General features: G+C 47.9%; 2 protein-coding genes and 2 pseudogenes across 2 annotated transcripts; all 4 read left to right on the forward strand.

Annotated features, from left to right (window-relative positions):
• Positions 1-1,560: 1,560 nt before the first annotated feature.
• LOC147118758 (uncharacterized) lies at positions 1,561-64,162 on the forward strand. Its single transcript, XM_085984604.1, is given in 5 exon segments — positions 1,561-1,636; positions 18,458-19,563; positions 21,746-21,755; positions 52,553-52,822; positions 63,632-64,162. Coding segments are annotated over 4 exon segments (1,692 nt in total). The 5' UTR covers positions 1,561-1,636; positions 18,458-18,565; the 3' UTR covers positions 64,046-64,162.
• Positions 64,163-72,326: 8,164 nt separating this feature from the next.
• On the forward strand, positions 72,327-74,781 carry LOC147118759 (uncharacterized; annotated as a pseudogene).
• A 37,734-nt stretch (positions 74,782-112,515) lies between these two features.
• On the forward strand, positions 112,516-140,544 carry LOC147118760 (uncharacterized; annotated as a pseudogene).
• LOC147118761 (uncharacterized) lies at positions 138,912-140,002 on the forward strand. Its single transcript, XM_085984587.1, has one exon. It carries the CDS (start codon positions 139,067-139,069, stop codon positions 139,754-139,756), a length of 690 nt encoding a protein of 229 aa, XP_085840713.1. The 5' UTR covers positions 138,912-139,066; the 3' UTR covers positions 139,757-140,002.
• Positions 140,545-144,179: the final 3,635 nt, after the last annotated feature.

Genomic DNA, 144,179 nt, shown 5'->3' on the forward strand with positions numbered 1-144,179 from the left:
CATGCCGTCATGGCTCTCCACCCCAGGTCCGGTACTCGTGCGAAGGCATGTGAGGGGCCACAAGACGGACCCTCTCGTGGAGCCAGTACACCTACTCCGCGCCAACCCCCAATACGCAAATGTCCGGCACGCCGACGGAAGGGAGGACACCGTGTCCATAAAAGACGTCGCCCCAGCCGGCATCGACAACAACCACGGCAATAGCGGCAACGACGATCACAGCAACTCTTACCCACCCACTACTCTTTCATCACCCCCGGAAGAACACCGACCAACGGCACCCCCACCAACTACCCCTTCAACAACCCTGGCGGCACCCCCGGCAGAGACCCAGGAGGCTACCGGGGACACCCAGCCGACACCCGCGGCACCGCAACAGCCACGTCGGTCGCAGAGGACTATCAAACCCCCGAACAGACTAAATCTATAGAAGGGGTGAATGTGATGAAATATTTCCATTCATCACTGCCTGTGACTGAGATCGGTTTCAGTGTCATTTCCCTTCCCCCAGACCTCATTGTATTGTGTACTGGAATGTGCTGTATTGTATACTGGAATGTGCTGGAATGTGCTGTGTGTAGGGCTCCGCCCATACCTGGCCCCGTTTGTAAGCTAGCTTTCAGTCTAGCCCCAATCTCCCGAAGGACGACATCTCTCTCGCTTACGTGTTTCGTTCTAAGTTAATAAAAGCCTTGTTCTGTTCTGCTACCTTCGAGTCTCGGAATTATTGAGGCACATCATAGACTTTGGAACCAAAAACACAATTTCTAAATTTGTGGATGACACCAAATTGGAGGGTATAGTCAATACTGAGGAGGACCACAACAAATTACAGGAAGACATTAATAAACTTGCAGAATGGGCAAATGAATTTCAACACATAAATGTGAGGTATTAAATTTTGGTCGGAAGAATAGGGAGGTCACTTATTCCTTGGTGGGCGCGAGCCTGGGTGGGGTAGAGGAGCAAAGGATCTCAGAGTACAACGACATAAATCACTAAAAGTAGGGTTTATTTCTAGAGGGATAGAATTGAAAAGTAGAGAAGTTATGCTAAACTTGTATCAAACCTTCATCAGACCACACTTGGAGGACTGCGTACAGTTCTGGTCGCCATATTATAACAAGGATATAGAGGCACTGGAGAGGGTGCAGAGAAGATTTACAAGGATTATACTAGAAATGCGAGGGTATACATATTAGGAAAGGATGAACAGGCTGGGCCTCTTCTCTTGGCAGAGGGATGACCTAATAAAGGTCTTTAAAATTATGAAATGCTTTGATCGAGTGGATTCAGAGAGATCCCACAAACACCAGTGAGGCCCACAGCCTCCCCGGGCCCTGAACAAGAGACTGGATAAACTCGCTGCCCTGCGGATCAGGCAATCAGCCGGCGCTAGTCCCGCCCCTCGGGCTCCCCGATTGGTTGGAGGAGCCGCCGCCGGCTCGCTCCTACTGCCCCGCCCCGCTCGCTCTCTATTGGTCGGAAGCTCCCGTCAATCAGGCCTGGGCCCGGGTCACGTGTCCATGAGGCGAAAACGTCACTGAGGCCCCGATCACGTGTTGCTGAGGAAGTCTGACCCACTCCGCGAGGCTGAATCCGCTCCGTTCGCTTCCTGGGACCCTCGGACTCCCAGGTTTGCGTTTACCGCCATTTATTTCCCCGTTTCTCTCCGCTCGTCCGTCTAGCTGATAAAACTGGCTTTCCGCCGGTAATTCCGACTCTTCAACCGTTAACGATCGTTACCCAGTGTGTCGCCCCCGAGCATGCGCACTAGCAGCTGGTCCTGAGCCTCTGCCCCTGAGCATGCGCACTAGCAGCTGGTCCAGGGACTCTGCCCCTGAGCATGCGCACTAGCAGCTGGTCCAGGGACTCTGCCCCTGAGCATGCGCACTAGCAGCTGGTCCTGGGACTCTGCCCCTGAGCATGCCCACTAGCAGCTGGTTCTGGGACTCTGCTGCCCCTGAGCATGCCCACTAGCAGCTGGTTCTGGGACTCTGCTGCCCCTGAGCATGCCCACTAGCAGCTGGTCCTGGGACTCTGCTGCCCCTGAGCATGCCCACTAGCAGCTGGTCCTGAGACTCTGCAGCCCCCGAGCATGCCCACTAGCAGCTGGTCCTGGGACTCTGCCCCTGAGCATGCCCACTAGCAGCTGGTCCTGGGACTCTGCAGCCCCCGAGCATGCGCACTAGCAGCTGGTCCTGGGACTCTGCCCCTGAGCATGCCCACTAGCAGCTGGTCCTGGGACTCTGCCCCTGAGCATGCGCACTAGCAGCTGGTCCTGGGACTCTGCCCCTGAGCATGCGCACTAGCAGCTGGTCCTGGGACTCTGCCCCTGAGCATGCCCACTAGCAGCTGGTCCTGGGACTCTGCCCCTGAGCATGCGCACTAGCAGCTGGTCCTGGGACTCTGCCCCTGAGCATGCGCACTAGCAGCTGGTCCTGGGACTCTGCCCCTGAGCATGCCCACTAGCAGCTGGTCCTGGGACTCTGTCCCTGAGCATGCAGACTAGCAGCTGGTCCTGGGACTCCGCTGCCCCATAGCATGCCCACCAGCAGCTGGTCCTGGGACTCTGGCCCTGAGCATGTGCCCCAGCAGCTGGTCCTGGGATTCTGCTACCCCTGAGCATGCCCACTAGCAGCTGATCCTGGGACTCTGCCCCTGAGCATGCCCACTAGCAGCTGGTCCTGGGACTTTGCCCCTGAGCATGCCCACTAGCAGCTGGTCCTGGGACTCTGCCCTTGTCCACTGTTCCTGCTCCTCCATTTCAGTCTCCTCTTGGATTCTTTTAATGTTCACTTCCTCTGCTGTTATTCTACCTGTTGCTCTTGCTGCCTGATCAGCTAGCATATTTCCTTTTTGTTGCTCGCTCACTATCTTGCGGTGTGCCTTTATTTTAATCACTGCTACCTCTTCTCCTTTTACTGCTTCTAATAGGTCTCTCACTACCTCCTCATGCTGTATTTGTCCTCCTCCAGAGGTTACATATCCTCTCCTATTCCATGGTATCATATAATCATACACTACCCCAAACGCATACCCACTGTCTGTGTATATATTTACTCGTTTTCCCTTTGCTAATTTCAATGCTTCCGTGAGAGCCACTGGCTCTGCTACCTGTGCTGAGGTTCCTCCTTCAAGCCCTCCCTTTGCGACTGTTTCTCCGTTCTCGGATACTACTGCCCAACCGTGTGTGGCTCCCCATTTATATATCAGCGAGATCCGTCTACATAAAAGCTGTTTTGGGGATTTTCAAGGGGTGATTCTGATACGGTTCCTCTGACCTCATGTGCCTCACCCTCTGTTAGCATTCCCTCTGCGGGGTTGACTCTATGTTCCCTTATAATCTGGACTGATCTGTCCTTGGGTATCAATACTGCTTCCCAAGCCGCCCTCCTTCTGTCTGATACAACCTTCATTTTGCCTGTGTTTAGCAGGTCCACATTGTGTGTTGTGTGTGTAATATCAGCTGTCCTGACATAGTGACGGGCTCGCATATCCGCACCGCCCATGTGGCGCAGTCGAGGGCCGCCATGCATCTCACCATTCCTTCAGCCACGGGGGTTTGTTGGGTAGAGTAATAGGCAATTGGCCTCATATCTCCCCCATACTCTTGGGTGACTGCAGCGTTATAGAAGTTCCCGTCTATATACTAAATATAGTAGATATGGAATGGTTTGACTATATTTGGCAATCCTAGTGCGGGTGCAGACGTCAGGGCTGCTTTTAATTTTGCATAAGCCTCGTCCTGCTCCGATTCCCATTCTATCTTATCAGTGGCGGGTCTCCCCCTTTAACCAACCGTTGAATCGGCTCTGCTTTCCCTGCAAAATCTGATATAAAATTCCTGCAGTAGTTAAACAGTCCCAACACTTTCCTCACTCCCCGGACGGTCACTGGCCTTGGCATGTCTTTTATGGCTGCCTTTCGTTCCTGCGGGAGTGCCTTATACCCCTGGCTCATTTCGTGCCCCAGATACTTTACTTTGGACAGTCCAACTTTTGCCTTTTTTTTTGGGGGTTCAATTTAAAGCCAGCTTTCTGAAGTGTCTGGAGGGTGTCTAGTAATGCTCCCACGTGTCCTTTGGCATCCTCTGATGCAATCATTATGTCATCGACATATTGGAGTAGGTACTTTGGTACTTTAATAGGTCTAACCCGTCTAAGGCTTGACTCAGTACACGGTGGAATATATTTGGACAATTGTGGAACCCCTGCGGGACCCTGGTCCATGTATACTGTCTATCCCCGCACAGGTTCGAATCCTGTTCGTGACGCCAATTGTTGTGGAGTATTTTAAACCAACACTCGACACAAGGTTTTAGATCGATAGTCAAGTTGTTTTATTACACCGGTGGGGAAACAGTCTGCTCTGTCTTAGCCAGACCTTTCCAAATTGCCACAGCAAACACTACATTTTTATACATTACAACACACATGGCCATCTCATGCACAATTCATTCCTGCCACCTGATTGGACCTTGGCCCACATGCATCTTCACTGATTGGTTGCCTATGCCGCGTTACATTAAAGTACCGCCTTTATTATCGGAAAAGTATATGTCAATCTGTTGTTGCACCTCTGACCTCTGTTGGTTCCATGTCCGGCTATGTTATCTCCACTGCCAATTCAGCAACTTAGAAAAAGCTTATTACTGCAAAGTATGGTCTTTATTACACCATTCAGTGAAACTGCCAGCGATGTCCGTTCAACTCTTTCCCCACTGCAACACTCCTCCTCCTTGATTGCAATGTCTACATCGTCCCTCTCTTTTGTGAAAACAGGCGCAAAGTATTCATTAAGAACCATATTCATGTCTTCTGCTTCCACACGCAGGTTACCTTTATGGTCCCTAATAGGCTCCACTTGTTTTCCTTGCCAATATTTTTTCATGCCCTCTCTTTGCTTTTCTTCTTTGAAATAGTACCATAGGATCTTTGATGTCCACCTGAGAGAGCAGATGGGGCCTTGGTTTAACATCTACTCCAAAAATCGGCACCACCGACAATGCAGCTCTCCCTCAGCACTGCACTGGAGTGTCAGCCTAGATTTTTGGTGCTCAAGTCTCTGGAGTCATAGAGTTATACAGCACGGATAGAGGCCCTTCGGCCCATCGTGTCCGCGCCGGCCATCAAGCCCTGTCTGATCTAATCCCATATTCCAGCATTTGGTCCGTAGCCTTGTATGCTATGGCATTTCAAGTGCTCATCCAAATGCTTCTTAAATGTTGTGAGGGTTCCTGCCTCCACAACCCTTTCAGGCAGTGAGTTCCAGACTCCAACCACCCTCTGGGTGAAAAAGTTCTTTCTCAAATCCCCTCTAAACCTCCCGCCCTTTACCTTGAATCTATGCCCCCTAGTTATTGACCCCTCTACTAAGGGAAAAAGCCCCTCAGCATCCATCCTATCTATGCCCCTCATAATTTTGTACACCTCAATCATGTCCCCCCTCAGCCTCCTCTGCTCCAAGGAAAACAAACCCAATCTGTCCAGCCTCTCTTCATAGCTGAAGCGCTCCAGCCCCGGTAACATCCTGGTGAACCTCCTCTGCACCCTCTCCAACGCGATCACATCCTTCCTGTAGTGTGGCGACCAGAACTGCACACAGTATTCCAGCTGTGGCCTAACCAGTGTTTTATACAGCTCCATCATAACCTCCTTGCTCTTATATTCAATGCCTCGGCTAATGAAGGCAAGTATCCCATATGCCTTTTTTACCACCTTATCCACCTGTTCCGCCGCCTTCAGGGATCTGTGTACTTGCACACCCAGATCCCTCTGACCCTCCGTCTTGCCTAGGGTCTTACCATTCATTGTGTATTCCCTTGCCTTGTTAGTCCCCCCAAAGTGCATCACCTCGCACTTTTCCGGGTTAAATTCCATTTGCCACTGTTCCGCCCACCTGACCAACCCAGCTATATCGTCCTGCAGACTGAGGCTACCCTCCTCGCTATTTACCACCCTACCAATTTTTGTATCATCTGCGAACTTACTGATCATACCTTTTACATTCATATCCAAGTCATTAATGTAGACCACAAACAGCAAGGGACCCAGCACCGATCCCTGTGGTACCCCACTGGCCACAGGCTTCCAGTCACAAAAACAACCTTCGACCATCACCCTCTGCCTTCTGTCACTAAGCCAGTTTTGTATCCAATGTGCCAAGGCACCCTGGATTCCATTGGCTGTTACCTTCTTGACCAGTCTCCTGTGCGGGACTTTATCGAAGGCCTTACTGAAATCCATATATACCACATCCACTGCGTTACCCTCATCCACACACCAAGTCACCCCCTCAAAAAATTCAATCAAATTAGTCAGACATGATCTTCCCTTGACAAAGCCATGTTGACTATCCCTGATTAATCCTTGCCTCTCCAAGTGGAGACAAATTTTGTCCCTCAGAATTTTTTCCAATAATTTTCCTACCACTGATGTTAGGCTCACTGGCCTGTAGTTCCCCGGTTTTTCCCTACTTCCCTTCTGGAATAATGGTACTACATTAGCGGTTCTCCAGTCCTCTGGCACATCCCCTGTGGCCAGAGCAGTCCTGAATATATGTGTTAGAGCCCCCGCAATCTCTTCCTTTGCCTCACACAGCAGCCTGGGATACATTTCATCCGGGCCTGGGAATTTATCCATTTTTAGGCCAGCTAAAACCGCCAATACCTCCTCCCTCTCGATGTGAATATGTTCGAGCATATCACAGTCCCCCCGCCCTATTTCTATGTCTACATCGTCCTTCTCCATAGTGAAAACAGATGCAAAAAATTCATTTAGAACCCCTCCTACATCTTCCGGCTCCACACACAGATTGCCACTTTTGTCCCTAATGGGCCCTATTTTTTCCCTAGTTATCCTCTTACCCTTAATATACTTATAAAACATCTTAGGATTTTCCTTTATTTTGCTCGCCAGTGTTATTTCATGGCCCCTCCTTGATCTCCTAATTTCTTTTTTAAGTATCCCCCTGCACTTTTTGTACTCCTCTAGGGCTTCCTCCGTCTTTAGCCTTTTGTATCTGCCAAAAGCCCTCCTTTTTTTCCTAATCCATTCTCGTATACCCCCTGACATCCAAGGTTCCCTGTGGTTTTTGGAACCACCCTTGACCTTTACGGGAACATGTTGCCATTGTATGATCCCAATCTCCCTTCTGAAAGCCTCCCATTGCTCTGATGCGGATTTTCCTACAAGTAGCTGATCCCAGTCCATTTTGGCCAGATCCTGCCTTATCCTATTAAAATCGGCCTTCCCCCAATTTAGAACCTTTATTTCCGGCCCATCCCTGTCCTTTTCCATGACCACCTTAAATCTTACCATATTATGGTCACTGTCACCAAAGTGCTCACCTACTAGCACTTTCTCCACTTGGCCGGCCACATTCCCTAGAATTAGGTCCAGTACCGCCCCCTGTCTTGTAGGACTTTCTACATGCTGGCTCAAAAAGCTCTCCTGGATGCACTTTAAGAATTCTACACCCTCTGAGCCTTTCACACTCTGACTATCCCAGTTAATATTGGGGAAGTTGAAATCCCCCATTATTATTACCCTATTATTTGCACATTTCTCTGAGATTTGCCTACATATCTGTTCCTCTATCTCCCCCTGACTGTTTGGAGGCCTATAGTACACTCCCATCAAAGTGCTTGCCCCCTTTTTGTTTTTAAGCTCCACCCATATGGCCTCATTAGAGGAACCTGCTAATATATCATCCCTCCTTACTGCAGTAATTGACTCCTTAATTAATATTGCGACACCCCCTCCTCTTATACCTCCCCCTCTGTCTCGCCTGAAGATTCTGTACCCCGGAATATTGAGCTGCCAGTCTTGCCCCTCCCTCAACCATGTCTCCGTGATAGCAACAATATCATACTCCCATGTGTTTATCAACACCTTCAGTTCATCCACCTTAATGCAAGGAGTCTTGCAAGTAAAATAGATGCCATCCAGCCTTGCCCTTATATATTTGCCCTGTCTACCAAGCTGACTTGTTTTTTTCTCTATAATTGGCAGCACATCACCCCCTATTTCAGCTCCCCTCTGTATCCCATCCCCCTGCCAAGTTAGTTTAAACCCCACCCAACAGTGCTAGCAAACCTCCCCGCAAGGATATTTGTCCCACTCTGGTTCAGGTGCAACCCGTCCGACTTGTACAAGTCCCAGCTTTCCCAGAAGCAGGCCCAGTGATCCAGGAAAGTAAAACCCTCCCCCCTACACCAACTCTTTAGCCACGCATTCATCTGCTCTATCCTCCCATTCCTATACTCACTAGCACGTGGCACTGGGAGTAATCCAGAGATTACAACCTTTGAGGTCCTGCTCTTTAATCTGTTACCTAGCTCCCTAAATTCTTGATGCAGGACCTCATCCCCCTTCCTACCTATGTCGTTGGTCCCAATGTGGACCACGACCTCTGCCTGCTCACCCTCCCCCTTAAGAATGCCCTGTAGCCGCTCAGTGACATCCCTGACCCTGGCCCCAGGGAGGCAACAAACCATCCTGGAGTCACGTTTGCGGCCACAGAAACGCCTATCTGTTCCCCTTACGATAGAATCCCCTACCACTATTGCTCTCCCACTCTTTTTCCTCCCTTCCTGAGCAGCAGAAGCGTCCCTGGTGCCAGGAAGCTGGCTGCTGCTGCCTTCCCCTGGTGAGTCATCCCCCTCAACAGTATCCAACTTGGTATACCTGTTTGAAAGGGGGATGTCTGCAGGGGTTCCCTGCACTACCTGCCTGCCTTTGTTGCTCCGCCTGATGGTCACCCCCTGTGCTGCCCTACCCTGAGGCGTGAACAACTCGCTAAACGTGCTATCCACGACCCTCTCAGCATCGCGCATGCTCCAAAATTCATCCACCTGCAGCTCGAGCGCCGCAATGCAGTCTACAAGTAGCTGCAGCTGGATGCATTTCCCGCACACATGGTCGTCAGGGACACTGGCAGCGTCCCTGACTTCCCACATGGAGCAAGAGGAGCAGAACACGGGTCTGAACTCTCCTACCATGACTTACTCCTTTAATTAATTAAAAAATTTATTCAATACCCCAGTTACAGGTATACTCTAGGGCACTTTATTTACCAACTATCCCCACTACACCACAGAAATTTAACACCACAGAATTCAAGCTTGTATTGAAAAGAGAGAAATACTCACCAACCAATCACTTACCTGCTCCCTGGTGACGTCACACTTGGATTACTTTTTACCTCTCTCCTGGAACCTGGATTGGTACGCCTCGGGCTGCTCCCTTTTAAGCCTTCAAGCTCTCCCGCCTCGGGCTGCTCCCGCGCAGGTCCGCTGCTTCTCCGGTCTCGGGGCTGTGGGCCTCGGTGCCTCTGACTGCTCCCTCTCAAGCCTTTAAGCTCTCCCGCCTCGGGCTGCTCCCGCGCAGGTCCGCTGCTTCTCCGGTCTCGGGGCTGTGGGCCTCGGTGCCTCTGACTGCTCCTTCTCAAGCCTTTAAGCTCTCCCGCCTCGGGCTGCTCCCGCGCAGGTCCGCTGCTTCTCCGGTCTCGGGGCTGTGGGCCTCGGTGCCTCTGACTGCTCCCTCTCAAGCCTTTAAGCTCTCCCGCCTCGGGCTGCTCCCGCGCAGGTCCGCTGCTTCTCCGGTCTCGGGGCTGTGGGCCTCGGTGCCTCTGACTGCTCCCTCTTATACTCGGCTGCCTCGGGCTGCTCCCGCGCAGGTCCGCTGCTTCTCCGGTCTCGGGGCTGTGGGCCTCGGTGCCTCTGACTGCTCCCTCTTATACTCGGCCGCCTCGGGCTGCTCCCGCGCAGGTCCGCTGCTTCTCCGGTCTCGGGGCTGTGGGCCTCGGTGCCTCTGACTGCTCCCTCTTATACTCGGCCGCCTCGGGCTGCTCCCGCGCAGGTCCGCTGCTTCTCCGGTCTCGGGGCTGTGGGCCTCGGTGCCTCTGACTGCTCCCTCTTATACTCGGCCGCCTCGGGCTGCTCCCGCGCAGGTCCGCTGCTTCTCCGGTCTCGGGGCTGTGGGCCTCGGTGCCTCTGACTGCTCCCTCTTATACTCGGCCGCCTCGGGCTGCTCCCGCGCAGGTCCGCTGCTTCTCGGGGCTGTGGGCCTCGGTGCCTCTGACTGCTCCCTCTTATACTCAGCCGCCTCGGGCTGCTCCCACGCAGGTCCGCTGCTTCTCCGGTCTCGGGGCTGTGGGCCTCGGTGCCTCTGGTTGCTCCCTCTTATACTCAGCCGCCTCGGGCTGCTCCCGCGCAGGTCCGCTGCTTCTCCGGTCTCGGGGCTGTGGGCCTCGGTGCCTCTGACTGCTCCCTCTTATACTCAGCAGCCTCGGGCTGCTCCCGCGCAGGTCCGCTGCTTCTCCGGTCTCGCACAACTTTCTGGCTCAGCGGCAAGAGTGCTACCAACTGAGCCACTGGCTGACACTAAAGAACAAGCAGTTCTGACGGGTCAGAGTGATCATAATATGATAGAATTCTTCATTAAGATGAAGAATGAAGTAGTTGACTCAGAGACTAGGGTCCTGAATTTAAATAAAGGAAACTACGATGGTATGAGGCGCGAGTTGGGTAGGATTGATTGGGGAATGTCACTCAAAGGGTTGACGGTGGATAGGCAATGGCAAACATTCAAAGATCACATGGATGAACTACAGAATTTGTTCATCCCTGTTTGGCATAAAAATAAAACAAAGAAGGTGACTCAACTGAGGCTAACAAGGGAAATTAGGGATAGCATAAGATCCAAGGAGAGGACATATAAATTGGCCAGAAAAAGCAGTAAACCTGAGGATTGGGAGCAGTTTAAGATTCAGCAAAGGAGGACAAAGGGATTAATTAAGAGGGGGGAAATAGAGTAAGCTTGCAGGGAACATAAAAACTGACTGTAAAAGCTTTTATAGATATGTGAAGAGAAAAAGATTGGTGACGTCAAGCATAGGTCCCTTGCAGTCAGAATCAGGGGAATTTATAATGAGGAACAAAGAAATGGCAGCCCAATTAAATACATACTTTGGTTCTGTCTTCACAAAGGAGGACACAAATAACTTCCCAGAGAGGTCGAGGAACATAGGGTCTAATGAAAGGGAGGAACTGAATGAAATCAGTATTTGTAGGGAAATGGTGTTAGGAAAATTGACGGGATTGAAGGCCGATAAATCCCCAGGGCCTGATAATAATCTACATACAGGGTACTTAGGGAAGTGGCCCTAGAAATAGTAGATGCATTGCTGGTCATCTTCCAAAATTCAATAGACTCTGGAACAGTACCCATGGATTGGAGGGTAGCTAATGTTACCCCACTATTGAAAAAAGGTGGTAGATAGGAAACGGGGAATTGTAGACCAGTAAGCCTGACATCGGTAGTGGGGAAAATGCTAGAGTCCATTATAAAAGATGTAACAGCAGAGCACTTGGAAAACAGTGACAGGATCGGACAAAGTCAACATGGATTTACAAAAGGTAAATTATGCTTGACTAATCTACTGGAATTATTTGAGGATGTAACTGGTAAAATAGATAAGGGAGAACCAGTGGATGTGGTGTATTTGGATTTTTAGAAGGCTTTTGATAAGGTCCCGCGTAAGAGATTAGCGTGTAAAGTTAAGGCACATGGGATTGGGGGCAAGGTATTGACTTGGATAGAGAGCTGTTGGCAGACAGAAAGCAAAGAGTTGGAATAAACGGGTCTTTTTCCGAGTGGCAGGCAGTGACTAGTGGGGTACCGCAGGGATCGGTCCTTGGACCCCAGCTATTCACAATATATATTAATGATCTAGACGAGGGAACTAAATGTAATGGCCTAGAAATTCGGTTGGTAGCGCCGGTGCTGAGCGCCTAAAGAGACCTAGAATTGGGGCGATACCCTATGTTGGGGCGGTCGCTATGAAGATAGCGACAACTCAGATATTGACTATACATTTAGCGCCTGCGCTAAGTGTTTGCGAGCGCAAGCAGATCATGATGTCATTTCAGTGTGCAACGCCTTCTAGGAGCGCCTGAGCGCATATTGGGTGGCGCCCGGAGCCTTAACTCCTAGCGCTATTAGTGACAGTTTGAGGGAGGGCTAGCAGGCCCTTCTCGGAGTAGGGGGGCGCTATTTAAAGGGGACAGCTCTAGTGCAGAATCTTCAGCCACTTGGCCTGCTCATTGCGATCGTTGCTGGAGAGAGCTGGCGAGCTACTGTGGAGCGGAGTTTTGGGAATTTAGCTTTAGAGTACTTGGGACCTTCAAACCTGTCCGAAGCACTTGCAGCACTACACCTAAAAGCCTTTTGACCAACTGGCATCGGAATGGGAGCTTCTTTGGAGGGCGACGGCCTCATCGCCCAACACTGTGAAGGGGCAGAGAGAAGGCGGGAGAGAGGGCCGGGATTGGCCAGAAGGAGGAGTGGCAATGGAGGTCGGCCAATCCGACGGGATGCTGCGAGGGTCTTTAGGCAGCAGGTGTCAAGCCTTGACATGTTGGAGGAGCAGTGTTTGCGAAGGCTCCGATTCTGGAGGGACATTGTTACTGATCTGTGCCACCTGCTTGGTCAGGATCTGCAGCCGCGTGAACGGTGCAGAACCTCTCTGTCCGTGATCGCTAAACTGACTGATGGCCTCAATTTTTATGCCAACGGATCCTTTCAGTCAGCCATTGGGGACATTGCGACTGTCGCTCAGGTTGCAGTCCACTGTTGAATCCGGCAAGTTACAGATGCTCTTTATAGGCGAAGGTGTCAATTCATGACCTTGCCTCTGACCCTGCACAAGCAGGCGGAGCGCGCGCAGGGTATCGCTTCTATTGCGGACTTCCCCATGGTGCAGGGGGCGACTGACAGCACACACGTGGCTTTGAGGGCGCCATGCCATCATCCTTAGGACTTCCGCAACCGCAAGGGGTTCCACTCCCTCAACATGCAGCTGGTCTGTGACCACCGCCAAATCATCATGGCAGTCACCGCGCATTTCCCAGGGTGCAGCCACGATGCCTTTATCCTGCGGTTGACCTCAGTTTGTAACCTTTTTGAGGGGCTGGCTCGAAGACGAGGCTGGCTTACTGGGGACAAGGGCTATCCTCTCTGGCCATGGCTGATGACAACACTCCGTGTGGCCGACACCCCAGCAGAAGAGCTGATCAGCGGCCATCAGGCAAACAGGCACAGTAAACAGCATACTTTTGGTGTCCTCAAAAAGCGTTTCCGATGTCTGGAACATTCGGGGGGATCCCTGCAGTACTCGCCGTAGCAAGTGGGACACATCGTCGTCTGCTGCATGCTCCACAACTTGGCGAATCGACGCCAATTCCCAGCCAATTCCACCTGTCCCTCAACGACCAGCAGAGCAGGAGGAGGATGAGGAGGAGGAGGAGGAAGATGGAAGGGCTGCTGAAAGTGGAAGGGCCATACGTCAGAGGCTCATCAGGAGTCGTTTCGAGACCCCTGTGGCGGAATGATGAGAGTCTTAACTCATGCGCACTTTGGATGTTTGACGGCCTCTGAATGCCAGCATCACTGAAAGTAGTCACGTGCACCATGCCACATTGAAACTTCTGTTTATTGGCACAAAAGTCTTTCGTTACAGCAAAACAACGTAATGTCAACAGAAACCATAAGTTACTAAATAACTGTGAACTCTTCGGCAAAGCCGCAAAACTCAACAAACCTTCTGCAAATATAATAACGGGTGAGGGTGTCCTTGAATTTGGACATAGAAACGTCTCAGCACCTCCCTCTACAACTGGCCCCTTGAGGGAGAACGACTTCTCTTTCGCACCCGGCCCCTTCCCTCCCTGCTGCTCCTCCGTAATTGGACCCCAGTGGCGGGCTCAAGGCTGGGGGACGCCTGCTGACTGTGTGGAAGCGCAGAAGCCCCTGAGGGACGGCCTGGCCGACCTCTGGGCTTGGAGGGTGCAGACGCAGGATGCTTGATGTGACCATGGCTGGAAGCAGTGTGGGCTGCAGGTGGTGGCAGCTGCAATGCAGACGTCCCAGCGCTGGCATGTGCAATGGTCTCCTGCCGAGAGAGGACACCTGCACCATGGTCGGACGACACACTGGCTATCTGAGGGGAGCGGCTCGGCTCATCCGCCACAATCGCATGCTCCACTGATTCCTGGCCTTGTATGGGACTGGAAGGGCCCGGGGTGATCCTAACTGATGCAGAGAGGGTGGCTGCAGTGAGAGATTGCGTTGCCTCAATCTGGGTGTGGAGGAGCCCAGCAAGTGACTGCGTGGCAACAGTGAGGACCTGTGTGCCAGGTGCCAGTGCTTCGGAGAAGCCCTGGACAGTTCTTCCCATTGCTTCGGACAAGGCAGGTGCCAACTGCTCCACTGCCTCGGACAAGCCCTGGACAGACCTTTCCAGGGATTGTCCCAAGCCCTGAACAGTCCTTTCCATAGCCGACTCAAAGCTGTGGACAGTCCTCTCCATTGTTGGGCTGAAGCCCTGGATAGTCCTGTCCATTGTGGCCCCGAAGCCCTGGATAGTCCTGTCCATTGTGGCCCCGAAGCCCTGGATAGTCCTGTCCATTGTGGCCCCGAAGCCCTGGATAGTCCTGTCCATTGTGGCCCCGAAGCCCTGGATAGACCTGTCCATTGTTGCCCCGACGCCCTGGATAGACCTGTTCATTGTGGCCCCGACGCCCTGGATAGACCTGTCCATTGTGGCCCCGAAGCCCTGGATAGTCCTGTCCATTGTGGCCCCGAAGCCCTGGATAGACCTGTCCATTGTTGCCCCGACGCCCTGGATAGTCCTGTCCATTGTGGCCCTGGATAGTCCTGTCCATTGTGGCCCCGAAGCCCTGGATAGTCCTGTCCATTGTGGCCCTGGATAGTCCTGTCCATTGTGGCCCTGAAGCCCTGGATAGTCCTCTCCATTGTGGCCCCGACGCCCTGGATAGACCTGTCCATTGTTGCCCCGACGCCCTGGATAGTCCTGTCCATTGTGGCCCCGAAGCCCTGGATAGTCCTGTCCATTGTTGCCCCGACGCCCTGGATAGTCCTGTCCATTGTGGCCCCAAAGCCCTGGATAGTCCTGTCCATTGTGGCCCCGAAGCCCTGGAGAGTCCTGTCCATTGTTGCCCCGACGCCCTGGAGAGTCCTGTCCATTGTGGCCCCGACGCCCTGGATAGACCTGTCCATTGTGGCCCCGAAGCCCTGGATAGACCTGTCCATTGTGGCCCCGAAGCCCTGGATAGACCTGTCCATTGTTGCCCCGACGCCCTGGATAGTCCTGTCCATTGTGGCCCCGAAGCCCTGGATAGTCCTGTCCATTGTGGCCCCGAAGCCCTGGAGAGTCCTGTCCATTGTTGCCCCGACGCCCTGGAGAGTCCTGTCCATTGTTGCCCCGAAGCCCTGGAGAGTCCTGTCCATTGTTTCCCCGAACACCTGGAGAGTCCTGTCCATTGTTTCCCCGAACACCTGGAGAGTCCTGTCCATTGTTGCCCCGAAGCCCTGGAGAGTCCTGTCCATTGTTGCCCCGAAGTCCAACATACTCTTAGCCAATGAATCTATTGACTCGGGCATCTTCTCCACTGCAGCCATCAGCTCCGTGTGTCTGACCCGGGCCTGTTTGCTCATTTCAGCCAGGCGATGCACCTCATCTGCACTCTGTGCAGCAGTCATCACTACCTGCCTTGCCCTCCGGGGAGACGGTGGCCGAACTTGCCTATCCCCCGTTTGTTGCTGCATGCCGCTTGGTCCGGCAACTGGTTCATCCTCCGAGCCCCCCCCCTCCCCTCCAGGGGACTACTATCCCCAGTCTGTAGATGTGTCCGCTCCCCGGATTCTGCAATGGCTGGTCCGGAGTCCTCCTGGTCCTCGCCTCCGGTGGCACTGGCAGCTTCAGTGCGTTGAGCCCGAGTTGGTGCTGCTTCATCTGAAAGTAGGGAGGTGGAAGAGTGGCTTTAGCAAAAGGACAGGTTTGCTGAAAGGCATGCCAGATTGCGGCAAGGCTCTGACATGGCTGCACACTGAGGATGCATGCTGGCGGGGGGACCAAGTGGAAGGCAACAGGTGAAAAAGGTGAGCGCCTTACCCTCGCTGTCGGAAATGGGGTCGGCAGATGCAGTGGTCACAGGACCAGACAGACGTCCTCCAAGAATCTGGTGCACTCTCTCCTCCAGATCCGTGAGAGTGACCACTTGTGGAGGTCCGCCACCGGTTCGACGCTGCTCCTTTCGGATCGTTGCCAGCTTGGACTGCAGGGGAAAGAAGGGGAAGTTCTGTAACATGATGCCTTGAGAGATAATCGCATGTCCCCCATGGTGCAAGAGCCCTTACATGAGGCCTTGAGACATCTGTCCATGTGTGTGCCCAGAAAGGGCCATGGGTGCTTGCTGGCAGGTGGCCATTGGGGCATCATTGCAACAGGGTGCCCGAAGTCAGCTGCAGATGGAGGGAATCAGAAGTTTGCTAAACCATCACTCACCCTAACGATCCGTGTGAGGTCGTTGAATTTCTTCCTGCACTGAACAGGGGTCCTGGTCGCCATGCTGCTGGAGCTGACCCTCACAGCAACCTCCCTCCAAGATCGTCGGTAAGCCTTGTGACTCGGCCTCTTGCCATTGTCCGGATACAGGACATCTCGACGGCGCTCAACTGCAGCCACCAAATGGTCCAGAGCCTCAGTGCTGAAGCGCTCTGCTCTCTGTCTAACCTTCTCCATGCTGAACAAGTTTCTAATGCCAGAGAAGGGCGAGCACCGATTCTGAGGCCTACAGGGCGTTGGGTGTTGAAGCTCAGGCTGACTGACCCACCCCTTTAAGAGCCGGCCGGCGCCTGGAAGTCTCGTGGTTTCCCGTAATTGAGATCACCTGCGCTGCGCCCGTCCGCTTCGATATTGAGTAGCGCCTGAACTTTTGCGCCTTAGGAGCACCGTGCAACGGCTGAATTAGCGCCTCAATCCCCTTTGGGGGCGATGCAACCCAATATCTCGCCAGGCAGCGATAAGTTTCGTCTGGCTATAAACTTAGCGCACCGCCAGTTCTAGCGCCTCAAGCGGGGCTATACCCAATTTCTAGGCCAATATCTCCAGGTTTGCAGATGACACAAAGCTGGGTGGGTGTGTGTGCTGTGAGGAGGATGCCGAGAAACTCCAGTATGATTTGGACAGGTTGGGTGATTGGGCAGAAACATGGCAGATGCAGTATAATGTGGATAAATGCGAGGTTATCCACTTTGGTGTCAAAAACAGGAAGGCAGATTATTATCTGAATGGCAATAGATTGGGAGAAGGGGAAGTGCAACGAGACCTGGGTGTCCTTGTGCACCAGTCGCTGAAGGTAAGCATGCAGGCGCAGCAGGCGGTTAAGAAGGCAAATGGTATGTTGGACTTCGTAGCGATAGGGTTCGAGTACAGGAACAAGGATGTCTTGCTGCAGTTGTACAGGGCCTTGGTGAGACCACATCTTGAGTATTGTGTGCAGTTTTGGTCGCCTTATCTGAGGAAGGATGTTCTTGCCATGGAGGGAGTGCAGCGAAGATTTACCAGCCTGATACCTGGGATTGCAGGAATGACGTATGAGGAGAGATTGGGTCGATTGGCCTTATACTCGCTGGAGTTTAGAAGAATGAGAGGGGATCTCATTGAAACTTAAAATTCTAACAGGACTAGACAGACTAGGTGCAGGAAGGATGTTCCCGATGGCCGGGGAGTCCAGAACCAGGGGTCACAGTTAAAGAATAAGGGGTAAGCCATTTAGGACAGAGATGAGGAGGAATTTCTTCACCCAGAGAGTGGTGAAGCTGTGGAATTCTCTACCACAGAAGGCTGTAGAGGCCAATTCATTAAATATATTCAAGAAGGAGTTAGATATATTTCTTAAGGCTAAAGGGATCAAGGGATATGGAGAGAAAGCAGGGACAGGGTACTGATTTTGGTTGATCAGCCATGATCACATTGAATGGCGGAGCAGGCTCGAGGGGCCGAATGGCCTACTCCTGCTCCTATCTTCTACGTTTCTATGTTTATGACGAAGGGTCATCGACCTGAAACGTTAACTCTGTTTCTGTCTCCACAGATGCTGCCTGACCTGCTGAGTATTTCCAGCATTTTCTGTTTTTATTAAAGAAACGAGGGAGTGATTGCTGACAGGAAAAATGTTGGGTCGTCCTGCACATGCGCACCTCCCTGGTGGCTGAGGTGAAACACCGACTCACCCCCCCACCTGAGCCGCGCACACGTACCAGATGTTGCGGCTCTGCATGCGCGTCCGGTGTTCCAACCGCGGGGTTTTGTGCGCTGAGCATGCGCGTTGTGGACCGATCGGGATGGGCGATTGTGGAGCAGGAGGGAGAGCGCGGGGGCCATGAGCACATGCGCGGGACTCAGAGTCAACAGAGCGCTTTCTGGAGCACGGGGGCTTGTGGGTATTGCAGCCACCATTACTGCTGATCCTTTCAACCAACCTGTGCAGCAGCTGGAGCCTGAAAATCAGCTTCACTGCCCCTAGGGTCGGAAAGGGGAAAATTAAACAACAGTTTGCCTCTGATCCTTTTCTGAACTCAATTTACAGGGTGAGAGAAGTGGATAGTTACAGGCGGGAAGCTCAGACCAAACATCACGTCAAGATCTGACAGAGTCGCTCGATTCATCAGGACCTGAATATCATCGGCCTTTGCACATGGAAGGAGAAAGCAGCGATCGCAGCGATGACAAACCGCACACGTGTTCGGTGTGTGGACGCGGATTCAGCCGATCGCCTGACCTGGCGAGACGCATGCACCGTCACACCGGGGAGAAACCGGGTAAAGGTGGGGACGGCGGGAAGGGATTCAGTTCCCCGTCTGCATTGGAAGTTCAAAGGCGCAGTCACACCAGGGACAGTCCGTTCACCTGCTCCGTGTGTGGAAAGGGATTTGTTTGTTCATCCCACCTGCAAACACACCAGCGAGTTCACACTGACGAGAGACCATTTCAGTGTTCTGACTGTGTGAAGAGCGTTAAAAGCCCCGGGGATCTGAAGGGACACCAGCTTGTTCACACTGCGGAAAGGCCGTTCACCTGCTCCGTGTGTGGGAAGGGATTCACTGAGTCATCCACCCTGCTGAGACACCAGCTTGTTCACACTGATGAGAGACCATTTAACTGCTCTGACTGTGGGAAGAGCTTTAAAAGCCCCAGGGCACTGAAGCAACACCAGCTTGTTCACACTGATGAGAGACCATTTCAATGTTCTGACTGTGGGAAGAGCTTTAAAAACCCCCAGGATCTGAAGCAACACCAGCGAGTTCACACTGATGAGCGACCGTTTACATGTTCTGACTGTGGGAAGAGCTTTAAAAGCCCACGGGATCTCAAGCAACACCAGCGAGTTCACACTGGAGAGAGACCATTCACCTGCTTCGTGTGTGGGAACGGATTCACTCAGTCATCCCACCTGCAGAGACACCAGCGCTTCCATGCTGGGGAGAGGCCGTTCATCTGCCCCGAATGTGGGAAGGGATTCACTGAATCATCCCACCTGCAGACACACCAGCTTGTTCACACTGGCGAGAGACCCTTCAAATGTTCTGACTGTGGGAAGAGCTTTAAAAGCTCTGGGGAGCTGAAGCAGCACCAACACCTACACACTGGAGAGAGACCGTTCACCTGCTCTGTGTGTGGGAGGGGATTCGCTCGGTCCTCCAACCTGCTGGAACATCAGCGAGTTCACACTGGAGAGAACCCCTTTAAATGTTCTGACTGTGGGAAAAGATTTAAAAGCTCCAGGGATCTGAAGGGACACCAGCTTGTTCACACTGATGAGAGACCATTTCAGTGTTCTGACTGTGGGAAGAGCTTTAAAAGCCCCCAGGATCTGAAGCGACACCAGCTTGTTCACACTGATGAGAGACCATTTAATTGTCCTGACTGTGGGAAGAGCTTTAAAAGCCCCCAGGATCTGAAGCGACATCAGCTTGTTCACACTGATGAGAGACCATTTAATTGTCCTGAGTGTGGGAAGAGCTTTAAAAGCCCCCAGGAGCTCAAGCTACACCAGCGAGTTCACACTGGAGAGAGACCGTTCACCTGCTTCGTGTGTGGGAAGGGATTCACTCAGTCATCCCGCCTGCTGGCACATCAGCGAGTTCACACTGTAGAGTCCCTTTAAATGTTCTGACTGTGGGAAAAGCTTTAAAAGCTCCGGGGATCTGAAGAGACACTGGCTCCTCCACACTGGTGAGAGGCCGTTCACCTGCTCCGTGTGTGGGAAGGGATTCACTGAGTCATCCACCCTCCTGTCACACCAGCTTGTTCACACTGACGAGAGACCCTTTAAATGTTCTGACTGTGGGAAGAGCTTTAAAAGCTCGAAGAGCCTTAAGAGTCACCAGCATCTTCACACTGATCATAGAATCTAACAGCACAGAAGGAGGTGATTCGGCCCATCGTGTCTGTGCCGGATCTTTGAAAGAGCTGTCCAATTTAGTCCCAAACCCCAGCTTTATCCCCAGGACTCGGCAAACTAGTCCTCTTCAAGTACACGTCCAATTACCATTTGAAAGTTCCTGTGGAACCTGATTCCAGCATCCTTTCAAGATGGTGCGTTCCAGATCTTAACAATCCTCTATGTGAAAACAATTCTCCTCATTTCACCTCTAGTTCTTTTAGCAACTATTTTAAATCTGACCTTTGGTTACCGACTCACTTGCCAGAGTGTACAATTTCTCCCTACTTGCTCGATCAAAACCCCTCATCATTTTGAACACCTCTATTAGGTCTCCTCTTAACCTTCTCTGCTTTAAGGGGAACAAGCCCAGCTTCTCCAATCTCTCCACATAACTGAAGTCCCTCATCCCTGGTACCATCCTGGACAACCTCCTCTGCACCCTCTGCAAGGCCTTGACATCCTTCTGTGGGAGAAAACGTATTAAACATTAAGGCATGCTGGGATACTTGACCACTTTACTAATTGAACAAAGGACACTAAACTAGTTAAAACTAAAAGAACTGCTGACTGCCATAATGAAGTCAAGCTGACCTTTTGGCTTAGGACATCTGGTGATAAAATGTGAACATGTTAACCTGTTTCTTGAGAACAATGGAACCTATGAAACCATATGTTGAAATGTAATGTAAGCTAATCACATGAAGTTGTTTACCTTGCTGTATAACTATGTACATTAGTAATTTAGAGTGCTGGTGAGCAGTAGGGACTGCTGCAGACTCTCCGTGATATCATGTAATAAATTCCTAAAGCGAACGTCGAAGTCTCCGTCTGATAGTTAATTTCCTCGACAGAATTTGGCGTAGTCGTGCAGGATCCCTAACAACGGGATCCAAAAGAACTAAGAAGGTCTAAGTTGGGTATAGCGTCGACCTTGTATATCACTTGGCCCGCTTAGGCTCCAATTAGACAAAGGAAATTTAAAAAGGGACTCTCCTAAAAATAAAAGGAAAGTGCCCGGTGCCTCCCAGCTGAAAGGGGGAGAGCACCTAGCCCGTCCCAGCTGAAAGGGGGACGGCGCGCGGTTGCCTCGTTATCCGGCCGGTGACTCATGCTGAGCCAAGAAGCCTGTCAGGCTGAGGCAAGACTGCTGAGAAGAGAGAAAAGACTATGGCACCGAATTAAGTAGCTACAAAGAAAATAAAGGGTTGACTTCAAGACTCGCGGACGGAAAAACCGGTGAGCGCTCATTGTATTTTGTGTATATAAAATAACCCGCGGTTGTATAACCAGTAAGTTTAAAACTAAGTTACAGGAGTAAGGAGAAGATGGGAAATAACGGCAGTCGAGCGGATTCGTCCGATCCTGCCAAGAAAGGAGGTTGCAAATGGTAAAATCAAGATATGTAAAAGAACGAATGACAGAATAAAAAAGCTCGTGCAACATCGAAAAAAGGTAGGAGATCCCATCGTTCCACCGGGATCGCCAGCCGATACTGTAATAAAAGAAACAGGAGACGATCGGTATGCGGTAACTTTTAGTAGTGATCTGTATGGATGGTCGGGTGGAGATTGGCCTTATGGGGGAAGTTTTAAAATACCTTTAATAAAAGAATGGGAAGAAATTACTAGAAATGAAGGAGGGGATCCTGAGTGGGACACCCCCTATATGTTATGGTGCTTTGCTAGGTGGATGAAAGTAGCAAAAAGACACCAACCCCCAAAGAAGAAGGGGAAACAGGAAGAGGCAGAGGCTAGTCAGAAAAAGGAAGAGGTGCTGCCTAAGGCTCCTGTTGTGGGAATGTATCCCCCGAACCCCAGCGGGAGATCCGGTTGAGATGGGGGAAGAGTTAAATAATTTACTAATGAATAGCGGCTGCTCTAAGACTGCAACCGGCACGATTTCCGGCACCGCCTCCATACAATCCAGCAGGTCTAACGGCACCACAGCCAGTTGTACCCCTACCAGGGGCACAGCCTGGAGCTCCACCCCCACCTGCAGATGAACCCGTAATTGAACCTCCTCCTCCAGCAGAGGCACTCGGAGCAGGAGCTGCTGCACTGCCTGGTAGTAATGTACAGGACCTACCTGTGGTAAACCACTTTTACCGTTTACTATCGTTACACTATAGTTATCACTGTTAGATCGTTTCCCTATAGTTATCACTGTTCACATTGTTGTATCACTGTACGAGGTCGCCTCTTGTCACGCTGCTATACCTGGGCTGACCACTGCCGACTCCGCCCATGGCTCCACCTACCTGCCCGGGTATAAAGGTGGTCGACTGGCTGGTATTCCTCCTTCTTGGATCTGATCACCCGCGAGGGTGGGCTCTGTTATTTAGTCAATAAAAACCTATAGTTACTTTCTTAACTCGTCGCTTTTCATTGGACGAATTGATAGGTATATCAATTTTATTGACTAAATTTTAAAATGTCGTCACTTGAGCAGCCAAACAACCAGTCAACGGAGCAGCCAAACGACCAGCCAGACGCCCAGCTACAACAGCCACAGCAGCCGGCTTGGCTGCGAGCCCTCAAACCACCGTACCTGGATCTAAACCCACAAGCAACAAACACAGCCCTCGACTTCAAACACTGGCTGTGCTGCTTCGAATCCTACCTGGAAGAATCCGGCGTCCCTCAGAGATCCAAACTAAGAGTCCTGACCGCCCAAGCGAGTCCTAAAGTATACGCACTCATCCAGGACATTACTACTTACGAGGCCGCTATCAACCTACTGAAACAACAGTACCGGAGCCCGGTAAATTCCATGTATGCCAGACACCTCCTAAGATCCCGCCCGCAACAGCCAGGAGAGTCTGTAGCTGAATTTTTACGGGCGCTACGAACACTCGGCAGGGACTGTGACTTTAAAGCAGTATCGGCTGCAGAAAACACTGAAGATAACATCCGCGATGCCTTCGTGAAAGGCCTTCGGTCCGACTACTCACAGCAGAGACTGCTGGAATCAAAGGACCTCGACCTGAACACAGCTGCAGCCTTGGCCTACTCCCTAGAAGTGACCCAGCGGGACCTCGAGGTGTATTCCAGGTACAGTTCGCGACTCTGGGACTCGGGGCCGACCCCGACCGCAATACCCCTCATAGCGCCGCCCCCGGGACCTACCTCAGCGTCGGCATCCCGGACCCGATCGGGACCGCCACCCCCGGTACCGGCTGCGACTTCGGACCCCCGCGACCGGGCCGCCGGCTGCTTCTTCTGTGGGCAGGCGAAACACCCGAGGTCGCGCTGCCCAGCCAAAAACACGACGTGCTCCAGCTGCCTGAAGAAAGGCCACTTCGTGAAGGCCTGCAGAGGGAGAGCAGCAGAGGCCAGCAGTGCCTCATGCGAACTGTGGGGGCGGCCATCTTCTATCAAGGCCACAGATGAGCAATGGGGGCGGCCATCTTTGATCCAGGCAACCGACGCCAGCAGTGCCTCATGTGGGTTGTGGGGGCAGCCATCTTCTCCACCATTTTGCCCCACCTCGTGGGCGCCTCCATTTTACCCACCACGCTCGACCGCCACCTTACCTCCAGACCTGACGACCGCTTCACCTACAGACTACAGCGACCCGCTCAGCCACACACTAGCCTCCGTCACACTGGACCAAGCTCACCCGCATCAGCTGTCCAAGTCAATGATGGACATCAAAGTAGACGGCCACACCACGACCTGCCTGTTCGACAGCGGAAGCACGGAGAGCTTCATACATCCAGACACGGTGAGCCACTACTCCCTCACTGTCCAGCCAACGCGCAACCGGATCTCGATGGCATCGAGGTCCCACGCCACAGACATCAGCGGCTACTGTGTTGTGACCCTGTCGGTTAAGGGCACGGAGTATAAAAACTTTAAACTCCTCGTCCTGCCCCAGCTATGCGCTGCCGTCCTACTAGGGCTGGATTTTCAATCCCACCTCCAAAGCGTCACTCTAGCATACGGTGGACCCCTCCCCCCGCTCACAGTCGACAACCAGCAGCCTTTAAATCGCCCACCGCGTAACACCTGCGGCCTATCCACCCTCAAGGTCCCGCCACCTTCCCTGTTCGCTAACCTCACCCCCGACTGTAAACCCGTCGCTACCAAGAGCAGGCGGTACAGCGCCGGGGACAGAGCTTTCATTAGCTCTGAGGTGCAGCGTCTCCTGAAGGAGGGCATCATCGAGGGGAGCAGCAGCCCCTGGCGTGCCCAGGTTGTAGTCGTTAAGACCGGCAATAAAAACCGCCTGGTCATCGACGACAGCCAAACCATTAACCGGTACACCCAGCTGGACGCATACCCCCTTCCCCGCATATCTGATATGGTCAATCAGATTGCTCAATACCGGGTATTCTCTACCATCGACCTTAAGTCGGCCTACCACCAACTCCCTATCCGCCCTGAGGACCGCCAGTATACCGCCTTCGAGGCGAATGGCCGCCTCTACCACTTCCTTAGGGTCCCCTTCGGCGTCACCAACGGGATTTCGGTCTTCCAAAGGGAGATGGACCGGATGGTTGACCAGAACGGGCTGCAAGCCACGTTCCCCTATCTCGATAACGTCACCATCTGCGGCCGCGACCGGCAAGACCATGACGCTAACCTGGAAAGATTCCTCCGTACGGCCCAACGGCTGAACCTCACCTACAATAAGGAGAAATGTGTGTTTAACACCTCGCGCCTTGCCATCCTCGGCTGCGTAGTAGAGAACGGAATCATCAGCCCCGATCCCGAAAGAATGCGTCCCCTCATGGAGCTACCCCTTCCCCACTGTCCAAAGGCGCTGAAGAGAACCCTGGGGCTCTTCGCCTACTATGCCCAATGGGTGCCGAATTATGCGGACAAAGCCAGACCCCTCATGAAGTCCACCTTCTTCCCCTTTACGGAAGAAGCGCGCGCGGCCTTCTCCCTCATCAGGGGAGACATTGCTAAGGCCACTATGCACGCAGTGGATGAGTCCATCCCCTTCCAAGTGGAGAGCGATGCATCCGACTTCGCCCTAGCCGCTACCCTCAACTAGGAGGGGAGACCGGTGGCCTTCTTCTCAAGGACCCTCCAGGGCCCTGAGATCCGACACTCTTCGGTCGAGAAGGAGGCCCAGGCGATTGTGGAGGCGGTACGCCGCTGGAGGCATTACCTCGCAGGCAAGCGATTTACCCTCCTCACCGACCAGCGTTCGGTCGCTTTTATGTTTAATAACAAGCTGAGGGGTAAAATCAAGAACGACAAGATGTTGAGGTGGAGAATCGAGCTATCCACCTACGATTATGATATCTTGTACCGGCCTGGTAAGCTGAACGAACCCCCTGACGCTCTATCGCGAATTACATGCGCCAACGCGCAAATTGATAGACTTCAGACCCTCCACAACGACCTCTGCCACCCCGGGGTCACCAGGCTTTACCACTTCATTAAGGCCCGCAACCTGACCTACTCCATCGAGGAGGTCAGGACCATGACCAGGAACTGCCAGACCTGTGCCGAGTGCAAACCGCACTTCTTTAGGCCGGACAGAGCAAGCCTGATGAAGGCCACCCGCCCCTTCGAGCGCTTGAGCATCGATTTTAAGGGGCCCCTCCCGTCCTCTGACCGTAATGTGTACTTCCTCAACATTGTTGATGAGTACTCCCGTTTCCCCTTTGCCTTCCCCTGCCCAGACATGACCAGCACCACGGTCGTTAAATGCCTGAACGACCTCTTTGCCTTGTTCGGGTTCCCAAACTATATACATAGTGACCGGGGCGCCTCCTTCATGAGCGAGGAACTCCATCAGTTCCTACTAGCGAGAGGCATCGCCACTAGCAGGACCACCAGCTACAACCCCCGAGGGAACGGCCAGGTGGAAAGAGAGAACGCGACGGTATGGAAGGCCGTCCTCTTAGCCTTAAAGTCTAAGGGCCTCCCAACCTCTCGCTGGCAGGAGGTCCTCCCGGCGGCGCTGCATTCCACCCGGTCACTACTTTGCACTGCCATTAACGCCACCCCCCCATGAACGAATGTTTGTTTTCCCCAGGAAGTCGACTACGGGAACCACGCTACCAACCTGGCTGACCTCTCCGGGGCCTGTCTTGCTGCGAAAGCACGTGAGGGCCCAGAAAACGGACCCCCTGGTCGAGAGGGTGAACCTCCTGCACGCCAATCCCCAGTACGCCTACGTAGCATACCCAGACGGGCGGGAGGACACAGTCTCCTTACGAGACCTCGCACCCTCGGGCACTCCGGAGACACCACCGCTACCCCCCCCCCACCACCCCCCCAATTCCAGCCCAGGTAGACGGTACGCCGGAACCCCAAGAGCCTTCGCCTACCTTGCAGACGCCAGCATTAACACCGGAGAACGCAACACCGCCGCTGCGACGATCAGACAGGCTTACGAGGCCTCTGGACAGACTGACATACCAGAACTGGTAGTACACTTCACCCCGCCGGACTCAAATCTAAACAAGGGGTGAATGTGGTAAACCACTTTTACCGTTTACTATCGTTACACTATAGTTATCACTGTTAGATCGTTTCCCTATAGTTATCACTGTTCACATTGTTGTATCACTGTACGAGGTCGCCTCTTGTCACGCTGCTATACCTGGGCTGACCACTGCCGACTCCACCCATGGCTCCACCTACCTGCCCGGGTATAAAGGTGGTCGACTGGCTGGTATTCCTCCTTCTTGGATCCGATCACCCACGAGGGTGGGCTCTGTTATTTAGTCAATAAAAACCTATAGTTACTTTCTTAACTCGTCGCTTTTCATTGGACGAATTGATAGGTATATCACTACCCTCACGTAACGGACCTACAACTAGGTCACAAACAAAAGAAACAGCCCCTAGAGACAGAGGCGCGCTCGAACCTGACACTACTACCCATCAACTTCCTCGAGTCATGATAGGAGAGGTGGCAGTGTTAAAACCATGGTCCCCAGCGGAAGCTGGAGCCATGATAGCCGAGGCACCAGACCCCTTAAAGAAGCCCACTGCCTTTCATAATTGGCTAGAACAAATGTGTACCATTTACAGCCCTCTTCCTGGGGATGTGCTACTGCTGCTAAAATGTGCGTATGGGTCCTCATGGTCGACCCTAAGGGACGGATTTGCTGTTCCCCCGGGAGAAAATGGAGATTGGCGACAAGATGATGTACAACTGGACCAGGGAAATGAGTCTTTTGCTCACTGGTTAGAACATAGAGGTAAAGAGGCTATAATGAGAGGAGCCAAGAAGCATAGTGACATAGGAGAAGTTACTCAATGTCTGCAAAGAAAGGAGGAGACAATTCCTGATTTTGTAGCTCGATTTAAAAGCAAGTGGGAGGAACATGCGGGAGTTCCGTTAGCAGACAATGGACCTTTGGCAGTGCAAACACTGCTAAACTGCATGTTACCCTTTCAAGCTCAAGCCTTTAAAATGATTAATCTAAATTGGCAGACTCAGCCCTGGGCGGACGTAGTTACTGCTCTGGTAAATATGGATAGGGAAGGACTCTTTACTCAGTTGAAAGAGTAAAAGCCAAAAACAGCGGGACAATATTTCCAACAGAATAGAAGAGGATTTGCAGGAAGAGGAGGTTATGGTAGAGGCAGAGGAAGGGGAAGAGGACAATGGCAAATGAGAGATAGATCACAGGATGAATGTAGGAACTGTGGGAAAAGAGGACATTGCGCTAGAGATTGCCGATGCCCCCCAAGGCCACAGCAGGGATACGCCCAACACGGAGGGTATCCAGCTCCAGGGGCAGAAGGAACTTCCTTTTCTTTCAGTAACCCTAATCCATCCACATAGGGGTGCCACGGAGAAGCGGTGGTACAGGCGGCTGTGATCAGATTGTCCAAATCCATGAGAGAACAGCCTATGGCTACAGTTAAAATAGGAAATAGCCATTTGGACCTTCTGGTCGATACCGGTGCAACAATGTCCTCTGTACCCCCCTCCATGGGTATACCCGCCAGTCAATTTAACGTTGTAAGCATGGGAGTAGCCGGTATCCCTATGTTAGAACCCCTCTCCAAACCTACTGAAATTCAAGTGCACGGGCAATCTGTCACAGACACCCTCATAATTTCTCAGACCGCCCCTCTCCCTATGTTGGGAAGACAGGCTTTATGTAAATTGGGAGCAGTTATATACTGCACTCAAGACGGCATGTTCATGGAACTGCCTCAAATACAAACTCATCAGCTAATGAATTTAATGATAGAGGAAAAGCAAGTAGAAGGAGCCCCCATTTTGTACTGCTGGCAGCTGAATAGCAATCCTTATGGCCAATTGGTAAAAAATGTATACCAAGCCTTGCAGGAATTGGAAGATCCTCAGGGGCAGTATTTACAATATCTAATTGAAACCAGTAGAGAAAAGAAACGGACCCATTGTACGGCATGGTACACGCATAAAGAAACACCCAATTATCAAGAATTGGTTTGCTCATACCTAAACCAGCCAGAATTGCTGCAGATTTCACCTTATTTATTCTTTGGAGATAAAGGCCTGGGAATGTTGGTTCACCTTACACACGAACAAAAAGAAAGATTTAGGATGCATCACATATCCGAACCCCACCTGACTATAGCAGTCAGAGCCCCGGCTAAGGCGAAGGAAGTGGGGGAGATGATAAAAAGAATACAACACCACAAGCCAGTCTATTCCATCACGTTGCCAATTCAAGCTGGAAAGATGGAGATAGAATTCTTTAATGAAACAGAAGGAAGAATTCGCTGGTTAAGAAAAGAATGGGATACTATTTTTGAAAGACAGCAGCCCCCTAAGGAAAATCCGCAATTGTTACCATGGGCATTGACTAAAGTACCTTCTGAATTATGGGCAAAGCACAAGAATCATGTGGGAAAGGTGCATTCGGCGGTCCAGCTACAGAAGAATGCTGTTTTGCCCTGTCTAAAGCAGTACCGCCTGGCCCCAGAGGCCGAGGAAGGAATAGCAGCGGTAATACATTCTTTACTGCAGCAAGGGGTTTTAGTCAAAACACAGAGCCCCTGCAATACTCCTATTTTGCCCATCCCGAAAGTAGGAAGACCAAATGACTGGCGTTTTGTGCAAGATCTCCGGGCGATCAATAAAATAGTCATTCCCATTGCTCCCTTGGTGCCAGATACCAACATCATCCTCTCCTCTATACCAGCTGATGCAACCACCTTTTCGGTTATCGATTTGTGTTCTGCTTTCTTCTCCATACCACTGCATAAGGACAGTCAATATCTGTTTGCCTTTACTTATTAAAAATCAGCAATATACCTGGACCAGGTTGCCCCAGGGGTATACTGAAAGTCCTGCGGTGTATGCAGCAGCGGTTAAAAATGACTTGGAGGAATGTCAGTTATCGGATCAGTCCACCTTAATTCAGTACGCAGATGACCTTTTGGTTGCTTCCTGAACGGGGCCAGACTGCTATAAAGATACTATAAAATTGCTCCAGCATCTGGCTAGCAGGGGACACAGGGTGTCCTCCAAGAAGTTGCAGTTTTGCCAAACATCCGTCCAGTATTTGGGTTTTCAGTTGGAGTATGGACAGTGAAGATTGGGACTGGAAAGAATAAGAGCAGTGGATAAAGTGCTGATCCCGTGAACAAAGAAAGACATTTTGTTGTTTCTGGGAATGATGGGTTATTGTAGACAATGGATATATGACTACAGAGAAATGGATGTGGTCTTACGATCAGCTACGCTGCAGACAGAGCCCCCCATAGTCGAATGGACGCCAGAATGAGATAAGGCATTCAGTGATCTTAAAAAAGTTATGGTCAGTGCTCCCGCATTAGGACTACCTAAGTATAATAAGCCTTTTCAGTTATACGTCAATGAAAGAGAAGGCTTTGCAACAGGAGTACTGGCACAAGAACATGGGGGAGGAAAAAGGCCTGTAGCATATTACTCTGTAGCCTTACCAGCCGTAGTGAGAGGCATGCCAGCCTGCTTACGAGCCGTTGCTGCAACCACCACAATAGTGGAAAAATCCATCCCTATTGTGCTTGATCACCCTTGTGTGGTAATTGTTCCCCACGCAGTGCTGCTATTATTAAAGTCGGCAGCTACTCAGCACTTTACGGCGGCAAGAAGGACTGGGTATGAGATAATCCTCTTGTCACACTCTAATTATACCTACCAGCGATCACCAGCTGTCAACCCGGCAACCTTCATGCCAATACCAACAGAATACCCAGGTGAACCAGAACACGACTGCTTGTTAACTGTTGAAGCCACCACTATACCCAGGCCAGATTTGCTAAGTGATCCTATTGATAATCCTGACTTGATCCTCTTCACGGATGGTTCTTCGCATCGACCTAGTGATGATCAACTATTAGCAGGTTATGCGGTGGTGACTCCTCATGAATTATTGGCAGCTTATGCGTTGCCACCTGGCACATCTGCACAAGCAGCTGAACTATATGCATTAACCAGAGCCTGTATTTTGGCTAAAGATCAAAGCGTCAATATCTATACTGACTCCCGTTATGCATTTGGGGTAGTGCATGATTTTGGACAATTGTGGAAAAACAGAGGTTTTATTACATCCTCAGGAAAATCTATTAAGCATGCGCAAATGGTGTTAAATTTGTTGGAGGCCATTCAGTTGCCAAGTAAAATTGCAGTACTAAAATGTGAGGCCCACACCATGGCAGGTGATGAAGTCTCGTGTGGAAATAGGTTTGCTGATAGTGCGGCTAAAGAGGTCGCACTGAGGCAGGCCCCACAGCTTCAAGCCGCCAAAAATACCGTTAGTAACTTTCCTCCAGAACTTCCTAGTAGCACTGATGCTGATCTACTACGACAGGCCCAAAGTCAGGCAACAGTCCAAGAAAAACGTACTTGGAGTAAGGCAGCTTGCTATCAAGATCATGATATATGGATGCATCCTGATGGCCGAGTGGTTTGCCCACGAAGCTTGTTTTTGCCCCTGTTTCACCTGGAACATGGACAGGCTCACATGGGCAAAGGAGGGATGGCACATGCATTGTCCCAACAATGGTATGCACCAGGAATAACGGTAACAATTGAAAAAGTTGCCAGAACGTGTTTAGTACGTCAGCAGAACAATAGAGGGAAATCGCCCTCAAATTTTGATCACCTACCCCAACCAGAGCTGCCCTTTGAGAATCTACAGATAGATTTTGTACATATGCCCGCAGTAAAAGGATTTAAGTACATACTGGTAATAGTAGATATGTTCTCCAGATGGCTAGAGGCATACCCCACTAGGAGGGCTGATGCCAGAACAGTCGTAAGCATTCTGCTAAAAGAAATAATACCTAGATTTGGAATACCTATGGGAATAAACAGTGACAGAGGAACTCATTTCACCAGCAAACTGATAAAAAACTTAACTGAAGCCCTTGGATTTCAATGGAAATTGCACATACCTTACCAGCCACAATCCTCAGGAATGGTGGAAAGAGTGAATGGGGAAATCAAGGCTGCCCTAAGCAAAGTATGCCAGCAAAATGGGTTGCAATGGTCGGATGCCGTGCCAGTAGTAATGTATGCCCTGAGAAATCAGAAAAATAGAAACACAGGTCTGACACCACATGAGATCTTGATGGGCCGGCCTATGACAACAGGCACACGCCCACCCATGACTCCAGAGAAGGTGGCATTAATTTGGAATGATGAAAAATCATTAAAATATGCTCAGGCCATGTGTGAAAGAGCAGGAAGAATACATGAGAAAGTGAGACAGGCCCAGACGCGCCCCACAGAAGGAAACATGCACCCCTTTAAACCCGGAGATCAAGTTTATGTGAAAGCGCTAAATAAAGAATCTTTTTCTCCTAGGTGGAAAGGACCATATTTGGTGCTGCTTACAACTCGAACAGCTCTCAAATTGAAAGAAAAACCTGATTGGGTACACGCTACAAGGTGCAAGTTGCATCATCCGGAGGAAACACCGGAGGTGGAGTATAAACATACTGCACCAGACACCACTTCAGAAACGGGAAAAGATCCGTGCCCACCATAATTTGGCACTCCATTGAAGGACTGATTACTTTCAGATTGCTATATATGTTTATATTTAATGCTGTATAACAATAATTAGGAAAATTTAAAGATTTCTAGGATAAATCAGGAAATATGTTAAACCAGATGATAATAATCGGCCTATGTGTAATAAGGACAGCCGCCTGGACCATCCTGCCTACTGAAAAAACAGAATGGGCAGGCCAGTTAGGGTGGAAGGTGAGAGACAGTAACCAATCGCAGGGAACTTACACTTGTAACAATGGCACCATTTGTGTAATTGCTAATTGGACGATTAATTGCGAAGCCTGTGGGATGTTCGAAATGAAATCTGGGATGGATAAAATAGTATTTAGCCAAGGATCTAATATAACTCGAAGTATAAAATGGGAAAAAGGAGTGAACATAAGTTGTTACTGTGTTTAACCCACATACCAACAAGACATATCAGTTGGGAAAATGGGCTACGGTAATGCAAAGAAGAACTGTATTGGGGATAGAAAATGCCCCCCCTACAGTTAATTTGGCTAATCTGACGAAATTTTTGAAAAACAATGAAAAGATAGCAGAAGCCTTAGCGAAAAGAGGAAGAGATCTGCACCATTTAAAAGCAGTGACGGATTATGATGAGCAAGGTTTGATTCAAATAGCTACGCAAATAACAGATTTGACGGTACACCACTGGTGGGATGTGTTTAACGGATGGTCACCTAAAGCATCCGCAGTGCTGGAATTGTTTGTTCACCCGATGGTTATATTTTGTGTAGTGACAGGAGTTTTATTTATATTAATTTGTATAATGTGGATAAGAGTGAGATATCTGCTAGCGCAAACAGTAGAATCAGTAGCATCTGTAAAAAGAGCTACGAAAGTACTAGAGAGAAAGGAAAGAAAAAGAGCAAACCAGGATGACTATGATGAAGAAGATTGTCTAAAAATGCGTCCTTTCCCAAAGGGATATTATCCTCCCTATGAAAACGAACTGAATACAATGTCGTAAAGCAGTGTTGATCAGTAAAGATCAACAAGGAGGGAATTGTGGGAGAAAACGTATTAAACATTAAGGCATGCTGGGATACTTGACCACTTTACTAATTGAACAAAGGACACTAAACTGGTTAAAACTAAAAGAACTGCTGACTGCCATAATGAAGTCAAGCTGACCTTTTGGCTTAGGACATCTGGTGATAAAATGTGAACATGTTAATCTGTTTCTTGAGAACAATGGAACCTATGAAACCATATGTTGAAATGTAATGTAAGCTAATCACATGAAGTTGTTTACCTTGCTGTATAACTATGAGCGCTGTACATTAGTAATTTAGAGTGCTGGTGAGCAGTAGGGACTGCTGCAGACTCTCCGTGATATCACGTAATAAATTCCAAAAGCGAACCTCGAAGTCTCCGTCTGATAGTTAATTTCCTCGACACCTTCCTAAAATCTGGTGCCCAGAACTGTACACAAGACTCCAGCTGAGGCCAAAACCCTGGTTAGACCACACCTGGAGTACTGTGAGCAGTTCTGGGCACCACACCTTAGGAAGGATATATTGGCCTTGGAGGGAGTGCAGCGTAGGTTTACCAGAATGATACCCGGACTTCAAGGGTTAAGTTACGGGGAGAGATTACACAAATTAGGGTTGTATTCCCTAGAATTTAGAAGGTTAAGGTGTGATCTGATCGAAGTTTTCAAGATATTAAGGGGAACAGATAGGGTAGATAGAGAGAAACTATTTCCGCTGGCTGGGGAGTCTAGGACTGGGGGCATAGTCTAAAAATTAGAGCCAGACCTTTCAGGAGTGAAATTAGGAAACACTTCTACACACAAAGGGTGGTAGAAGTTTGGAACTCTCTTCTGCAAACAGCAATTGATGCGAGATCAATTGTTAATTTTAAATCTGAGATTGATAGGTTTTTGTTACCCAAAGGTATTAAGGGATATGGGCCAAAGGTGGGTGTATGGAGTTAGATCACAGATCAGCCATGATCTCATTGACTGGTGGAACAGGCTTGAGGGGCTGAATGGCCTCCTCCTGTCCTATGTTCCTAACTAGTGATTTGTAAAGGTTTAGTGTAACTTCCTTGTTTTTGTATTCAATGGCCCTATTTGCAAAGCCAAGTATCCCATACGCTTTCTGAACCGCCTCACCAACTTGCCGCGGCACTTTCAAAGATTTGTGAATATGGACCCCCAGGTCCCTCTGCTCTTGCACCCCCTCAAAATAGTCCCATTTAGATTATACGGCCTCTCCCTGTTGTTACTCCCAAAGTGCATCACTTCACACTTATCCTCATTTAATTTCATCTGCCTTGTGTCTGCTCATTTCACAGTCTGTCTCTGTCCTCCTGAAGTCTGCTACTACTATGCTCACTATTTACTACGTTGCCAAGTTTTGTATCATCCGTAAACTTCAAACTTGTACACCTATACCCAAGTCCAGGTCAATTATATATAACAAGAAAAGCAATGGTCCTAATCCCGACCCCTGGGGGAACCCACTGCATACTTCCCTCCAGTCAGAAAAACATCCCTCAGCACTGCTCACTGTCTCCTCTCCCTTAGCCAATTATACCCAAATTACCATCAGCCCTTTAATTCCCTGTGCTTCTATTTTCCAAGTAAATCTCTTATGTGGTACTTTATCAAATGCCTTTTGAAAGTCCATGTATACAACATCTACTGCACTACCTTCATCAACCCTCTGTTACTTCATCAAAGAACTCAATCAGGTTCGTCAGACACGATTTACCTTCAACAAATCCATACTGGCTGCCCCTTATTAACCCATGCTTCTCCAAGTGAGAATTAATATTGTCCTTGACAATGGTCTCTAGTCGTTCACCCATCACTGACATTAGACTGATTGGCCTGTAGTTACCAGGTTTATCCCTCTCCCCTTTTTTAAACAGGGTGTAACATTTGTAATCCTCCAGTCTTCTGGCACCACTCCCATATATCTGAGGGAGATTGAAAGATTGTGGTCGGAGCTTCTGCTGTCTCCACCCTAGCTTCCCTCAGCAATCTAGGATGCATCGCATCTGGACCGGGTGACTTGTTAACTTTGAGTGATGACAACCTATTTAGCACCTCCTTTCCATCCATTTTTAACCAATTTCTCTACTCCCCCCCCTCCTCTACTGCGACATTAACTTCATCCTCTTCTTTTGTGAAGACAGATGCTAAGCACTCATTCAGTACCTCAGCCATGCCCTCTGCCTCCGTATGATGAGCTCCTATTTGGTCCCTTATCGGCCCCACCATTCCTTTAACTTTCCTTTTACTTTTCATATGTTTATAGAAGATTTTTGGGTTCTTTTTTATGTTACCCGCTAATCTTTTCTCATATTGTCTCTTTGCCCTTCTTATATCCTGTTTCAATTTCCCCCGCACTCTCTGTATTCTGCCTGGTTTTTGACTGTATTCTGTACCTGACATTTGTCGTAAACCTCCTTTTTCTGTTTTATTCTAACCTCGATATCCTTTGTCATCGGGAGCTCGAGCTTTGGATGCCCCATCTTTCCTTCTTATGGGAATATGCTTGGATTGTACCCGAACTATCTCAGACTTGAAGGCCTGCCATTGGTCATTCACTGTTTTCCTGGACAATCTTTGTTTCCAATCCACCTGTGCTCGATCCCTTTCTCAAATCACTGAAATTGGCTCTCTTCCAGCTGGGTATTTTCACCGTTGATTTTTCTTTGGCCCTTCCCATAACTACTTTAAACCTACTGATATTGTGATCACTGTTAACCAGATCCCTCCTGCCCCAGAACTGATGAGAGACCCTTTAAATGTTCTGACTGTGCAAAGAGGTTTCAGAGTTCCTCCAACCTGCTGAGTCACCAGCGAGTTCACACAGATCGTCAAATAAAGGAAGGTGCTGGCAGCACTAAAGGTTCCTCAACATCTCAGAGTAGTGATCCTTTAATTACAGTCTCACAGATCAAGAAGAATCACTGTCCCTTTAACTACCACAAATCCCTGTGTGGAGGCGAGGGGGAGATACAGTCTGTCCCAGTAACAGTCGCAGAACAGAATTAACGACCCTGTCCCATAAGGGCTTGACCCTCCCCCACTCCCTGCTTTTCCTCAAGTGTCTCATCCTTAAAATTCTCATCCTTGTTTTCAAATCCCTTGGTGGCCTCGCCCCTCCCTATCTCTGTAATCTCTTCTAGCTCCACAACCCCCCCGCCCCGCCCGAGATATCTGCGCTCCTCTAATTCCGGCCTCTTGAGCATCCCCGATTTTAATTGCTCCACCATTGGTGGCCGTGCCTTCAGCTGCCTGGGCCCTAAGCTCTGGAATTCCTTCCCTAAACCTCTCCATCTCTCTACCTCTCTCTCCTTCTTTAAGATGCTCCTTAAAACCTACCTCTTTGACCAAGATTTTGGCCATCTGCCTGAATATCTCCTTATGTGGCTCGGTGTCAAATTTTGTTTTATAACGCTCCTGTGAAGAGCCTTGGGATGTTTTACTACATTAAAGGCGCTTTATAAATACAAGTGGTTGTTGTTGTTTCCTGAAACTAATAAATTCTCCAGAGGGAAAAAAACTTGTACTTTTCCTCCCAAATATTAAAAAGTTTGTGCCACAGAACCACGGAGTTTATCTGTTTTCATTTATGAATTTTAAAAGTCTCTATTAAAACCTGAGCCAGTGTGTTGTGAGACAAAGAGCCTTGTGTCCAATAAGAGGAACAAAGGCCCACAGCCTCCCCTGGCCCCGGGCCCTGAACAAGAGACTGGAGAAACTCGCTGCCCTGCGGATCAGACAATCAGCCGGCGCTAGTCCCGCCCCTCGGGCTCCCCGATTGGTTGGAGGACCCGCCACCGGCTCGCTCCTCCAGTCCCGCCCCGCTCTTCCTATTGGTCCGGATCTCCCGTCAATCACAGGACAGTGTGAGCTGAGCATGCGCGCAAGTGACCAGACAGAAGAAACCACAACTGGATCGACACAGCAGAGCCGCCAAACCAGAGCCGGCTTGTATCAGGGCGGGCGCTGGATGCGGAAGTCGCTCCCTGGCCGCCTGTGTAGGTCTTTTTGTTGCTTCAGTTTGAGCTGGAGTGGAGATGGAGGAGAGGCTGCTGGGTTTAACCCCCAGTACTTCTGAGCCCAGGAGGACCCAACAATTTCCAATGTGAGACTGTCAAGGGAGGTGGATTCTGGGGGAGATTAGGTTGTTAAACAGATACTGTCCCTACAGTGTAAAAGATTATTGTTTTAGGAACAAGTATTTCTGTAGCGGCTTTTAATCCCGTTTACCTCTACAGATTTTTTATTCATTCTTTGGGTGTGGGTGTAGCTAGCAAGGCATCATGTCCAAGGCAGGATAGTTTGTGACTTGGGGAACTTGGAGGTGATGGTGTTCCCATGCACCTTCTGCCTTTGCCTTTCTAATGTAAGAAGTTACACAACACCAGGTTATAGTCCAACAGCTTTATTTGAAATCACAAGCTTTCGGAGCGCTGCTCCTTCGTCATGTGAAGTGGAGAGATGCATATAGACACAGCATATATAGTCAGAGAATACTGCCAGATGATTACAGGTAATCTTTCTAACTGCCATTTATCACACCTCGGCAGAGAGATAATCACAGCAATCAAAGGTGTGAATGGTGTCCAAACAGGTCAGTCAGGAAAACATTACATCAAAGAACAATGAGGTGGGGTCACAAGGGGTCAAATGTTGCAGATGCTGGGGTCTCTATGAAAAACAAAAAACATAAAAAACAATTTTAAAAAAAATTTTTCGCTGGAAATCACAGCAGGTCCGGCCACATCTGTGTAGAGAACAAGCCAACAATGGCTCGAGTCTGGATGACTCTACGTCAGGTGGGGTTACATGTAGTGTGACATGAACCCAAGATCCCGATTGAGGCCGTCCTCATGAGTGCGGAACTTGGCTATCAGTTTCTGCGCGACAATTTTGCATTGTCATGTGTCTCGAAGGCCGCCTTGGAGAATGCTTACCCGAAGATCGGAGGCTGAATGTCCTTGACTGCTGAAGTGTTCCCCAACTGGGCAGGAATACTCCTGCCTAGCGATTGTTGTGTGGTGTCCGTTCATCCGTTGTCGCAGTGTCTGCGTGGTCTCGCCGATGTACCATGCTCCGGGCATCCTTTCCTGCAACGTATGAGGTAGACAACATTGGCAGAATCACATGATTATGTACCTTGTACCTGGTGGGTGGTGTCCTCACATGTGATGGTATCTGTGTTGATGATCTGGCATGTCTTGCAGAGGTTGCTGTGGCAGGGTTGTGTGGTGTCGTGGTCGCTGTTCTCCTGAAAGCTGGGTAATTTGCTGCGAACGATGGTCTGTTTGAGGTTAGACGGCTGTTTGAAGGTGAGTAGTGGAGGCGTGGGGATCGCCTTAGCAAGGTGTTCGTCGTCATCAATGACATGTTGAAGGCTGCGAAGAACATGGCGTAGTTTCTCAGTTCCGGAGAAGTACTGGACGATGAAGGGTACTCTGTTGGTTGTGTCCCGAGTTTGTCTTCTGAGGAGGTCTATGCGATTTTTCGCTGTGGCCCGTTGGAACTGTCGATCGACGAGTCAAGCATCATATCCCGTTCTTACGAGGGCGTCTTTCAGTGTCTGTAGGTGTCCATCGCATTCCTCCTCGTCTGAGCAGATCCTGTGTATTTGCAGGGCTTGTCCATAGGGGATGGCTTCTTTAACATGGTTAGGATGGAAGCTGGAGAAGTGGAGCATCGTGAGGTTGTCCCTGGGCTTGTGGTAGAGTGAAGTGCTGAGGTGTCCGTCTTTGATGGAGATTCGTGTGTCCAAGAATGAAACTGATTCTGAGGAGTAGTTGTTAAGCTAGATTAATCCCATACTGCCTTACTAATGCCTTGCAAAGCATAATGGACTGCTTGACATGGATGAAGAGTTTTAATGTAAAAAAAACTGATGCAGGACTGTGGGAATGCAGTACAAATAGATAAGAAAGAACAGGAGCATAATGTTCTACTCCCTAACCACACATAAGATAACTGGTGGAGACAGTCTCATGGTCATTATCTGTTGAAAGTTAAATGCTTAAACAAAACTCTGTAAAAAAAAAAAACAAGTGACTTGTGGAGCGCGTGATTGACTAGTTTTCTGTTTTCTCATGACTTGCAATTTATGAAAATGTATAAATATTGTAGCCCCGTGAGTCTCGGGGCACACTCTTTGGGAGGCATACTTGTATGCAAACACAATTGGGTTTCTCAGAGTGAAGTCCAGGTACCTTAATAAAACTTTACTTATTTAACAGTTTCTGATTTTTTGTATTACTGAGAAAGTGATAGACTGACCGATGTGTTGAGTCTCCTAAAGCAGCGAACCCTGATAAGAACAGAAGAACATAAGAAATAGGAGCAGGAGTAGGCCAATCGGCCCCTCGAGCCTGCTCCGCCATTCAATAAGATCATGGCTGACCTGATCCTAACTGCCAATCCACTATCACAGAACCATCTCCTGAATCTAACAGAATTAGACACACGAAATAGGAGCAGGATCAGGCTACACGGCCCCTGGGCCCGCTCCGCTACCCACAGGGCCATGTCCGATCCGAACATAGACTCATGTCCAAATTCCAGCCCGCTCCCCGTAACCCTTAATTCCCTTTACTTCTAGGAAACTGTCTATTTCTGTTTTAAATTTATAATGATGTAGCTTCTACAGCTTTTTGGGGCAGCATATTCCATGGACCTACCACCCTCTGAGTGAAGTAGTTCCTCCTCATCTCAGTTTTGAAAGAGCAGCCCCTTATTCTAAGACTAGCCCCCTAGTTCTAGTTTCACCCATCATCGGGAACATCCTCCCCGCATCCACCCGATCCAACCCCTTCACAATCTTATATGTTTCAATAAGATCGCCTCTCATTCTTCTGAACTCCAATGAGTAGAGTCCCAATCGACTCAACCTCTCCTCATACGTCCATCCCCTCATCCCCGGGATTAACCGAGTGAACCTTCTTTGTACTGACTCGAGAGCAAGTATGTCTTTTCTTAAGTATGGACACCAAAACTGTATGCAGTATTCCAGGTGCGGTCTCACCAATACCTTGTACAACTGAAGCAATACCTCCCTATTTTTATATTCTATCCCCCTAGCAATGAAAGCCAACATTCCATTGGCCTTCTTAATCACTTGCTGCACCTGCATACTAACCTTTTGAGTTTCGTGCACCAGGACCCCCAGATCCCTTTGTACTTCAGTACTTTCCAGTTTCTTGCCATTAAGATAATAACTTGCTCTACGATTTTTCCTGCCAAAGTGCATAACCTCAGACTTTCCAGTATTGTATTCCATCTGCCAAATCTCTGCCCACTTACTTAGCCTGTCTATGTCCCCTTGCAGGTTTTTTATGTCCTCCTCACTCACTACTTTCCCTCCCATCTTAGTATCATCTGCAAACTTTGATATGTTACACTCGGTCCCCTCCTCCAAATCATTAATATAGATTGTAAAGAGTTGGGGACCCAGCACTGGCCCCTGCGGAACACCACTAGTTACTGATTGCCAGTCTGAGAATGAACCATTTATCCCAACACTCTGCCTTCTGTTAGATAGCCAATCCTCTATCCATGCCAGAATATTACCCACAATCCCATGATTTTTTATCTTAAGCAATAATCTTTTGTGTGGCACCTTGTCAAATGCCTTTTGGAAGTCTAAATACACTACGTCCACTGGTTCCCCTTTATCCACCCTATAAGTTACTTCCTCAAAGAACTCCAGCAAATTTGTCAAACATGACTTCCCCTTCATAAAACCATGCTGACTTTGTCCTATTAAATTATGATTATCCAAATGTTCTGTTACTGTCTCCTTAATAATGGACTCCCAAATTTTACCTACCAGATGTTAGGCTAACCGGTCTATAGTTTCCAGCCTTCTGTCTACTGCCCTTTTTAAATAAGCGTGTTACATTAGCAGTTTTCCAGTCTGCCGGGACCTTTGCTGAGTCCAGGGAGTTTTGGAAAATTATTACTAATGCATCTACATTCCCTACCGCCACTTCCCTCAAGACCCTAGGATGTAAGCCATCAGGTCCAGGTGATTTATTCGCCTTGAGTCCCATTATTTTACCGAGTACCACTTCCTTAGTGATTTTGATCATGTTTAGCTCCTCCCCCCCTATAGCCCCCTGTTTGTCCAGTGTTGGGATATTCTTAGTGTCCTCTACTGTAAAGGCTGATACAAAATATTCATTCAGTGTTTTTGCCATCTCCATATTTCCCACCATTAATTTCCCAGTCTCATCCTCTAAAGGACCAACATTTACTTTAGCCACCCTTTTTCTTTTTATAAAACTATAAAAACTCTTACTATCTGTTTTTATATTTTTTGCTAATTTACTTTCATAATCTATCTTCCCTTTCTTAATCAATCTTTTTGTTATTTTTTGCTGTCTTTTAAAGTTTTCCCAATCCTCTATCCTCCCACTAGATTTGGCTACCTTATATGCCCTTGTTTTTAGTCGAATACTATCCTTAATTTCTTTACTTAGCCACGGATGGCTGTCTTTTCTTTTACACCCTTTTCTTCTCAGTGGAATATATATTTTTTGGAAGCTGTAAAATAACTCCTTAAATGTACACCACTGATCATGTATCGTCTTACCCTTTAATCTATTTTCCCAATCCACTCTACTCAATTCCGCTCTCATACCTTCATAGTCTCCTTTATTCAAGCTTAGCACGCTTGTTTGAGATCCAACCTTCTCACCCTCTAATTGAATATGGAATTCAACTATGTTATGGTCACTCATTCCAAGGGGATCCTTTACTAGGACATTTTTAATTAATCCTGTCTCGTTACACAGGACCAGATCGAAGGTTACTTGCCCCCTGGTCGGTTCAGTTACATACTGCTCAAGAAACCCATCCCTAATACACTCAATGAACTCATCCTCAAGGCAGCCCTGCCCAATTTGATTTGTCCAATTAATATGATAGTTAAAATCCCCCATAATTATAGATGTTCCCTTATTACAAGCCTCAACTATTTCCTGATTGATACTCCGTGCAACAGAGTTGCAACTGTTCGGAGGCCTATAGACTACACCCACTAGTGTTTTTTTCCCCTTATTATTCCTTATCTCCACCCAAACTGTTTCATTATCCTGATCTTTTGACCCAATATCATTTCTCTGTATTACAGTGATTCCTTCCTTTATTAACATAGCCACCCCACCTCCCCTTCCTTCCTGCCTGTCCTTCCTGATCGTTAAATAACCTGGTATGTTTAATTCCCAGGCATTGTCACCCTGCAGCCATGTTTCTGTAATGGCCACAAGATCATACCCATATGTAGTTATTTGTGCCATTAACTCGTCTATTTTGTTACGAATGCTACGTGCATTCAGATAGAGAACCTTCAAATATGTTTTGTGACACTTAGTTCCTGCTTTTGCCCTTTTTATTACTTTACCTTTTACTCCATACCTTCTGCCCCTTCCTGACATGCTCTGGTTTTTAATTTCCCCACTGCTACCTAAGTCTATGACCTTCTCTGTTGTCATTTTTATTATTTGCTCTCTAGGAACCTTCCCCCCACTAGTTAGTTTAAAGCCCTCTCTACAGCCCTAGTTATATGATCCACCAGGACTCTAGTCCCAGCACTGGCCAAGTGAAGCCCGTCCCAACGGAACAGCTCCCTCCTGCCCCAGTACTGGTGCCAGTGTCCCAGGAAGCAAAACCCATTTCTCCCACACCAGTCTTTGAGCCACGCATTTAACTCTCTAATTTTATTTGTCCTAGCCAAATTCGCTCGTGGCTCAGGTAATACCCTTGAGGTTCTGTTTTTTAATTTGACCCCTAGCTGCTCATACTCCTTTAACAGAACCGGCTTCCTAGTCCTATCTATGTCGTTTGTACCATCATGGACCATGACAACTGGATCCACCCCCTCCCACTGCAAGTTTCTTTCCAGCCCAGAGGAGATGTCCTTAACCCTGGCACCGGGTAGTCAACACAGCCTTCGGGACTCTCGCTCTCGGCTGCAGAGAACTCTATCTAGCCCCCTAATAATACTATCCCCTACCACGACAACATTTCTATTTACTCCCCCCTCTTGAATGGCCCCCCATTCCACGGTGCTGTGGCCAGGTTGCTCATCCTCCCTGCAGTCCCTGCTCCTGTCCCCACAGGGAGTAAGAACCTCGAACCTGTTGGACAAGAGCAAGGGCTGCGGCTCCTCCAACACTACCTCCTGGATCACTGTACCTGCTTCACTCATAGTCACACCATCCTGTCCCTGACCATGGGCTACATCTGAATTAATTAACTTCATAGGTGTGAGCACCTCCTGAAACACAGAGTCCAGGTACTTCTCCCCCTCCCTGATGTGTTGCACTGTCTGAAGCTCAGACTCCAGCTCATCAACATGGAGCTGGAGTTCCTGTAGCAGCAGACACTTGTCACAGACGTAATCACCGTGAGCCTCAATGGAGTCCACTGGCTCCCACATCTCGCAACAGTAACACATCGCCTGCTCCATTCTATGTAATTAATTAAATTTTTTATTGTTAGTTATGGACACCCTCTGCCCGATTTTAGATGCTAGTATCCCCTTTAATTAATTGGATTTAAATTAAATCAATCCCTCTAATTACACCAGTTAAATGGTTTACCAACAGTCACTCTGCACCAGAAAGACCTTATTAACTACAACCCACAGAGTTAAAGTTTGAAAAGAGCACCAAACACCCCACTTACCCTAACTCACACTTACCCAAACTCACAGCACTCTCTGCTGACTCACACTAGCACTGGTCTTTTTATACTGTTTGTTTGTTTACAACCAAATGAGTCACCCCTGCTGATTGGTTAGAAAACTGGTTTCCACTGCCTGCTGTGCCAATTTACTCCTACTGCAGTGTAACCTTGTTTTACTCTTCTTAAACCAACAGAATCCCAAATATTTAACTTTTCCCCTTTACTTAAACTGCTTAAGTAATCTTATCAAGAATGATTTAAAGAGAAATAACAATTAAAGAACTCTCACACTTACCCAAACTCACAGCACTCTCTGCTGACTCGCACTCAGTTATCTCCCAAGTTAGGGGTAGATCCTCCTCACAGAAGCGAGGGGTTAACAATTCTGGCGACGAGGATGGGATTCCAAAGCACTTTGGTCCAAACCACAGCGGTCTAGGCTGACGAGTCGCTTTCAGACGACTGAACAACTAAGTGGCCACAGGTAAGATTTTTACCTTTTTGCTCTGTCTGTTACGAAGTGACTTGCCGCATTCGCTGTGATCCTGGCCTTGTGCCGACGGAATCTTTAGGTAAGAATTCGGGATAACACACTTTCTCAAAGTCAGAAGTGTTAGATTAAAGTCCTTTGGGTTCGAGTCCCATAAAGTTTTAGGTTAAAGTCCTTTGGGTTCGAGTCCCATAAAGTGTGTTATAGAGGTTATATTCCTTTGGGTGAAAGTCCCATAAAGTGGGGAGGGGTTTAAGCGCATTAAACCGGTTTGCAAGTACGTACACAAATTGGAAAAAAATCAAGTACGTACTAAGAGTGGGAAAATGGGGGCAGGAAATATAATAATTGAACAAAATAAGAAAAAAGGGGAAAAAAGATAAACTTAAAGTTTTACCAACATGGAAGTTATTAACATCTGTGCCGAGACAAATAAAACACAAGATTTGCTGAGTGAAAGGATCCTAAAAAAAAAATGCTGGAATTTCAGTTTGTGTGAAAGTGTATGTTAAAGTATGACTGTTTTTCTGACTATGAATGTTTAAGAAGTTACAGTATTTCTTTTGTCTGAAAAGTCTGTCTTTAATAGAAAGATTCTGTTATGTGTGTTTTAGCTCCACCCACGTCTCTGTGTCAAAAGCATTTTGATTTGATTTTGGACGTTTTAAGAATGTGCGAATAAGATTGTGCCCCAAGAGAAAAAATCTTTGAGCTACAATTTAAAAGTGATGGTGTGTAAAAACTGAGAGGAACAACAAAAGTTTGTTTTTCAAAAGATTAAGTTTCAGTCTAAGATTTAACCTTGGAGTCGCAGTTGCTATGGTGAAATCTTCTATAGCAGTTTGATTTGATTTGTTTTGTGAAAGACTCATTTTCTCCAGTTATACTCAACGTTTTTACAGTATTTTGGAAAGACATCTGAAGAAAGGACAATAAGAAAATTATTATGACGTAATTTACTGTTTTCTGCAAGAGTGTGCTATTTTGTTTTGTTTGTCTGTTCATAATTTTACAAAAGATGGGCTTCTGCCTTAAAGTTACATTTGCCAATGTGCTTGGAAGAAAATTAATTTGAATGTTTACAAGATCTGGAATAAATTGGAGTTTTGAGGTTAATTAACCTAGTAAGACCAGACTTTCATTGTGGCCACGGTGAAATTCTGGTTGGTGTGAATTTGTGTAGACCGCATTGAATAATACTTAGCTTGTGAATTTTGCTCAATCCCGTCTTTGTCCATATTACCTCCATGTTCATGTTTGGTTAAAGTATAAAAACACAACTGTCTTTTTCGATCGGGAAAGTTTTTTTAAGTTTACGTGAAGTAACGTAATGACGTGCATTTGATAATGATTTGCTCCACCTTCTTAGAATCCTGCAAAGGAGTTAACCCAACTTTAGTATGAAGTTTAAAGATATTGGACGTTAAATAATTTAAGTTTCTTAATTTTAAGTTAATATTTCCCCAGTGACAGAAGGAATTTATGATTTGATAACTTAACCTTGGGCTCTAAGTAGAGTCACAATGGAGTCTCTTCTTTCTTTTGTTATATGGAAGTTACCTTGTAAACTAATTGCAGCACTTCTGTCACTAATGTTAAAACACTGTGTAAGCTACCTAGCCTGAGAATCACTTGTTTCTGAAATTGGAAATGGAGGATAAATTGATAGAAATGAAATTGAACATTGACAAAACCTGCTGGTACAATAATACTGCTGTTTGGATTTTGGGATAATTTTGAAATGACGAAATGGACTCAGGCACTATATATTGGGTTACTTTTGGGAAAATAAAATATCCTCTAAAATAATGATAAATAAAAAAGTGTTAATAACTTGGATCAAGTGAGAACGTTTGATCTATGTTTTCTATCTTAAATATTGTACTGGACAGTAAAGTTTCTTCAGGACTCATGAATGAGATATGAATGGCAATTAAAGGAAAGTGATTGAGTGTGTAAGATGTAGTTAAGAATAATAAAAAACCTGCCGAGTGTGTGCTCATTCATCTTCAGTGTGCTGTCCCTTTAAAAGCCTATGCTTCCCTCTTCGAGGTCACAGGCTGCACGCTTTCTCTCTCTCTCTCTCGCGATCATGACTGCGGCTAGAAGTTGTGATTGAAGTTGCATGGTGCATGTGTGTGTCAACTAATGTGCAATGTGCAATGAATTACGAAATGAGAATATACCCGATGGCTGAGAAATCGGCTAAAGATGCGAAGGCAGCTGTGGATAAAGTAGAGCAGGATATGTTAATTACGAAACAAGCTTTTGAACAATTGCCATATGATGAAGCATCAGAGGATGATGAAACTATCACTCAAATGTTGGTGGGATTGGGGGGATTATTGGCTTCAGCTCAGTCCCGGCAACAGCGATGGATTGTCAAATAGATACAAAATTCATTTTGAACCATTTGTCAAGGGAAGGGTATGTCGTATCAAAAGCAAAGATTCAATTTTGCAAAAAGCATGTAACATACTTAGGGCACATTCTGACACCAGATGAAAAAGTCCTGCTCTCAGAAAGGACCCAAACAATATCCCAACATCTGGAACCTACCACTAAAAGAGGAATACGAGCATTTTTAGGATTAATAAATTTCTGCAGGACAGATGGATACCAGAAATCACTAAACATGCGAGGCCCTTAACTATACTAACAGGATCACAGGTTAGAGAACCGTTCGTTCTATCAGAAGCACAAAGAGATGCGTTCAATTCTTTAAAACAAGCCTTAAGAGAGGCCCCGCCCTTAGGAAGACCAATGTATGATAGACTATTTAGGTTATATGTGACTACTACCGATTACTGAACAAATTATCCACACAGCACATGACGTCGGCAAGGATAAGTAGATATGAGATTAACCCACAGAACATGTAGGTGAACCAATACATGACTGTGTAACAAAAATTGAGACCCAAACAATAATCAGACCTGATTTAAAGGACATGCCTTTGAATACCCAAGACCATGAGGACTTTGTGGATGGATCAGCCTCTAGATCAGATACAGGTGAAGGACAGATAGGATACGCAATTATAGAATCACCAAATGTGGTAGAATCAGGTAAACTTCCAAATCATTGACAGCATAGAAAGCAGAATTACACGCACTAGCAAGAGCATACGAATTATCAGAAGGGACGAAAGTAAATATTTATACGGACTCGAGATATGCCTTCGGAGTAACGCATGATTTCGGAATAATATGGAAAAGGAAGGGTTTTCTGACCACATCTGGAACTCCCATATTGAACCAAGTACAGGTAGAAAGATTGACGCAGGCAGTATTACTACCCGGGGAATTAGCCATAGTAAAATGCCAGGCACACACACGGTTACATACACAGGTTGCCGAGGGGAATAGATTGGCAGATGAAGCAGCAAAATATGCCGCTATGTATGAGGACCAAAAACAAATGCCCCAGTTGGAACAAAAGGAGGGAGGGAAGTATCCCTCTTGTACGCCATCTTTGGAAGATGTACAAAAGCACCAGGAGGACGCTCCTGAAAATGAAAAACAAGAGTGGATAAAAGAAAATTGTAAAAAGGATCCTTTGACACAACTACATGCTGACCCAAAAGGAAGGATAGTTGCTCCAAATTGGAAAATTCTTGGTACAACCCAAATTGGGAAAAAGTGGCACAGCAGACAATTGATCACTGTCTGATATGTCAGCAACACAACCCAGGAAAAGCCATACCAACAGTAACAGCAACAACTCCTATCCCAGACGGTCCCTTTCAAATACTGCAGTTAGATTTTGTACAATTAGAATCAGCTTATGGATATAAATATGTACTAGTTATCATTGATGTATTTAGTAAATGGATAGAAGCCTTCCCAACAAGGAACAATACCGCAAAGATTGTGTGCAAAGTAATACTGAAAGATATTGTGCCAAGGTTCAGAGTGCCAATACAATTGAGTTCCGACAACGGACCACATTTTGTTGCAGAAATTAATGCTGAACTTTGCAATGTTCTCAATATTAGACAGCATTTACATTGCCCGCTCCATCCACAATCAGCAGGACTGGTGGAAAGGGCTAATGGAGCCCTAAAGCTAAAATAGGCCAAACTCTGTGTAGAAAACAAATTAAAATGGCCAGAAGTATTACCATTGAAAGACAGGATTATCACCAGCAGAAATTATCTTCGGAAAACCTTTAAGAACCCTGTTCTCAGCTCCCATCCAAGATGACAGACAAATAGATATTTATGTAATGGACAATCAGATGATGTCTTATTGTATGTCACTAACCTCTGCTTTAAAGTTGTCTCATCAACAGGTAACAGCCATGACTAAACCAACACCAGAGGATGCCTGTCATCGACTCAAACCGGGTGATTATGTCTTCATAAAGAACTTCTACTGAAAAGGATTAGAACCCAGGTGGAAGAGACCCCTATCAAGTAGTGTTAACCACGCATACCGCAGTGAAGGTCGAAGGAAAGACAAAATGGATTCACGCTTCACACTACAAGTTGTCATCACTGCTCTTGTCATAATGGACATAACCTCAACAGCGACAGAGGAGACCCCAGGCGGGGTAACATCAGGAAAGATAGAAGAAACAGAGGATACCCCAGGCGGGGCAGAATTAATTGAGCACACCAAAAGAGAAGATCCGAAGCAATGTAGAGGAGACCCCAGGCGGGGCAGAATAATCTTCAAATGTGTAACATATATATGGAATAGTTGACACTCTGTTGAGGTTATCATGTAATCATAATCATAATCATAATCAACTTTATTGTCATTGTAAGTGCACAAGTGCAGTACAACGAAATGTAGGCTTGCGGCTCCCGAGAGTGTACATTTAGATTAAGACATTTAAACATTCAACATTCATTTGGCTTGTAATACATTAACATAGCCATAATAAAATGCATTGGCAGATGTGCAGGTTTTAGAGTTTATTTGTGGAGTTCAGTAGGATGACAGCCCTGGGAAAGAAGCTGTTCCTAAATCTGGTCGTTCAGGTGCGAATGCATCTGTAGCATCTCCCAGATGGCAGGAGGGTGAACAGACTGTGGCTGGGGTGGGTAGGGTCTTTGATGATGGTCCGTGACCTCCGTAAACAGCGTTTCTGGTATATGTGCTCTGTGGTCGGTAGCCGGGTGCCGGTAATGCGTTGGGCAGTTTGACTACCCGCTGCAGGGCTTTCCGGTCATAGTAGCTACAGCTGCCATACCATACTGTGATACAGTTTGTCAGGATGATAAAAGGAGGGAATGTTAAGCTAGATTAATCCCATACTGCCTTACCAATGCCTTGCAAAGCATGATGGACTGCTTGACATGGGTGAAGAGTTTAAATGTAAAAAAAACTGATGCAGGACTGTGGGAATGCAGTACAAATAGATAAGAAAGAACAGGAGCAAAATGTTCTACTCCCTAACCACACATAAGATAACTGGTGGAGACAGTCTCATGGTCATTATCTGTTGAAAGTTAAATGCTTAAACAAAACTCTGTAAAAAAAAAACAAGTGACTTGTGGAGCGTGTGATTGCCTAGTTTTCTGTTTTCTCATGACTTGCAATTTATGAAAATGTATAAATATTGTAGCCCCGTGAGTCTTGGGGCGCACTCTTTGGGAGGCATACTTGTGTGCAAACACAATTGGGTTTCTCAGACTGAAGTGCAGGTACCTTAATAAAACTTTACTTATTTTACAGTTTCTGATTTTGTGTAATACTGAGAAAGTGATAGACTGACTGGTGTGTTGAGTCTCCTAAAGAAGCGAACCCTGATCCCCCAAGTTAGGGGTAGATCCTCCTCACAGAAGCGAGGGGTTAACATAGTCCATGGTGAGTTTGATGGTGGGATGGAACTTGTTGATGTTATCGTGCAGTCTTTTCAGTGATTCTTCGCTGTGGGTCCATAGGAAGAAAATGTCGTCCTCGCCTAACCTCAAACAGACCATCGTTCGCAGCAAATTACCCAGCTTTCAGGAGAACAGCGACCACGACACCACACAACCCTGCCACGGCAACCTCTGCAAGACATGCCAGATCATCAACACAGATACCATCATCACACCTGAGGACACCACCCACCAGGTACATGGTACATACTCATGTGACTCGGCCAACGTTGTCTACCTCATACGTTGCAGGAAAGGATGCCCCGGAGCATGGTACATCGGCGAGACCATGCAGACACTGCGACAACAGATGAACGGACACCATACAACAATCACCAGGCAGGAGTGTTCCCTCCCAGTCGGGGAACACGTCAGCAGTCAAGGACATTCAGCCTCTGATCTTCGGGTAAGCATTCTCCAAGGCGGCCTTCGAGACACACAACAACGCAAAATCGTCGAGCAGAAACTGATAGCCAAGTTCCGCACTCATGAGGACGGCCTCAATCGGGATCTTGTGTTCATGTCACGCTACATGTAACCCCACCTGACGTAGAGTCATCCAGACTCGAGTCGTCATTGGCTTGTTCTCTCTACACAGATGCAGCCGGACCTGCTGTGATTTCCAGCAAAAAAAAAAAAATTTTAATTGTTTTTTGTCTGTTTTTTGTTTTTCATAGAGACCCCAGCATCTGCAACATTTGACCCCTTGTGACCCCACCTCATTGTTCTTTGATGTAATGTTTTCCTGACTGACCTGTTTGGACACCATTCACACCTTTGATTGCTGTGATTATCTCTCTGCCGAGGTGTGATAAAGGGCAGTTAGAAAGGTTACCTGTAAACATCTGGCAGTATTCTCTGACTATATATGCTGTGCCTATATGCATCTATTCACTTCACCTGATGAAGGAGCAGCGCTCTGAAAGCTTGTGATTTCAAGTAAAGCTGTTGGACTATAACCTGGTGTTGTGTGACTTCTTACATTTGTCCACCCCAGTCCAACATCGGCATCTCCACATCTTTGCCCTTCTAGGTGGTGGAGGTCTGGGGTTTGGGAGGTTCTGTCAAAGTTCGAGTCGAGTTGCAGATGTATAAAGTCCCTCTCCTTCGCCCCTCCCCCTGACGCCCCTCTCTCCTCACATAGAGGCCAGAGTCTTGTGTAGGCCCAGACCGGGTGGCAAGTTCCAGTGAACTAGTGATCCAGTGGGATTTTATGACAATCCGGCAGCTTTCATGGTCACTTTTTTCTAGTGCCAGCCCCACAAATTACCAGATTCATTAAGCTCAATTTCACAATCTTCCTCTTTTTGTGGGTTCTCTCTTACACTCCCTTTTTCCTGTTTTAAATTCATTTTACAGGCTATTGGAAGGGGAGGATTTGCAGACAGGAAACTCAAACCAAACACCGCATCAAGATCTGACAGAGTCACTCGATTCATCAGGACCTGAATATCATCAGCCTTTGAATGTGGAAGCAAAAAGCACCATTCACAGTGGGGAGAAACCGTACACGTCTTGTGTGTGTGGACGAGGCTTCAACAGATCATCTGGCCTGTCAAGACACAAGCACAGTCACATCGGGGAGAGGCCGTTCACCTGCTCTGAGTGTGGAAAGGTTTCACTAAATCATCCCACCTACTGAGACACCAGCGAGTTCACACTGGGGAGAGATCGTTCACCTGCTCTGTGTGTGGGAAGGAATTCAATCAGTCATCCAACCTGCTGAGACACCAGTGAGTTCACACTGGGGAAAGGGCGTTCACCTGCTCTGTGTGTGGGAAGGAATTCAATCAGTCATCCAACCTACTGAATCACCAGTGAGTTCACTCTGATGAGAGACCTTTTAAATGTTCAGACTGTGGGAAGTGCTATAAAAGTTCCAGGGAACTGACATGCCATCAATGTGTTCACACTGGGGAGAAACCATTCAGGTGCTCTCACTGCGGGACCGGGTTCAGGCGGTCATCTGAACTCACTGTACACCAGCGAGTTCACATTGGAGAGAGGCCATTCACCTGCTCCGTGTGTGGGAAGAGATTCACTTAGTCATCCACCCTGCTGAAACACCAGCGAGTTCACACTGTGGAGAGGCCATTCACCTGCTTCGAGTGTGGGATGGGATTCATTCAGTCATCCGACATTCAGACACATCAGCGAGTTCATACTGGGAAGAGGCCGTTCACCTGCTCTGAGTGTTGGACGTGTTTCACTCGTTCGTCCCACCTGCTGACACACCAGCTTGTTCACACTGATAAGAGACCTTTTAAATGTTCTGACTGTGAGAAGAGATTTAAAAGCAAAACGCATCTGCTGAGACACCAGAGAGTTCACACTGGGGTGAGGCCATTCACCTGCCCTGAGTGTGGGAAGGGATTCACTCAGTCATCCACCCTACTGAATCACCAGCGAGTTCACACTGATGAGAGACCTTTTAAATGCTCGGACTGTGGGAAGTGCTATAAAAGTTCTGGGGAACTGACATTCCATCAACTTGTTCACACTGAAGAGAGACCGTTCAGGTGCTCTCACTGCGGGACTGGGTTCAGCCAGTCATCTGAACTCACTGTACACCAGTGCACTCACACTGGGGAGAGGACATTCACCTGCTCCGTGTGTGGGAAGGGATTCTCTCAGTTATTCACCCTGCTGACACACCAGTGCATTTGTTAAATCCGTGAATCTTGATGTATGGTGTCCTTCAATAAATAGACAGAGACTGCAGAGGAACAATCAACGGTGTTTACTGGATGAGGGTTACTCTAAAACTAACAGTACAAATCCCTACTCAGGGTTTATATACAGGTGTCACTGCCGGTACTACAGTATACAGGAGCTGTAAAAAGTAGTTCTCCCCTTAAAGGTACATACACTACAATTCCTCCCCTTTTAGATTAACAGTACCATAACATTCATTTAACAATTAAATATCAACTAATTACAATTAACACTTTTAACATGCAACATTAACTGAAAATAATCTATTTATAAATTCAGTTTTTGGGGAGGCTTCCTGATCCTTTCTGGATAGTGCCTTTCCTGAGTGTCTTGCTCTTGGTGCTGAGGCGATTCTGGCCCCCTGTCGTCGGTTGGTCCATCAGCTTCCGATGCTACTGTTTCTGGGGTACATGCTACCGGTATGTCGGCTTCATCACCAGGTACGTATGGGCGAGACATGGGGTTGACTCATTCCTGTGACTCTAGGATCTGGTCAACATGGCATCTCACAATGTTCTCCCCAACATCCACTCTGTACATTAGTGGCCCCTGCCGTGTGCATATCGTTCCTGGTTGCCATTTCTCTGTTCGGTAGTCGCGAGCCAAGACTGGTTGCCCTACATTGAAGCTCCTTATCGGCTTCTCATTGATGTGCTGGAATTGCTTATTCTCAACATCTCTTCGTACATTTGGTCTGAGCAAATCCATATGAGATCTCAACCTTCGGTTAAAGAACATCATGGCCGGGGTCTGGTTGGTGACTGCATGTGTCGCATTTCTGTAGGCTAACAGGAAATTATCCACCTTGTGCTGCAGTGGAATGTCGTCATCGCACATGGCCCTTACTGCTTTCTTAAAGGTTTGTACGAACCTCTCAGCCAATCCATTTGTGGCTCGATGATACGGGGCAGATGTGTAATGCTTTACCCCATTCCTCTTCATAAATCTTCGAAATTCCTCGGACACAAACTGTGGTCCGTTATCAGAGCAAATCTACTCTGGCAAGCCGTTCCTGGCAAATATGGTCCGTAGGACTGCAATAGTTTTCTCCGTGGTGGTGGAGGACATTTTGATCACCTCAGGCCATTTCGAGTGCGCATCCACGGCTATTAAAAACATTGAGTCCATGAATGGACCAGCAAAATCAATATGCACCCATTGCCATGGAGATGAGGGCCACTCCCACGGGTGTAGAAGGGCATGTGGTGGTGCATTTTGGACCTTCTGGCATCCTGAGCAGCTCTTTGTCAGGTCCTCGATTTGCTGATCGATCCCCGGCCACCACACATAAGCCCTAGCAAGGCTTTTCATTTTCACCCCTCCCAGATGGTCTTCGTGAAGCTCATTGAGCACTCTCTCCCTTAACTTGGATGGAATTACCACTCGGGATCCACACATCACTGTCCCCTGGCATACTGACAGCTGTTCTCTTCTGGATGAGAATGCTGGCAACAGTGAGTCACCATGTGTTGGCCATCCCTTCACCGTCAAGTCATATACCCGACACAGTGTCGGGTCATTTCAGGTCTCCTTCTCTATATCAGCGTTAGTTACAGGCAAGCGTTAAATTATAGTCGAATGAAATATTTTGACAGGGTCCACTGCTGGTGCTTCCTCCGCAGTAGGCAGTGGCAGGCTTGATAGCCCATCAGCATTTCCATGCTGTTTCGTGCCCTTATACTCGATTTCATATTGGTTCGCCCCTAGAAAAAGGGACCATCTTTGTAGCCGTTGCGCAGTCAACACCGGAACGCCCTTCTTTGGATTAAAGATGGAGACAAGTGGTTGGTGGTCAGTCAGCAAGGTGAACTTCTGCCCGTGCAGATAGTGGTTGAAATTTTTCACTCCCCACACTAAGCTGAGGGCCTCCCTGTCAATCTGGGCGTAGTTACGCTCGGCTGAGATTAGTGATCGTGACGCAAAGGCTATTGGCCTCTCTGAGCCGTCCGAGAATTTGTGCGACAGCACCGCTCCAATACCATAGGGTGATGCATCACACGCCAACCGAATTGGTAGTGCTGGGTTGAAATGAGCCAACACCTCTTTTGATATGATCAAATCTTTGCTCTTCTGGAAAGCTTGTTTACATTCGTCATTCCACTTCCATGGTACCCCCATTTGTAGTAGGGTGTTCAGTGGGTGTAGTACGGTTGACAAATTTGGCAAGAACTTATGGTAGTAGTTCACCAGCCCGAGGAACGACCTCAGTTGTGACACATTTTCCAGTGCTGGAGCCTTGACTACTGCCTCAATCTTTTCAGGGGACTTATGTAACCCCTCTTCATCAATAACGTGGCCACAATACGAGATCTGCTTCTGGAAAAACTCGCATTTGTGGCGATTAGCTCGGAGCCCATATTCCTTCAATCTAGTGAGCACCTGCTCCAGGTTGGCGAGGTGATCACTGTCATTTTCGCCCGTGACCAGGATGTCATCCAAATAACACTGGGTCCCTGGAATCCCTTGCAGGGCTTGATCCATTGCCCTTTTCCAAATAGCCGGAGCTGATGCTACCCCGAACACCAGCCGATTGTATTGGTAGAGAGACCTTTATGAGTGTTGATCATGAGGTACTGTTTCGAGGCTTCTTCTACCTCCATTTGCAGGTACACCTGGGCCAGATCAATCTTAGTGAAGCGTTTCCCTCCAGATAGCGAGGTGAAAATATCTTCAATCCGTGGAAGCGGATATTGTACCGTGTGAAGGACTGGGTTCACTATCACCTTAAAGTCCCCACAGATGTGAACCTTCTTTGGTTCCCCGGGCATATTACTCAATGACCTCTTCATTACAGGAACGATGGGTGTAGCCCACTCGCTCCAGTCCACTTTGGACAGTACTCCTGAACGTTCCAAACCTTCCAGCTCTGCTTCGACGGCTGGGCGGATCGCATAAGGCGATCTGGCCTTAAAAAACTATGGGCTTGCATTTTGCTCTATTTTGATCGTTGCTGTTATGCCTTTCAGTGTTCCGAGTCCCCCCTGGAACACTTCTTGTGCGTCAATTAGCATTTTTGACAGTCGTCCAGGTGTGACGTCGTCATCCTTTTTGGCATCTACAGTCAGTGCTTGTATGGAATGCCAATCTAGCTGTATCTTCCGGATCCATTCACATCCTAGTAGTGGTGGTCCTCCCTCTGGCAATACATATAGGTCCATTTTTGGTGTTTCCTTGCCATTATATATAACGTTCGCCCTTACTTTTCCTTTGGGGTAGACTTTTTGCCCCGTGTACGTCTTCAAGACGATCTCTGTATCTCTCAAGGGTATATGTGAGAATAGCCACTTGTAGTCCCTTCGGTTTATGACTGTTAGGGCTGATCCTGTGTCCAATTCCATTTTCACTTGGACTCCGGCTATCTTGAGCGTGACCCAGATAGTTTGGTGATCCTCCGTTTTGATCACATTATGTAGTTTCAGACAACCCAGCTCCTTGCTTCCGGAGTCTGTATCCCTTTTCTGTTTGTCTGAACTACTCTCTGTCACCTTATGTACCTTCTTGTACTTCTCCTGTGGAGATTTCTTGCTGCTGGTTTTCTTTTCCGACCTGCAGACTCTTGCTATGTGTCCTACTTTTCCACACTGTCTGCACATTTGGTCCTTGAACCAGCAATCCTTATGGTCATGTGTTGTTCTACCGCAGCGATAGCACGTCACTGTTCCGTATGCCATTTCATTTGTGCCATATTCTTGTGAACTCCATTGTATCTCAGCCGCGCCCCGTGCTGCTGCTTCATGTGATACTGCCATGCTGAAAGCCTTGTCCAGCGTAAGATCCTCTTCTGGTAGAAGCCGTTTCTGGGTTCCTTCACTTTGAAGCCCACACACGAACTTGTCCCTTAAAGTATCTGCTAGTCCCGTTCCAAACTGGCAGTGTTTCGATAGCTTGCGCAGTTCCGTTAAATACTCAGCATTACTTTCATCTTTATGCTGGTTCCTTTTATGAAACTTAAATCTTTCTGCTATCAGTAGCGGTGTGGGGTTTAAGTGGTCCCATAGGATTGACACTATGTTTTCAAAATTCTTTTCCGCTGGTTTCTCTGGGGTTACTAGGTTTCGCAGTAAGCCATACATTTTTGCACCCATTGAATTCAACAATACCAGCGCTTTCTTGTCATCTGGCACTTCATTCGCCTTGCAGTATACTTTAATGCGTTCGACATATGTCATCCAATCTTCGACTTCATTGTCGAACGCTGTGATACTGCCACTCTTCGGCATTTTTTTCTTTTTTTTTGTTGACACCGCTCGGTCTTCAACCCCAGCTGCGCCCTGTGCGCTTTACCCTCTCTCTTACACCATCGACACTGCTCGGCCTTCCCCTGTGCCGTCGGTCGGCTTCAGCCGCCGCCGTCCGGGAAGGGTCTGCACCGTACCTGCTGCCAGCCCATCTCGCTGGAGTCTCCGCCAGATGGTCGACACCCATGCCCCTGGAATCGGCCTTCTTCTGCAGAGTTGCAGGTAGGTTCGAATCGACTCGTCGCCAATGTTAAATCCGTGAATCTTGATGTTATGTGTCCTTCAATAAATAGACAGAGACTGCAGAGGAACAATCAACGGTGTTTACTGGATGAGGGTTACTCTAAAACTAACAGTACAAATCCCTACTCAGGGTTTATATACAGGTGAGGTCACTGCCGGTACTACAGTATACAGGAGCTGTAAAAAGTAGTTCTCCCCTTAAAGGTACATACACTACAGCATTCACACTGGGGAGCGGCCGTTCACCTGCTCCGTGTGTGGGAAGGGATTCTCTCAGTTATTCACCCTGCTGACACACCAGCGCATTCACACTGGGGAGAGGCCGTCCACCTGCTCTGTGTGTGGGAAGGGATTCTCTCAGTTATTCACCCTGCTGACACACCAGCGCACTCACACTAGGGAGAGGCCGTTCACCTGCTCCGTGTGTGGGAAGGGATTCACTCAGTCATCCACCCTGCTGAAACACCAGCGAGTTCACACTGGGGAGAGGCCATTCACCTGCGCTGTGTGTGGGAAGGGATTCACTCAGTCATCCAACCTGCTGACACACCAGCGAGTTCACAAGTGATGGCAGGGGTTGGATTCTGCTGTTACTCACATCCAGGCCTGAAGCATGTTCATTCTAACAGTTGGGGTTTGTTTCTGTTGATGTCAATAACTCCTGTAACTGGGCTGGAATTTAATATTCTGGATAGCTGTCAAATAAATCAGCTTTGTTTTAAACACATTGTTGTAGATTTTTGTCTTTCCCACCTGAGTGTTTAGCATCACCTGGCTGGAGCTCAGAAAGGACAATCTGGGGGAGGATCATACAGCAGGAACAGAACTTCAGCCTGGACACAGTCCTTCAGGGCCACACTGAGAGGGGCAAACGGCACTTTGGTCTTTCTCGTCTCTCTTCACTGACAGCAAAGTCCCCGTGTGGGTTAATCTCGAGGCATGTGAGAAACGTGTCCCAGCCGCTCTCTGCCATGGTTCAGAGCTCCTAGGAACGGAACAAAAGGCTCCTTTAGGAATGTACCCCAATGCTTTTTTTTTAATGGCCTTATTAACCTGTGTTGCTACATTTGGTGATTTGTGTATCTGTATCCCTGGATCCCTCTGCTCCACCAGCCCATTTAGACTCTTAGGGGAAAATTTGGTGGCGCCCCTGCGCATTAAATTCAGTGCTAGCGCCCCAAGCAGGAGGCGGGGTGCTACTGGAAGCGCTCCCCTCCCTCTTGAGGCGCTACCAGTGAATTTTGCGGTGCTTCATGTAACAGCGCCACGCCCATCAGCACATAGCACTGCGTCATAGCAGACCTCCCTCCCTGATTAAAGGGGAGGGGCCTAGCACTGCACACACTGGGACCATGCTGGACCACCGGGAGCGGGGTGTCGGATCAAGAGGAACGCTGGGCTGAGCGATCGCAGCCGGCACCCCAAAGAAGAAGGAAGGAGAAGGGGGAAGGTGCTGGCAGTCGGCCAAAATAAAAAGTTGCTGCCCGACATCTGCCCTTTAAGTGGCACCGCCGCGGCTGCAGGAACGACCCCTGACCCTGTCGGACATAGAAACATAGAAGATATGAGCAGGAGTAGGCCATTCGGTCCTTCGAGCCTGCTCCGCCATTCAATGAGATCATGGCTGATCATCCAAATTCAGTACCCTGTCCCTGCCTTCTCCCCATATCCCTTGATCCCTTTAGCCTCAAGAAATATATCCAACTCTTTCTTGAATATATTTAATGAACTGGCCTCCACCGCCTTCTGTGGCAGAGAATTCCACAGGTTCACCACTCTCTGGGTGAAGAAATTCCTCCTCATTTCTGTCCTAAATGGCTTACCCCTTATCCTTAGACTATGACCCCTGGTTCTGGACTCCCCGGCCATCAGAAACATTCTTTCTGCATCTAGTCTGTCCAGACCTGACTGAATTTTATAGGTTTCGATGAGATCCCCTCTCAATCTTCTAAACTCCAGTGAGTATAAGCCCAATCGACACAATCTCTCCTCCTACGTCATTCCTGCCATCCCAGGTATCAGCCTGGTGAATCTTCGCTGCACTCTCTCCATGGCAAGAACGTCCTTCCTCAGGTAAGGTGACCAAAACTGCACACAATACTCAAGGTGTGGTCTCACCAAGGAGGTGCGGTCTCACCAAGGTATCACCAAATATCGTCTGGCGATAGGTCAGGGGTCACAACCCAAGGTTGCAGCCGGTTTGCTGCGCACGGCGATGACCTCATTGCTGGCGGTGCAGTGCCGCGGGGCGCTACCGGCTACCGCCGCCGCTAACCTCCCGCTGAATATCGCGGGAGGCACAAAGCAATCCAATTTCTCCCCCTTGTCCAAGTACTGTGTGGCCTCCTTATTCTTCCCACCAAAACACACCACCTCACACTGATCTATAGTGAAATTCATTTGCCAATTACACGCCCATTCTGAAATTTATTAATGTCTTCTTGCATTTTGTCTTCCTCAGTATTAATTGTACTTCTGATTCCCGAGTCCAAATCATTTATGCACCACAGTGATCCCAGCACTGATCCCTGCGGAACACCACTTCCCACCTTTTGCCAGTAGCTACTCCCAACCCCATCTCTCTGTTTTCTGTTTTGTAACCAGCTTGTTATCCATAAACAGTATGTAAGATCGACAAGATGACCAAGGTCAGGCCGTGTGGAGTGAATCCCTCCGTGGCCTTGCCCCCTCCCTATCTCTGTAATCTCTTCCAGCCCCTACAACCCCCCGAGATATCTGCGCTCCTCTAATTCCGGCCTCTTGAGCATCCCCAATTTTAATCGCTCCAGCATTGGTGGCCGTGCCTTCAGCTGCCTGGGTCCTAAGCTCTGGAATTCCTTCCCTAAACCTCTCCATCTCTCTACCTCTCTCTCCTTCTTTAAGATGCTCCTTAAAACCTACCTCTTTGACCAAGCTTTTGGTCATCTGCCCGAATATCTCCTTATGTGGCTCGGTGTCAAATTTTGTTTTATAACGATCCTGTGAAGAGCCTTGGGACGTTTTACTACATTAAAGGCGCTTTATAAATACAAGTGGTTGTTGTTGTTTCCTGAAACTAATAATAAATTCCCCAGAGGGAAAGAAACTTGTCCTTTTACTCCCAAATATTAAAAAGTTTGTTCTACAGTAGCACGAGGTTTATCTGCTTTTATTCATGAATTTAAAAAGTCTCTATTAAAACCTGAGCCAGTGTGTTGTGAGACAAAGAGCCCTGTGTCCAATAAGGGGAATAAAAGCCCACAGCCTCCCCTGGCCCCGGGCCCTGAAAAAGGGACTGGAGAAACTCGCTGCCCTGCGGATCAGACAATCAGCCGGCGCTAGTCCTGCCCCTCGGGCTCCCCGATTGGTTGGAGGACCCGCCGCTGGCTCGCTCCTCGAGCCCCGCCCCACTCGCTCCCTATTGGTCGGAAGCACCCATCAATCAGGCCGCGGGCCCAGGTCATGTGTCCCTCACCAACTTCTTCTCTACATTGGGGAGATCAAACGCAGATTGGGTGACCGCTTTGCGGAACACCTCCGTTCAGTCCATAAGGGGGACCCCGAGCTTCCGGTCGCCTGTCAATTTAATTCACCGCTCCATTCCCACTCGGACCTCACCGTCCTTGGCCTCTTGCATTGTTCCACGGAAGCTCAACATAAACTCGAGGAACAGCACCTCATCTTCCGATTAGGCACTTTGCAGCCTTCTGGACTCAATATCGAGTTCAACAATTTGAGATCATAACCTTGGCCCCCATTAAATTTTATTTATTTTTTATCCACCCCTTTGTTTTGGTCCTCCCCCCCCCCCACTTTTTCTCTCTCCCGCATGGCAGCTGTCTCCCATTCTGCCAGCGCATTTCACACCTAATCTGGAGCCGTCTTTTGTCTCCACTAGTCCTATCACAATCTCATCTCGTTTTCAATACCTCTTAATGTCTCTTCTTCTCTTTTGTTCTCTCCCAGCCCGGCCTATTAATCTATTTAATTCCCTGTGCCTCTTAAATCTTGACCCAAAATGTCGACTCTAATTTCTCTCCACGGATGTTGCCTGGCCTGCTGAGTTTTTCCAGCATTTTCTGTTGTTATTTCGGATTTCCAGCATCTGCTGTATTTTGTTATCTGACAAAGAAAGCCTCGCGCAGTCGCCGGGTGGAGCTGTAGGTCGGCAGGAGCGGGGTCGGGAGATTAATAAACTGCGGGTAGGCTGCGCCGCAGGGTTTATAAAGTTGGAGAACGGTCTCAGGCCCGAATGAGATCCCACGGCCCAGTCTGTGTTCAACCGGACGGCAGCGATGAGGCATTTTCTCGGTGACAGGCCCAGGTTAAGAACATAAGAACATAAGAAATAGGAGCAGGAGTAGGCCAATCGGCCCCTCGAGCCTGCTCCGCCATTCAATAAGATCATGGCTGATCTTATCCTAACCGCCAATCCACTGTCACAGAACCATCTCCTGAATCTAACAGAATTAGACACATGAAATAGGAGCAGGATCAGGCTACATGGCCCCTGGGCCCGCTCCGCTACCCACAGGGCCATGACCGATCCAAACCTAGACTCATGTCCAAATTCCTGCCCGCTCCCCATAACCCTTAATTCCCTTTACTTCTAGGAAACTGTCTATTTCTGTTTTAAATTTATGTCATGATGTAGCTTCTACAGCTTTTTGGGGCAGCACATTCCATGGACCTACCATCCTCTGAGTGAAGTAGTTCCTCCTCATCTCAGTTTTGAAAGAACAGCCCCTTATTCTAAGATTATGCCCCCCTAGTTCTAGTTTCACCCATCATCGGGAACATCTTCCCCGCATCCACCCGATCCAAACCCTTCACAATCTTATATGTTTCAATAAGATCGCCTCTCATTCTTCTGAACTCCAATGAGTTACGCGCCGCCATCTTGGTGGAGCGAAGATGGACCGGTTCCACCTGCAGCACGGCCATCTTGGTACAGGAACAGAGAGTCGGCGGGGCTTCAGTGTACCAGTGACCAGGAGAGACAATCATTGACTCATTGATTTTATTCTCACTCTGCACACAACGGGTGGAGAACTGAACCCAACCAGAGCAGAGGGAGGGGGAAAACTGGGAGTGGAGGAAAGAAATGTTGGAGATGGTGCGATGGGTTTGGATTTCAGCACAGGGAGGAGGGAGAGTGTGTGGGATGGGGATTTACAGCTTTGGGGGAAGAAAGAGGAAAGAAAGTTCCATAGAAACTAGAATAGTCTGTTCTGAATTTCTATCCTGTATTTACAGTGATGGCTTTTGTAAACTCCTTTTACAGGGTATTAGAAGGGGAGGATTTACAGACGTGAAACTCAAACCAAACATCACATCAAGATCTGACAGTCACTCCATTCATCAGGACCTGAATATCATCGGCCTTTGAATGTGGAAGGAGGAATGTTTGTCTGTTCTGTCTGTGGGAAAAGATTTCAAACATCAGTGTGACCGGAAAAGCACCGAGACACACACACCCGAGTGAGAGTGTTCCAGAGCACTGACTGTGGAAAGAGCTTTAACCAGTTACACAACCTGAAAAAACATCGCACCATTCACAGCGGGGAGAAACCGTACACGTGTTCTGTGTGTGGACAAGGCTTCAACCGATCATCCAACCTGGAGAGACACAAGGACACCCGCACCATGGAGAAACTGTGGAAATGTGGGGACTGTGGGAAGAGATACAATTATCCATCCAAGCTGGAAACTTATCGGCGCACTCACACTGGGGAGAGACCGTTCACCTGCTCCGTGTGTGGGAAGGGATTCGCAGAGTTATCCAAGCTCCAGATACACCAGCGAGTTCACACTGGGGAGAGGCTGTTCACGTTTATTGAATTTGGGAAGGGATTCACTCAGTCAACCAGCCTCCATAGACACCAGCGAGTTCACACCGGGGAGGCTGTTCACGTGTATTGAATGTGGGAAGGGATTCACTCAGTCATCCAGCCTCCATAGACACCAGTGAGTTCACACTGGGGAGAAACCGTTCTCCTGCTCCGTGTGTGGGAAGGGATTCGCAGAGTTATCCAAGCTCCAGATACACCAGAGAGTTCAGACTGGCAAGAGGCCGTTCACGTGTTTTGAATGTGGGAAGGGATTCACTCAGTTATACCATCTCCAGATACACCAGCGAGTTCATACATGGGAGAGGTCGTTCACCTGCTCTGTGTGTGGGAAGGGATTCACTCAGTCATCCCATCTTCTGACTCACCAACTTGTTCGCACTATTAAGAGACCATTCAGATGTTCTGACTGTGAGAAGAGCTTTAAAAACACAAGCGACCTGCTGATCCACCAACGCACTCACACTGGGGAGAGTCCATTCACCTGCTCCGTGTGTGGGAAGGGATTCACTCAGTTATACCATCTCCAGATACACCAGCGAGTTCACACTGGAGAGAGGCTGTTCACCTGCTCCGTGTGTGGGAAGGGATTCACTCAGTCATGCACTCTGCTGAGACACTAGCGAGTTCACCAGTGATTGCAGAGGTTGGATTCTGCTGTTATTGCTGCTGTTAATCACATCCAGGACTGAACCATGTTCACTCTGGCAATTGGGCTTTGTTTCTGCTGATGTTAATAACTAGAATAACTGGGCTTGAGATTAATATTCTGGACAAATATTAAATAAATCAGCTTTGTTTCAAACACACAGTGTGTCTAATATTTGATTTCTCCAAGATAAGAGGAGACTAATTGATGTTCTGTTACTGACTGTTCCATTTTTGGGCCTTTTCTTACTCTGGATTATTTCAGTTCTCATCTAGTTCACCTTCCACCACATCAAACCCCAAACTTATTCCATTTGTGTACACGGCTTGTGGGTGTCATAGACTGAACTGTAGTGTCTCACTTTACACTCATCTGAAATTCCTTTGAACCACCCCTTTACAGAACTACCTTGCATAAGATTTGAAATCTGTTATTTTCTGTATCATTTAACATCTCTTGGATCCGATTTAAAAAAAAACTCCACACATACTGCACGTGACAGCCTTAGAAATGTTCTGATCTTTGTAATTGTCATTGCTGATTTTGATGGTCTCTTTGATTTAATCTCTTGTTACTAACATACCTTGCACTATTTCTTTAATCGAGATAATTGTTTCAAATACATCCTTTATCAGGTCTTTAGCTCCTCCATTGGTCCCTGTCAATAATCCTTGGTCAGGGGCTGGGGTTAAGGTGTAGGATTGGGGTTAGTGGTTGGGGCTAGTGGTTATTGGTTAGGATTGGGGTTAGTGGTTGGGGGCTAGTGGTTATTGGTTAGGATTGGGGTTAGTGGTTGGGGCTAATGGTTATTGGTTAGGATTGGGGTTAGTGGTTGGGGCTAGTGGTTATTGGTTAGGATTGGGGTTGTTGGTTGGGGCTAGTGGTTATTGGTTAGGATTGGGGTTAGTGGTTGGGGCTAGTGGTTATTGGTTAGGATTGGGTTAGTGGTTGGGGGTAGTGTTTATTGGTTAGGATTGGGGTTAGTGGTTGGGGCTAGTGGTTATTGGTTAGGATTGGGGTTAGTGGTTGGGGCTAGTGGTTATTGGTTAGGATTGGGGTTAGTGGTTGGGGTTAGTGGTTATTGGTTAGGATTGGGGCTAGTGGTTGGTGTGGTGTATGTACCTTTAAGAGGAACTATGTTTTTTTGAAGCCCCTGTGTACTGTAGTACCGGTAGTGACCACTCGGGTATATAAGCCTGTATAGCGTCTTGTAGAGTTAGTTCACCTCCAGACTTTGTTCAGTAAACACTTGTTAAATCAACTCCTGCTTTCCGTGTCTTCATTAACACACGGATACAACAGTGGCAATGAGTTAGAAATGAACTTACCTGCAATTCGGCAGCACCTCAAGGAGATCGATTCCTCAGACGAAGGTCGAAGAAAAAAAAAAGCTGTGGTTTCACCAGCTAAACGGGCTGGTGGCAGGTAGTGCACTGATCCTTCCTGGGCGGCGGGCTGGGGCTCGATCGGGTAGCTCTGCAGCGGGGCCGGGCAGCGAGTCAGAAGTCGGAAGCAAACAGAGACAGAGGGTGGAGCACTCAGGAGACGGCTGGCGCTGCAAAGCAGGTCGGCGTTCGGACCAAGTAGAGGGAGGGGAAAGTCCCAGAGAGTCCGACGGGAACGATTCTCCAAGTGACGGAGAAACTGTTTAAAATATATGTGTAAATAAAAACCACGGAGAACAGCGTTGGCAGCAGCGGCAGCGGTGGGAAAGCACGGGAGGCGCCATCTTTACTCGCAGGGAAGAAGGGAAAGCGCGGGAGGCGCCATTTTTGATTTTCAGGATGCCTAAGACTGGAAATATTACTGCTTTCGATAGTGATATAGAGGATTGGACCACATATGTGGAAAGAGTGGAGGTATATTGCACAGCGAATGATGTAGCGGATGATAAAAAGGCATCGGTACTTCTGAATCTGATGGGTGCAAGGACATACGGGCTGTTAGGAAACTTGATCACTCCAGCCAAACCGATGGACAAGAATTTAAGGAGATTGTTGATACCCTACAGGAGCACTTAAACCCAACACCGCTGCTGATAGCGGAACGATTCAAATTCTTCAGGAGGAATCAGCACAAGAATGAAAGTAATGCTGATTACCTCACCGAATTACGAAAGCTGTCAAAGCACTGCCAATTCGGGGCAGGACTGGCAGATTCTCTACGAGACAAATTCGTCTGTGGTCTCCTAAGTGAAGGAACACAGAAAAGACTACTTTCTGAGAAAGATTTGACACTGGACAAGGCTTTCAGTGTGGCTGTATCATACGAAGCAGCAGCAAGAGGAACTGCAGAGATACAGCAAAAGCCACAGGACTTCGGCACCCATGAAATGACATGGGGTTTTGAGAGATGTTATCGCTGCGGCAGATCCACCCATGACCAGAGGGACTGCTGGTTCAGGGACAAAGCATGCAGGCAACGTGGAAAGATGGGACACATTGCACGTGTATGCCGATCTGGAAAAAAATCCGTTGACAGTAAAAAGGTCAATAAGGGAAAGTACAGAAAGGTACAAATGATGACGGACAGTAGCTCCGAAGACCAGAAGAGTGATAGCGATTCCGGAAACAAGAGACTAAGCAGTCTCAAATTAAATAATGTAATTGCCAAAGAAGATTATCAGACCATTTGGGTTACCCTCACAATAGCGGGGTCCCCAGTTAAAATGGAGATAGATACAGGATCAGCTCTGACCGTCATAAGTCGATGGGATTACGAGCGGCTATTCCCGCATATACCTTTGAAAGACACATCCATTATCTTGAAGACATATACGGGGCAGAAAGTATACCCCAGAGGGAAAATAAGGGTGCCTGTTGTATACAACGGCAATGAAATACAGAAGTTGTATTTATATGTTCTGCAAGATGGTGGTCCACCATTGTTGGGACATGAATGGATCAGAAAGATACGTTTAGACTGGCACTCCATTCAGGCACTGACGGTGACCAGTAAGAAAAAAAATGATGATGATGTCATACCTGGACGATTAAAAGAAATCTTGGCTAACGCCAAAGAAGTGTTTCAACAGGAACTAGGAACCCTGAAAGGCACCACCACCTCAATAAAAGTGGAAGATGCGGCAATTCCCAAGTTTTTTAAGGCAAGGCCGGTGCCATACGCAATTCGTCCAGCAGTCGAGGCAGAGCTGGAGAATTTGGAAAAAGCAGGCGTGTTATCCAAGGTAGATTGGAGCGAGTGGGCAACACCCATCGTCCCGGTCATGAAGAAAACATTGAATAATGATAAATCTGAAGAACAGAGAAAAATTCGCATCTGTGGGGACTTCAAGGTGACTGTAAACCCGGTTCTTCATATGGTACAGTATCCTCTTCCGAGGATAGAAGATATTTTCGCCTCACTATCCGGAGGGAAACGTTTGACCAAAATTGACTTGGCACAGGCATATCTACAGATGGAGGTTGAGGAGGCCTCTAAAAGGTATCTCACGACAAACACACACAAAGGCCTGTACCAGTACAATCGACTGGTTTTCGGAGTAGCATCAGCTCCAGCTATCTGGCAAAGAGCTATGGAGCAAGTCTTGCAAGGGATTCTGGGGACTCAATGCTACCTAGACGACATCCTTGTAACAGGAGAAAATGACAACGAGCACCTTGCCAATTTGGAGCAGGTGCTCACGAGGCTGAGAGAACGGGGCCTACGAGCAAATCGCCCCAAGTGCGAAATTTTCCAGAAACAAATATCATATTGTGGCCATGTCATTAACGAAGAAGGGTTGCATAAGTCACCTGAAAAAATTGAAGCGGTCGTAAAAGCCCCAGCGCCTGAAAATGTCTCACAATTAAGGTCGTTCCTGGGATTAATAAATTACTATCACAAATTTTTACCGAACTTGTCAATTGTTCTGCACCCTCTTAACGCACTGCTACAAATGGGAGTAATTTGGAAATGGAGCGAAGACTGTAAACGTGCCTTCCATAAATGCAAAGGCTTGATCACGTCCAAGGAAGTGTTGGCTCATGACAACCCATCACTGCCAATCAGACTGGCGTGCAATGCATCCCCTTACGGCGTGGGAGCGGTATTATCGCATAGATTCCCTGATGGCTCGGAGCGGCTGATAGCTTTTGTGTCACGCTCATTGAACTCAGCTGAGCGTATCTATGCCCAGGTAGACAGGGAAGCACTCAGCCTGGTGTGGGGGGTGAAGAAATTCAACTATTACCTACACGGACAAAAATTTACCTTGTTGACTGACCATCAACCCCTCATCTCCATATTCAACCCTAAAAAGGGCGTTCCCATTATGACAGTGCAAAGGCTACAGAGGTAGTCCCTTTTCCTAGGGGCACACCAATATGACATAGAATACAAAGGAACAAAACAGCATGGGAATGCTGACGGTTTATCGCGCCTACAGTTGCCAACGGAAAAAGGAGGCAAAGCCCCTCCCGAAACCACGTTAGAAGAAATAGTAATCCAACTTAAACAGTATATAGAAAGTACATTCGATGTCCCACAACATGAATATAATATCGAACAAAAATTTGGTGCCTCAAAAGGACAATGCTCCCTTGATGATATAAAAAGAGCATGGGGCAAGACCACCCGTATGAAAGGAGGGAAAAGAAAAATGGGCTGGGTATTGGCCACCTTGAAACAGTGTGGGCAGAGAGGAGAAATAACTCAGAAGGCGGCAGAGGCCAAAGAAAAAGAACAAAAAACAGCTCTCCGTGAACAAATAACAAAATACAAAACCGAGTTAGAGAAACACCAAAAATACCTTGAAAAAGCCAATGAAAGAGCAGAAAAGTGGAAGGCAAAAATCAAGACGGAAAGGGAGGCACACAGGGAAAGCCCAAAAGTGGTGACGATTACCCCGACGCCCTTGTACCCTACCTATCCTGCAGCCCCCCCTACAGCCCCTCCGGCATATGAACAGCCCACGCCCCAACCCCGATCAAACGAAGCCCATGTTGCTAAAATAAATACTCCTCTTACGGACTCATCAGATGAAGAAGATATAACCGAGAAACCACCCCCACGCCTTGCCCCCATCAGGTTACAAAAACATGAAGTAGGCGGCCGAAATCTCCGAATTTATACTTATTACCCGGCCAACCCAAAAGATATAGATCAATGGGCAACTGATATGCCACACCCAAAGAAAAGCGGAGTAAAAGCCTGGCAGTTCTTGGAACGAAAAAGAACAATCTATAATCTGCACCCATTTGATGGATGCCAGGTTATAGCAGTAGTAGTTAGCGCAAGAGAGTCGGCCGCCCTGACGGCAATAGTAAATATGGCCGTCACCAGACGAGCAAACGCCCTACTTAACGCAGCCAGACAAGCACACCAAGCGGCATTAGCGGCGCACCAAGCAGCCAACCCACCTCCAGCTGCCGGAGCCGCACTCCCTGCCGTACCACCTCCAGCTCCACCAGTCCTAATAGTCCCCCCTGACCTAGCTATGATAGAATCCGAAGCCGATAGGACAGAAGGGTGGACGGCCATTAGAAATTGGCTACAGGAAAGGGGCCCGACCAATCCAGACTGGTCCAAAATAGCCTCCTGTGTCCAAAAAGAAAAAGAAGACCCCAATGACTTCGCCGTTCGTTTCGCTAACCAGTGGGTAGAGTACTCTGGCATGGGACAGAATACCAAAGCAGAGGTGGATGCCTGCACCCATGAACCATTGAAAAACGCATTTATGAATGGTTTGAGACCTGACCTGGCATAATTGGTAAAATTAACAATGGCAAACTGGAAAACAAACGCAGTTTCTTTTGCGAACCTGACCCAACAAGCCGTAACCCAGGATAGAGAACACTGTGCCAATCTCTGAGTCATGAAACTAAACCCCCCGGAGCGAGCAAGCTCTGCACCCCCCTCGGGAAACCCAGATAAGAAACCAGGCACTTGCTACAAATGTGGGAAAGAGGGACACTGGGCTAGAACATGCCGAGTGGGCAACAGGGGTAGAGGAAGAAGCAATAATGGAGGAAGAGGTGGGGGAGAACAATGGCAAGGACAGGCAGTCCCAGATAATCAACCCGGCACAAATCCGTGGCAGACCCTGGGCGCCGCCGGCCTGTATGACACCCAGACAATTACCCCCTCCCCACCGACCCTTAGCCCTGGAGAGATGGCGATGGTAGAAATGTACCGGAACTCAAACTCCACCGGAAGGGAAACCTTCGATAGCATGGCCCGACAGCAAGCAAAAAACCAATAGACCCCACCAACGAACCCCCGAAGGTAGAGGTACCTTGGCAACTGAGAGCTTTAATCACCCAAGCTAGGGAAGGCCTCTATATGACTTTGTTGGTGGGAAAAACAGATAACTCACCCCCACTGAAAGTAGACTGCCTATTGGACACAGGAGCAGAATTGACGGTCCTCCCCACACAATATGCCCAAGACTGCCCGCTAGATGGGAAAACTGAGAAAGCCTTAGGGGCCAGTGGAGAAGACATCATCTTACATAGAACCCACAAAATGACCTTGTGTTTCGGCCCCCATGAAACAAGGGAACATATATGGATTGGACCCGTCAGCGCCCCCATCATAGGCTTGGACATATTGACAAAGCTAGATTTTAGCCTACACTTCACTGGGAATGGAGACATAGGCTGGACGATCCAAAACAGCCCCCGCAGGATAAGAGCTGTGAAAGAGAATAGTAAGGACGAGTGGGGACTGAAGGACCATCCTATCTGGGCGCAAGATAAATATGAGTGCGGAACCCTATGAATAGGCCCCGTAACGTTCACAGGGAAGCCGCCACCTTCCACAAAACAGTACCCTATAAGCCCCGCTGCCATCGCCGGCATTTTGCCTACAATCGAACAATTAGAAAAACGAGGGGTGTTAATTAAGACACACTCTGCCTCCAACAGTCCCGTGTGGCCAGTGGTTAAATCCAATGGACAATGGCGACTGACCATTGATTATCGACAGGCCAACGAGTGCATAGAACAAAAGACCCAATTGGTGGCGGACCCATCAGTTATCTTTAACTCCTTGGGATCTGAGGAAGAAATCGTCTCAGTAATAGATATGGCCAATGGCTTTTGGACCGTACCCTTAGCCAAAGAGGTGCAGCCGTGGTTCGCCTTTACGGTAAACCAACAACAGTACACCTGGACAAGGATGCCACAGGGCTTCCACAGTAGTCCTACGGTGTACCACCGAGCGATACAGACGGACCTACGAACACTGCCCCCTCTGGAATCTACGGTGATCCAATATGTAGATGATATCCTTATAGCCTCAAAGACAAAAGAGCAACACCAAAAAGACCTTCTGATAATCCTAGGGCACCTAGAGCGGGCAGGACACAGAGCAACGTGGGATAAAGCACAGATTAATAGAACCACAGTCACATACCTAGGACAACAGATATCCAAGGGAAATAGGGGACTGACGGAGGATAGAAAAAAGGCAATTCAAATGGCCGCATGCCCACGAACCATAAAAGCCCTGAGATCATTTCTAGGCCTGTGTAGCTTCAGCTGCCTCTGGATAGAATCATACAGCCAAAAAGCGCAGCCTTTGACCAAACTGCTAGAGGACAATCCGGGTTCCAGGGATCAGATCGCATTAAACCCAGAGCAAATGCGGACGTTCGAAGAACTGAAGCGCGCCCTATGTAGCGCACCGGCTTTAGCCATTCCCGATGCGCGGATGCCATTCCGCCTCTATGTACACGAAAAGGACGGGTATATGACAGCAGTACTAACCCAGGCCCACGGAGATAGACACAGGCCCGTAGGATACTATAGTACCCAGTTGGATTTGGTGGCCCAAGGATGGGGTAACTGTCTGAGAGCTATGCAAGCAACCTGCCTAGCAATAGAAGTTACAGCCCCGGTAGTTTTATCACAAAAGTTGGTGGTCCAATGCCCGCACACCGTCCATGCTATGTTAGGAAGGAATAAGGTAGCTCAAGTGACCGCCTCGCGATGGACCCGATGGACCACGATTATGGAAACAGATAATTTGACCATTACTAAATCCGGGCCGGGCAATCCAGCAAGCATGATGCCCCTGACAAACCCCGAAGAACTAGAAAGTGATCACGACTGTGTAAACCTGTTAAGACGCCATGGAGCAGAGGGCTGAGACGCAGGAACTACCCTTACACAATCCCGAAATGGTCCTTTACACGGATGGGTCATCCTTTGTGGAAAAAGGAACCCGATTGGCAGGGTGGGCGGTTACAACAGAATTCGCAGTAGTACGAGCAGGAAGTATGGGAGGAGGGGCCTCAGCACAACAGGCAGAACTAGTCGCCCTCACCCAAGCTTGTCTCTATGCTCAAGACAAGACGGCCAATATATATACCAATTCTAGATATGCCTTTGGCATCGCTCATGACTTTGGACAACTATGGAAACAAAGAGGTTTTCTGACAGCTGCAGGTACACCCATAAAAAATGGAAGAGAGGTAACAGCATTAATGGATGCCATCCAGTTACCCGAAGAAGTGGCCATACTAAAATGTAAGGGCCATAACAAAGAAGATACCCCTGAAGTTAGGGGCAACGCTAGGGCAGACGAAGCAGCAAAATACGCCGCCCGTACCATTACCCCCCCAACACCTCAGGTGCGATATATCACGACAAACAATGACCAAGGGGACATCCTACTAATGCAAAGAGAGACCCCAAGGGAGGAACAATGGACATGGCTAGAAAATGGGTTGCAACCCAATAAAGATGGCATATGGCAACATCTCAAAACGGGAGCAGTAGGATGCCCAAAGGAACTGATGCCGTTTTTGGCCCAACAAATACACTCGTGTGGACACATAGCCGCACAGCAAATGACAGCCAGATTCCAGAGAAACTGGTGGGCAAAAGGGTTTTGAACTCAAGCCCAAAGAATAGTGGAGCAATGTGTGACATGCCAAAAAGTAAATCCCGGACAAAAAATTGAAGTACCAATGTTAAAAGCACCTGCTCCGGCAGGGCCCTTCCAACATTTGCAGGTCGACTATATTTCCTTGCCAAAATGTCAGGGATATACAGATGTATTGGTGATGGTCGATCGCTTTTCACGATGGATCGAAGCCACCCCAGTTCGAAGCGCCACCGCTGCTGCAACCGCGAAAGTCTTGTGTAAAGATTACATTCCTAGATGGGGCGTGCCCTTATGTATTGACTCAGACCAAGGCACACATTTTACGGGGGAAATAATTAAAGAACTTTGTAGACTACTACAAATACAATGGTCATTGCATTGCCCATACCACCCCCAATCATTGGGACAAGTGGAAAGAGCAAACAGGACAATTAAACAACGGCTCACTAAGTATCACTCTGAAGGAGTGCCATGGCCTCAGGCCCTACCCCTCGTCCTATGTAGTATTCGAGCCACCCCAAATAGGACCACTGGACTCAGTCCCTATGAGGTCGTTACCGGTAGACCAATGTCGCTACCCGGAACAATAGATCTACGTAGGGCTGACATTCATCTTCTAAGTGATACAGTACTAAAGTATTGTAAAGATCTAACAGATGCTGTCAGTTTTGCTTCCCAACAGGTCAGCGCAGCTTGGCAAGAACCCCCACCGGGAGGACACAGTTTAGTCCCCGGGCTACAAGTTTGGGTAAAGAAAATAAAGCCAGCCCCCCTGGAAGACAAGTGGGAAGGTCTGTATGTCATCCTGTTGACCACAGGAGCAGCCGTGAAAGTACAAGGAAAAAAAGCTTGGATACACGCGACACACGTGAAAAGAGATACGACAGGAGCCCCAACAGAAGAATAAATTGGACTTATTGTGTACCATGATTCCCATCAGCATATTGCTAGCCATCTCCTTTACCCTTTTTCTAACATGGGTAGGAGGTATAGAGAATAACTTATTTTATCAGACCCACCTATAGATACATGGAGACCGGAGTGTATGCTACCCTCTGGCTACATCAGTGGAATCCTTGTTTGCAGCCACACCAGGTTGGCAACCCCTCCCACTATATACCGCCGACACAACGAAACAGACATGCGAGGGTCAGATGGGCTGATATAGCCAGGGCATTCGAGGGTGATGCGTGCAGCTAATAAGCTCAACAGACCCCGTTTGCCGAGGGCTCGTGGGTAAGAATTGCACAACGTCAGGTAGCTATCCCCTGTGTTTTACGGGTAAGGGATGGGGATGCGTATATGCCCTTGTCCCCCAGGACAATACCTGCATACAACAACAATGTGCCCGACACCACTGCCAGGCACACAGGGGCCAGCTGACCTGTACATGCGATGAACAAAGGTGCTTTAATGTCACAGCAGGAAGACAATTCATTTGTGGTCAGTGTAATGGGACCCATGTATCATCCGGTAAATGGACCTTCCCATTTGATACATTCCAGCTGTCCGGGTCTGGGGGAAACTCAAATGACCCCCTTAACTATTATTATACAGTTTGCGAAGGTTGATAACCGGGAGGTCAAATGTTACCGAGCAAAGAATGGATTTGCGTTCCTCCTCAATGGAACATACACAACAGCGACGCCAAAACTCCCCTCTCTCTTCGCAGTAGGAGTAATCGCCCCCGTAGCTGTTCCCTGCCCCACCAATACACCATCCAGACGGAAACTCCGGGCAGTCTCCGAGGAGTTCTGTGCAGATTGGCGGGATCCGACCACACTGGGTAGCTCAGTAGGGTGGGGTATTCTATCGGCCATATCATTGGGAGGGGGCGCAGGAGTGATAGCAGCCAAGAATAGGAATTATCTGATGTGCGGAATCACCCTCCTGGGCAATAGCACCATTAAAGCATTAACCGCCATACATAGATACATAGATACATAGAAGATAGGAGCAGGAGTAGGCCATTCGGCCCTTCGTGCCTGCTCCGCCATTTAATGAGATCATGGCTGATCCTTTAATTCAGTATCCCGTCCCCGCCTTCTCTCCGTAACCCTTAACCCCTTTTGCCCGTAGAAATATATCTAATTCCCTCTTAAATATATTTAATGAGCTGGCGTACACTGCCCTCTGTGGCAATGAGTTCCACAGGTTCACCACTCTCTGAGTGAAGAAATTCCCCCTCATCTCTGTCCTAAATGGTTTAGCCCTTATCCTTAAATTATGTCCTCTAGTTCTGTTCTCACCCGCCAAGGGAAACATTCCTTCTGCATCCAGTCTGTCTAGACCTGTCAGAATTTTATACACTTCTATGAGGTCCCCTCTCAATCTTCTAAACTCCAGTGTGTACATCCCTAAACTACATAGTCTCTCCTCATAGGTCATTCCCGCCATTCCTGGTATCAGCCTGGTGAATCGCCGCTGCACCCCCTCCATGGCAAGAACATCCTTCCTCAGATGAGGCGACCAAAACTGTACACAGTACTCGAGGTGTGGTCTCACCAGTGCCCTGTACAGCTGCAGCAAGGTATCCCTGTTCCTGTATTCTAACCCTTTTGCTATGAAGGCCAGCATACCGTTTGCCTTCTTGACCGCCTGTTGCACCTGCATGCTCGCCTTCAGTGACTGGTGTACAAGAACACCCAGGTCTCTCTGTACTTCCCCCTCTCCCAATCTATTGCCATTTAAATAATAATTTGCCCTCCCGTTCCTGCACCCAAGGTGGATAACTTCGCACTTGTCCACATTATAGTGCATCTGCCATTTATCCGCCCAATCGCCCAGTCTGTCCAAATCGCTCTGGAGCTAAATAAGGAAATGGCAACCTTACGTCTTTTTAGCATGCAAAACCGATATGCTTTGGACTACCTCTTGGCACAAGAGGGAGGTGTGTGTATGATTATAGGAGACAAATGCATCACAAATGTCAATAGTGAGAAACAAAATATCCAAAACGCTATAGACAAGATTAAAAATCAACTGGCCGACTTCATTGAAGCCGGAGGGGGTGAAGGATGGTTTGCATGGCTGAAAACATTGGGACAGAAATTACTGTATGGTTTGATTGTTATAAGTGGCGTAATTTTGGGAATTATTATTTTTGTAACTATTATCAAATGTTGTATAAGTCGTGCAGGAGCTACTATACTCCCTCGCCTCTCCCGAATTAGGGTAGAAGTAGACGCAGCAGAGGAGGGGAAACCCCCAGAGGAAGCCTGTTCGGTCCTACACAGTTATCTGTAAACTCGAAATTAAAACCCTTTTGGTTGTGTTCATGGCCAGAACACAAACAAAACGGAGCCACGGGGTATGGTCTTGATAAAGTGCACTATCAGGAGGATACCTTGTATATAATGATTCTTGGAGATTGTACAAAGAATCAAAGGGAGGAATGTGGAAATGTGAATAAAATGGACGATGAATTGGCTTACAAAAATGGCTTCGCACAAGGAAAGTCTAGATTAGATTAAAGAGCAGCCCCAGCTTTGCAAAGTGCAAAGCTAGCAGAAAAGAGAGACACCTGCCCCAGCCTGCGGCCAAGTGTTAACGAGCAATAAAGGTCACTGAAAGGGCTTAACTGCTAGCTAGAAGATGATTGGCTAGCTATTGTGCGGTGCCCAATCACGATCCGGTACTTCAGGAAGGCATATGCAGCAGTGAGACAAGTCAGGACTTGCCCGCCAGACTGAAGACCAGATCATGGCCAAACTGAAAGGGCTTAAGTGATCCCCATTGGAGAACGCTTGTTGCCAGGGAAGTGATGTAATGACCCTTGTCCCACTGTATAAAAGGGGCTTCCCTACCGGTATTCGCTCTTAGCCAGAAGACGTGTGGATCATCAAGAGAGTCAGACACCTCCCGGGGACGCAAATGCTGGCAACACGTGCCTAACCCGGTGTGACTCTCGGGACACGAATGTACTGTAAAAGACCTCAATATACTGTGTGACCACTGCGAACAGTTGGAAGTAATAAAATGTTGTTTTAACTCTCCGAACCCTCGAGCCTGAAATCATTCTTCGTACTACGGAACTCAAGACGAGGACCAGGAAAACCCGGTTCTAACAGTTGCATAAGTACTGTTGTACTTGAATGTTAAAATGAAAAAATAAACCCCGGGGGGACGCGGGCTTCACACACCCCGAGTGCGGCCCCAGGCCCGATTATAAGAGCAGTGAACATTAGCCGCCTCCACCCGCGGGTTCCCGTTTCACTCCGGATCGAATCTCAACAAAGCGCCAAACTCCGGGACAGACAGGAAGTGAGTCAGGGAGCGTCTGTAAATGGAGGAGAAATGGAGACTAGTCAGGGAGCGTCTGTAAATGGAGGATAAATGGAGACTAGTCAGGTAACATCTGTAAATGGAGGAGAAATGGTGACTGGTCAGGGAGCGTCTAAATGGAGGAGAAATGGTGACTGGTCAGGGAGCGTCTAAATGGAGGAGAAATGGTGACTGGTCAGGGAGTGTCTGTAAATGGAGGAGAAATGGTGACTGGTCAAGGGACGTCTGTAAATGGAGGAGGAATGGTGACTGATCAGGGAGCGTCTGTAAATGGAGGAGAAATGGAGACTGGTTAGGGAGAAATCATTCAGCATTTTTTGGGGGTTGGTTTGTGTGAACAAATCTATCAGTGATTTAAATGAGAGTTTTTCTGTGTCCCAGCTCCTGTAAATACTGGCTGTAAAGGGGCCGGACTCTCAGGAGGCTCCACACCGCTGGCTGCTCATGTGTCAGTGATCTCCCATCAGATTAATGTGCTTCTGCTGTGGGTGTGTTTAATAAAGTGCCCGAAGCACTCACTGTAACACTCTCACATATCCCACCTGCAGTGTAATGTCTGTGCTGTGTGCTTCCTGTCCAATATCCCCCTGATCCCTGGCTCTCCTGTTACACCAACTCGGTATAATGGGACAAGAAGTGCCAGCTCAAGAGATTCCCAAATCAGGGACGGAATGAAAGGTTCAGACATGTGGAATGTTAATCTTACACAATGTGTGAGATGCTGAGCACCCGCCCAACATTTCACCACCACACCTTCTTTCAAATAGTTTCTTCAATCTCTCTTCTGAAGCCATGGTTTTGTGACAGAGTCAGGTGAGTGAAAAAACTGGGATTGGAGGAAAATACTATGGGGTTTGTTTTCAGGAGAGGGAGGAGGGAGAGTGTGTGGGACCGGGATTTACAGCTTTAGGAGTAAGAACAATGTTCCACAGAAACTAAAATTGTCCGTTCTGAATTTCTATCCTGTACTTACAATGCTGACTTTTATAAACTCCTTTTACAGGCTGTTGGAAGAGGAGGATTTGCAGACAGGAATCTCAAACCAAACATCACTTCAAGATCTGACAGAGTCACTCGGTTCACAGGACCTGAATGACACTGGCCTTTGAACATAGAATGAGAAATGTTGTAACCAGTTTCACAGCCTGAAAAAACATCACACTATTCACAGCGGGGAGAAACTGTACACGTGCTCTGTGTGTGAACGAGGCTTCAACCGATCATCCAACCTGGAGAGACACAAGGACACCCGCACCACGGCGAAACCGGGGAAATGTGGGGACTGTGAGAAGGGATTCAATTACCCATCCCAGCTGGAAGCTCATCGAAGCACTCACACTGGGGAGAGGCCGTTCACCTGCTCCGTGTGTGGGAAGGGATTCACTCAGTCATCCAACCAGCTGGCACACCAGCGAGTTCACACTGGGGAGAGGCCATTCACCTGCACCTTGTGAGGGAAGGGATTCACTCAGTCATCCAACCTGCTGGCACACCAGCGAGTTCACACTGGGGAGAGGCCATTCACCTGCACCTTGTCTGGGAAGGGACTCACTCAGTCATCCAACCTGCTGGCACACCAGCGAGTTCACACTGGGGAGAGGCCATTCACCTACACCTTGTGTGGGGAGGGATTCACTCAGTCATCCAACCTGCTGACACACCAGCGAGTTCACAACTGACTGCAGGGGTTGGATTCTGCTGTTATTGCTGCTGTTAATCACATCCAGGCCTGAACCATGTTCATTCTGACAGTTGGAGTTTGTTTCTGCTGATGCCAATAACTCCTGTAACTGGGCTGGAGTTTAATATTCTGGCTATATGTTAAATAGATCAGCTTTGTTTTAAACATGTTGTTGTAGATTTTTCTCTTTCCCACCTGAGTGTTTAGCATCACCTGGCTGGAGCTCAGAAAGGACAATCTGGGGGAGGATCGTACGGCGGGAACAGAACTCCAGCCTGGACACAGTCCTTCAGGGCCACACTGAGAGGGGCAAACGGCACTTTGGTCTCTATCGTCTTCTCGGGTGAATTTCTCACGTGTGTTCAGGATAATTTCCTGCAACAATATGTCCTAGAACCAACAAGGGGACAGGCCATGTTAGATTTAGTAATGTACCAGATTTAGTGAACAGCCTCACTATGAGTGAACATTTATCTAACAGCGATCATAACATGATCGAGTTCCACATTATGTTTGAAAGGGAGAAATGCGAAACAGCTATTAAGGTTCTAGTGTTAGTTCAGGGCAAATTCAATGGGATGAGACCGAGACTGTCCACAGTAAACTGGGGAAATCTGTTACTGGGTAAAACAACAGATGATCAGTGGGAGATGTTCAAAAAATAATTTACGGTGATACAGAAGCAGCTTCTACCCCCGAGGGGCAAGAGCTCTACTTACCAAAAAACCCCAGCCATGGACGACTAAAGAGAGAAGGGACAACATCAAACTAAAAGAACAAGTACACCGAAATACAATAAATAGCACAAATCCTGGTGATTGGGAGAAATACAAAGAACAACAAAGGGTGACAAAACACAGTAAGAGCTACAAAAAGGGAGTATGAAAAGAAACTTGTAAGGATATCAAAATCAACACAATTTTTATTACAATTATCTAAGGAAAAGAATGGTGGTCAGGAGCAATGTGGGCCCCTTGAAAACTGATAATGGTGACATTGTAAATGGTAATAAAAAGGCGGACATGTTGAATAATTATTTTGTGTCAGTATTGACAGAGTGGAAGAGGATAGCAGGCTGGATATCCCAAGGAAACTAATATTGAATCAGGGACGGGGACTCACCAAAATAACAGTAATGAAGAAAATAATGGCACTAAAGAGTAACAAATCCCCAGGACCAGATGGTTTCCAAGCCAGGGTTTTAAAGGAAGTAGGTGAGAGCATTGCAGATGCCCAAACTATAATCTTCCAAAGTTCTCTCGATTTGGTAACCATTTCATCAGATCTGAAAATTGCACATGTCGCTCCGCTATTTGAGAAAGGTGAGAGAGGGAAACCAGGGAATTAGAGACCAGTTAGCCTAACATCTGTTGTGGGGAAATTACTAGAGTCTATAATTAAGGATAGGGTGAGTGAACACCTTGAAAATTTTCAGCAGATTAGAGAGAGCCAGCATGGATTTGTGAAAGGTCGGTCATGCCTGCTGAACCTGATTGAATATTTTGAAGAGGTGATTGAAGTAGACAGGGGAATGTCTATGGATGTTATTTATATGGACTTCCAGGAGGTATTTAATAAAGTCCCTTATAAGAGTCTGTTAGCTAAAGTTGAAGCCCATGGAATTGGCTGAGTAGCGGGAGACAGAGAGTGGGGATAATGAGCAGGGACTCTAATTGGCAGGATGTGACTAACGCTGTCCAGCAAGGGTCTGTGTTGGGGCCTCAACTATTCACCGTATTTATTAATGACTTAGATGATGGGATAGAAAGCCACATATGCAAGTTGCCGATGACACAAAGATAGGTGGCATTGTAGGCAGTGTAGATGGAAGTATAACATTATAAAGCGATATTAATTGATTAAGCGAATGGGCAAAACTGTGGCAAATGGATTTCAATGTAGGCAAATGTGAGGTCATCCACTTTGGACCTAAAAAGGATAGAACAGAGTACTTTCTAAATGGTGAAAAGTTAGAAACAGTGGAGGTCCAACGAGACTTGGGGATCCAGGTACATAGATCATTAAAATGTCATGAACAGGTACAGGAAATAATCAAAAAGGCTAATGGGATGCTGGCCTTTATATCTCGAGGACTAGAATACAAGTGGGTAGAAGTTACACTACAGCTATACAAAGCCCTGGTTAGACCACACCTGGAGTACTGAGAGCAGTTCTGGGCACCACACCTTGGGAAGGATATATTGGCCTTGGGAGGAGTGCAGCGTAGGTTTACCAGAATGATACCTGGATTCCAGGGGTTAAATTACAAGGAGAGATTAAACAAATTAGGGTTGTATTTCCTGGAATTTAGAAGGTTAAGAGGTGATTTGATTGAAGTTTTCAAGATATTAAGGGGAACTGATAGAGAGAAACTATTTCTGCTGGTTGGGGAGTGTAGGACTAGGGGGCAGAGTGTAAAAATTAGAGCCAGACCTTTCAGGAGTGAAGTTAGGAAATACTTCTACACACAAAAGGTGTTAGAAGTTTGGAACCGTCTTCCACAAACAGCAGTTGATGCTCGGTCAATTGTTAATTTTAAATCTGGGACTGATAGATTTGTGTTAACCTAAGGTATTAAGGACTATGGGGTAAAGGCAGGTATATGGAGTAAAATCTCATTGAATGGTGGGCAGGCTCGAGGGGCTGAATGGCCTACTCCTGTTCCGATGTTGCCAAGCTCTGGAATTTCATTCCTAAACCTTGCCACCTCTCTGCCACTCTTTCCTCCTTTAAGATACTCCTTAAAACCTACCTCTTTGGCCAAGATTTTGGTTACCTGCCCTAATATCTCCTTATATGACTCACTGTCAAATTTTGTTTGAAAATGTTCCTGTGAAGCAACATGGGATGTTTACTATGTTGAAGGCACTATATAAATGCAAGTTATTGTCTGTGACCACTTACACTTTGATACCAAATTGTGGTACCATTTACACTGTGGCACCAAATCCAGGGACCACTTACACTTTGAGACCAAATCGAGGTACCATTTACACTGTGACACCAAATCCAGGGACCACTTACACTGTGACACCAAATCCAGGGACCACTTACACTGTGACACCAAATCCAGGGACCACTTACACTTTGATACCAAATCGAGGTACCATTTACACTGTTACACCAAATCCTGTGACCACTTACACTTTGATACCAAATCGAGGTACCATTTACACTGTTACACCAAATCCTGTGACCACTTACACTTTGATACCAAATCGAGGTATCATTTACACTGTGGCACCAAATCCAGGGACCACTTACACTGAGACTATAAATGGGAATCAGAGAGCCTCAGTGTGGAGAATGGTCATGGTGGTGAAACCAGCTCTAGTGAGGGTGAAAGGCGGGTAATGGATGAAGATATGACTGTGGAATCAGATGGTGATTGGTGGGGCCTGGTGACAGGTTATTGTCAGAAGCCCTTTTCAGGCAGGCTGATGACTGGATGTAATCTGCACAATACCTGGATCCACCTGTTCTTGTCCAAAATCACAAAGTCTAATGTCCGTGATGTCTATTTCTGTGAGAATTGTAGAGATGTCAAAGAAGAGAGGAAATCAGGCTCGGGCCAGAAAGAAGGTTCCTTGAATGAACAATTCATGAGGCTGTTTTGTGACTCGTCTGCGTGAGGTTCAAAAACATGAAATGGAAAAGGACGCGTCCAGTGACACTGGCGTTGTCAATAGTGGTTTCTAACCTTAGTCACTATTTCCTAAGCCTAATATCCTATCGACTACCCCCAAGCACTGACCCCAATCCTGACCACTAACCCCAATCCTAACCAATAACCACGAGCCCCAACCACTAACTCCAATCCTAACCAATAACCATGAGCCCGAACCACTAACTCCAATCCTAACCAATAACCACTAGCTCCAACCACTAACCTCAATCCTAACCAATAACCACTAACCCCAATCCTAACCAATAACCACTGGCCCCAACCACTAACCCCAATCCTAACCAATAACCACGAGCCCCAACCACTAACCCCAATCCTAACCAATAACCACTAGCCCCAACCACTAACCCCAATCCTAACCAATAACCACTAGCCCCAACCACTAACCCCAATCCTAACCAATAACCACTGGCCCCAACCACTAACCCCAATCCTAACCAATAACCACGAGCCCCAACCACTAACTCCAATCCTAACCAATAACCATGAGCCCGAACCACTAACTCCAATCCTAACCAATAACCACTAGCTCCAACCACTAACCTCAATCCTAACCAATAACCACTAACCCCAATCCTAACCAATAACCACTGGCCCCAACCACTAACCCCAATCCTAACCAATAACCACGAGCCCCAACCACTAACCCCAATCCTAACCAATAACCACTGGCCCCAACCACTAACCCCAATCCTAACCAATAACCACTAGCCCCAACCACTAACCCCAATCCTAACCAATAACCACTAGCCCCAACCACTAACCCCTCTTCAGCTCCCTGGAGCTTTTAAAGCTCTTCCCACAGTCAGGACATTAAAAGGGTCTCTCATCAGTGTGAGCTCGCTGGTGATGCTTCAGATGCCCGGGGCTTTTAAAGCTCTTCCCACAGTAAGAACATTGAAATGGTCTCTCATCAGTGTGAACAAGCTGGTGTCCCTTCAGATCCCCGGCACTTTTAAAGCTCTTCCCACAGTCAGGACATTGAAATGGTCTCTCATCAGTGTGAACAAGCTGGTGTCCCTTCAGATCCCCAGCGCTTTTAAAGCTCTTCCCACAGTCAGGACAATGAAATGGTCTCTCATCAGTGTGAACTCGCTGGTGTTGCTTCAGATCTCCGGCGTTTTTAAAGCTCTTCCCACAGTCAGAACACTGAAATGGTCTCTCATCAGTGTGAACAAGCTGGTGGTCCTTCAGATCCCGGGGGCTTTTAAAGCTCTTCCCACAGTTAGGACACTGAAATGGTCTCTCATCAGTGTGAACAAGCTGGTGTTCCTTCAGATCCCTGGCGCTTTTAAAGCTTTTCCCACAGTCAGAACACTGAAATGGTCTCTCATCAGTGTGAGCTCGCTGGTGTTCCTTCAGATACTGGGGGCTTTTAAAGCTCTTCCCACAGTCAGAACACTGAAATGGTCTCTCATCAGTGTGAGCTCGCTGGTGTTGCTTCAGTTCCCTGGCGCTTTTAAAGCTCTTCCCACAGTCAGAACACTGAAATGGTCTCTCATCAGTGTGAACTCGCTGGTGTCGCTTCAGTTCCCTGGCGCTTTTAAAGCTCTTCCCACAGTTAGGACACTGAAATGGTCTCTCATCAGTGTGAACAAGCTGGTGTTCCTTCAGTTCCCGGGGGCTTTTAAAGCTCTTCCCACAGTCAGAACACTGAAATGGTCTCTCATCAGTGTGAACAAGCTGGTGTCCCTTCAGATCCTCGGGGCTTTTAAAGCTCTTCCCACAGTTAGGACACCGAAATGGTCTCTCATCAGTGTGAACTCGCTGGTGTGTTTGCAGGTGGGATGAACGAACAAATCCCTTTCCACACACGGAGCAGGTGAATGGACAGTCCCTGGTGTGACTGCATCGTTGAACTTCTATTGCAGATGGGGAACTGACTCCCTTCCCACCGTCCCCACCTTTACCCGGTTTCTCCCCGGTGTGACGGTGCACGTGTCTCGCCAGGTCAGGTGATCGGCTGAATCCGCATCCACACACCGAACACGTGTGCGATTTGTCATCGCTGCGATGGCTGCTTTCTCCTTCCATGTGCAAAGGCCGATGATATTCAGGTCCTGATGAATCGAGTGACTCTGTCAGATCTTGACGTGATGTTTGGTCTGAGCTTCCCGCCTGTAACTGCTCCACTTCTATAACCCTGTAAATTGAGATCAGAAAAGGATCAGAGACAAACTGTTGTTTAATTTTTCCCTTTCTGACTCTAGGGGCAGTGAAGCTGATTTTCAGGCTCCAGCTGCTGCACAGGTTGGTTGAAAGGATCAGCAGTAATGGCGGCTGCAATACCCACAAGCCCCAGCGCTCCAGAAAGCGCTCTGTTGACTCTAAGTCCCGCGCATGTGCTCATGGTCCCCGCGCTCTCCCTCCTGCTCCACAATCGCCCGTCCCGATCGGTCTGTAACGTGCATGCTCAGCGCACAAAACCCCGCGGTTGGAACATCGGGTGTACATGCGAAGCCGCAACATCTGGTACGCGTGCGCGGCTCAAGTGGGGGCGAGTCGGTGTTTCGCCTCAGCTGCCAGGGAGGTGCGCATGTGCAGGATGACCCAAAATTCTTCCTGTCAGCAATCACTCCCTCGTTTCTTTAATAAAAACAAAAAATGCTGGAAATACTCAGCAGGTCAGGCAGCATCTGTGGAGAGAGAAACAGAGTTAACGTTTCAGGTCGATGACCTTTCGTCAGAACTGCTTGTTCTTTAGTGTCAGCTGTGACTCAGTTGGTAGCACTCTCGCCTCTGAGGCATAAGGTTGTGGGTTCAAGTCCCACTCCAGAGACTTGAGCACAAAAATCTAGGCTGACACTCCAGTGCAGTACTGAGGGAGTGCTGCACTGTCCGAGGTGCCGTCTTTCGGATGAGACGTTAAACTGAGGCCCTGTCTGCTCTCTCAGGTGGATGTAAAAGATCTCATGGCACTATTTCAAGAAAGAAAGACTTGCATTGAAGTGCTTTACAGCCAATGAAGTACTACAATGAAGTAGTCACTGTTGTAATGTGGGAAAGAGCAGGGCAGTTATCCCCAGTCTCCTAGCCAATGTTTATCTCTCAATCAACATAAAAAGAAAGATTATCTGGTCATTATCACATTGCTGTTTGTGGGAGCTTGCTGTGCGCTAACTGACTGCTGCGTTTCCTACATTACAACAGTGACTACACTTCAAAAGTACTTAATTGGCTGTAAAACACTTTGGGATGTCCGGTAGTGGTGAAAGGCGCTATATAAATGCAAGTCTTTCTTTCTTCACTGGTCTCACCAGCGACCTCTTCTAGCTGATGGTTGATTGACATTACAAGAGGATTTGAGTACAGGACTAAAGAAGTCTAACTCCAATTATATAGGGCCTTGGTGAGACTACACCTGGAGCACTGTGTACAATTTTAGTCTCCTTACCTAAGGAAGGATATACTTGCCATAGAGGGAATGCAACGAAGGTTCACGAGATTGATTCCTGGGATGGCGGGACTGTCGTATGAGAAGAGATTGAGTAAACTAGGCCTTTATTCTCTTGAATTCAGAAGAATGAGAGGGGATCTCATTGAAGCATACAGAATTATTACAGGGCTTGATAGGGTGGATGCTGGGAGAATGTTTCCCTTGGCTGGGGAGTCGAGAACCAGGGGCCACAGCCTCAGGATAAAGGGTCGGCCATTCAGGACTGAGATGAGAAGACATTTCTTCTTTGGAATTCTCTACCGTAGAGGGCTGTGGAGGCTCAGTCATTGAGTATATTCACAACAGAAGTCGATAGATTTCTGACCAGTAAGGACATCAAGGGATATGGCGATAGGGCCGGTGAATGGGGTTGAGGTGATGATCAGCCATGATCTCATTGAATGGTGCAGCAGGCTCGAGGGGCCGAATGGCCACTCCTGCTCCGACTGGGGACAGCGAGAGTCCGCGCATGCGCACACAGCGACCCCTCCCGGTCACCAAGGGTAATAACCGCGCATGCCCAGAGGACACCAACCCCCTCCCCCACTCGGAGCTGCGCCTGCGCACTCGGATCCTGCCGGACGGAGTCGGCGCGGGTCATTCCGGGAAAGGCCTTGGTGTCAGTTACAGAGTCGCGATCGGTGACGCAAAGTGAGTTTTCTCCGCTCCGATTGGGTGGAGAATCGCGCGGGGTCGGGGGAGGGGTGGATCGGGAGAGAATAAAGAGAAAGAGAAAAACCTGAGAGTCCGCGAGGCCCCGGACCGACCGGCGTTAGTTGGACTGTGGACGTGAGCTCCTCGGGGACACGTGACCCGGTCCCACGGCCTGATTGACAGGAGCTTCCGACCAATAGATAGCGGGGCGGGGCTGGAGGAGCAAGCCGGCGGCGGGTCCTCCAAGCAATCGGGGAGCCCGAGGGGCGGGACTAGCGCCGGCTGATTGTCTGATCCGCAGGGCAGCGAGTTTCTCCAGTCCCTTGTTCAGGGCCCGGGGCCAGGGGAGGCTGTGGGCCTTTATTCCCCTTATTGGACACAAGGCTCTTTGTCTCACAACACACTGGCTCAGGTTTTTAAAATAGATTTGCAGGAAATAGTGAATTGAAAATTGCAAAACTGAGATTGTTAGAATTACACAGGATATACGGCACAGAAACAGGCCATTCGGCCCAACCAGTCTATGCTGGTTTTTCTGGTCCACTCGAGCCTCCTCCTGTCTTTCCTCATCTAAATCTATCACCATAACCCTCTATTCCCTTCTCCCACATATGCTTGTGCAGCCTCCCCTTAAATGCATCGATACTATTCTAAATCTAAATGTACACTCTCGGGAGCCGCAAGCCTACATTTCGTTGTACTGCACTTGTGCACTAACAATGACAATAAAGTTGATTATGATTATGATTATGATTACTATTCACTTCAACCACTCCCTGTGGTAGCGAGTTCCACATTCTCACCACTCTCTGGGTAAAGAAGTTTATTTTGAATTCCCTATTGGATTTCTTGGTGACTGTCTTATATTGATGGCCTCTCGTTCAAATCAAATCAAATCAAATCAACTTTTATTGTCATTGTTAGTGCACAAGTGCAGTACAACGAAATGTAGGCTTGCGGCTCCTGAGAGTGTACATTTAGATTAAGACATTTAACCATTCAACATACATTTGGCTTGTAATACATTAACATAAACATAACCATAATAAAGTGCATTGGCAGATGTGCAGGCTTTAGAGTTTATTTGTATAGTTCAGTAGGATGACAGCCCTGGGAAAGAAGCTGTTCCTAAATCTGGTCGTACGGGTGCGAATGCATCTGTAGCGTCTCCCAGATGGCAGGAGGGCGAACAGACTGTGGCTGGGGTGGGTATGGTCTTTGATGATGGACCGTGACCTCCGTAAACAGCGTTTCTGGTATATGTGCTCTATGGTCGGTAGCCGGGTGCCGGTTGTTAGATCCGTGTGTTAATGGAGACACGGAATGCAGGAGTTGATTTAACAAGTGTTTACTGAACAAAGTCTGGAGGTGAACTAACAACACAAGACGCTACACAGGCTTATATACCCGAGTGGTCACTACTGGTACTACAGTATACAGGGGCTTCAAAAACATAGTTCCTCTTCAAGGTACATACACTACAATTCCTCCCCTTTTAGATAAATAGTACATAACATTTTAAGTAATCATTAAATAACATTTTTACAAGAACAATAATATACACATTTGCTGAAGTTAATCAATTACAAATTCAGTCTCTCTGGAGGCTTCCTGACTCGGCGTCCGGATAACGCCTCGGTGGTGTAGTAGGTTCTTTTGGCAAGGTCGATTCGGCTTCAATGCCAGTGTCGGGTTCATCTGGTTCCAGTATCACCGGATCGGAGGTAGATACTATGGGTATCTCTGCTTCATCACTAGGCGTATAGAGTTGTGGTGTAGGTTGTCCTTTTTCGGATGACTCTATGATCTGGTCAGCATGGCGCCTTATTATGCTTTCTCCAATGTCCACGGTATACATCAGCGGTCCTAGTCGTGTGCAAATAGTTCCAGGCTGCCATTTCTCGGTACGGTAGTCCCGGGCCAAAACTGGTTGACCTATCTGGAAGGTTCTAGTTGGCCTTTCATTCGTGCTTTGAAATTGCCGGTTCTCTACATCCCTTCTGATGTTTGGCTTGACCAAATCCAGCCGGCATCTTAGACTTCTATTGAAAAACATCATGGCGGGGGTTTGGTTTGTAACCACATGTGTTGCATTCCTGTACGCAAACAAGAAGTTATCTGCCTTATGTTGTAGATTTATGTCTTCATTACCCATGGCATTTATGGCCTTCTTGAAGGTCTGGACAAACCTTTCAGCCAATCCATTGGTGGCGGGATGGTATGGGGCGGACGTGTAGTGCTTAACCCCATTGTTTTTTAAGAACTTCCTGAATTCTTCGGATACAAATTGCGGTCCATTATCAGAACAGATCTGTTCAGGCAGCCCATTCCTGGCGAATATGGTCCTTAATACTGTGATGGTTTTTTCCGTGGTAGTGGAGGACATCTTTATTACCTCTGGCCACTTGGAGTGTGCATCCACCGCGATTAAGAACATTGAGTCCATAAATGGACCAGCAAAGTCGATATGTACCCTTTGCCATGGAGATGAGGGCCACTCCCATGGATGTAGAGGGGCTTGTGGTGGGGCGTTTTGGACCTTCTGGCATCCTAGACAGCTCTTGGTCATTTCTTCGATGTCTCTATCGATACCTGGCCACCACACAAACGCTCTGGCTAAGTTCTTCATTTTCACTCCACCCAGATGCCCCTCGTGAAGCTCCTTTAGCACTCTATCCTTGAGTTTGGGTGGAATCACCACTCTGGATCCACACATCAAGGTTCCTCGGCACACTAACAGCTGTTCTCTTCTTTGCGAGAATGCTGGCAACAGTGGTTCGCCATGTGCTGGCCATCCCTTCACCGTTAAATCGTAGACTCGTGAGAGAGTCGGGTCATTTCGCGTTTCCTTTTCAGTGGTCGAATTTGTCACCGGTAGACATTCCACTATGGTTGAGTGGAATATCTCCACTGGGTCCACTGTAGGCGCCTCTTCCACCGTTGGCAACGGTAGGCGCGATAACCCGTCAGCATTCCCATGCTGTTTTGTTCCTTTGTACTCTATGTCATATTGGTGTGCCCCTAGGAAAAGGGACCACCTCTGTAGCCTTTGCGCTGTCATAATGGGAACGCCCTTTTTAGGGTTGAATATGGAGACGAGGGGTTGATGGTCAGTCAACAAGGTAAATTTTTGTCCGTGTAGGTAATGGTTGAATTTCTTCACCCCCCACACCAGGCTGAGTGCCTCCCTGTCGATCTGGGCATAGTTACGCTCAGCTAAGTTCAATGAGTGTGACGCAAAAGCTATCGGCCGCTCTGAGCCATCAGGGAATCTATGCGATAATACCGCTCCCACGCCGTAAGGGGATGCATCGCACGCCAGTCTGATTGGAAGTGATGGGTTGTAATGAGCCAACACTTCCCTGGACGTGATCAAGCCTTTGCATTTATGGAAGGCACATTTACAGTCTTCGCTCCATTTCCAAACTACTCCCGTTTGTAGCAGTGCGTTAAGCGGGTGCAGAACCGTCAACAAGTTTGGTAAAAATTTATGATAGTAATTTACTAATCCCAGGAACGACCTTAATTGTGAGACATTTTCAGGCGCTGGGGCCTTTACGACCGCTTCAATTTTTTCAGGTGACTTATGCAACCCTTCTTCGTTAATGACATGGCCACAATATGATATTTGTTTCTGGAAAAATTCGCACTTGGGGCGATTTGCTCGTAGGCCCTGTTCTCTCAGCCTCGTGAGCACCTGCTCCAGATTGGCAAGGTGCTCGTTGTCGTTTTCTCCTGTTACAAGGATGTCGTCTAGGTAGCATTGAGTCCCCGGAATCCCTTGCAGGACTTGCTCCATAGCTCTTTGCCAGATAGCTGGAGCTGATGCTACTCCGAAAACCAGTCGATTGTACTAGTACAGGCCTTTGTGTGTGTTTATCGTGAGATACTTTTTAGAGGCCTCCTCAACCTCCATCTGTAGATATGCCTGTGCTAAGTCAATTTTGGTGAAACGTTTCCATATAGAAAATAGTGAAGTGAAAATATCTTCTATCCTCGGAAGAGGATACTATACCATGTGAAGAACCGGGTTTACAGTCACCTTGAAGTCTCCACAGATGCGAACTTTTCTCTGTTCTTCAGATTTATCATTATTCAACGTTTTCTTCATGACCGGGATGATGGGTGTTGCCCACTCGCTCCAATCTACCTTGGATAACACGCCTGCTTTTTCCAAATTCTCCAGCTCTGCCTCGACTGCTGGACGAATTGCGTATGGAACCGGCCTTGCCATAAAAAACTTGGGAATTGCCGCATCTTCCACTTTTATTGAGGCGGTGGCACCTTTCAGGGTTCCTAGTTCCTGTTGAAACACTTCTTTGGCGTTAGCCAAGATTTCTTTTAATCGTCCAGGTATGACGTCATCATCGTTTTTTTTCTTACTGGTCTCCGTCAGTGCCTGAATGGAGTGCCAGTCTAAACGTATCTTTCTGATCCATTCACGTCCCAACAACGGTGGACCACCATCTTGCAGAACGTATAAATACAACCTCTGTATTTCCTTGCCGTTGTATACAACAGGCACCCTTATTTTCCCCCTGGGGTATACTTTCTGCCCCGTATATGTCTTCAAGACAATGGATGTGTCTTTCAAAGGTATATGCGGAAATAGCCGCTCGTAATCCTGTCGACTCATGACGGTCAGAGCTGATCCTGTATCTAGCTCCATTTTGACTGGGGACCCCGCTATCGTGAGGGTAACCCAAATGGTCTGGTAATCTTCTTTGGCAATTACATTATGTAATTTGAGACAGCTTAGTCTCTTGTTTACGGAGTCGCTATCGCTCTTCTGGTCTTCGGAGCTACTGTCCGTCATCATTTGTACCTTTCTGTACTTTTCCTTATTGACCTTTTTACTGTCAGCGGATTTCTTTCCAGATCTGCATACACGTGCAATGTGTCCCATCTTTCCGCATTGCCTGCATGCTTTGTCCTTGAACCAGCAGTCCTTCTGGTCATGGGTGGATCTGCCGCAGCGATAACATCTCTCGAAACCCCGTGTCATTTCATGGGTGCCGAAGTCCTGTGGCTTTTGCTGTATCTCTGCAGCTCCTCTTGCTGCTGTTTCGTATGACACAGCCACACTGAAAGCCTTGTCCAGTGTCAAATCTTTCTCAGAAAGTAGTCTTTTCTGTGTTCCTTCGCTTAGGAGACCGCAGACGAATTTGTCTCGCAGAGAATCTGCCAGTCCTGCCCCGAATTGGCAGTGCTTTGACAGCTTTCGTAATTCGGTGAGGTAATCAGCGTTACTTTCATTCTTGTGCTGATTCCTCCTAAAGAATTTGAATCATTCCGCTATCAGCAGCGGTGTTGGGTTTAAGTGCTCCTGTAAGGTATCAACAATCTCATTAAAATTCTTGTCTATCGGTTTGGCTGGAGTGATCAAGTTTCGTAACAGCCCGTATGTCCTTGCGCCCATCAGATTTAGAAGTACCGATGCCTTTTTATCATCCGCTACTTCATTCGTCTTGCAATATACCTCCACTCTTTCCACATATGTGGTCCAATCTTCTATATCACTATCGAAAGCAGTAATATTGCCAGTTTTTGGCATCTTGAAAATCTAAAATGGCGCTTCCCGCGCTTTTCCTCCGTCCCCGATGGATCAAAATGGCGCCTCCCGCGCTTTTCTTTCTTCCCCGCCAAGTTAAGATGGCGCCTCCCGCGCTTTCCCGCCGCTGCCGCTGCTGCCAATGCTGTTCTCCGCGGTTCCCGTTGCGACCTGCAGCTTTTCGCGGTATTTCTATTTTTTTTAATATATCGCTTCAATATTCTCTCCGTAATTGAAGAACCGTTCCCGTCGTGGAGCGGACCCTCTGCGACTTTTTTTTTTATAGCACCTCAATAGTTTCTCCGTTACTTGGAGAACCGTTCCCGTCGTGGAGCGGACCCTCTGGGACTTTCCCCTCCCTCTGCTCGGTCCGAACGCCAACCTGCTTCGCAGCACCGGCCACGCCCTGAGTGCTCCACCCTCTCTCTCTTTTTGCTTCTGCTTCCCGACTCGCTGCCCAGCCCCGTTGCAGAGCCACCCGATCGAGCTCTAGCCCGCCGCAGCCCAGGAAGGATCAGTGCAATACCTGCCACCAGCCCGTTTAGCTGGGGAAACCACAGACTGGAGACCAAGCCTGGCCCTCGTTTTCGAGTTTCTTCAAGTTATTTTTTTTTCTTGCTTCTGGCTTCGACCTTCGTCTGAGTAATCGATCCCCTTGAGGTGCTGCCGAATTGCAGGTAAGTTCATTTCTAACTCGTCGCCACTGTTAGATCCGTGTGTTAATGGAGACACGGAATGCAGGAGTTGATTTAACAAGTGTTTACTGAACAAAGTCTGGAGGTGAACTAACAACACAAGACGCTACACAGGCTTATATACCCGAGTGGTCACTACTGGCACTACAGTATACAGGGGCTTCAAAAACTTAGTTCCTCTTAAAGGTACATACATTACACCGGTAATGCGTTGGGCAGTTTTGACGACCCACTGCAGGGCTTTCCGGTCATAGTAGCTACAGCTGCCATACCATACTGTGATACAGTTTGTCAGGATGCTCTCTATTGTGCAGCGGTAAAAGTTAGAGAGGATCAGGGGTGACAGGTTACATCCCTTCAGCCTCCTTAGGAAATATAGGCGCTGCTGGGCCTTCTTCACCAGAGAGGAGGTATTGAGGGACCAGGAGAGGTCTTCCGTGATGTGGACTCCGAGGAACTTAAAGCTGTCCACCCTTTCCACCACAGCCCCATTGATGTGGATGGGGGTGTGACTTCCGCCTTTAGACTTCCTGAAGTCCACAATGATTTCTTTGGTTTTCTTGATGTTAAGGGCCAGGTTGTTATCGGCGCACCACTTCACGAGATGCTGGACCTCCTCCCTGTAGGCTGACTCATCGTTGTTGGTGATCTGGCCTACGACCGTGGTATCATCCGCAAACTTGATGATGGTGTTGGAACCATGAACAGCCACACAGTCGTGGGTGAAGAGGGAGTAGAGGAGGGGGCTCAGCACACATCCTTGTGGGGCCCCCGTGTTCAGGGTCAGGGGGGTGGGAGGTGTGGTTACCTAATTTGACAGACTGGGGTCTGTTTGTTAGGAATTCCAGGGTCCAGTTGCAGAGGGAAGTGTTCAGGCCAAGAGTTTGGAGTTTGGTGGCCAGCTTGTTGGGGACGATAGTGTTGAATGCTGAGCTGTAGTCTATGAACAGCATTCTGATGTAGGTCTCCTTACCATCTAAGTGATTCAGTGCCGAGTGTAGAGCAGTTGTGATTGCATCCTCCGTTGATCTGTTTGCACGATAGGCAAACTGGTGTTGGTCAAGAGAGGCGGGAACACTGGCTTTGATGTGAGCCAGGACCAGTCTCTCGAAACACTTCATTATGATGGGTGTGAGTGCGACAGGTCGATAGTCGTTCAGGCACGTCACAGCCGTTTGTTTTGGCACAGGAATAATGGTAGCGGTCTTGAAGCATGTAGGGACTACTGCCTGGGCCAATGACAGATTGAAGATGGCGGTGAAGACATCAGCCAGCTGATCAGCACATTCCTTGAGTACCCATCCAGGGATGCTATCCGGTCCAGCAGCCTTTCGTGTGTTCACTCCGTGTAGAACACCCCTTACGTCGGAGGTCGACAGAGTGAGCACCTGGTCTTCCAGGGGTGGCAAGGCTTTGGTAGCCGGCTCCATGTTGTCCCTGTCGAAGCAAGCGTAGAAGTTGTTAAGCTCCTCCGGAAGGGAGGCATCGCTAACCGGGGGGGCTGGTGTTTTTGCCCTCGTAGTCAGTGATGGACTGGATGCCTTGCCACATGTGCAGGGGGTCCGAGTTGTTGTGGAAATGATCCTCTATCCGCAGTGTCTGTTTCCTTTTGGCAGTCCTGATACCCTTTTTTAGGTTGGTCCTAGCTGCACTGTAAGCCGCCGCGTCGACAGATTTAAATGCTGCGTCGCGTGCTTTCAACAGTGAGCGGACCTCTCCGTTCATCCAGGGTTTCTGGTTGGGGTATGTCCTGATATTTTTATGGGTCGTGACGACCTCGACGCAGCTGTTAATGTAGAATAGCACTGTGGATGCGTATTCCTCGATGTCATTATGGGCAAACATGCCCCAATCAGTGCGTTAGAAGCAATCCTGAAGCTCCGATACTGACCCCTCTGGCCATACTTTCACTGCTCTCACAAGTTATGCTCTTCCCCACAAGTGGAAACATTCTCTCTGTATCCACTCTATCAAAAAAATTTCATAATTTTAAGGACCTCTATTAGGTCACCCCTCAGCCTTTTTTCAAGAGAAGAGACCCAGCCTATTCATCCTTTCCTGATATGTATACCCTCGCATTTCTGGTATCATCCTTCTAAAGCTTCTCTCCTCCCTTTCCGGTGCCTCTATATCCTATTTATAATATGGTGACCAGAACTGGACGCAGTTCTCTAAGGGCTGAATTTTGCCGGTGCTCAGAGTGCGGGTTTGGAGGCAAGTCTGCTGTCAAAACCACAAAGATTGACAGCGGGTCGGTATCCTGCTCTGAACCACCTCCTTGTGAGTTTCCTAAGTGTCGGGTCTGTCATCCCTGAACAGACCCGACACCAAGCGGCAGGTCAGCCAATTTAGATAATTTAAGCTTGTTAAAAGGTAGTTAAGCACCATTTTCCCCATGTACTTACCATTTTCCCAGGTTTTTAACGAGGTTCCCGGAGAGCGGCTATCAGGTCAGGTAAGTATGTCGGGTTCTCAATGACTGTGGATTGCTGTGAATAGGTGAAAGCTGCAGAAGTGGTCTAAAACCTACCATTTCACAGCTGTTCACTTCCCAATCTTAGAATCTGGAGCATTAATGATTTGGAACCCACTTTGGAGCTTTATGCAAACATGATTTCCCTTTCATAAAACCATGTTGACTCTGCCTAATCATATCATCATTTTCTAAGTGCCCTGTTCCACTTCCTTAATAATGGATTCCAGCATTTTCCCGAGGACTGATGTCAGGCTAACTGGCCTGTAGATCCCTGTTTTCTCTCTCCCTCCTTTCTGGAATAGCGGGGTTACATTTGCTACCTTCCATTCCACGAGGACCTTTCCAGAATCTAGTGAATTTTGGAAGATCACGACCAATGCATCCACTATCTCTGCAGCCACCTCTTTTAGAACCCTAGGATGTAGGCCGTCAGGTCCAGGGGATTTGTCGGCTTTTAGTCCCGTTAGTTTCTCAAGTACTTTTTCTCGACTGATATTAATTACTTTAAGTTCCTCGCTCTCATTAGCCCCTTGGTTCCCCACTATTTCTGGAATCTCAACCTTCTCCAGTGTAGCTCACGCAGCTCCAGCTCACGCAGCCTAAGCCCGGGCTGTCCGCAGTGCGGCTGCAACATGCCCGTAGACTTGTACGAGTGGTCGGGACCTCTCGCTCTGACCGAGGTGGACGAGAAGCCTGCGCAGCCCCTCCGTGTCAAGTATGACAATGTGGACAGAGATGTGCTGGGTAAAGTGCTGAGCCCGGCCCAGGTACTGACTGCAGCTGAGAGCTGAACACACAGGAACCGCTCCAGTGCCTGGAGCCAGCAACAAGAGGCAACAAAAGCAAGGAAGGCACAGAGTCCAAAAGCAAGGAAGTTATGATGAACCTTCGTAAAACACTAGCTCGGCCTCAACTGGAGTATTGTGTCCAATTCTGGGCCCCGCACTTAAGGAAGGATGTGAAGGTCTTAGAGATGGTGCAGAAAAGATTTACAAGAATAGTTCCAGGGATGAGGGACTTCAGTTACATGGATAGACTGGAGAAGCTGGGGTTGTTCTCCCTAGAGCAGAGAAGGTTGAGAGATCTGATAGAGGTGTTCAAAATCATGAGGGTTCTGAACAGAGTAGATAGAGAGAAACTGTTCCCATTGGCGGAAGGGTCGAGAATCAGAGGACACAGATTTAAGGTGATTGGTGGAAGAACCAAATGCGACATGAGGAAAAACTTTTTTACGCAGCGAGTGGTTAGGATCTGGAATGCACTGCCCGAAAGGGTGGTGGAGGCAGATTCAAGCACGGCTTTCAAAAGGGAATTGGATAAGTACCTGAAGGAAAGAAATTTGCAGGGTTACGGGGAAAGGGCGGGGAGTGGGACTCGCTGAAGTGGTCTTGCAGAGAGCCAGCACGGGCTCGATGGGCTGAATGGCCTCCTTCTGTGCTGTAACCATTCTATGATTCTATAATCTTATATTGTGGTTAATAACAGACAAAACCTGTTCTTTCTCCTGATCTGATTACAGATTCCAACCAGTAGATTCACTGAATGGAATGTCTTATCAGTGTTAACAACAGAAAATGCTGGAAAAACTCAGCAGGCCAAGCAACATCTGTGGAGAGAAAAGAGAGGCTTGACAAAGGGTTCACCCGAAACGTTTACTCTATTTTCTCTCCACGGATGTTGCCTGGCCTGCTGAGTTTTTCCAGCATTTTCTGTTGTTATTTTGGATTTCCAACATCTGCAGTATTTTGCTATCGTCTTATCAGTGTTGGCCATGGCGACCTGTCTGCAGTGAAGCGTCTGTTTGAGTTTCTAACTCAGACTAAACTTCTCTTTCCCACAATACACATTATATCAGACATTTGATGTCAATATATTTATCAATGTATGTATCCGGAAGGAGGAGCGCATGCCAGGGGATCTCAGAGACGCCGTAATTGTGACCATCTTCAAGAAAGGTGACAAGTCCGATTGCGGTAATTACAGAGGAGTTTCCCTGCTATCTGCCACAGGGAAAGTCATCGCAAGAATCCTCCTCAATCGCCTTCTCCCAGTGGCCGAAGAGCTCCTCCCAGAGTCGCAATGTGGATTCCGCCCACTAAGGGGCACAATGGACATGATCTTCACCGCACATCAATTACAAGAGAAATGCAGGGAACAGCACCAACCGCTGTACATGGCCTTCTTTGATCTCACAAAGGCCTTCGACACTCAACCGTGAGGGATTATGGAGTGTCTTCCTCAAATTCGGCTGCCCTCAAAAGTTTGTCACTATCCTCCGCCTGCTTCATGACGACATGCAAGCCGTGATCCTGACCAATGGTTCCACCACAGACCCAATTCACGTAAGAATGGGAGCAATGGGAGGCTTTCAGAAGGGAGATTGAGATCATACAAGGGCAACATGTTCCCATAAAGGTCAAGAGTGGTTCCAAAAACCACAGGGAACCGTGGATGTCAGGGGATATACGGGAATGGATTAGGAAAAAAAGGAGGGCTTTTGGTAGATACAAAAGGCTAAAGACGGAGGAAGCCCTAGAGGAGTACAAAAAGTGCAGGGGGATACTTAAAAAAGAAATTAGGAGATCAAGGAGGGGCCATGAAATAACACTGGCGAGCAAAATAAAGGAAAATCCGAAGATGTTTTATAAGTATATTAAGGGTAAAAGGATAACTAGGGAAAAAATAGGGCCCATTAGGGACAAAAGTGGCAATCTGTGTGTGGAGCCGGAAGATGTAGGAGGGGTTCTAAATGAATTTTTTGCATCTGTTTTCACTATGGAGAAGGACGATGTAGACATAGAAATAGGGCGGGGGGACTGTGATATGCTTGAACATATTAACATCGAGAGGGAGGAGGTATTGGCGGTTTTAGCTGGCCTAAAAATGGATAAATCCCCAGGCCCGGATGAAATGTACCCCAGGCTGCTGTGTGAGGCAAAGGAGGAGATTGCGGGGGCTCTAACACATATATTCAGGACCTCTCTGGCCACAGGGGATGTGCCAGAGGACTGGAGAACCGCTAATGTAGTACCATTATTCAAGAAGGGTAGTAGGGAAAAACCGGGGAACTACAGGCCAGTGAGCCTAACATCAGTGGTAGGAAAATTACTGGAAAAAATCCTGAGGGACAAAATTTGTCTCCACTTGGAGAGGCAAGGATTAATCAGGGATAGTCAACATGGCTTTGTCAAGGGAAGATCATGTCTGACTAATTTGATTGAATTTTTTGAGGGGGTGACTAGGTGTGTGGATGAGGGTAACGCAGTGGATGTGGTATACATGGATTTCAGTAAGGCCTTCGATAAAGTCCCGCACAGGAGACTGGTCAAGAAGGTAAGAGCCCATGGAATCCAGGGTGCCTTGGCACATTGGATACAAAACTGGCTTAGTGGTAGAAGGCAGAGGGTGATGGTCGAAGGTTGTTTTTGTGACTGGAAACCTGTGGCCAGTGGGGTACCACAGGGATCGGTGCTGGGTCCCTTGCTGTTTGTGGTCTACATTAATGACTTGGATATGAATGTAAAGGGTATGATCAGTAAATTCGCGGATGATACTAAAATTGGTAGGGTGGTAAATAGCGAGGAGGGTAGCCTCAGTCTGCAGAACGATATAGATGGGTTGGTCAGATGGGCGGAACAGTGGCAAATGGAATTTAACCCGGAAAAGTGCGAGGTGATGCACTTTGGGGGGTCTAACAAGGCAAGGGAATACACAATGAAGGGAAAGACCCTAGGCAAGACGGAGGGTCAGAGGGATCTGGGTGTGCAGGTACACAGATCCCTGAAGGCGGCGGAACAGGTGGATAAGGTGGTAAAAAAGGCATATGGGATACTTGCCTTCATTAGCCGAGGCATAGAATATAAGAGCAAGGAGGTTATGATGGAGCTGTATAAAACACTGGTTAGGCCACAGCTGGAATACTGTGTGCAGTTCTGGTCGCCACACTACAGGAAAGATGTGATCGCGTTAGAGAGGGTGCAGAGGAGGTTCACCAGGATGTTACCAGGGCTGGAGCGCTTCAGCTATGAAGAGAGACTGGGCAGATTGGGTTTGTTTTCCTTGGAGCAGAGGAGGCTGAGGGGGGACATGATTGAGGTGTACAAAATTGTGAGGGGCATAGATAGGATGGATGCTGAGGAGCTTTTCCCCTTAGTAGAGGGGTCAATAACTAGGGGGCATAGATTCAAGGTAAAGGGCGGGAGGTTTAGAGGGGATTTGAGAAAGAACTTTTTCACCCAGAGGGTGGTTGGAGTCTGGAACTCACTGCCTGAAAGGGTTGTGGAGGCAGAAACCCTCACAACATTTAAGAAGCATTTGGATGAGCATTTGAAATGCCATAGCATACAAGGCTACGGGCCAAATGCTGGAATATGGGATTAGATTAGACAGGGCTTGATGGCCGGCATGGACACGATGGGCCGAAGGGCCTCTATCCGTGCTGTATTACTCTATGACTCTATGAGAACCGGGGTCAAGCAAGGCTGTGTCATCGCACCAACGCTCTTCTCAATCTTCCTTGCTGCAATTCTCCATCTCACCCTCAGTAAGCTCCCCACTGGAGTGGAGCTAATTTACAGAACAAACGGGAAACTGTTCAACCTCCGTCGCCTCCAGTCCAGATCCAAGGTCATCTCATCTCTGTCATCGAATTACAGTATGCAGACGATGCTTGCGTCTGCGCTCACTCGGAGGTCGAACTCCAAACCATCGTAAACACCTTCACCGAAGCATACGAGAGCATGGACCTTACACTAAACATCCGTAAGACAAAGGTCCTCTACCAACCTGCCCCCGCCACACAGTGCTGCCCCCCGATTATCAAAATCCACGACAAGGCCTTGGACAACGTGGACCACTTTCCATACCTCGGGAGCCTACTGTCAACAAGGGCAGACGTCGACGACAAAGTCCAACACCGCCTTCAGTGTGCCAGTGCAGCCTTCGGTCGTCTGAGGAAGAGAGTGTTTAAAGACCAGGACCTCAAACCCGGCACTGAGCTCATGGTCTACAGGGCAGCAGTGATACCTGCCCTGCTGTATGCCTCAGAGACATAGACCATGTACAGCAGGCACCTCAAAGCACTGGAGAGGTACCACCAACGCTGCCTCCGCAAGATCCTGCAAATCCATTGGCAGGATAGGCACACTAACGTCAGTGTTCTTGCTCAGGCCAACATCCCCAGCATTGAAGCTTTGACCATGCTCGATCAGCTCCGATGGACGGGTCACATCGTCCGCATGCCCGATACGAGACTCCCAAAACAAGCGCTCTACTCGGAGCTCCGGCACGGCAAGAGAGCCCCAGGTGGGCAGAGGAAATGCTTCAAGGACACCCTCAAAGTCTCCTTGAAAAAGTGTAACATCCCCACCGACACCTGGGAATCCCTGGCCCAAGACCACACAAAGTGGAGGAGAAGCATCCGGGAAGGCGCCGAACACCTCGAGTCTCTTCGCCGGGAGCAAGCGGAAGCCAAGCGCAGGCAGCGCAAGGAGCGCACGTCAACCCAAGCACCCCACCCACCCACCCACCCCTTCAACCACCGTCTGCCCCACCTGTGACAGAGACTGTAGGTCCCGCATTGGACTCATCAGCCACCTGCGAGTTCATTTTTAATGTGGAAGCAAGTCATCCTCAGTTCCGAGGGACTGCCTAAGAAGAAGAAGAAAATTTCAGCCACGTTATGTTAATATCTCTAAAATCTACAGGGAGATCAGATACACAAATCTGTAAGTTGGAGAACAAGTTTATAAAGTGGTTTAAAAATGTTACCCAAAGTTTTTTATAAATGGGGCGTAGAAAACAAAATCATCGATTCGGCTGCAGTTAGAATAAGTTTTGGGCCACAGAGAGGCTGCAGAATAAATTCACTGAGGTTATACCACGGATGAGAGGCTTTAGTTATCAGAGAATCATAGAATGATACAGCACAAAAGGCGGCCATTCGGCCCATCATGCTTGTGCCAGCTCTTTGGGAGAGCTATCCAATTAGTCCCACTCCCATGCTCTTTCCCCATATCCCAGTAAATGTTTTCCCTTCAAATATTTATCCAATTCCCTTTTGAAAGTTACTCTTGAATCTGCTTCCTCCACCCTTTCAGGCAGTGCATTTCAGATCATAATAACTCGCTGGGTAAAGAAATGTTTCCTCATGATGGCCTGTCTGCAGTGAAGTGCCTGTTTGAGTTTCTAACTGAGGCGAACTTCTCTTTCCCAGGAGGAGAGACGAGAGAAACTGGGGCACTTCTCATTCGAACAGAGCAGGGTGAGAGGAGATGTGAGCGAGGTGTTTAAACTTGATCAACGACACCGACCAAAATATCAGAGACACTCCCTGTCCCTCAGGACCTGTGTCCAGGGGAGAAGCTGATGGGTTTATCAGATCATCTTTGGGTTAAATGTTGTGCTCGTGGAGCTGAGCCTCTAGTGTCAGCATCAAACACTCTCCAGTTGGGTACAGCACGGGTTAGATACAGAGTAAACCCATCAGCTGCTCCTCGACACAGATACCGAGGGACAGGGAGTGTCCGGACAATGAAATTTCTCACTCAATAAGGTATAAATTGATCCTGTACCTCTCCCCATTAATCCTGGGCTCCACACGGGGTGAATCCTGCTCCTGTTTCCCTTCCTGTAACAGCACTGAGCTAAACCCAGCCCATAATGAGCAGGGCTCAGGGAGGCTGGTTGCTAGGCACTGCAGTGATGTCATAAAGCAGGGCCATTCAGCCCAGCTGGTCGTCTCCTTGTCCCTTTAAAGGTGGAGAGCCGGGACACCCTGTCTCCAAACACATCCCACCTGTTCATACTGAGAATCCCCGGGGAAGGCCCAAGGCCCAGAGTGTGGAACACAACCAAGGGGGAAAGAGGAGGAGAGAAGGGGAGGTAAATCAAGGAGTCGGGACTGAGGGACACCAAGCTTCAGTTTTAGAGCCTGTAGACTTCAGGAGGGGAAGAGTGAGTTCAGTAGTTTTCAGATCCAGGGAGAGAACAAGGAGCAGATGGGGAGACTGGTGTGGATTCCAGCACAGTGAGGATGTAGGGGGAGGGAGATTGTGTCGGGCCGTGTATTAGGGGTGTAGGAGGGACAAGAGAGGAAAGGTCAGAGGAGCAATTACTGCAGCAGTGCCCATAAATAGTGAGTGAGAGAAGGTGGGGGTTCGAGTGGACCAGGGACAGTCTGTTAAACTCTGTTTGCTGTGACCAGTTTTCCTTCGGTTAAAAATGGCCTCCTGTAGCCCAGTGACACAAACAGCCCATTAAACTCCACCAATGGCCTTTGGTCTGGTGAGGTCTCCCTTTGTGAAACATCGGCTGTTGTTAAAGCTTTTCATTCTGACACGCTCACACTGAGAAATGAGCTGCAGAACTGCCGACACCGTCAGCTTTAAGGAGACGTTTTCCTTTGGAGATCGGATTGTCCATTGAGTTTGATTAAACTGATGTTAAAGTAACAAGGCTGCTTTGCCCCGTGACAATAACAGATTATCAGAATATTTCCCATAGGTTAAAATCCAATATTACAGGGACTCACTGCCCTGGAGGGTTGAAGTGGACCCTGTGATATAATAGAATTTTCTGTCCTGTCAGACTTGGACATCTTGTAGATCCATCTTTTAACAAGTTGTGGGAACTCAGTTCTCAGATGGATTCCACTCAGTTTGTAACAAGTCCTCAATCAGCTCATCTTATTGTCGAGACATGAAGGACTCGACACACTGCGTGTGTGTGAAACAAAGCTCATTTATTTGACATTGATACAGGTTAAACTCCAGCCCAGTTATAGGGGTTACTAACATCAGCTGAAACAAATCCCAACTGTCAGAATGAACATGGTTCAGTCCTGGATGTGATTAACAGCAGAATCCAACCCCCGCAGTCACATGTGCACACGTTGGTGTGTCCGTAGGTTGGATGAACGAGTGAATCCCTTCCCACGCACGGAGCAGTGGACCGGCCTCTCCCCAGTGTGAGTGCGTTGGTGTGTCAGCAGAGATTTTGTGCTTTTAAAGCTCTTCTCACAGTCAGAACATTTAAAAGGTCTCTTATCACTGTGAACAAGCTGGTGTCTCAACAGGTTGGATGAATGAGAAAATCCTTTCCCACACACGGAGCAGGTGAACGCCCTCTCCCCAGTCTGAACTCGCTGGTGTGTCAGCAGGTTGGATGAACGAGTGAATCTCTCCCCATATAGAGCAAGTGAACGGCCTCTCCCCAGTATGAGTGCATTGGTGTGTCAGCAGATCCTTTGTGCTTTTAAAGCTTTTCTCACAGTCAGAACATTTATAAGGTTTCTTATCAGTGTGAACTCGTTGGTGTGTCAGCAGGTTGGATGAATGAGCAAAACTTTGCCCACACACGGTGCAGATGAACGGCCTCTCCCCAGTGTGAATTCACTGGTGTGTCAGCAGGTTGGATGAATCAATGAATCCCTTACCAAACACGAAGCAGGTGAATGGCCTCTCCCCGGTGTGAATGCATCGATGAGTTTCCAGCTCACAGGGGTAATTGAATCCCTTACCACAGTCCCCACATTTCCACGGTTTCTCCATGGTGCAGGTGTCCTTGTGTCTCTCCAGGTTGGACGATCAGTTGAAGCCTCGTCCACACACAGAACACGTGTACGGTTTCTCCCCGCTGTGAACGGTGCGATGTTTTTTCAGGCTGTGTAACTGGTTAAAGCTCTTTCCACAGTCAGCGGAACACTCTCACCCGGGTGTGTGTGTCTCGGTGCTTTTCCAATCACACTGATGTTTGAAATCTTTTCCCACAGACAGAACAAACAAACATTTCTCCTTCCACATTCAAAGGCCGATGATATTCAGGTCCTGATGAATCGACTGACTCTGTCAGATTTTGATGTGATGTTTGGTTTGAGTTTCCCGTCTGCAAATCCTCCCCTTCTAATGCCCTGTAAAAGGAGTTTTAAAAAGTCATCATTCTAAGTAGGATAGAAATTCAGGACAGACAATTCTAGTTTCTATGGAACATTCTTTCCTCTCTTGTTCCCCGAAAGCTGTAAATCCCCATCCCACACACTCTCCCTCCTACCTGTGCTGAAGTTCAAACCCATCGCACCATCTCCATCATTTTTCCTTTTGGTCGAATTTTCTCCCTCCCCTGAAGGTGCTGACTCTGGCTGGGTTCAGTTCTACACTCACTGGTTCCCCTCCCTCTCCTCCCCTGAAGGTGCTGACTCTGGCTGGGTTCAGTTCTATACTCACTGGTTCCCCTCCCTCTCCTCCCCTGAAGGCACTGACTCTGGCTGGGTTCAGTTCTACACTGACTGGTTCCCCTCCCTCTCCTCCCCTGAAGGTGTTGACTCTGGCTTGGTTCAGTTCAACACTCACTGGTTCCCCTCCCTCTCCTCCCCTGAAGGTGCTGACTCTGGCTGGGTTCAGTTCTACACTCACTGGTTCCCCTCTCTCTCCTCCCCTGAAGGTGCTGACTCTGGCTGGGTTCAGTTCTACACTCACTGGTTCCCCTCCCTCTCCTCCCCTGAAGGTGCTGACTCTGGCTGGGTTCAGTTCAATACTCACTGGTTCCCCTCCCTCTCCTCTCCTGAAGGTGCTGACTCTGGCTGGGTTCAGTTCTGCACTCACTGGTTCCCTTCCCTCTCCTCCCCTGAAGGTGCTGACTCTGGCTGGGTTCAGTTCTACACTCACTGGTTCCCCTCCCTCTCCTCCCCTGAAGGTGCTGACTCTGGCTTGGTTCAGTTCAACACTCACTGGTTCCCCTCCCGCTCCTCCCCTGAAGGTGCTGACTCTGGCTGGGTTCAGTTCTACACTCACTGGTTCCCCTCTCTCTCCTCCCCTGAAGGTGCTGACTCTGACTGGGTTCAGTTCTACACTCACTGGTTCCCCTCCCTCTCCTCCCCTGAAGGTGCTGACTCTGGCTGGGTTCAGTTCAACACTCACTGGTTCCCCTCCCTCTCCTCCCCTGAAGGTGCTGGCTCTGGCTCGGTTCAGTTCAACACTCACTGGTTCCCCTCCCTCGCCTCCCCTGAAGGTGCTGACTCTGGTTGGGTTCAGTTCCACACTCACTGGTTCCTCTCCCTCTCCTACCCTGAAGGTGCTGACTCTGGCTCTAACCTTCTTTCCAATAGTCTGTCCTTCCTTTTCGGCTTTTCTTCTGTAATCTCTCACAATTTTGGTGAGGGGCAATCCTTGACCTGTCACAATTTCCCCTTCATTTACAGATGCGCCCTGACCAGTCTCCATTTCTCCTTCATTTACAGACGCACCCTGACCATTCTCCATTTCCAGATGCTCCCTGACCAGTCTCCATTTCTCCTTCATTTACAGACACTCCCTGACTAGTCTCCATTTCTTCTTCATTTACAGACGCTCCCTGACTAGTCTCCATTTGCAGATGCTCCCTGACCAGTCTCCATTTCTCCTTTATTTACAGGCGCTCCCTGACCAGTCCCCATTTCTCATAGAGTCATACAGCACAGAAAGAGGCCCTGAGGCCCATTGTGTCCACGCCGGCCATCAAGCCCTGTCTAATCTAATCCCATTTTCCAGCACTTGGTCCGTAGCCTTGTATGCTATGGCGTTTCAAGTGCTCATCTAAATGCTTCTTGAATGTTGTGAGGGTTCCTGCCTCTACCACCGTTTCAGGCAGAGTTCCAGATTCCAACCACCCTCTGGGTGAAAAAGTTTTTCCTCAAATCCCCTCTAAACCTCCTACCCCTTACCTTGAAACTATGCCCCCTGGTTATTGACCCCTCTACTAAGGGGAAAAGTTCCTTTCTATCTACCCTATCTATGCCCCTCATAATTTTGTACACCTCAATCAGGTCCCCCCTCAGTCTTCTCTGCTCTAAGGAAAACAACCCTAGCCTGTCCAGTCTCTCTTCATAGCTGAAGCGCTCCAGCCCAGGTAACATCCTGGTGAATCTCCTCTGCACCCTCTCCAATGCAATCACATCCTTCCTATAATGTGGCGACCAGAACTGCACACAGTATTCCAGCTGTGGCCTAACTAAGGTTTTGTACAGTTCCATCATAACCTCCCTGCTCTTATATTCTATGCCTCGGCTAATGAAGGCAAGTATCCCATATGCCTTTTTAACCACCTTATCTACCTGTCCTGCTGCCTTAAGGGATCTATGCACACCAAGGTCCCTCTGATCCTCTGTCCTTCCTAGGATCCTACCATTCATTGTGTATTTGCTTACCTTGTTAGTCCTCCCAAAATGTATTACCTCACACTTTTCAGGGTTAAATTCCATTTGCCACTGTTCTGCCCATCTAACCAACCCGTCTATATAGTCCTGTAGCCTGAGGCTTCCCTCCTCGCTGTTTACCACTCCACCAATTTTCGTGTCATCTGCGAACTTACTGATCATACCTCCTACATTCATATCTAAGTCATTAATGTACACTACAAACAGCAAAGGACCCAGCACCGAGCCCTGGACACAGGCTCCCAGTCACAAAACAACCTTCGACCATCACCCTGTGCCTCCTGCCACTAAGCCAATTTTGGATCCAATGTGTCAAATTGCCCTGGATCCCATGGGCTCTTACCTTCTTCACCAGTCTCCCATGCTGGACTTTGTCAAAAGCCTTACTGAAGTCCATGTAGACTACATCAACTGCACTACCCTCATCCACACTTTTAATTATAATCAAGGCCACTGATTACAGCTTCTATGCAAATCTGCACATGCTCATAGAATTTGAGCCCTATAATATTAACACTCCTATAATAGTGTATAATAAAATCACCATTTAACATTTTTCAATCACAGCAATCATTGACCACCACACCAGATTGTATTCACCCTGAGCAACCCCATGAGAGATACACAAGTTACCTGAAGCACGGTGGCATAGTGGTTAGCACTGCTGCCTCACAGCGCCAGGGACCCGGGTTCAAATCTGGCCTCGGGCGACTGTGCAAACTCCGCACAGACATTCTCCCTGTGTCTGCGTGAGTTTCCTCCGGGTGCTCCGGTTTCCTCCCACAGTCCAAAGATGTGTGGGTTAGGTTGATTTGGCTATGATAAAAAATTAGGGGATTAAAATACGTGGGGTTACGGGGATAGGGTGGGATATGTGTCGGTGCAGGCTTGATGGGCTGAAATGGCCTCTATCTGCACTGTGGGGATTCTGTGTGATTCTGTGTGAGTGTGATTACCCTCGATTGCATTGGGGAAATAATTTGACTTGCGTAAACCTTCATATAAACTCAGATATATTTCACATATCCTGGACTATAGCAGTTGAAATACACAAGCATTCAGTCACCTGTTTGCCAATACAATAGTTTCAGTTGAATTTGCTGCCTGTCTGTGAGGTCATTGGTGGCAGCTTGGTAAAAGGAGCCCGAGGCCAGTTTCTGATTAGATTGGGTCCGATATAAATGTTGTGATCGTTTCTATAGCAACGAAGCCTGTGTGTGGAACTTGTGGGCAGACTGTATTTCACTCAATGTAACTTCAGGTGCTGCTTCTGTCAGGAGATTTTTGTTTCTCTCTGCCCTGCTTGAGCAGTCTGAGGGAAGGGCCGATCAAGTAGAAGATTTCACTATTTTACCATGAGCACTGGGCAGAGCCTGTCCACACTGCGCTCCGATACTCACACTGCTTTCTCGGTGTAATAACTTAACCCGCTCCCTGAGCTCGGGGTGTGAGCGGCCCGCGTACCCCCCGGGGTTCATGAACCCGCTCCCTGACCTCTCACCTGATGTGTCAGCGGCTGCTGCCAAGGTCCGCGCATGCTCAGCTCATCTTTTGTCCAGGGTTAAAGGTGAAGCCCCGCCCCTCACACTCCGATTGCTGGAGGACCCGCCGCCCGCTCGGTCCTCCAGTCCCGCCCCGCTCTTCCTATTGGTCCGGAGCTCCCGTCAATCACCCGGGCAGTGTGAGCTGAGCATGCGCGGCCTTTGGCAGCAGCCGCTGACACATCAGGTGAGAGAGCTCAGGGAGCGGGTTCATGAACCCCGGGGGGACGCGGGCTGCTCACACCCCGAGCTCAGGGAGCGGGTTCATGAACCCCGGGGGGACGCGGGCCGGTCACACCCCGAGCTCAGGGAGCGGGTTCATGGACCCCGGGGGGACGCGGGCCGCTCACACCTCGAGCTCAGGGAGCGGGTTCATGAACCCCGGGGGGACGCGGGCCGGTCACACCCCGAGCTCAGGGAGCGGGTTCATGGACCCCGGGGGGACGCGGGCCGCTCACACCCCGAGCTCAGGGAGCGGGTTCATGGACCCCGGGGGGACGCGGGCCGCTCACACCTCGAGCTCAGGGAGCGGGTTCATGAACCCCGGGGGGACATAAGAACATAAGAAATAGGAGCAGGAGTAGGCCAATCGGCCCCTCGAGCCTGCTCTGCCATTCAAAAAGATCATGGCTGATCTGATCCTAACTGCCAATCTACTATCACAGAACCATCTCCTGAATCTAACAGAATTAGACACACGAAATAGGAGCAGGATCAGGCTACACAGCCCCTGCGCCCGCTCCGCTACCCACAGGGCCATGTCCGATCCGAACCGAGACTCGTCCAAATTCCTGCCCGCTCCCCGTAACCCTTAATTCCCTTTACTTCTAGAAAACTGTCTATTTCTGTTTTAAATTTATGTAATGATGTAGCTTCTACAGCTTTTTGGGGCAGCATATTCCATGGACCTACCACCCTCTGAGTGAAGTAGTTCCTCCTCATCTCAGTTTTGAAAGAGCAGCCCCTTATTCTAAGACTATGCCCCCTAGTTCTAGTTTCACCCATCATCGGGAACATCTTCCCCGCATCCACCCGATCCAACCCCTTCACAATCTTATATGTTTCAATAAGATCGCCTCTCATTCTTCTGAACTCCAATGAGTAGAGTCCCAATCTACTCAACCTCTCCTCATATATCCATCCCCTCATCCCCGGGATTAACCGAGTGAACCTTCTTTGTACTGACTCGAGAGCAAGTATGTCTTTTCTTAAGTATGGACACCAAAAGTGTATGCAGTATTCCAGGTGCGGTCTCACCAATACCTTGTACAACTGAAGCAATACCTCCCTATTTTTATATTCTATCCCCCTAGCAATGAAAGCCAACATTCCATTGGCCTTCTTAATTACTTGCTGCACCTGCATACTAACCTTTTGAGTTTCATGCACCAGGACCCCCAGATCCCTTTGTACTTCAGTACTTTCCAGTTTCTTGCCATTAAGATAATAACTTGCTCTACGATTTTTCCTGCCAAAGTGCATAACCTCACACTTTCCAGTATTGTATTCCATCTGCCAAATCTCTGCCCACTTACTTAGCCTGTCTATGTCCCCTTGCAGGTTTTTTATGTCCTCCGCACTCACTACTTTCCCTCCCATCTTAGTATCATCTGCAAACTTTGATATGTTACACTCGGTCCCCTCCTCCAAATTGTTAATTTAGATTGTAAAGAGTTGGGGACCCAGCACTGACCCCTGCGGAACACCACTAGTTACTGATTGCCAGTCTGAGAATGAACTATTTATCCCAACTCTCTGCCTTCTGTTAGATAGCCAATCCTCTATCCATGCCAGAATATTACCCCCAATCCCGTGATTTTTTATCTTAAGCAATAATCTTTTGTGTGGCACCTTGTCAAATGCCTTTTGGAAGTCTAAATACACTACGTCCACTGGTTCCCCTTTATCCACCCTATATGTTACTTCCTCAAAGAACTCCAGCAAATTTGTCAAACATGACTTCCCCTTCATAAAACCATGCTGACTTTGTCCTATTAAATTATGATTATCCAAATATCCTGTTACTGTCTCCTTAATAATGGACTCCAAAATTTTACCTACCACAGATGTTAGGCTAACCGGTCTATAGTTTCCAGCCTTCTGTCTACTGCCCTTTTTAAATAAGGGTGTTACATTAGCAGTTTTCCAGTCTGCCGGGACCTTTGCTGAGTCCAGGGAGTTTTGGAAAATTATTACCAATGCATCCACAATCCCTACCGCCACTTCCCTCAAGACCCTAGGATGTAAGCCATCAGGTCCAGGTGATTTATCCGCCTTGAGTCCCATTATTTTACCGAGTACCACTTCCTTAGTGATTTTGATCGTGTTTAGCTCCTCCCCCCCTATAGCCCCCTGTTTGTCCAGTGTTGGGATATTCTTAGTGTCCTCTACTGTAAAGACTGATACAAAATATTCATTCAGTGTTTTTGCCATCTCCATATTTCCCACCATTAATTTCCCGGTCTCATCCTCTAAGGGACCAACATTTACTTTAGCCACCCTTTTTCTTTTTATAAAACTATAAAAACTCTTACTATCTGTTTTTATATTTTTTGCTAATTTACTTTCATAATCTATCTTCCCTTTCTTAATCAATCTTTTTGTTATTTTTTGCTGTCTTTTAAAGTTTTCCCAATCCTCTATCCTCCCACTAGATTTGGCTACCTTATATGCCCTTGTTTTTAGTCGAATACTATCCTTAATTTCTTTACTTAGCCACGGATGGCTGTCTTTTCTTTTACACCCTTTTCTTCTCAGTGGAATATATATTTTTTGGAAGTTGTAAAATAACTCCTTAAATGTACACCACTGATCATGTATCGTCTTACCCTTTAATCTATTTTCCCAATCCACTCTGCTCAATTCCGCTCTCATACCTTCATAGTCTCCATTATTCAAGCTTAGCACGCTTGTTTGAGATCCAACCTTCTCACCCTCGAATTGAATATGGAATTCAACCATGTTATGGTCACTCATTCCAAGGAGATCCTTTACTCGGACATTTTTAATTAATCCTGTCTCGTTACACAGGACCAGATCTAAGGTTGCTTGCCCCCTGGTCGGTTCAGTTACATACTGCTCAAGAAACCCACCCCTAATACACTCAATGAACTCATCCTCAAGGCAGCCCTGCCCAATTTGATTTGTCCAATTAATATGATAGTTAAAATCCCCCATAATTATAGATGTTCCCTTATTACAAGCCTCAACTATTTCCTGATTGATACTCCGTCCAACAGAGTTGCAACTGTTCGGAGGCCTATAGACTACGCCCACTAGTGTTTTTTTCCCCTTATTATTCCTTACCTCCACCCAAACTGTTTCATTATCCTGATCTTTTGACCCAATATCATTTCTCTCACCCCGAGCTCAGGGAGCGGGTTCATGAACCCCGGGGGGACGCGGGCCGCTCACACCCCGAGCTCAGGGAGCGGGTTCATGAACCCCGGGGGAGGCTGCGAGATTCTCAGCAGCTCAGCTCTGCTCGGTGCTGTGTGAACGGGCTGCTCCACACCCCGGCTGCTCACGGGGAATGCCAGTGCGGAGGGCCCAGTGCAGAAGGCCCAGGGTGGAAGACCCAGAGGAGAGTGTCCTGGGCGGGAGGCCCAGCACGGAGGACCCCAGGCGGGGGGCCTAGGGCGGAGCGGCTGGTCGACAGAAGCGGAGTCGGGAGATGCTGTGGGTGAGCATGCTGCACGGTTTCTAAAGGTGAAGAACGGTCTCCGGCCCGAATGAGTTCCAGTGGCCCCGTCTGTGCTCCATCTGGTGGCAGCTGTGAGGCTTTGTCTCGGTGACGGGGGCCGGTTTGTGTGCCGCCATTTGGTGGAGGAAAGACAGACTGTTTCCATCTGTAGTATGGTGCTTGAACAGCCATAAGATGGAAAAAGAGAACAGGATAAAAGGAAAAAAGAAAAGGAAAATGAAAGGAAAATAAAAGACAAAACAAGGTATATCGGCAAGGAATAACGAATGTCTTGATGGCTGGGTCCTGTGAGTGATAACAGCAAGAAGAAGGAAATTTGAGTACTCGTTTTCCTCTTTTACGGGATTTGAGAAAGTGGTCGGCTTCCTTTCTGTGGAAAGGTTGAAGACTGTGGACAAGGATTATGACATTATATTGGTTGGATAACATCAAGTGAAGACGAGGAGTTATTCGAGTGCCAATAGGACTGGCGTCGAACTGGTATTACTTGTTTGTTGAAGAAGTTTCGGGTTCTGGTTAAAAGTAGTTTACTTGAAGTCTGAAGTGATTTTTGATATGGTTGTGGGATTTTGTATATTGTGTTATTTAGTGTTAAAGCCTTCCTTAATCGAACAAACGAACGCTCTAGTGAACGCACGCATGTGGATACAAATATATGCACGCATACACAATGGAACTTACGTTCGACCGAATGAAGGGCCCTCGCTCCCCAGGATGAAGGCCCGCTTGGTGAGCGTGAAGCCTGCCGGACAGGTGAACAAACACATAGGCATGCACACAGATAGAAATGGCACACATCTACGCAGTCATGCACAATGGAACTTATGCTTGAGCGAACGAACGGACAAATGGAGGAATGAATGACTGAATGATTGAGCGATGCCAGTTGGACTGGCGTGTACGGATTCTTGGTTTATTAAATAGTTGCAGTTTGTACTGTAGATATTACTGATTTACCTGTAACATTTATTGTTGTATTTATGTTGTTCACCATAATTGGTCAATGAATGTAATGAATTTATTATGTAACTGACGGAAAAAAAAATGAACCCCGTGGGGACGCGGGCTGCTCACACCCTGAGTGCGGCCCCAGGCCCCATTATTAAAACACTCAACATTATCCGCTTCACACACACCCGGGGTGGGCCTGAGGCCCCGAACAAGAGCCTCTGGGCCGGGCGTTTGCCCCGAGCGGGGCGACAGCTGCGGGGCTTTCTCCCGGTGACAGGCCCGGGGTAACGGCCGCCATCTTGAGAGGCTCAGGGAGCAGCAGGGCGCATGCGCAGCCCCCTTGGCCAGGAACCAGGAGGAGAAAATCTTGTCAATTTCTATCCTGGACTCACAGTGATGGCTTTTGTAAACTCCTTTTACAGGCTGTGAGAAGGGCAGCATTTACACACCGCAAACTCAAACCAAACATCACATCAAGATCTGACAGAGTCACTCCATTCATCAGGACCTGAATATCATCGGCCTTTGAATGTGGAAGGAAAAATGTTTGTCTGTTCTGTCTGTGGGAAAAGATTTCAAACATCAGTGTGACTGGAAAAGCACTGAGACACACACACCTGAGTGAGAGTGTTCCAAGGGACTGCCTAAGAAGAAGAAGAAGCACTGACTGTGGAAAGAGCTTTAACCAGTTACACAGCCTGAAAAAACATCGCACCATTCACAGTGGGGAGAAACCGTACACGTGTTCTGTGTGTGGACAAGGCTTCAACTGATCGTCCAACCTGGAGAGACACAAGGACACCCACACCACGGAGAAACCGTAGAAATGTGGGGACTGTGGGAAGCAATTCAATTACCCATCTGAGCTGGAAACTCATCGACGCAGTCACACCGGGGAGAGGCCGTTCACCTGCTCCGTGTGTGGGAAGGGATTCACTCTGTCGTCCAGCCTCCATTTACATCAACGAGTTCACACTGATGAGAGACCTTTAAAATGCTCTGACTGTGGGAACTGCTTTAAACTCTCTGCAGATTTTATTAAACATCAGCTTGTTCACGCCGACGAGAGACCATTCAGTTGTACTCACTGCGAGAAAAGCTTCAGGCAGTAATCTCACCTCATTCAACATCAGCGAGTTCACACTGGGAAGAGGCCGTTTACCTGTTCTGTATGTGGGAAGGGATTCACTCATGCATCCAATCTTCGAACGCACCAAGGGGTTCACACTGGGGAGAGGATATTCACCTGCTCCGTGTGTGGAAAAGGATTTACACAGTCATCCAATCTCCAGACACACCAAGGGGTTCACACTGGGGAGAGGCCATTCACCTGCTCCGTGTGTGGGAAGGGATTCATTAAATCATCCCACCTGCTGACACACCAACTTGTTCACCTTGATAGAGCTTTTAAATGTGCTGACTGTGAGAAGAGCTTTAAAAGCGCAAAGGATCTGCTGACACACCAACGGGTTCACACTGGGGAGAGGCCATTCACCTGCTCCGTGTGTGGGAAGGGATTCACTCAGTCATCCAACCTGCAGAGACACCAGCGAGTTCACACTAGGGAGAGGACATTCACCTGCTCCGTGTGTGGGAAGGGATTCACTCGATCATCTTACCTGGTGAGACACCAGCAAGTTCATAAGTGACTGTAAGGGTAGGATTCTGCTGTTAATCACATCCTATATTTGTTTCTACCAATGTTATTAACCCCTATAACTGGGCTGTGTTGTTTGTTATTTCTCCAAGATAAAGGACTAATTGACGTCCATTTTAGGTCCATTTCTCCTTTTGAACTCTAGATTAGTTCAGTTCTCATACCTTCAGTTACTCTCATGGACAAGTCCCAGCTCCCCATACATTCCAGAGTCCCTCTCCTAGCCTTGGTATCCAGGGAAGGTATCGGTAACACACCCGGGATCACTAAACACAAAACCCAGTCTGTTAATCACTGTCAGCTACTGGGCTTAGTGTGTGTCCCACAGCATCTCTCTCACCTTCGATGTGTGAATAGAGCATCACGCCTGCAAACCTGGTTTTAAATTTATTCAGCAAATGTATTTACCAGAAGCTTGCAGGGTGATGAGGCAGTGTTGAGGTGCTGCTGTATCAGCCTTGGCTCAGTGGGCAGCACTCTCGCCTCTGAGTCAGAAGGTTGTGGGTTCAAGTCCCAGCCCAGAGACTTGAGCACAAGAACCTAGGCTGACACTCCTGTGCAGTACTGAGGGAGTGCTGCACTGTCGGAAGTGCCGTCTTTCAGATGAAACATTAAACCGAGGCCCCGTCTGCTCTCTCGGGTGGAAAAGATCCCATGGCACTATTGAGAAGAAGAGCAGCGGAGTGATCTCTGGTGTCCTGGCCAATATTTATCACTAAAATAAAACAGATGATCTGGTCATTATCACATTGCTGTTTGTGGGAGCTTGCTGTGCGCAAATTGGCTGCCACGTTTTCTACATTACAACAGTGACTACATTTCAAAAGTACTTAATTGGCTGTAAAGTGTTTTGGGACGTCCTGAGGTCATGAAAGAGGCTGTATAAATGCAAGTCTCATCTTTACTCTGCATTGTGCCTGTAATGAAAATAACTGAAGATTAGTCCCAGTGTAACCTTTGCTGTCATGAAATGAGTGTGTCTTTTAATGAGCCTCACGTCCTTGCTCATGTTGGCTGTAATTGTGTAGAAAGGGGATGTGTAAAGAGATGGTCTGTGTATGGAGATGTGAAAGAAGGAAACGGTGTGTGTGTGTGATAGTGACACAGCCTTGTGGTCACAGTCAGAACAATGCACAGATATCCTTGTGGTTATGGTTTGGGCAGGGCCAGGTCAATAATGTAGTAAACAAGTTAAATATAAATGTTGCCAGTGTAGTCACAGCTTGTTAGAACAGACCTGGGGAGAAGAGAGCTCTGAATCCACTGTATTATCCCTGTTCTCCGGATCGGGTAACTATACTCTGTCTGTATCTTTGCAGTGCTGTTAATAAAGTCAGTGAAAGACAATCTGTTGTTGTGAGCTTGAGTATCTGGTGTCTGAAACCACAAGACTCAAATTTTAGAGTCAATAAGATGAATACCAAACACATCACGACCCAATACTCCAGCTCTATATTCACAGGAGAAAGTCTGTTATCACACTCATCGAGTCTTTTTCCGAGTGGCAGGCAGTGACTAGTGGGGTACCGCAGGGATCGGTGCTAGGACCCCAGTTATTCACAATATATATTAATGATCTAGACGAGGGAACTAGATGTAATATCTCCAAGTTTGCAGACGACACAAAGCTGGGTGGGTCTGTGTGCTGTGAGGAGAATGCAGAGAAACTCCAGTATGATTTGGACAGGTTGGGCGATTGGGCAGATGCATGGCAGATGCAGTATAATGTGGATAAATGTGAGGTTATCCACTTTGGTGGCAAAAACAGGAAGGCAGATTATTATCTGAATGGGAATAGATTGTGAAAAGGGGAAGTGCAACGAGACCTGGGTGTCCTTGTGCACCAGTTGCTGAAGGTAAGCATGCAGGTGCAGCAGGTGGTAAAGAAGGCAAGTGGTATGCTAGCCTTCATAGCGAGAGGATTCGAGTACAGGAGCAAGCATGGCTTGCTGCAGTTGTACAGGGCCTTGGTGAGACCACACCTTGAGTATTGTGTACAGTTTTGGTCGCCTTATCTGAGGAAGGATGTTCTTGCCATGGAGGGAGTGCAGCGAAGATTCACCAGACTGATACCTGGGATGGCAGGAATGATGTATGAAGAAAGATTGGGTCGATTAGGCTTATATTCGCTAGAGTTTAGAAGAATGAGAGGGGATCTCATTGAAACTTATAAAATTCTAACAGGACTAGACAGACTAGATGCAGGAAGGCTGTTCCCAATGGTGGGGGAGTCCAGGGGTCACAGTCTAAGGATAAGGGGTAGGCCATTTAGGACTGAGATGAGGAGGAATTTCTTCACCCAGAGAGTGGTGAACCTGTGGAATTCTCTACCACAGAAGACAGTTGAGGGCAATTCATTAAATATATTCCAGAAGGAGTTAGATATATTTCTTAAGGCTAATGGGATCCAGGGATATGGGGAGAAAGCAGGGACAGGGTATTGAATTTGGATGATCAGCCATGATCACATTGAATGGCGGAGCAGGCTCGAGAGGCCAAATGGCCTACTCCTGCTCCTATCTTCTATGTTTCTATGCCTGGACCTGGGAGAGAGCAGCATCGGCAGAGCTTAAAAGCGGTGGAATCAGCGAGGCCCGACCACAGAGCCTGGACCTGGGAGAGAGCAGCATTGGCAGAGCTTAAAAGCGGCGGATTCAGCGAGGCCCGACCACAGAGCCTGGACCTGGGAGAGAGCAGCATCGGCAGAGCTTAAAAGCGGCGGATTCAGCGAGGCCCGACCACAGAGCCTGGACCTGGGAGAGAGCAGCATTGGCAGAGCTTAGAAGCGGTGGATTCAGCGAGGCCCGACCACAGAGCCTGGACCTGGGAGAGAGCAGCATTGGCAGAGCTTAAAAGCGGCGGATTCAGCGAGGCCCGACCACAGAGCCTGGACCTGGGAGAGAGCAGCATCGGCAGAGCTTAGAAGTGGTGGAATCAGCGAGGCCCGACCACAGAGCCTGGACCTGGACCTGGGAGAGCGCAGCATCGGCGGCAGTGAACGAGGCCCGACCAACTCAGCAGCAGGGGAGAGAGGTAAAAAGTAATCAAAGTATGACGTCAGCAGGAAGCAGGTAATTGATTGGTTGGTGAGTATTTCTTTTTTAAACTTTAACTCTGGTTTATAGTTTCTAAGGTCTCTCTGGTGTAGCGGGGACTGTTGGTAAAACTATTTAACTGCAGTGTAATTAGTGGGATTGACTGATTTAATTTAAACTCAATTAATTAAAGGGTAAATCATGGCAGGACAGCCCGGCCCCGTGATCTGCTCCTCCTGCGATATGTGGGAACTCAGGGACACTCCCTGTGTCACTGACAACTACGTGTGCAGGAAGTGCACCCAGCTGCAGCTACTGACAGACCGCATTGCGGCGCTGGAGCTGCGATTAGATGCATACTGGAGCGTTCACGATTCTCGGGACATCGTGAATAGCACGTTTAGGGAGTTGGACACACCACAGGTAGAGGTTGGACAGGAAGAAAGGGAACGGGTGACCAACAGGCAGAGTACTAGGCGCAGGCAGGTAGTGCAGGGGTCCCCTGTGGCCATCCCCCTCTCCCAACAGATACACCACTTTGAGTACTGTTGGGGGGGATGGCTTATCAGAGGAAGGCAGCAGCAGCCAACTTCCTGGCACCAGGGGTGGCTCTGCTGCACAGAATGGGAGGAAAAAGAGTGGTTGAGCTATAGTAATAGGGGATTCAATTGTAAGGGGAATAGATAGGCGTTTCTGCGGCCGCAAACGAGACTCCAGGATGGTGTGTTGCCTCCCTGGTGCAAGGGTCAAGGATGTCTCCGAGCGGCTGCAGAACATCTTGGAAGGGGAGGGTGAACAGCCAGTTGTCGTGGTGCATATAGGCACCAACGATGTAGGTAAAAAGCTGGATGAGGTTATAAAAGCGGAATATAGGGAGTTAGGAGGTAAATTAAAAAACAGGACCTCAAAGGTAGTAATCTCAGGATTGCTACCAGTGCCACGTGCTAGTCAGAGTAGAAATAGAAGGATACTTCAGATGAATACGTGGCTAGAGGAATGGTGCCAGGGGGAGGGATTCAAGTTCCTGGGCCATTGGAACCGGCTCTGGGGGAGGTGGGACCAGTTCAAACCAGACGGTCTGCACCTGGGCAGGGCTGGAACCGTTTGCTAGTGCTGTGGGGGAGGGTTTAAACTAAAATGGAAGGGGGTTGGGAACCTGAGCAGGGAGACAGAGGAAAGGGAAACGAGGATAAAAGCAAAAGATAGGAAGGAGAAAAACAAAAGTGGCGGTCAGAGAAATCAATGGTTTAAATCAAACATGGCCACAGTAAATAATAATTCTAAGGTCTAAGAGCATTAAAAGAACAAGCCTGAAGGCTTTGTGTCTTAATGCGAGGAGCATTTGTAATAAGGTGGATGAATTGGCTGCGCAAATAGAGGTAAACGAATATGATTTGGTTGGGATTGCGGAAACGTGGCTCAAGGATGGCCAAGACTGGGAACTCAAAATCCAGGGGTATTCGATATTCAGCAAAGATAGGCAAAAAGGAAAGGGAGGTGAGGTAGCATTACTGGTTAAAGAAGGGATTAACACAATTGTAATGAAGGATATTAGCTCTGATGATGTGGAATCTGTATGGGTAGAATTGAGAAATACTAAGGGGAAAAAAACATTAGTGGGAGTGGTATATAGACCTCCAAACAGTAAGGCGGAGGTTGTGGATGGCAGTAAAAGGGAAATTAAAGAAGCGTGCAATAAGAGCACAGCAGTCATCATGGGTGACTTTAATCTACATATAGATTGGGCCAACCAAATTGGTAACAATACTGTGGAGGAGGAATTCCTGGAGTGTTTATGGGATGGTTTCCTGGACCAATATGTCGAGGAACCAACCAGAGATCAGGCCATCTTAGATTGGGTATTATGTAACGAGATAAGATGGAGAATGAAGTAGTTGACTCAGAAACAAGGGTCCTCAATTTAAATAAAGGAAACTACGATGGTCTGAGGAGCAAGTTGGGTAGGATTGATTGGGGAATGGCACTCAAAGGGGTGACGGTGGATAGGCAATGGCAAACATTCAAAAACCGAATGGATGAACTACAGAAGTTGTTCATCCCAGTTTGGCATAAAAATAAAACAAAAAAGGTGACTCTACCGTGGCTAACAAGGGAAATTAGGGATAGCATAAGATCCAAGGAGAGGACATACAAATTGGCCAGAAAAAGCAATAATCCTGAGGATTGGGAGCAGTTTAGGAATCAACAAAGGAGGACAAAGGGATTAATTAAGAAAGGGAAAATAGAATATGAGAGTAAGCTTGCAGGAAACATAAAAACTGACTGTAAAAGCTTTTATAGATATGTGAAGAGAAAAAGATTGGTGAAGTCAAGCGTAGGTCCCTTGCAGTCAGAATCGGGGGAATTTATAATGGGGAACAAAGAAATGGCAGACCAACTAAATACATATTTTGGTTCTGTCTTCACAAAGGAGGACACAAATAACGTCCCAGAAATACCGGGGAACATAGGGTCTGATGAAAGGGTGGAACTGAAAGAAATCAGTATTTGTAGGGAAATGGTGTTAGGAAAATTGATGGGACTGAAGGCCGATAAATCCCCAGGGCCTGATAATCTACATCCCAGGGTACGTAAGGAAGTGGCCCTAGAAATAGTAGATGCATTGCTGGTCATCTTCCAGAACTCGATAGACTCTGGAACAGTACCCATGGATTGGAGGGTAGCTAATGTTACCCCACTATTCAAAAAAGGTGGCAGAGAAAAAGCGGGGAATTATAGACCGGTAAGCCTGACATCGGTAGTGGGGAAAATGCTAGAGTCCATTATAAAAGATGTAATAGCAGAGCACTTGGAAAGCAGTGACAGGATCGGACAAAGTCAACATGGATTTACAAAAGGTAAATCATGCTTGACTAATCTACTGGAATTTTTTGAGGATGTAACTGGTAAAATAGATAAGGGAGAACCAGTGGATGTGGTGTATTTGGACTTTCAGAAGGCTTTCGATAAGGTCCCGCATAAGAGATTAGCGTGCAAAATTAAGGCACATGGGATTGGGGGCAAGGTATTGACTTGGATAGAGAACTGGTTGGCGGACAGAAAGCAAAGAGTTGGAATAAACGGGTCATTTTCCGAGTGGCAGGCAGTGACTAGTGGGGTACTGCAAGGATTGGTCCTAGGACCCCAGCTGTTCACAATATATATTAATGATCTGGACGAGGGAACTGGATGTAATATCTCCAAATTTGCAGACGACACAAAGCTGGGTGGGAGGGTATGCTGTGAGGAGGATGTCGTGAAACTCCAGTACGATTTGGACAGGTTAGGTGATTGGGCAGAAACATGGCAAATGCACTATAATGTGGATAAATGTGAGGTTATCCACTTTGGTGGCAAAAACAGGAAGGCAGATTATTATTTGAATGGCAATAGATTCAGAGAAGGGGAAGTGCAAAGAAACCTGGGTGTTCTTGTGCACCAGTCACTGAAGGTAAGCATGCAGGTGCAGCAGGCGGTTAAGAAGGCAAATGGTATGTTGGCCTTCGCAGCAAGAGGGTTCGAGTACAGGAACAAGGATGTCTTGCTACAGTTGTACAGGGCCTTGGTGAGACGGCACCTTGAGTATTGTGTGCAGTTTTGGTCGCCTTATCTGAGGAAGGACATTCTTGCCATGGAAGGAGTGCAGCGAAGATTCACCAGGCTGATACCTGGGATGGCAGGAATGACGTATGAGGAGAGATTGTGTCGATTGGGCTTATACTCACTGGTGTTTAGAAGATTGAGAGGGAATCTCATCGAAACCTTTAAAATTCTGTCAGGCCTGGACAGACTAGATGCTGGAAGGATGTTCCCGATGGTTGGGGAGTCCAGAACCAGGGGTCATAGTCTAAGGATAAGGGGTAGGACATTTAGGACTGAAATGAGGAGGAATTTCTTCACCCAGAGAGTGGTGAACCTGTGGAATTCTCTGCCACAGAGGGCGGTGGAGGCCAGTTCATTAAATATATTCAAGAAAGAGTTGGATATATTTCTTAAGGCTAAAGGGATCAAGGGATATGGGGAGAAGGCAGGGACAGGGTACTGAGTTTGAATGATCAGCGATGATCTCATTGAATGGCGGAGCAGGCTCGAAGGGCCGAATGGCCTACTCCTATCTTCTATGTTTCTATTTACCTTCCTCATTGCTTGCTGTACCTGCATGCTTGCTTTCTGTGATTCTTTCATGAGGACACCCAAATCTCTCTCAACACCAACATCTGAAAGTTTCTCAGCATTTAAAAAATATTCAGTTTTTCTATTCTTCCTACCAAAGTGAATAACCTCACATTTCCCCACATTATACTCCATCTGCCACCTTACTGCCCACTCACTTAGTCTATCTATCTCCCTTTGCAGATTCTGTGTTCTCCTCACAGCTTACTGTCCCACCTAGCTTTGTATCACCAGCAAACTTGGATACATTACACTCGGTCCCTTCATCTAGGTCATTAATATAGATTGTAAATAGCTGAGGCCCCAACACTGATCCTTGCGGCACCCCACTAGTTACAGACTGCCAACCTGAGAAAGATCCGTTTATCCCTACTCTCTGTTTTCTGCCCGTTAACCAATCCTCTATCCAGGCTACTCAGGTCTCGAGAAAACAGACCCAGACTGATCAGTTTTTTCCTGATAAGTTTATCCCCTCAGTTCTGGCATCGTCCCTGTGAATCTTTTTTGCACCCTATCCAGTGCCTCTGTATCCTTTGATAACATGGAGACCAGAACTGTGCAGAGTGCTCCAAGTGTGGTCTAACCAAGGTTCGATACAAGTTTAACAGAACTTCTCCGCTGTTCAATTCTATCCCTCTAGAAATGAACCCCAGTGCTTGGATTGTTTTTATAACGGCCTTATTAACCTGTTCAATCAGAAATCTCAGGGTAAACCTCTCTGAACCCGGTTTGCTGCTCCCTCTGTGCCCAGCACTGCCTGCAACCCCGGCGCACGGAAGTGGAATTTCAAAAGAAGGAAGGAATCTGTCAGCCTTTGAAAGACTTTTAGAAAGAATTCAAGGTGTTTTCAGAGAGTTGGAATCTTTCTCTGTTCTCGGGGAGTTAGATATCAGCCTTTCTCCTGTGAATATCGAGCTGCCTTATAGGGCCGTGATCATCTTTGAAAGAGTTGCCAATTCATCCCACACCCCTGTCCTTTCCCCATAGCCCCACAAACTTTTCCTTTAAGTAGATCCAATTCACTTTCGAAAATTCCTGTTGAATTTGCTTCTACCACCCTTTCAGACAGTGCATTCCAGATCACAACAACTCACGGAGCAAAAAATGTCTAATCTCCCCTCTGGCTTTTTGCCAATGATTTGATGTGATGTGTTTACTTGTTAAATACATTTGCTGAGTGGAATTAAATTTAAAACCAGGTTGTGAGGCGCGATGCTTTATTCACACATCGAAGGTGAGAGAGATGCTGTGGGGCACACGCTAAGTCCAGTAGCTGAAAGTGATTAACAGACTGGGTTTTGTGTTTAGTGACCTTGGGCGTGTTACCGATACCTTCCCTGGATACCAAGGCTAGGAGAGGCACTCTGGAATGTATGGGGAGCTGGGACTTGTCCATGAGAGTAACCGAAGGTATGAGAAGTGAAATAATCTAGAGATAGAAAGGAGAAAAGGCCCAAAAATGGAGCAGTCGGTAACAGGACATCAATTAGTCTCCTCTTATCTTGGAGAAATCAAGGACTCGACACACTGTGTGTTTGAAACAAAGCTGATTTATTTGACATATCAAAATATTAAACTCCAGCCCAGTTATAGGAGTTATTAACATCAGCAGAAACAAACCCGGACTGTCAGAATGAACATGGTTCAGTCCTGGATGTGATTAACAGCAGAATTATCAGCAGAATCCAACCCCTGCAATCGATCATGAACTCGCTGGTGTGTCAGCAGGTTGGATGACTGAGTAAATCCCTTCCCACACATGGAGCAGGTGAATGGTCTCTCCCCAGTGTGAACTCGCTTGTGTATAGTGAGGTGGGATGACTGAGTGAATCCCTTCCCACACATGGAGCAGGTGAATGGTCTCTCCCCAGTGTGAACTCGCTTGTGTATAGTGAGGTGGGATGACTGAGTGAATTCCTTCCCACACACAGAGCAGGTGAATGGCCTCTCCCCAGTGTGAACTCGCTGGTGTCTCAGATGTTGGGAAGAACAAATGAATCCCTTCCCACAAACAGAGCAGGTGAACGGCCTCTCCCCAGTGTGAACTTGCTGGTATACAATGAGGTTGCAAGAATGCCTGAACCTCTTCCCGCAGTGAGAGCAACTGAATGGTCTCTCATCAGTGTGAACTCGCTGATGTTGAATTAGTCCCTCAGAACTTTTAAAGCAGTTCCCACAATCAGTGCATTTAAAAGGTCTCTCATCACTGTGAACTCGTTGGTGTGATCGGAGGGCTTTAACACTAAATTTAACACTAAATAACACCACAATATAAAAAATCCCACAACCATATCAAAAAATCACTTAAGACTTCAAGTAAACTACGTTTAACCAGAGTGATTGAATCCCTTCCCTCACATGGAGCCAGTGTACAGTCTCTCCCCGGTGTGACTGTGTCGATGAGTTTTCAGCTGGGATGGGTAATTGAATCCCTTCCCACAGTCCCCACATTTCTACGGTTTCTCCGTGGTGCGGGTGTCCTTGTGTCTCTCCAGGTTGGATGATCAGTTGAAACCTCGTCCACACACAGAACACGTGTACGGTTTCTCCCCACTGTGAATGGTGCGATGTTTTTTCAGGCTGTGTAACTGGTTAAAGCTCTTTCCACAGTCAGTGCACTGGAACACTCTCACTCGGGTGTGTGTGTCTCGGTGCTTTTCCAGTCACACTGCTGTTTGAAATCTTTTCCCACAGACAGAACAGACAAACATTCCTCCTTCCACATTCAAAGGCTGATGATATTCAGGTCCTGATGAATTGAGTGACTGTCAGATCTTGACGTGATGTTTGGTTTGAGTTTCCTGTCTGCAAATCCTCCCCTTCTAACAGCCTGTAAAAGGAGTTTACAAAAGTCATCACTGTAAGTACAGGATAGAAATTCAGAACAGACAATTCTAGTTTTTATGGAACATTCTTTCCTCTCTTGTTCCCCCAAAGCTGTAAATCGCCGTCCCACACACTCTCCCTCCTCCCTGTGCTGAAATCCAAACCCATCGCACCATCTCCAACATTTCTTTCCTCCACTCCCAGTTTCCCCCTCCCTCTACTCTGGTTGGGTTCAGTTCTACACCCACTGTGTGCAGAGTGAGAATAAAATCAATGAGTCAATGATTGTCTCTCCTGGGCACTGGGACCCTGAAGCCCCGCCCACCTGTACCAAGATGGCCACGCATGCGCCCTGCTGCTGGTGGAACCGGTCTGTCTTTCCTCCACCAAGATGGTGACGTGTAACCCGGGCCTGTCACCGAGAAAAAGCCTCACCGCTGCCGTCCGGTTGAACACAGAGTGGGCTGCTGGATCTCATTCGGGCCTGAGGCTGTTCTCCAACTTTATAAACCCTGCGGCACGGCCTACCCGCAGTTTATTAATCTCCCGACCCCGCTCCTGCCGACCTGCAGGTCCGCCCAGCGACCGCACAGAGCCTGTCCCGCGCCTGCGTGCTGGGCTCCTGACATCCCCAGAAAACCTGAAAGAGGAATCTGGATTGACCCCGTCTCTCATTCTTAAAGGGACAGCACCCTGTGTCTGGGCAGCTGCCGTTAAAGGCACAGACGCAGCTTCACCCTTCTCTATTATAAATAAAAACAGAAAATACTCAGCAGATCAGGCAGTATCTGTGGAGAGAGAATCAGCGTTAATAGATAGATGTTCCTTAACCAACTTCTTAGACTTTTTTGAAAGAGACGACGTCCCGAATTGAATGGGGCGTGTCCCGAATTAAATGGTGTCGTGTACCTGGACATCCAAAAGACCTTTGACAAAGTATTGCATGAGAGACTTCTTTACAAACCAAGGTCGGGACAGAAAGCCAATAAATCCCCTGGACCCGATGGCCTACATCCTAGGGTTTTGAAAGAGGTGGCCAAAGAGATAGTGGATGCATTGGTTGTCATTTTGCAAAATTCCAGATTCTAGAATGGTTCCTGTGGATTGGAAGGTACCAAATGTAACCCCACTATTTAAGAAAGACCGCCTATTTCCACCTCTGTAACATTGCCCATCTCGGCCCTTGCCTCAGCTCATCCGCTGCTGAAACCCTCATCCATGCCTTTGTTACCTCTAAACTTGACTATTCCAACGCACTCCTGGTTGGCCTCCCACATTCCACCCTACGTAAACTTGAGGTCATCCAAAACTCGGCTGCCCATGTCCTAACTCGCACCATTCCCGTTCGCCCATCTCCCCTGTGCTCGCTGACCTACATTGACTCCCAGTTAAGCAATGCCTCAATTTCAAAATTCTCATCCTTATTTTCCAATCCCTCCATGGCCTCGGCCCTCCCTATCTCTGTAACTCCTTCAGCCCCACAAACCCCGAGATATCTGCGCTCCTCTAATTCTGCCCTCTTGAACATCCCTGATTATAATCACTCAACCATTGGTGGCCGTGCCTTCTGTTGCCTCGGCCCTAAGCTCTGGAATCCCCTGCCTCACTACCTCTCTTTCCTCCTTTAAAATGCTCCTTAAAACCTACCTCTTTGACCAAGCTTTCGGTAACCTGCCAAAATTTATCCTTGTGTGGCTCGGTGTCAAATTTTCTGTCTTACAATACTCCTGTGTAGCGCCTTGGGATGCTTTACTACGTTAAAGGTGCTATATAAATACAAGTTGTTGTTGTTGAAAGGAGGGAGAGAGAAAACAGGGAACTACAGACCTGTTAGCCTGGCATCCGTAGTAGGGAAAATGCTAGAATCTATTATTAAGGACATGGTAACAGGGCACTTAGAAAATAATAATAAGATTGGGCAGAGTCAACACAGATTTATGAAAGGGAAATCATGTTTGACAAATCTGTTAAAGTTTTTTGAGGTTGTAACTAGCAGAATAGATAAGGGGGAACCAGTGGATGTGGTGTATTTAGATTTACAGAAGGCATTCGATAAGGTGTCGCACGAGGTTATTAAATAAAAGCACTACCGGCGCGAATTCATGAACTAATTTCTCTTATCTGGAAGGAGGAGAGCATGCCAGGCGATCTCAGAGATGCCGTAATTGTGACCATCTTCAAGAAAGGTGACAAGTCCAATTGCGGTAATTACAGAGGAGTTTCCCTGCTGTCTGCCACAGGGAAAGTCATCGCAAGAATCCTCCTCAATCGCCTTCTCCCAGTGGCCAAAGAGCTCCTCCCAGAGTCGCAATGTGGATTCCGCTCACTAAGGGGCACAATGGACATGATCTTCACCGCGCATCAACTACAAGAGAAATGCAGGGAACAGCACCAACCGCTCTACATGGCCGCCTTTGATCTTACAAAGGCCTTCGGCACTGTCAACCATGAGGGATTATGGAGTGTCCTCCTCAAATTCGGCTGCCCTCAAGTTTGTCACCATCCTCCGCCTGCTTCACGGCGACATGCAAGCCGTGATCCTGACCAATGGTTCCACCACAGACCCAATTCATGTACGGACCAGGGTCAAGCAAGGCTGCGTCATTGCACCAACGCTCTTCTCGATCTTCCTTGCTGCAATGCTTCACCTCACCCTCAGTAAGCTCCCCACTGGAGTGGAGCTAATTTACAGAACAGGAAACTGTTCAACCTCCGTCGCCTCCAGTCCAGATCCAAGGTTGTCCCATCCTCTGTCGTCAAATTACAGTATGCAGACGATGCTTGCGTCTGCGCTCACTCGGAGGTCAAACTCCAAACCATCGTCAACACCTTCACTGGAACATACGAGAGCATGGGCCTTACACTAAACATCCGTAAGACAAAGGTCCTCTACCAACCTGCCCCCGATTATCAAAATCCACGACAAGGCCTTGGACAACGTGGACCACTTTCCATACCTCGGGAGCCTATTGTCAACAAGGGCAGACATCGACGACGAAGTCCAACCCCGCCTTCAGTGTGCCAGTGCAGCCTTCGGTCGCCTGAGGAAGAGTGTTTGAAGACCAGGACCTCAAACCTGGCACTAAGCTCATGGTCTACAGAGCAGCAGTGATACCCGCCCTGCTGTATGCCTCAGAGACATGGACCATATACCGCAGGCACCTCCAAGCACTGGAGAGGTACCACCAACACTGCCTCCGCAAGATCCTGCAAATCCATTGGCAGGATAGGCACAGCAACGTCAGTGTTCTTGCTCAGGCCAACATCCCCAGCATCGAAGCTTTGACCACGCTCAATCAGCTCCGATGGACGGGTCACATCGTCCACATGCCTGATAAGAGATTCCCAAAACAAGCGCTCTACTCAGTGCTCCGGCACGGCAAGAGAGCCCCAGGTGGGCAGAGGAAACGCTTCAAGGACACCCTCAAAGCGTCCTTTAAAAAGTGTAACATCCCCACCGATGTAATGATATCAGCAAATAGAGATGGTATTTGCCTGTTTGATTATCATGTCTTACCAGCATGTTTGCATGTATTGATTGCTTGTGCCTGACCAGCAGAGGGCATGTGACCGAGACAAGCAAGGCAGTTTAGTTTAGTTTCAGTTTCGTTCTAGATGGATTACTAGCATCGTGTCTCCTGTAAATGCTGTTAACAAGAGTTGAACAGACTTTAGATTAAAAGACATTCTCTTTCATAAATGTCTCGTCATTGAACCCACAAAGAAATCAAAACAACCGACACCTGGGAATCCCTGGCCCAAGACCGCACAAAGTGGAGGAGAAGCATCTGGGAAGTTGCCAAACGCCTCGAGTCTCTTCTCCGGGAGCAAGCGGAAGCCAAGCGCAGGCAGCACAAGGAGCGCACGTCAACCCAAGCTCCCCACCCACCCGCCCCTTCAACCACCGTCTACCCCACCTGTGACAGAGACTGTAGGTCCCGCATGGACTCATCAGTCACCTGAGAACTCATTTTTAATGTGGAAGCAAGTCATCCTCGGTTCCGAGGGACTGCCTAAGAAACAGAATTAGGGCTTATGGGATTGGAGGTAATATACTAGCATGGATTGAGGATTGGTTAACGGAAAGAAAACAGACAGTTGGAAGAAATGGGTCATTTTCAGGTTGGCAGGCTGTAACTAGTGGGATATCACAAGGATCAGTGCTTGGGCCCCAGCTATTCACAATCTACATCAATGATTTGGATGATGGGACCAAATGTAATATTTCCAAGTTTGTTGACGACTCAAAATTAGTTGGGATTGTGAGTTGTGAGGAGGATGCAAAGAGGCTTCAAGGCGATTTAGACAAGTTGAGTGAGTGGGAAAATACATGGCAGATGCAGTATGACATGGATAAATGTGAAGTTATCCACTTTGGTAGGAAAAACAGAAAGGTAGAGTATTATTTAAATGGTGATAGATTGGGAAATGCTGATGTACAGAGGGACCTGGCTACAGAGGGAGGCTTCAAGGGGATATAGACAGGCTAAGTCTTTTTTGCACCTTCTCCAGTGTCTCTACTTTTTATAATATGGAGATCAAACCTGTTCACACTTCCAAGTGTGGTCAAACTAAGTTTCAATACAAGTTTAACATAACTTCCCTGCTGTTAAATTCTATCCCTTTAGAAATGAGCCCCAGTGCATTGTTTGCTTATTTTATGGCCTCATTAACCTGCATTGTTACTATTAGTGACTTGTGTATCTGGACCCCGAGATCACTTTGCTCCTCTACCCTATTTAGACTCTTACTTTCCAAGCAGTGTGTGGCCTCCTCATTCTTCCTACCAAAATACACCACCTCACACTTATCTATATTGATATTCATTTGTCAATTACACGCCCATTCTGCAAAGGTATTAATATATTCTTGTATTTTGTCACAGTGTTCCTCAGTATTAACTTTACCCTCCAACTTGGTGCCAACAACAAATTTTGAAATTGTTCTTCTGATTCCTGAGCACAAATCGTTTATGTAAACAGTGATCCCAGCCTGTGAAACAACACTTTCCACCTTTTGCCAGTCTGAGTAGCTACTCCTAACCCCTACTATCTGTTTTCTGTTTTGTAACCAGCTTGCTATCCATAACAGTATGTAAGATCTAGAAGATGACCAAGGTCAGGCCGTGTGGAGTGAAGGGCCAGGCAGCAGAATGGATGGAAAGATGGCTACAAAACAGAAATCAGAGGGTTGGAGTTAAGGGAAGTTGGGAGCCATCTTTCCATCGCATTTATGTGTGTTGCTGTATACTACAATAGGATGCAAGGAGGCTTCAAGGGGATATAGACAGGCTAAGTGAGTAGCAAAAATATGGCAAATGGAATGTAACACGGAGAAATGTGAAGTTATCCACTTTGGTAGGAAAAATAGGAAAACAGAGTATTTTTTAAATGGTAAGAGATTGGGAAATGTTGGTGTTCAGAGGGACCTTGGTGTCCTTGTACACGAATCACTGAAAGTTAACATGCAGGTACAGCAAGCAATTAGGAAAGCAAATGATATGTTGGCCTTTATTACAAGAGGATTTGAGTATAAGAGTAAAGATGTCTTACTGGGGCCCTGGCGAGACCACACCTGGAGTATTGTGCACTGTTTTGGTCTCCTTACCTAAGGAAGGATATACTTGCCATAGAGGGAGTGCAGCAAAGGTTCACCAGACTGGTTCCTGGGATGAGAGGGTTGTCCTATGAGGAGAGATTGAGTAGACTAGGCCTATATTCTCTAGAGTTTAGAAGAATGAGAGGTGATCGCATTGAAACATACAAAGTTCTTACAGGGCTTGACAGAGTAGATGCAGGGAGGATGTTTCCTCTGTCTGGGGAGTCTAGAACCAGGGGTCACAGTCTCAGAATAAGGGGTCGGCCATTTAGAAAGAAAAAGAAAGACTTGCATTTATATAGCGACTTTCATGACCACCAGACGTCTCAAAGAGCTTTACAGCCAATGAAGTACTTTTGGAGTGTGGGCACTGTTGTAATGTAGGAAATGTGGCAGACAATTTGCGCACAGCAAGCTCCCACAAACAGCAATGTGATCGTAACCAGATAATCTGTTTTTTGTGTTATGTTGATTGAGGGATAAATATTGGCCAGGACACCGGGGATAACTCCCCTGCTCGTCTTTGAAATAGTGCCATGAGATCTTTTACATCCACCCGAGAGAGCAGACGGGGCCTCGATTTAACATCTCATCTGAAAGATGGCACCTCTGACAGTGCCGCACTCTCTCAGCACTGCACTGGAGGGTCAGCCTAGATTGATGTGCTCAAGTCCCTGGAGTGGGACGTGAACCCACAACCTTGTGACTCGGAGACAAGCTGCCAACTGAGCCACAGCTGACTGAGATGAGAAGAAACTTCTTCACTCCGAGGGCGGTGAATCTTTGGAATTCTCCACCCCAGAGGGCTGTGGAGGCTCAGTCGTGGAGTATATTCAAGACAGAGATCGATAGATTTTTTAATATTAAGGGAATGAAGGGATATGGGGATAGTTCAGGAAAGTGGAGATGAGGTAGATCAGCCAGGATCTTAGTGAATGGCGGAGCAGGCTGGAAGGGCCAAATGGCCGACTCCTGCTTAGAAACATAGAAGATAGGAGCAGGAGTAGGCCATTCGGCCCCTCGAGCCTGCTCCGCCATTTAATGAGATCATGGCTGATCATCCAAGTTCAGTACCCTGTCCCTGCCTTCTCCCCATATCCCTTGATCCCTTTAGCCTCAAGAAATATATATAACTCCTTCTTGAATATATTTAATGAATTGACCTCAACTGCCCTGTGTGGCAGAGAATTCCACAGGTTCACCACTCTCTGGGTGAAGAAATTCCTCCACATCTCAGTCCTAAATGGCTTACCCCTTATCCTTAGACTGTGACCCCTGGTTCTGGACTCCCCCACCATTGGGAACATCCTTCCTGCATCTAGTCTGTCTAGTCCTGTTAGAATTTTGTAAGTTTCAATGAGATCCCCTCTCATTCTTCTAAACTCCAGCGAATATAAGCCTAATCGACCCAATCTCTCCTCATACGTCATTCTTGCCATCGCAGGTATCAGTCTGGTGAATCTTCGCTGCACTCCCTCCATGGGAAGAACATCCTTCCTCAGATAAGGCGACCAAAACTGCACACAATACTCAAGGTGTGGACTCACCAAGGCCCTGTACAACTGCAGCAAGACGTCCTTGCTCCTGTACTCAAACCCTCTCGCTACGAAGGCCAACATACCATTTACCTTCTTAACCGCCTGCTGCACCTGCATGCTTACCTTCAGCGACTGGTGCACAAGGACACCCAGGTCTCGTTGCACTTCCCCTTTTCCCAATCTATTGCCGTTCAGATAATAATCTGCCTTTCTGTTTTTGCCACCAAAGTGGATAACCTCACATTTATCCACATTATACTGCATCTGCCAAATATCTGCCCAATCACCCAACCTGTCCAAATCATACTGGAGTTTCTCGGCATCCTCCTCACAGCACACACGCCCACCCAGCTTTGTGTCGTCTGCAAACTTGGAGATATTACAGCTAGTTCCCTCGTCTAGATCATTAATATATATTGTGAATAGCTGGGGTCCTAGGACCGATCCCTGCAGTACCCCACTCGTCACTGCCTGCCACTCGGAAAAAGAGCCGTTTATTCCAACTCTTTGCTTCCTGTCTGCCAGCCAGTTCTCTATCCAAGTCAGTACCTTGCCCCCAATCCCACGTGCTTTAACTTTACACGCTAATCTCTTATACGGGACCTTATCGAAAGCCTTCTGAAAGTCCAAATGCACCACATCCACTGGTTCTCCCTTATCTATTCTACCAGTTACAGCCTCAAAAAATTCCAGTAGATTAGTCAAGCACGATTTACCTTTTGTAAATCCATGTTGACTTTGTCCGATCCTGTCACTGTTTTCCAAGTGCTCTGCTATTACATCTTTTATAATGGACTCTAGCATTTTCCCCACTACCGATGTCAGGCTTACCGGTCTATAATTCCCCGTTTTCTCTCTACCACCTTTTTTGAATAGTGGGGTTACATTAGCTACCCTCCAATCCATGGGAACTGTTCCAGAATCTATAGAATTTTGGAAGATGACCAGCAATGCATCTACTATTTCTAGGGCCACTTCCTTAAGTACCCTAGGATGTAGATTATCAGGCCCTGGGGATTTATCGGCCTTCAATCCCGTCAATTTCCCTGACGTCATTTCCTTAAAAAGACTGATTTCATTCAGTTCCTCCCACTCATTAGACCCTATGTTCCCCGACATCTCTGGGAGGTTATTTGTGTCCTCCTTTGTGAAGACAGAACCAAAGTATGTATTTAATTGGTCTGCCATTTCTTTGTTCCCCATTATTAATTCCCCTGATTCTGACTGCAAGGGACCTATGCTTGACTTCACCAATCTTTTTCTCTTCACATATCTATGGAAGCTTTTACAGTCAGTTTTTATGTTCCCTGCAGGCTTACTCTCATACCCTATTTCCCCCCTCTTAATTAATCCCTTTGTCCTCCTTTGCTGAATCCTAAACTGCTCCCAATCCTCAGGTTTGCTGCATTTTCTGGCCAATTTATATGTCCTCTCCTTGGATCTTATGCTATCCCTAATTTCCCTTGTTATCCACGGTTGAGTCGCCTTTTTTGTTTTATGCCAAACAGGGATGAACAAATTCTGTAGTTCATCCATGCGATCTTTAAATGTTTGCCATTGCTTATCCACCATCAACCCTTTAAGTAACATTCCCCAATCCATCCTACCCAACTCGCGCCTCATACCATCATAGTTTCCTTTATTTAAATTCAGGACCCTAGTCTCTGAGTCAAATACTTCACTCTCCAGCTTAATGAAGAATTCTATCATATTATGATTGCTCCGCCCCAAGGGGCCTCGCACAAGATTGCTAATTAATCCTTTCTAATTACATAATACCTAGTCTAAGATAGCCTGATCTCTAGTTCGTTCCTCGTCATATTGGTCCAGGAAACCATCCCGTATACACTCCAGGAATTCCTCTTCCACAGTATTGTTACTAATTTGGTTAGCCCAATCTATATGTAGATTAAAGTCACCCATGATAACTGCTGTGCCCTTATTGCACGCGTCTCTAATATCCCATTTAATGCCATCCCCAACCTCAGCATTACTATTTGGGGGTCTGTATACAACTCCCACTAACGTTTTCTGTCCCCTTGGTATTTCTCAGCTCTACCCATACAGATTCCACATCATCAGAGCTAATATCCTTCCTTACTATTGTGTTAATCTCCTCTTTAACCAGCAATGCTACCCAACCTCCTTTTCCTTTTTGCCTGCCTTTTCTGAATATTGAATACCCCTGGATGTTGAGTTCCCAGCCTTGGTCACCTTGGAGCCATGTTTCCGTAATCCCAATCATATCATATCCGTTTACCTCTATTTGCACAGCTTATACATCCACCTTTATTAAGAATGCTCCTCGCATTAAGACACAAAGCCTTCAGGATTGTTTTTTTTAACACTCAGACCTTTTAGAATTATTATTTACTGTAGCCATATTTGATTTAAACCCTTGATTCCTCTGAGTGCCACTTTTGCTTTTCTCCTTCCTGTCTTTTGCTTCTATCCTTGTTTCCCTTTCTGCTGTCTCCCTGCTCAGGTTCCCAACCCCCTGCCATTTTAGTTTAAACCCTCCCCAACAGCACTAGCAAACACTCCCCCTAGGACATCAGTCCCGGTCCTGCCCAGGTGCAAACCATCCAGTTGGTACTGGTCCCACCTCCCCCAGAACCAGTTCCAATGTCCCAGGAATTTGAATCCCTCCCCCTTGCACCATTCCTCTAGCCACGTATTCATCTGAAATATCCTTCTATTTCTACTCTGACTAGCACGTGGCACTGGTAGCAATCCTGAGATTACTACCTTTGTGGTCCTATTTTTTAATTTACCTCCTAACTCCGTATATTCAGCTTTTACGATCTCATCCCGGTTTTTACCTATATCGTTGGTACCTATATGCACCACAACAACTGGCTGTTCACCCTCCCCCTCCAGAATGCTCTGCAGCCACTCCGAGACATCCTTGACCCTTGCACCAGGGAGGCAACATACCATCCTGGAGTCTTGTTTGCAGCCGCAGAAATGCCTATCTATTCCCCTTACAATAGAATCCCCTATCACTATAGCTCTCCCGCTCTTTTTCCTCCCGTCCTGTGCAGCAGAACCACCCACGGTGCCAGGAAGTTGGCTGCTGCTGCCTTCCCCCGATAAGCCATCTCCCTCAACAATATCCAAATTGGTATATCTGTTTGGAAGGGGGATGGCCACAGGGGACCCCTGCACTACCTGATTCGGCCTCAACTGGAGTATTTTGCCCAATTCTGGGCATTGCACTTTATGAAGGATGTGAAGGCCTTAGAGAGGGTGCAGAAATGGTTCCAGGGATGAGGGACTTCAGTTATGTGGATAGACTGGAGAAACCTTAGAGCAGAGAAGGTTGAGATGAGATTTGATAGAGATGTTCAAAATCATGAGGGTTCTGGACAGAGTAGATAGAAGGAAACTGTTCCCATTGGCGGAAGGTTCGAGAACCAGAGGACACAGATTTAAGGTGATTGGCAGAAGAACCAAAGGCGACATGAGGAAAAACTTTTTTATGCAGCGAGTGGTTAGGATCTGGAATGCACTGCCTGAAAGGGTGGTGGAGGCAGATTGAATCACGGCTTTCAAAAGGGAATTGGATAAGTACCTGAAGTAAAGAAATGTGCAGGGTTACGGGGAAAGGGCGGGGAGTGGGACCAGCTGAAGTGGTCTTGCAGAGTGCCGGCACAGGCTCGACGGGCCGAATGGCCTCCTTTTGTGCTGTAACCATTCTATGATTCTATAAAATATTAGAAAGTTTGTGCCACAGAAGCACGGGGTTTATCTGCTTTTATTGATGAATTTAAAAAGTCTCTATTAAAACCTGAGCCAGTGTGTTGTGAGACAAAGAGCCTTGTGTCCAATAAGGGGAATAAAGGCCCACAGCCTCCCCTGGAACCGGGCCCTGAACAAGGGACTGGAGAAACTCGCTGCCCTGCGGATGAGACAATCAGCCGGCGCTAGTCCTGCCCCTCGGGCTCCCCGATTGGTTGGAGTACCCGCTGCCGGCTCGCTCCTCCAGCCCCGCCCCGCTCGCTCCCTATTGGTCGGAAACTCCTGTCAATCAGGCAGTGGGCACGGGTCACATGTCCCCGAGCCGATCACGTGACAGTCCAACTGACGCTGCTTGGTCCGGGGCCTCGCGGACTCTCAGGTTTTTCTATTTCTCTTTTTTCTCTCCCGATCCACCCCTCCCCCCCACCCCGCGCCATTCTCCACCCAATCGGAGCGGAGAAAACTCACTTTCCATCACCGATCGCGACTCTGTAACCGACACCAAGGCCTTTCCCGGAATGCCCCGTGCCGACTCCATCCGACAGGAGCTGATTGCGCAGGCGCAGCTCCGAGTGGGGGAGGGGTTTGGTGTCCTCTGGGCATGCGCAGTTATTACACTTGGCGACCGGGAGGGGTCGCTGTGCCGGACTCTGCCCAAACCGCCGACCCGCCTACGCATGCGTGGACTCTCGGCTGTCAATCAACCGTCAGCCAGCAGAGGTCGCTGGTAAGACCAGTGAAGAAAGAAAGACTTGCATTTATATAGCGCCTTTCACCACCACTGGACGTCCCAAAGCGCTTGACAGCCAATAAAGTACTGTTTGAAGTGTCGTCACTGTTGTAATGTAGGAAACGCAGCAGCCAATTAGCACACAGCAAGCTCCCCAAACAGCAATCTGATAATCTATCATTTTGTTATGTTAATTGAGGGATAACTATAGAAACATAGAAGATAGGAGCAGGAGTAGGCCATTCAGCCCCTCGAGCCTGCTCCGCCGTTCAATGAGATCATGGCTGATCATCCAATCTCAGTACCCTGTCCCTGCCTTCTCCCCATATCCCTTGATCCCTTTAGCCTTAAGAAATATATCTAACTCCTTCTTGAATATATTTAATGATTTGGCCTCCACCGCCTTCTGTGGTAGAGAATTCCACAGGTTCACCACTCTCTGGGTGAAGAAATTCCTCCTCATCTCTGTCCTAAATGGCTTACCCCTTATCCTTAGACTGTAACCCCTGGTTCTGGACTCCCCGACCATCGGGAACATCCTTCCTGCATCTAGTCTGTCTAGTCCTGTTAGAATTTTATAAGTTTCAATGAGATCCCCTCTCATTCTTTTAAACTCCAGCGAGAATAAGCCCAGTTGACCCAATCTCTCCTCATACATCATTCCTGCCATCCCAGGTACCAGTCTGGTGAATCTTCGCTGCACTCCCTCCATGGCAAGAACATCCTTCCTCAGATAAGGTGACCAAAACTGCACACAATACTCAAGGTGTGAACTCACCAAGGCCCTGTACAACTGCAGCAAGACATCCTTGTTCCTGTCCTCGAACCCTCTCGCTACAAAGGCCAACATACCATTTGCCTTCTTAACCGCCTGCTGCACCTGCATGCTTACCTTCAGCAACTGGTGCACAAGGACATCCAGGTCTCGCTGCACTTCCCCTTCTCCCAATCTATTGCCGTTCAGATAATAATCTGCCTTCCTGTTTTTTGCCACCAAACTGGATAACTTCGCATTTATCCACATTATACTGCATCTGCCATGCATCTGCCCAATCACCCAACCTGTCCAAATCATACTGGAGTTTCTCGGCATCCTCCTCACAGCATACACGCCCACCCAGCTTTGTGCCGTCTGCAAACTTGGAGATATTACATCTAGTTCCCTTGTCTAGATCATTAATATATATTGTGAATATCTGGGGTCCTAGGACCGATCCCACTAGTCACTGCCTGCCACTCGGAAAAAGAGCCATTTATTCCAACTCTTTGCTTCCTGTCTGCCAACCAGTTCTCTATCCAAGTCAATACTTTGCCCACAATCCCATGTGCCTTAACTTTACACGTTAATCTCTTATGCGGGACCTTATCGAAAGCCTTCTGAAAGTCCAAATACACCACATCCACTGGTTCTCCCTTATCTATTCTACCAGTTACATCCTCAAAACATTCCAGTAGATTAGTCAAGCACGATTTACCTTTTGTAAATCAATATCGACTTTGTCCGATCCTGTCACTGTTTTCCAAGTGCTCTGCTATTACATCTTTTACAATGGACTCTAGCATTTTCCCCACTACCGATGTCAGGCTTACCGGTCTGTAATTCCCCGTTTTCTCTCTACCACCTGACAGTCCCGCCATCCCAGGAATCGATCTCGTTGAACCTTTGTTGCACTCCCTCTATGGCAAGTATATCCTTCCTTAGGTAAGGAGACCAAAATTGTACACAATACTCCAGGTGTGGTCTCACCAAGGCCCTATATAATTGGAGTAAGACTTCTTTACTCCTGTACTCAAATCCTCTTGTAATGTCAATCAACCATCAGCTAGAAGAGGTCGCTGGTGAGACCAGTGAAGAAAGACTTGCATTTATATAGCGCCTTTCACCACCACCGGACATCCCAAAGTGTTTTACAGCCAATGAAGTACTTTTGAAGTGTAGTCACTGTTGTAATGTAGGAAACGCAGCAGTCAATTAGCGCACAGCAAGCTCCCACAAACAGCAATGTGATAATGACCAGATAATCTATCTTTTTATGTTGATTGAGAGATAAACATTGGCTAGGAGACTGGGGATAACTGCCCTGCTCTTTCACACATTACAACAGTGACTACTTCATTGTAGTACTTCATTGGCTGTAAAGCACTTCAAGACATCTGGTGGTCATGAAAGCACTATATAAATGCAAGTCTTTCTTTCTCGAAATAGTGCCATGGGATCTTTTACATCGACCTGAGAGAGCAGACAGGGCCTCAGTTTAACGTCTCATCCAAAAGATGGCACCTCCGACAGTGCAGCACTCCCTCAGCACTGCACTGGAGTGTCAGCCTAGATTTTTGTGCTCAAGTCTCTGGAGTGGGACTTGAACCCACAACTTTCTGACTCAGAGGCGAGAGTGCTACCAACTGAGCCACTGGCTGACACTAAAGAACAAGCAGTTCTGACGACAGGTCATCGACCTGAAACGTTAACTCTGTTTCTCTCTCCACAGATGCTGCCTGACCTGCTGAGTATTTCCAGCATTTTCTGTTTTTAGTACAGAAATGAGGGAGTGATTGCTGAGAGGAAGAATGTTGGGTCGTCCTGCGCATGCGCACCTCCCTGGCGGCTGAGGTGAAACACCGACTCGCCCCCACCTGAGCCGCGCTCGCGTACCAGATGTTGCGGTTCCGCATGCGCGCCCGATGTTCCAACCGCGGGGTTTTGTGCGCTGAGCATGCGCGTTGCAGACCGATCGGGACGGACGATTGAGCAGCAGGAGGGAGAGCGCGGGGCCCATGAGCACATGCGCGGGACTCAGTCAATAGAGCGCTTTCTGGAGCGCGGGGGCTTGTGGGTATTACAGCCGCCATTACTGCTGATCCTTTCAACCAACCTGTGCAGCAACTGGAGCCTTAAAATCAGCTTCACTGTCCCTAGGGTTGGAAAGAGGAAAATTAAACAACAGTTTGCCTCTGATCCTTTTCTGATCTCAATTTACAGGGTTATAGAAGTGGAGCAGTTACAGGCGGGAAGCTCAGACCAAGCATCACGTCAAGATCTGACAGAGTCGCTCGATTCATCCAGACCTGAATATCATTGGCCTTTGCACATGGAAGGAGAAAGCAGCGATCGCAGCGATGACAAACCGCACACATGTTCGGTGTGTGGACGCGGATTCAGCCGATCGCCTGACCTGACGAGACACATGCACCGTCACACCAGGGAGAAACCGGGTAAAGGTGGGGACGGCGGGAAGGGATTCAGTTCCCCGTCTGCATTGGAAGTTCAACGGCGCTGTCACACCAGGGACAGTTCGTTCACCTGCTCCGTGTGTGGAAAGGGATTTGTTTGTTCATCCCACCTGCAAACACATCAGCGAGTTCACACTGGGGAGAGACCATTTAACTGTCCTGACTGTGGGAAGAATTTTAAAAGCCCTGGGGCTCTGGTGCAACACCAGCTTGTTCACACTGATGAGAGACCCTTTAAATGTTCTGACTGTGGGAAGAGCTTTAAAAGCTCTGGGGCACTGAAGACACACCAGCACCTACACACTGGGGAGAGACCATTCACCTGCTCCGAATGTGGGAAGCGATTCACTGAATCATCCACCCTGCAGACACACCAGCTTGTTCACACTGACAAGAGACCCTTTAAATGTTCTGAGTGTGGGAAGAGTTTTAAAAGCCGCCAGATGCTCACGCTACACCAGCGAGTTCACACTGGGGAGAGGCCGTTCACCTGCTCCGAATGTGGGAAAGGATTCACTCAGTCGTCCCACCTGCTGGTACATCAGTGAGTTCACACTGACGAGAGACCATTCACCTGCTCTGAATGTGGGAAGGGATTCACTGAGTCATCCCAACTGCTGTCACACCAGCTTGTTCACACTGACGAGAGACCCTTTACATGTTCTGACTGTGGGAAGAGCTTTAAAAGCTCCGGGGAGCTTAAGTGACACCTACACACTGGGGAGAGGCCGTTCACCTGCTCCGAGTGTGGGAAGGGATTCGCTCGGTCATCCACCCTGCTGGTACACCAGCGAGTTCACACTGACAAGAGACCCTTTAAATGTTTTGACTGTGGGAAGAGATTTAAAAGCGCCGGGAAGCTGAAGAGACACCAGCGAGTTCACACTGGGGAGAGACCGTTCACCTGCTCCGTGTGTGAGAAGGGATTCACTCAGTCATCCACCCTCCTGGAACACCAGCTTGTTCACACTGACGAGAGACCGTTTAAATGTTCTGACTGTGGGAAGAGCTTTAAAAGCTCTAAGAACCTTAAGAGACACCAGTGTCTTCACACTGATCATCGAATCTAACAGCACAGAAGGAGGTGATTCAGCCCATCGTGTCTGTGCCGGCTCTTTGAAAGAGCTGTCCAATTTAGTCCCAAACCCCAGCTTTATCCCCAGAACTCTGCAAACTAGTCCTCTTCAAGTACATGTCCAATTACCGTTTGAAAGTTCCTGTGGAACCTGATTCCAGCATCCTTTCAGATGGTGCGTTCCAGATCTTAACAACCCTCTGTGTGAAAACAATTCTCCTCATTTCCCCTATAGTTCTTTTAGCAACTATTTTAAATCTGTGACCTTTGGTTACCGACCCACTTGCCAGAGTGAACAGTTTCTCCCTACTTGCTCGATCAAAACCCCTCATCATTTTGAATACCTCTATTAGGTCTCCTCCTAACCTTCTCTGCTCTAAGGGGAACAATCCCAGCTTCTCCAATCTCTCCACATAACTGAAGTCCCTCATCCCTGGTACCATCCTGGTCAACCTCCTCTGTACCCTCTCTAAGGCCTTGACATCCTTCCTAAAGTGTGGTGCCCAGAACTGTACACAAGACTCCAGCTGAGGCCAAAACCCTGCAGCTGTACAAAACCCTGGTTAGACCACACCTGGAGTACTGTGAGCAGTTCTGGGCCCCACACCTTAGGAAGGATATATTGGCCTTGGAGGGAGTGCAGCGTAGGTTTACCAGAATGATACCCGGACTCCAAGGGTTAAGTTACGAGGCGGGATTACACAAATTAGGGTTGTATTCCCTAGAATTTAGAAGGTTAAGGTGTGATCTGATCGAAGTTTTCAGGATATTAAGGGGAACAGATCGGGTAGATAGAGAGAAACTATTTCCGCTGGTTGGGGATTCTAGGACTGGGGACATAGTCTAAAAATTAGAGCCAGACTTTTCAGGAGTGAAATTAGGAAACACTTCTACACACAAAGGGTGGTAGAAGTTTGGAACTCTCTTCCGCAAACGGCAATTGATGCGAGATCAATTGTTAATTTTAAATCTGAGATTGATAGGTTTTTGTTACCCAAAGGTATTAAGGGATATGGGCCAAAGGCGGGTGTATGGAGTTAGGTCACAGGTCAGCCATGATTTCATTGAATGGCGGAACAGGCTCGAGGGGCTGAATGGCCTCCTCCTGTCCTATGTTCCTAACTAGTGATTTGTAAAGGTTTAGTGTAACTTCCTTGTTTTTGTATTCAATGGCCCTATTTACAAAGCCAAGTATCCCATACGCTTTCTGAACCGCCTCACCAACTTGCCGTGGCACTTTCAAAGATTTGTGAATATGGACCCCCAGGTCCCTCTGCTCTTGCACCCCCTCAAAATAGTCCCATTTAGATTATACGGCCTCTCCCTGTTGTTTCTCCCAAAGTGCATCACTTCACACTTATCCTCATTTAATTTCATCTGCCTTGTGTCTGCTCATTTCACAGTCTGTCTCTGTCCTCCTGAAGTCTGCTACTACTATGCTCACTATTTACTGTGTTGCCAAGTTTTGTATCATCCGTAAACTTCAAACTTGTACACCTATACCCAAGTCCAGGTCAATTATATATAACAAGAAAAGCAATGGTCCTAATCCCGACCCCTGGGGGAACCCACTGCATACTTCCCTCCAGTCAGAAAAACATCCCTCAGCACTGCTCACTGTCTCCTCTCCCTTAGCCAATTATACCCAAATTACCATCAGCCCTTTAATTCCCTGTGCTTCTATTTTCCGAGTAAGTCTCTTATGTGGTACTTTATCAAATGCCTTTTGAAAGTCCATATATACAACATCTACTGCACTACCTTCATCAACCCTCTGTTACTTCATCAAAGAACTCAATCAGGTTAGTCAGATATGATTTACCTTTAACAAATCCATACTGGCTGCCCCTTATTAACCCATGCTTCTCCAAGTGAGAATTAATTTTGTCCTTGACAATGGTCTCTAGTCGTTCACCCACCACTGACATTAGACTGATTGGCCTGTAGTTACCAGGTTGATCCCTCTCCCCTTTTTTGAACAGGGTGTAATATTTGCAATCCTCCAGTCTTCTGGCACCACTCCCATATATCTGAGGGAGATTGAAAGATTGTGGTCGGAGCTTCTGCTATCTCCACCCTAGCTTCCCTCAGCAATCTAGGATGCATCACATCTGGACCGGGTGACTTGTTAACTTTGAGTGATGACAACCTATTGAGCACCTCCTTTCTATCTATTTTTATCCAATTTCTCTACTCCCCCCTCCTCTACTGCGACATTAACCTCATCCTCTTTTGTGAAGACAGATGCTAAGTACTCATTCAGTACCTCAGCCACACCCTCTGCCTCCGTATGATGAGCTCCTATTTGGTCCCTAATCGGCCCCACCATTCCTTTAACTGTCCTTTTACTTTTCATATGTTTACAGAAGATTTTTGGGTTCTCTTTTATGTTGCCCGCTAATCTTTTCTCATATTGTCTCTTTGCCCTTCTTATATCCTGTTTCAATTTCCCCGCACTCTCTGTATTCTCCTGGTTTTTGACTGTATTCTGTACCTGACATTTGTCGTAAACCTCCTTTTTCTGTTTTATTCTAACCTCAATATCCTTTCTCATCCAGGGAGATCTATCTTTGGATGCCCCATCTTTCCTCCTAATGGGAATATGCTTGGATTGAACACCATCGGATGTTCCTGATGGTTGGGGAGTCCAGAACCAGGGATCACAGTCTAAGGATAAGGGGTAAGCCATTTAGGACAGAGATGAGGAGGAATTTCTTCACCCAGAGAGTGGTGAACCTGTGGAATTCTTTACCACAGAAGGCAGTTGAGGCCAATTCGTTAAATATATTCAAGAAGGAGTTGGATATATTTCTTAAGGCTAAAGGGATCAAGGGATATGGGGAGAAAGCAGGGACAGGATACTGAGTTTGGATGGCGGAGCAGGCTCGAGGGGCCGAATGGCCTACTCCTGCTCCTATCTTCTGTGTTTCTATGTTTACCCGAACTATCTCAGCCTTGATGCCCTGCCATTGGTCATTCACTGTTTTCCTGGACAATCTTTGTTTCCAGTCCACCTGTGCTCGATCCCTTCTCACATCACTGAAATTGGCTCTCTTCCAGCTGGGTATTTTCACCGATGATTTTTCTTTGTCCCTTTCCATAACTACTTTAAACCTAATGATATTGTGATCACTGTTAACCAGATACCTCCTGCCCCAGAACCGATGAGAGACCCTTTAAATGTTCTGACTGTGCAAAGAGGTTTCAGAGTTCATCCAACCTGCTGAGTCACCAGCGAGTTCACACAGATCCTCAAAGAAAGGAAGATGTTTTAGAAAGGCTGGCGACACTAAAAGTTCGCAGCCATCTGAGAGTAGTGTCCCATTAATTACAATCTCACAGAACAAGGAGAGTCGCTGTCCCTTTAACTACCACAAATCCCTGTGTGGAGGAGAGGGGGAGATACAGTCTGTCCCAGTAACTGTCGCAGAACAGAATTAACGACCCTGTCCCATAAGGGCTTGACCCTCCCCCACTCCCTGCTTTTCCTCAAGTGTCGCATCCTTAAAATTCTCATCCTTGTTTTCAAATCCCTCCATGGCCTCGCCCCTGCCTATCTTTGTAATCTCTTCCAGCCCCTACAACCCCCTGAGATATCTGCGCTCCTCTAATTCCGGCCTCTTGAGCATCCCCGATTTTAATCGCTCCACCATTGGTGGCCGTGCCTTCAGTTGCCTGGGCCCTAAGCTCTGGAATTCCTTCCCTAAACCTCTCCATCTCTCTACCTCTCTCTCCTTCTTTAAGATGCTCCTTAAAACCTACCTCTTTGACCAAGCTTTTGGTCATCTGCCTGAATATCTCCTTATGTGGCTCGGTGTCAAATTTTGTTTTATAACGATCCTGTGAAGAGCCTTGGGACGTTTTACTACATTAAAGGCGCTTTATAAATACAAGTG

Source organism: Somniosus microcephalus, chromosome 4 (genome assembly GCF_052327205.1).
Source record: "Somniosus microcephalus isolate GS21.2 chromosome 4, FLI_Smic_1.0, whole genome shotgun sequence".
In the NCBI taxonomy this organism is placed as follows: domain Eukaryota; kingdom Metazoa; phylum Chordata; class Chondrichthyes; order Squaliformes; family Somniosidae; genus Somniosus; species Somniosus microcephalus.

What these genes read in the sequence shown, in the direction of transcription:
- LOC147118761 (XM_085984587.1), top strand. Translation starts at nt 139,067, where the DNA reads ATGGAAGGAGAAAGCAGCGATCGCAGCGATGACAAACCGCACACATGT.